Source organism: Chiloscyllium plagiosum, unplaced genomic scaffold (assembly GCF_037043375.1).
Source record: "Chiloscyllium plagiosum isolate Xiang-an unplaced genomic scaffold, Cpla_swu_hap1 HiC_scaffold_21, whole genome shotgun sequence".
Lineage (NCBI taxonomy): Eukaryota > Metazoa > Chordata > Chondrichthyes > Orectolobiformes > Hemiscylliidae > Chiloscyllium > Chiloscyllium plagiosum.
In genome coordinates, this window is record NW_028270159.1 from 82,806,446 (window position 1) to 82,950,624 (window position 144,179).

General features: G+C 43.9%; 1 pseudogene; it reads right to left on the minus strand.

The window, feature by feature from the left end:
* Window positions 1-1,196: 1,196 nt before the first annotated feature.
* LOC148146475 (uncharacterized) lies at window positions 1,197-74,500 on the minus strand (annotated as a pseudogene).
* Window positions 74,501-144,179: the final 69,679 nt, after the last annotated feature.

The following is a 144,179-nucleotide window of genomic DNA, read 5'->3' on the forward strand; positions in this document are numbered from 1 at the left end:
GAAAGAGATTATATTAGTATATTAAGGGCAAAAGAAAATCTAGAGCGACAATAGGGCTCCTAAAAACTTAGACAGTCATCTTTGTGTGGACCCACACAAACCATTGCGTCTATGAGGTTTATTGTCACGTGTGCCACATGAGGACAGGGAAAACTGTGCAAGTCGCCATATATGACGCAATCTTCGGCACAAAGTTCCCCTCCCCCACCAAAGTACAGAATCTTGATATAAAGCAGAAAAGTAAAGAAAACACATTTAAAATGTAAGGAATTATAGACATTCTGGTAAAAGTGGAAGCACAGAAACACTGTTAACATTTGAACAACACACGACATATGTCTCTGACTATGCTGGGTTCACAGTCCTCACAAAGAATCTAACTCACCGCACTCCGATGCGTTAGAGCCAGTTCCTGCTCAGTGGGCGAGACAAACATGACAATGTCGCGTCAGCATTTACTGTGGAGGAAGACATGGAAGCTGGGGAACGTCGGGAAATAAATCGATGCAGTGATATTTTGAAATGCGGCTACCTTACAGAACAGGAAGTGCCAGAATTTTGAAAATAAAAAACGTTAGAATAACACCCAGAGCCTGTTCAAGCATACGTTTTTCTACGTGGACCTTCGTAAGATCCAACAGGATGCTACATGGTAGCCTGGTTAATAAGGTTAGATCACAGGGGATCAGGAAGAGCTTCTAAATTAAAATAGGAGACAGATGTTGCAGGGAGAGATTTGCTGTGACCAGCGGGGTGAAACAGGACCAGTGCTGGGGCCACTGTTTGTTATTTTGAGAAATGATTTGGGTGAGAATATACAAAGGATGGATGGTAACATTGTAGACGACACTAAATTGCAGTTAGATGGCAGTGAAGAAGGTCATTTAAAAGGAAAATGAGATCATGATTAACTGCGCCAGTAGGCCGAGGATAGGTAGGTGGAACATCCTGCAGATAAAAATGAGGTGCTGCCTTTTTCTTTCGGCAAATCAGAGCAGGAGTTACACATGTGGACGGGGTGGTGTGGAAGGCAGTAGGTACGATTACCTTCATCAGTCAGAGCAGTGAATATAGTAATTGGGACATGATGCTGTGGCTGTGCAAGAGGACAATAAAGTCAAATTTTGAGTACTGTGTACAATTCGTGATGCCCTGATGTACGAAGAATGTTATAAACCGGAAAGTGTGCAAAATATTTACAATGATGTGAAAGAGACTGGAGATCTTGAGGTATAAGGGTAGCCTGGAAAGAACAAAGAAAAAATAACAAAGAAAATTTACAGCCCAGGATGCCCTTTGACTCTCCAAGCCTGAGCCAATTCAAATCCACTGTGTAAACCTGTCACCCAATTCTTTTTCCCTCTGCTCCCCATGTAATCATCCATCTGTTCAGACGCATGTGAAATGAATCTAACGTGCCTGCCTCTCTCCCTCTGCTGGCAACGCGTTCCAGACACCTACCACCCTCTGCATAAGGTATTTGCACCGAGTATCCCCCTTAAACTTTTCACCTCTCACCTTGAAAGCGTGACATCTCATTACTGAATCCTTCACTCTGGAAAACGCTTATCTCGATCTACCCTGTCTGTATCTTTTATGATTTTGTAGACCTCAATAATGTCTCGCCTCAATCACCTTTTTTCTAATGAAAATAATCCAAAGCTACTCAACCGCTCTTCATAGCTAGCACATTCCATACCAGACAACATCCTAATAAACCTTGCCTGCGCCCTCTCTAAAGCCTCCACATCTGTTTGGTGATGCGGCGACCAGAAATGTACACAGTATTAAAAATTCGGCCAAACCTTGTCTTGTACAATTTTAACAGACCTGACAGTTCTTATACTCAATACCCCATACGATGAAGGCAAGCATGCTATACGCCTTCTTGACCAATCCATCCACCTGTGAGCGACATTCAGGGTACAATGGACTTGCACTCCCCGATCTCTCTGCTCATCAACTTTTCACAATGCCATTCCGTTTACTGTATAATTCGTTCTAAAATTGGACTTTCCAAAATGCCTGGATTGAACTCCATCCACCACTTCTCTGCCAACCCTCCAGTCAATCTATATTCTCCTGTATTCTTTTACTGTGTCCTATGTTTCCTGCTCCTCCACCAATCTTCATGTCATCTGCAAACTTGTTGATTATACCAACAGTGCCCTTTTCCAGATCATTTAGGTACAGCACAAACAGCACTGGCGCCAGCACTGATCCCTGTGGAACACCACTCGTCACCTTTCTCCATTTGGAGAAATTCCCTTCAACGACTAGTCTCGGTCTCCTGTTTTTCAACCAGTTCATTATCCACCTAGCTCGAACACTCTGCACACCATGTGACTTCACATTCTCCGTTAGTTTACGTTGGGAACCTTATCAAACGCCTTGTCAAAGTCTATGTATGTGACATCTACAGCCCTTCCTTCATCTATTAAGGCGGTTACTTACTCAAATAATCCAAGTTGGTAAGGCACGATCTCCCCTGCAGAAAATCATTTTGCCTATCACTGCTAAGTCCATTCTGTTCCAAATATAAATAGACTTTACCTTCTCCAGCAACTTTCCCACCACTGATGTCAGGCTAACTGGTCTGTAGTTAACCGAAATATTCCTAGTACCCTCTTGTACAGGGGGGCAAATGAGCAATTTTCCAATCCTCCAGAACCTCACCTGTGTTTAAGGATGCTACAAAGTTAGCTGACAGGGCCTAGTTATTTTCTCTCATGCCTCCCTTAGAAACATGGAGTACATCCCACCCGGTCTTGTGGATTTGTCCATCTTAATAAGCTCTAGCCTACCAAACACATCGTACCTACTTTTGTGAACGTGATCCAGAGTAATCTATCTTCTATCTCTCATCTCAATATTCATCATGTCCCTCTTCTCAGTGAACACTGATGCAAAGTAATCATTCAGAATTTCACACATCTTCTCAGGTTCAAAATGCACCCTTGCTTCCTTCCTTATCCTTTAGTGGACCAATCCTTTCTCCAGTTACCCGCTTGCTCCTGATATGTGAATAAAAGGCTTTGCGATTCTCATTAATTGTTCTCGCAAAAGTTATTTAATGACCACTTTTAATAGAACATCGAAAATAGAAACGTAGGCCCTTTAGTCCACGATGTGGTCCCGAATATTAATCCTAATGTAAAATTAAATAACTTAAGCTACACACCCCTCAGTTGTCTGCTCTCCATTTGCATGCCCAGCAGTCGCTTAAATGTCCCGAATGACTCTGCTTCCACCATCACCGTTGACAACGCATTCCATGCATTCACAACTCTGTGCAGGAGGAACCTTCCTCTGACATCCCGTCGATACCTTTCTCCTAATATCTTAACAACTACGCGCTCTCGTACCAGTCAATGCTGCACTGGGGAAAAGTCTCAGGCTATTGACTCTACCTATTTTTTTCATTACCTTGCGTACCTCGATCAGGTCACGTCTCTTCCTCCTCTCCACAGGTAAAAGTCCGAGCTTGGTCAACCTCTCTCCACAAGGCAAGCCCTACAGTCCAGGCAACATCCTGGTAAACCTTTGTTGCACTGCTTCCAAAGCCTCTGTACCTTTCCTCCAATAGGGCGACCAGAACTGTTCACAATATTCCATGTGTGGTCTCACCAGTGACTTGTAGAGCTGTAACAAAACCTCGGGGCATTAAATTCGATCCCCCTGTTAATGAAAGCCAAAACACTATATGCTCTTTAACACACCTACCCACTTGGGTAGCAACTATGTGGGACCTATCTACTTGAACACCAAGATCTCTCTGTTCCTCCACACTTCCAAGAATCCTGTCTGGAATCCTATATTCAGATTTCGAATTCGACCTTCCAAAATGTATCACCTCATATTGTCAAGGTTGAACTCCATTTGTCATTTTCAGCCCAGCACTATATTTTACCTATGTCACGCTGTAGCTGCAGTATTCCTCGATACAATAAAAGGACCTCCAACATTTGTGTCTTCTGCAAATTTACTCACCAACTCTCAACCTACTCACCCAACTCATTGTTAAAATGTACAAAGAGCACAAACCCAAGAACAGAGCTCGGTGGGACCCACTCAACACTGACCTCCAGGCAGAATTCTTTCCATCTACATGCACTCTCTGCCTTTGGTCATCCAAACAATTCTGAACCAGATAGCCAACTCTCCCTGTATCCCATACTTCCTGACTTTATGAGTGAGGCTATCATGGGGAACCTTATCAAATGACACATCTACTGCTCGACCTTCATCGACCTGCTTTGTCACCTCCCCAAAGAAAAATAAAATTTGTGAGGCATGACCTGCCGCTCACAGGAATGAAGAAGGGCTTGTGCCCGAAACGTCGATTCTCCTGCTCCTCGAATGCTGCCTGGCCTGCTGTGTTTTTCCAACACCACGTTTTTCCACTCTGGTTCTCCAGCATGTGCAGTCCTCACTTTCTCCTAGTCATAAATCCTATCCCTCAGAATTCTTTCCAAAACTTTGCTGACCATAGACGTAAGACGAATTAGTCTGTAATTGCCAGGGATTTCCCTATTACCCTTTTTGAAAAGTGGAACAATATCCTTTCTCGCTTCCTGGAGTCGCTTAGGATAAATCTGGCCTTTACCTGGGGACTCACCAATCTTAATGTTTGCCAAAGTTTTCAGCACATCAGCTTCATCGATTGAACTATACAAGTTCCTCAAAGCTCCCATTCGAAACAAAGTCCCTTTCCTTCGTGACAACCGAAGCAAAAAGACTCATTTAGAGCTTCCCCTTTCTGCTGATATTCCATGCACAATTTCCCTATGCTGTCCCTGATCGGCCCTACTTTATCCCTGATCATTCTCTTATTCCTTACGTCTGAGTTAAATGCGTTTTTCGTGCCCGATCCTGACTGTCCTCAGTCCATTTCCGGGCTCCTTTCTCGCAAACCTGTGATCCTCTAAAGCTGTGGTAGATCCTTACTTCCTCCACCTTGTGTCAGCTATCTACTTCCTTTTGGTGAGAAGTTCATCTGTTCTCGTCATCCCCTTCTAACCCGTCTCAGAGGAACAAATTTTTGCATCATTTGCAACACCTTCTCCTTAAACATGTCTGCTATGCCCTTTCTGTGGAACAATAACTCCCGTGCTGTACTTCCCAACTCCTGTCTGAGAGCATCATCATTTCCCCAATTAAGTATCTTCCCGACCTGTAACTGCTGTCTTCCCTCTTCAAGACTTTGATAAATGTGAGGCAATTATGATGACTGTCACTGAAGTGTGCTCCCTACACGAGATCTGACACCGGTCCTGCTCACCTCCGAGCACCAAATCCAAAATAGCCTCTCCCTTCGTTGGCCTGTCTACATACTGAGTAAGGAACCCCTCCTGATAAAACCTGACGAAAACGGCTCCATCCAAACAATCTTCTTTAAGGAGATACCGGTTGATTTTGGGAAAGTTGAAATCACCCAGAACAACAACTTTACTACATCTGCATTTTTCCATAAACTGCCCAATAATGAATTCTTCAATCTTATTAGTCCGCTTAATTCCTCGTTTAAGAATGGTCCTATTCTCCCGATATTCCACGCCGGTCCGTTCTGTTTTTAGCTACCTGAACTTTATGTACGCTTCTCTTTTCCTCTTGGCTAATCGTACCATTTCTCCTGTCATCCACGGTCCATGAATCTTGCCTTTCCTATCCTTTGCTTTCAACGGGGCATGCTTATCCTGCACTATTTTCACATTATTTCTGAATTCCTCTCACATATGAAATGTGGACTTCCCTTCAAATAGTTGCTCCAATCCGCATTTTCCAGCTTCGGCCTAATCTTTACAGAATTGGTCTTGGCCCAATTTAGTACGTTTCCCTTAGAACAACTCTCATCTTTTTCGATGAGTATTCTAAAGCCTACAGAATTGTGGTCACTGTTCCCAAAGAAATCCCCAAAGCAACTTCTACCGCCTTGCCTGGATCATTACCCAACACCAGGTTCAATGTGGCCTCTTTACTCGTCGGACTATTGACATACTGCTCCAGAAAACTTTCCTGGACGCTTCTTATAAATTTTATCCTATCCAGACCGCAGTCACTAATTGCCTGCGATTAAATGTTCGTAAAATTAACATGTCTAATCACAACCACACTGTGGGCTCGATATCTTTCCATAATCTGTTCACCCATTTGTCCTTCTACCTCACACTCACTGTTGGGAGGCCTGTAATACAGCTCCAACAATGGAATTGCACCCTTCTTATTTCTCAGTTCCACCCATAAGCTTCACTACTAAAGCCCACCATGATGCCCTATGTTTGCTGAGCCGTGATATCATCCCTGACCAACAATGCAACTCCTCCCCACCCTTTTTACTTCTTTCCCTGCCCTGTCTGATGCGTTTATATCCTGGAACATTTAGTTGTTAATCAGGCCCTTCTTTCAACCAAGTCTCTGTGACCTTAATAACGACATAATTCCAGGCACCAACCCAAGCCCGACGTTCATCTGCCTTCCCCAAAATACTCCATGCATGAAAGTATATGCACTTGAGGCCACCAGTTCTTTGCGTTCATCTGCACTCTGCCTACCCGTCCCCTTATTAATGTTAACTTTATGATTCTTATAGTCTCCAGTTTCGACCTTGTTGTCTACTTCTCTGGTATTCTGGTTTCCACGTGAGTTTAAAAGTTCCCCAACAGTATTTGCAAAAACTTCCCCAAGGGCGTTAGTTCCAGTCTGGTTCAGGTGTAGACCATCCAATTTTTAATAGTCCCATCTTCCGCAGAACCGGTCCAAATGTCCAACAAACCTGAACCTCCTACACCATCCCACAAGCCACATGTTCTTCCTGCCTATTCTTTCATTTTTATGTTGGCGAGTACGTGGAACCGGTACTAATCCCGTGGTCACGGACTTTGATAGTCTGGGAATTATTGTCCCTTTTGTGTAGCAAGCTGAATGGTGAACTTGCAGAGTGTTATAATTATGTTGGACATGGATAGGGTAAATAGTCAATGTCTTTTCCCCAGGGGAGAGGTGTCCAAAATCAAAGGTACATTGATTTTGGACACCTATGTATATTTTGTGAACATAAGACCCTATGACTTTATAAATCTCTTTCATCACCAAAGCTTTGTTGCTCTCAGCTCATTTCTAGGACAAAAAGCCTCTTCAAAGATCGTGCTCCTCTTACATTGAAAATATCATTGTGAACATTGATGTAGTAATGTAAGCCACAGCAGGAGCAGTAAAATGATATTGAACCCCAACCTGCAACCTTTTGCCCGATATACTCCCTCAGTCTACCATCACCAACAAGCCAATCTATAATTCAGCAATGAGTGTGTTGCACATGCCAGGGTTAGAAACGTGTGTACTGAAACCTGATCACAACCTGTTAAAGATACTGGACTGGACTGGTTACACTCCAAAGACCAGAACTAACATCTGAAAGAGAAGGTAAAATGCTTTCAAGACCAACAGATCAGATCGAAACTCTTCCGTCCTGCCCTGTTTAGTCAAAAAATGGTGGTGAACGAATAAACAACATACTGGAGTGGATGGCTCCACAAATATCCCAATTATTAAGAATGGAATAGCCCTGCGCATCAGGGTAAAAGCAAAGCATGCACTATTTGTGCTATCATCTGCCAGAAGTGTTCAGTCGATGATCCACCTCACCCTCGCAAGGATACCCACAGTATCACAGATTTCCATGCTCAACCAATTCGATTCACTGCACCTGACGTGAAGAAACAGCTGAACAAAATAGATATAACAAAGACAATGGGCCGTGACATCGTTCCTGGAATAGGACTGAAAACGTCTGTTGCATGTTGTCCCTGGTGAAACTGTTTCATTCCAGCTCCAAATCTTACAGCTTCGCAACAACGTGGAAAATTATTTAGCTGTGTCCCATCCCCTAACAGAAGAATAATTACCATTTGACCAATTCCCACCGCTTCAGTCCCATCAAGACAGTAACATTGGTGGGAGTTCTTTTTGACAGAGCTGCCAAGCAGCTCAGAAATAACCTGCTCAGTGTGGTCTGTGATAGGTTCCCATGTTGAAATGTTGTTGTTGTGGAAATGTCATTGGATTACTAACCACGCCAGACTAATGCTCTGACAGCTGGTGGAAGTTAAAAAATATTTAATAAAATATCGAGATCTAAAATCTAGTGTCAGAAACAGTGACCCTGAATTCAGCGTCGACTGGAAGCACCACTTTATTCTCCAGTGTACTTTCAGGAATCAAATCACGCGTGCATTCCTGGTCTGGCCTAAACGTGACGTCAGGCACGCAGAAATATGATGAACTCTTCAATAGTTTCCGAAAGGGCCAAGCAGACCATCAATTATATCACATTGTTCTGATGTCTTCAAGAACAAACCAGATAGAACAACCATCACCAGGCTCAGAATTGGAAAACGTATCCGGATACACAGTCCTGTAGGCCTGCAGTTCCCTCTTTCCGAACACGTGACGGCTTGTGACAACATTTGCAGAGTTTTCCCACAGACTGCACAGAAACATCGGGAAGGAGGAGGTCATTCAACACATTGAGCCTAGTTCATTTGAGAATATCCCATCAATGCACTTTGCCCACAAAATGTGCATATTCCTTAATATGATTAACTATTATAAAAATATAAAAATAGACATTTGATTAATCCCTTTGGTTCATTGAGTTTTCTACCATAATCCAAAAATGATGGCTGTTGCTCTATCTCCACACCATTAGCCTGTTCACTCCCTCTAGTATATAGAAATCCTCATTTATATTCAGTGCCTTGACTTCCACAGACTTATGTGCGAGAGAGTCCCCCAGGTTCACCAGTCTCTGAGCGCAGACATTAATTGTCATCTCAATGCAGAGTAACCTGTCTGTACCTAATACTGTGGGCAATTGGTTTAGACGTTCCAGCAAGATGAATTATCATCCCTGCTTCCAATCGGTTTCACCTTGTAAAAGAATTATATATGTCACTGAGATCTCCACTCATTTTCCTAAACCCCAAGGAATACAGGTTCATTCGCCCCATACTCCTCTCCTACACAATCCTTTCATCGCTGAGATCAGTGTGGCTCTACGCCGCTGCTCTCCCTCAATGTCTGGTGTCGTTTGTTAGTTAAGTAGTCCAAAACTTCACACAATCCTCCACAATGTTCTAGATGAGGTATCACCAAGCCTATGTACAGTTGCAGTGAGATACCATCACTGCTGGACTCAAATCCCCTGGAAATGAAGTGCAATACAACATTTCTCTTCTTAACTGTTTTCCATTCCTGCAATATTGCTTTCGGTGACTGCAGTGAAAGGAGATCCAAATCCTTTTCAGTGATAGAGATATCCATGTGGGTCTACGTACGCTGGTCAGCGTGCCAGTGCCATTCCCAGTATTGACTTCTGGTTTCAGAACTCACTGTCCTGCATGGACCTCGCAGGGGTTTGCAGCAGGAAAAAAAGAAAATGACCATAATTCACCTTATTCTAACAACGTTCTTTCATCAATGCTTTTTCAAATGGTATTTTGACATTCTATTTTTCCCACCAAAGAGCACAACATCAGATCTACCCACATTGCTCTTCATCTGCCACGTATTTGCCCAGTCACTCCACTTGCCACAATCATCCAACATCGGTTAGTACCATCAGCAGACTTGGAAATATTGCATTTGATCCTCTCAATCAAATCTTTGAGATGTACTGGGAATAGCTGAGGCCGAAGTACCACCGTCTGTGGTATTCCATGATGCGTCTGCTACAAAACAATGATATCTTTAAACGATACAGTGCTTCTTGTCAGCTCGCCCATTCTAAAACCATGTTCATGTATTAGCCCCAGTACCACTCAGTTTGATTTTGCACTCTCGGCTTGGGACTTTATGAAAAATATTCGCAAAAGCTCAAATGTACTGCATCTATTGTTTCTCCATACTGCATCGGACAGTCATGTTAACTTTGTCGATAACTATTACTTGCAACACAAAAACTTTCTCCCAAACCGTATATTTACAAACATCATTGTGTTGTCGAGAATGTATTGATGGGAATGCACAGCAGTCAGGCAGCAACCGAGGAGCAGGAGAATCAACGTTTCAGGCATCAGACATTCATCAGGAATGAGGTTTGTGGGACAAATCTGAGACATAAATGGGACGGGGTTAGGGTTGGGGAGAAGGTAGCTGAGAAGGCGATGTGTGTTTTAAGGTGAAGGAGAAGGTGATAGTTCTGAGGGAGGAGGGATGGACAGTTCTGGTGGGCGGTGTCGAGTTGGAGGCTGAGGACTGGGATACTGTTGGGGGAGAGGAAGTGAGGAGGCTGTTAAAATCCACATTTATCCCATGTGTATGTCTGGTCCAAAGGCGAAATATGAGACATTCTTCACCCCGGCGTCGATTAGCAACGGTAGGCTGGACCTGCATGTCGTTGATGGAGAGGGAGCGGGCGCTGAAGAGTTCAGCCACAGGGCGGTGGGGTTGGTGGGTGCGGGTGACCCAGAGACGTTCCGTGAAACGATCCAAAGAAGGGAAGACAGAGCGCCTTGTCTCCCCTTCCAGATTCCGCATGTCTCCCTGAATATCTGAGGCAGCTCACAGTGCAACCTCCAAAATAACAGCCCCAGCACCTGCATTAACTTTTCAATAGCAGGAGACAGTCAGAAATTCCTAAGCTGCAACAGCGATGCGTAACCATTTAGAATAATACTCGAGGGACTTCCTCGTGTTACTGAACGCACAATCAGCTGAGAGGGCATTACAGGCGGTCCGTGGACAGGCACAGACAAAGTTACAAAGACATGCGTCAAAGCTGCTGAAAGCCCCTCTATCCAACATGGAGCACCATATGGGACATACTGGGAAGAGAACAACGGCCCGACACACACCAAGTCATTTTTTCTGATCTTCAAAATGCCAACACTCGATACACTGGGGAGTCAAAAGCTGAGGTCAGGGAAAGACACAGAGAGACAAGTAATTAATTAACTGCTAACATGTTGTGAACATATAGATAAGGAGACAGAAGAGTATAACTAACTGGAGAAGTGAGACAATGGTTGGCCCAATCACAAGGATGAGAACATTCCATTAAGACATTGTCAGATCAGTAGAAATGGTTTGTCACATCAAGTTCTGAATCTGCCTCATAGACCTGCCCAGACAACATAAACGGGGCAAGATACCAGCCAGAATGGAAAGCTGTGCAGACCGTTCTAATGGAGTACTCCATAAATTAGACTATCTGCCCAGCATGGGGAACATTGTAAACCATTGCAGTATATCACTCATATGCTTTATTTGAGAAATGTGTTGCATGGGAGGATTTGCAATCCATCGAGTGACAGTAAATGAACTCCCATAAATGCATATTTCTGTATCTCATTTGCGCATTATATGTATTTGTGTTGGTGCATTGTTGGCAGTCGATATGAAAACCGTTTTTATTAGATAGAATATGCATGGAGGAAATCAGTTTAAATTTGAACAACTGGCAAAGATTTGGGTAATCAACATAGAGAGGCTAAGCACTGTGTTATAAACAGACAATGCATCTTTTTCAAAATGTTTTGTGATTTACATATGAAAGAAATAATCTGGGTCTTTTTCAATATATAATTTCAATTACATCACACTGTAAACTTTTGCTACAAATTCTGTTGGACTATAACTTGGTGACTTTTATCTTTGTACACCCCAGTCCAACACCAGCGTCTTCAAATCATGACAGAACGAATATGTTCCGTTAACCCCTTCCTTACGGATTTTTATATTATAGTAAAAGGGAGCATTTACTCGGTCTGGATGGAATGGCCTCAGCCTATCCCCATGTACCATTCTCAATAGGCTGAATGGCCTTCTCCTAAGCGTGTATAGCAGGCCGGAGGCATTAAATGACGCAGCAACCATTGGATGATGAACAGCCAGTAAACAGTATTTGCTGGACCTCTCACCCTTCTCAGTTACGGAAAAAAAACAAACAGCACTATTTAATCCAGGTGTCCTTTAATTAGCACCTCGTACAGAAGCAGCAACATTTCTCTATGTTTTCACTCATTCCTTTTGCAAAATGTCCCAAATTTCAGCTTTCCACATCTTTAAGTGGGATCAGGCTCGTATGGGCTGAATAAATTCCTCATATCCCTCTTTGACAGGCGTATGTTGTCAGATTAGTTTCTCGCCGTTCCTGAGCAGCAGTCGCGTTGCTCTGAAAGATGTCTCGATGTTTGAAAGGCCTTCACAACTGGGCATTTAAAACTTGGAGCAGCATTGCACAAAGTCAATGAGCAATAAATATTTTTACATTGCTTTATGGCCTCTAGACATGGCCCCATCAGACATTTTATACAGCTGGTCTGTTGTTTTATCTCTGTCTTTTTTATAAACAGGTTGGGGCATATACAACCCTGCACTGATCTGGCACCATTCACAAATACAAGAATTAAAATGATTGAAAGATTTATGGTCTATCCCTCAGCAACTGTCATCTATTCTGTTGTTGCAACACGCCGGTAAACGCTTCCACTAATTAAACCACGCACACAGAAATGCTCATCTTGCCTCGTAATCTGTTAAAGCATGGGTGACAGAGAACTACCCCAAATATCACTGTATTCTTTAACTCCAAAAGTGATCATTAAACACAAAATATTCCATCTCCGAGCGTCCTTTGTCTAAAATATTTCGCTAACTGTAACAATATAATGATCCAATAAAGCCCCTATTTAATTTACAGCCTATAATTTTCAAAACCAACCACCAGTGTCGATCCTCCACTGCAGAACTGCCCGGGACGTCTTCAGCCTTCTGCTGCAGATTTTTTTTTGTATATGCATAAAAAGGTACCTTTTATGGAGAGTCGCTTTCGTTCATTGGCAGAAGGTGCTCTTTTTATTGCTAAAAGAGCACCTTCTTTTAGCGTTGGCGTTTTATACCCCAAAACAGTGGATCATCTCATTGGTTCGATGCTGTCAAAACAGTAAAATTCAAATTCGGTTCACTTTTAGAATATTGGGGCATAATTTAAACAGGTTGCTTGAATTCAAAGTGCTGTGAAAACAACAAGGTTTCTTATGTTACAGCCAAAATGTTTCATTTTAAAATTGTTCAGGACACTTTGTGCCTGCAGTCAGCCACATGACAGCTTTTCAACTTGCTCTTAAGGATTTTCTTTCAACTTCATCACTTTGTAACTTCTCCAGAGTTGGTCACCAAATACTCTAAGCTTCTTGAATGTACACAGAAGCTTAAAACACAACTTCCACGTGAAGATTCCCCAGTATTTCTAGTAAATTTTCAAGAACCGAATTAAATTAAATGTCACTGAATGACAAATTAGAATCCTCGTCTAAATCAAACACAGTTGAAGGGATTCCTCATGCAACTGAGCAACTGATTAGCAAAGAGTGGTTAACGCGGGCTTTCAGTAAATAGGCTCAGCACAAGTTACAAAGACGTGTCTGAAAAGCTGCTGAAATCCCACAGTCCAACATGAAGTACCGTGCAGGACAACGAAACCGCAAGCTATGCTTTAAAATAAAACTTTTCCTCAACTTCTTAACAGTGGAATCTGCTGTTCTAGGGTAAGCATCACTAAAGGCCAGGGAAAGATACAGGGCAGTTATTCACATTAAAACTGAATGTCAGTTTGATTAACAACAAATGTGAGGGTTTGGAAAGTAGACAGCGGGAGAGACACTAGGAGAGAGCATTGTCGAAGGATGTGTTCACAGGTTTCAGTATGCTGAAATTAAGACATTTCAACAGCATTTTGCAGCATTTCCAGTAATGATGCAGAAACAGAATTTTGCTGTGAACTCAGACAGAGTCAGAGAGGCATGGAGTTGTATAACATTGAAATAAACCCTTCTATCCAAGTGATCTCTGCTGAACAGATATCCTAAAACAATCTAGTCACACTTGCCAGCATTTTGCCTATATCGGTCTAAACCGTTTGTCGTCATATACCTATCCAAATGCCTTTTAAATGTTGTAATTTTACCCGCCTCCACCACAACTTGTGGCAGTTCATTCCAAACATATACCACCCACCGCATGAAAAAGTTGCTCCTTAGGTCCCTTTTAATTGATTTCCCCTCTCACCTGAGATTGTAACACTCTAGTTTTGGGGAAAAGACCTTTGATATTCACCCTGTCCATGCCCCTCACGCCCCAGGCAAAGTAGCCCCAAACTATTCAACCTCTCTCTAAAGCTCAAGTCCCAGCAACATTCTTGTAAATATTCTCTGACCCACTTCAACATTCACAACGTCTTTCCCACAGGAGAAGAGCTACAATTGAATGCAGTATTTGAAAAGTGATGGAATTACTGTCCAGTACATGACGTCCCGACTCCTATAGCCAAAGTGCTGACCAAAAACGACAAACATACCAAAGCCTTTTCACAATCCTATCTAACTGTGGCTGCACTTTCAAGGAGCCATGAACCTGCACTCCCAGGTCCCTTTGTCTTTCGACGCAGGACCCGCTCATTGCGTGTATAAGTCTTGCAATGATTTGCCTCTCCAAAATATTGCACTTTACACTTATCTGTTGTAAACACCATCTGCCACTCCTCAGCCTATTGGCCCATCTAATAAAGATCCCGTCTTCCCTGTCCACTACACCATAAATTTTGGTGATATCTTCAACCTTACCAACTAGTCCTCCTATGCTCACATCCAATACATTCATATAAGCAATTAAAACTAGTGGAATCAGCACCCATCCTTGTCGCACACCTCTGCTCACATCCTAGCAGTTCAAAAACAAGTCTACACCACAAACCTCAACTCCTACCTTCAAGTCAATTTTCTAATAAAATGGCTAGTTCTCCCTTTATTACATATATACTAATCTTGTTAACTGGTCTACCATGTGGAAAGTTGTCAAATCACTTACTGAGGTCCATTTCAACAATATACATTTCCCTGCCTCAATGAAGCATCTTAGTCAATTGTTCAGAAAACTCAGTCAAGTTTGCGAGACAGGATTTCCCATGCTTCAATCTATGTTGACTATTCATAATCAGTCCATGCCTTTGAAAATCCATGCAAATCCTATGCCTCATAATACTCTCCCAACAACTTGACCACCACTGGCGTCAGGCTCACCTCTTTTCCTTATCACCCTTCTTAGATTCTTTTAGTAGTGGCACTACGTTAGCCAAGCTCTAGTCTTCCAACATTTGACCTGTGGCTATCCATAATTCATATACCTCAGTATCGGGCCCAGCATTCAGTTTCCTATCGTTCCACGACTTCTCGGGTACATCTGATTAGGTCCTGGAGATTTTTCCAACTTTATACGTCTTATGAACTCCTCTGTAATACAGACACTTTCCATGAGGTCATTGAATATTTCGGAATTCTGTAGCTTCAATATCCTTCTGCACAGTTAATATGATACAAAGTGCTTTTTTAATACCTCCTTCATCTCTTGCAGGTCTGCACATCGGCAATGTTATTCATCTCCCTAGTTGCTCTTTTCTCTTTAATTCATTTATGGAATGCCTTTGGATTCCCCTTAACTTTACTTGTCATAGCTACCTCATATACCCTGTTTGCCCTCCTGATTTCCTTCTGAGGTGCATTCCTCCTGCCTTTAGACTCCTCTGGCGATTCACTTTATACCTGGAATTAAGAGTCTCATGACGATGATTAATCCATTTCAATTGTTTGGAAAAATCCCATCTGATACACGAATATCCTTTAAGGAAGCAAACTGCAATACTTACCTTGTCTGGTCGACATGTGATCTCCAAACACACAACATTGTGTTTAACTCTGAACTGTCATTTGGGAAATTAGAGATGGCCAATAAATTCTGTCAACCCAATGACACTTCATCCAATGGCTATTGAAAAAGACTCGATTTCTGCTGTCTATATTTGACATATGATTCCCACTTATCCAGGAACAGAACCTCAACTCCTCGAGCCATCCGGCATTTCTCACACTCCCACCTTTACCATTCACCCTAACAGGAACAAACTGACTCTGAACTCTTGACATCTCGTTTTTGTAGGCGTACCCCTTCCACTTACATGCCACTATGAGGTCCAATCGTATTTTAAAAGTTCGTGCCTAACATTATCAAATTTGGCTTTCCTCCAATTTCGAACTTTACCTTTTAGATTCAGTTGGTCCGTTTCCACCTCAATTTTTAAACTAATAGATTTATGATGACTTGCCACAAAGAGTGCGCCCCCGCCTCCCCCCCACCCCGCCCCCACCAAAGGTAAGACACGTTTAACTCCTTCTCTGTGATAGCGAGTAATGGACAAGCAGCTGAGCTTTGAAACGGGGGGTGGGCTCAGCAAAGTCTAAGTCGCTTTGTGCTCAATCTAACAATACTTTGTCTCAGTCACATTTTCATTGAGTGTGTCATGGAATCGTCTGCACGAGGCCGAGATCGTTTCCTTTTGAACTCACTTCAGTAACAACATACCCCAATCCATGGTGTCCCTCTCATTCAATGACAGTTCAATTCTCCCACCCATAATTGCTGATGATACACACCATCGCCCGGATTTTCCTGGATATCCCACGATACCTGGCACTGGCGCTATCCTTAAAAGGACAAGGCAGGTTTCTTAGTTGGGAGCTATCCTGCACAGTTTACCGTGAGCATTCCAGAGAAGCGGCAATTATACAACGTTTTGTCGACGGGGGCACCGAAATCTTGGTGGATGGGATAGTACAGAAGAGGACCATTCTTTTCCCAGAGTGGGCCACACTACCAGTCCCACCAAGCATGGTCTGAGTTTACCACCCAGCCCAGTGCAGTACCTGTAGTCTGAAGAAATGCCCAGCAATACAAGACAGGCATCAACGACCGTCACCATATTCTCTCTGCTCCCTCATGCTCACTGTATTTCTGTTATAGCACCTGTCCCGTGAATTAGGCTCATTTTCCACCACTCTCTCCACTGCATACAGCATCTTTCCTACCTCTCTCTCTCTCTTTCTCTCCAATCCCCCAACAGCCTTCTGCTATCCTTCCACATTAATAACACTGCATGGATTCAACACTGTGGACTGACTACGTACAGACACTACGCCAATTCATATGCCAACATAAGCAGTACGGCCACCCACTCCCAGCCTCAATCCCTCCTTTCCTATCTCCCATTACATAAGAAAAAACATGGAATAGGAAGGAAAGTGCCAAGCCAAGTGTTGGAGTGCTCCATATCTGTGTCCTCACACACTGGTACAATTCAGACAGGGGTAGGATGCCTCGCGTGGAGATTCGGAAATATCCAAGCCCTACAATTGGGTCAGAAGCAATGTTCATTGAGGGACAATTCTCACTTTAAAACTATTGGCAGTTCCGTTTACCCACGGCATAATTCAGCAAGTGTGGCCCTGATGCCATCTACCTTTTGTGTCGAGTTGGTACAAATGGAATCCCCATTTTCTCAGTGGTCACGAGAGTGTGCTCACGACACATTGTCACCAACACCTCCCAGGAAGGAAGAACGGTGGCACTCTCTTACGCATACTACTGTAAACAGCTCAGAAACTGAAAAGTATCTGTGGTATTTACTGCTCTCCCTATCTGTCCTGGCATCTCAATAATCTGTGCTCATATACACACAGCACCCTCTGCTCTTGGACCCCGTCGAGAAAGATACAGATTGTTTTATGCTGTCTTTCAAAGTCATTCCTACCAAAGTACACCACATTAAAAAGCTCTAATTTGATCCTCATCTGTCACATATCTGCAAGCTTGGAAATTTTACAACATCGTGCTCCATGCAAGACAACTGACATACTGGCAAACTCAAACACCTAAGAGTAATGCTGAGAAACCACGACACAGAGAGTGAAATAGTGAGAAAATAACCAAAGATGAAAAAATATACTTACAGATTCCCTACGTCTGTATAAATGTCAAGGCATTATTGTGTATGCCTGTGTTTCTGTATTTGTATCAATGTGTATTAATGTGGAGGTACATTTATATGTGTCTGGATTAGTGGTGCTGGAAGAGCACAGTAGTTCAGGCAGCATCCGAAGAGCAGTAAAATTGACGTTTCGGGTAAAAGCCCTTCATCAGGAATAAAAGCAGAGAGCCTGAAGCGTGGAGAGATAAGCTAGAGGAGGATGGGGGTGGGAGAAAGTAGCATAAAGTGGGGGAGGGGATGTAGATGATAGGTCGGGGGCAGAGGAGGGTGGAGTAGATAGGTGGACAAGAAGACAGGCAGGTAGGACAAGTCAAATCAAGTCATGGTGACAATGCTGAGCTGGAAGTTTGGAACTGGGGTGAGGTGGGGGAAGGGGAAATGAGGAAACTGTTGAAGTCCACATTGATGCCCTGGAGTTGAAGTGTTCCGATGCAAAAGATGAGGCGTTCTTCCTCCAGGCGTCTGGTGGTGAGGGAGCGGCAGTGAAGGAGGCCCAGGGCCTCCATGTCCTCGGCAGAGTGGGAGGGGGAGTTGAAACTTTGGGCCACGTGGCGGTCTGGTTGATTGGTACGGGTGTCTTGGAGATGTTCCCTAAAGCGCTTTGCTAGGAGGCGTCCAGTCTCCCTAATGTAGAGGAGACCGCATCGGGAGCAATGGATACAATAAATGATATTAGTGGATGTGCAAGTAAAACTTTGATGGATGTGAAAGGCTCCTTTAGGGTGAGGGAGGAGGTGTGGGCGCAGGTAACTCAGTTCCTGCGGTGGGAAGGGAAGGTGCCAGGGTGGGAGGGTGGGTTGTAGGGGGGCGTGTACCTGACCAGGTAGTCACGAAGGGAACGGTATTTGCGAAAGGCGTAAAGGCGTGGCGAGGGAAATATATGCCTGGTGGTGGGGTCTGTTTGGAGGTGGCGGAAACGTCGGTGGATGATTTGGTTTATGTGAAGCTTGGTGGGGTGTAAGATGAGCACCAGAGGCGTTCTGTCCTTGTTGCGGTTGGAGGGGTGGGGTCTGAGGGCGGAGGTGCGGGATGTAGATCAGATGCGTTGGAGGGCATCTTTAACCACGTGGGAAGGGAAATTGTCGTCTCGAAAGAAGGAAGCCATCTGGTGTGTTCTGTGGTGGAACTGGTCCTCCAAGGAGTCGATACGATGGAGGCGGAGGAATTGGGAATACGGGATGGCATTTTTGCAAGAGGTAGGTTGGGAAGAGGTGTAATCCAGGTAGCTGTGGGAGTCGGTGGGTTTGTAAAAAAAATCAGTGTCAAATCGGTCGTCATTAATGGAGATGGAGAGTTCCAGGAAGGGCTGGGAGGTATCTGAGATGTTCCAGGTAAATTTAAGGTCAGGATGGAATATGTTGGTGAAGTTGATGAATTGCTCAACCTCCTCGCGAGAGCACGAGGTGGCGCCAATGCAGACATCAATGTAGTGGAGGAAGAGGTGGGGTGTGGTGCTGGTGTAATTACGGAAGATCAACTGTTCTGCGTAGCCAACAAAGAGACAGACATAGTTGGGGCCCACAGAGGTGCCCATGGCTAGCCCTTTGGTCTGGAGGAAGTGGGAGGATTCAAAGGAGAAATTGTTAAGGGTGAGGACCAGTTTGGCCAAACGAATGAGAGTATCGGTGGAAGGGTACTGTTGGGGACGTCGGAAGAGAAAACAACGGAGGGCTGGGAGGCCCTGGTCATGGCGGATGGAGGTATAGAGCGATTGGATATCCATGGTGAAGATGAGGCGTTGGGGGCCGGGGAAACGGAAGTCTTAGAGGAGATGGAGGGCGTGGGTGGTGTCTCGAACGTATGTGGGGAGTTCCTGGACTAGGGGAGATAGGACAGTGTCAAGGTAGGTAGAGATGAGTTCATTGGGGCAGGAGCATGCTGAATGGGTCTGCCAGTATGGTCAGGCTTGTGGACCTTGGGAAGGATGTAGAACTGGGCAGTGCGGGGTTCCCGGACTATGAGGTTGGAAGCTGTGGGTGGGAGATCTCCTGAGCTGATGAGGTTCTGTATGGTCTCAGAGATGATGGATGTTGATGGGGGTGGGGTCATTGTCCAGGTGGCGGTAGGAAGAGATGTCCTCGAGTTGGCGTTTGGCTTCAGTGGTGTACAGGTCAGTGTGCCAGACTACCACTGCGCCCCCTTTATCTGCTAGCTTGATGGTGAGGTTGGGATTGGAGCAGAGGGAATGGAGGGCTGCGGGTTGTGAGGGTGCGAGGTTGGAGTGGGGGAGGAGGTAGACAGGTTGAGGCGGTTAATGTCCTGACGGCAGCTGGAAATGAAGAGGTCGAGGGCAAGTAATAGGCCAGCGCGGCGTGCCCAGTTGGATGCAGTGTGTTGGAAGTGGGTGAAGGGGTCCTTAGAAGGTGGGCGGGAGTCCTGATTGTGAAAGTATTTGTGTGTTTGTCTCTGCGTGAGTCTGCGTGTGGATGCAGGTCTGGCAAATTTGTGATGCTAAAAGAGATACAACGTCGCCCACAGCGACAGGGGCAGAGGGTGATAGGCCTCAATGATTCAGTCTGGGATGCAGACAGGAAGGATTGCACGTCACAGCACCATCCAACCTGACAGCGCATGTGCACACACACACACACACACACACACACACAAACACACATACGGAAGAGTTGCAAATAGACTTGAGTCGGTCAGAATAGAAGTGTGCACCTCAGACTGAACCATTTTATCAGGGGATGAGATAATTTATTGCACATTCAGTAACTTGCGATGTTTTCTAATGCTGAAACATTGTACGAGAAAGAATCGAAAAGTCTGAAAAAAGACTCAATAGTGGTTGGAATATCGCAGGAACAACATCGTTTACGATCACCTAAACTGCTATGTGCTTCCAAATATACTATTTGGAAAACCAAACAACTGTGTAACGTTCGAGATTCACATCATTTGGTGTCTTCTCGAAGAAAAAAACTGCCACTCATGCAATCCTGAGCGGCCTCCAGCAGAGTTTAGTGTCGTATGAATATATTTAAAAAACGGACAGACAGAGAAACAGGTGGGAGACTTTGATTCCAATTTTAATGGATTTGCTCGGAAAACAAGATTGCAGAGATGCAGACAGAAGTACACACAAGCAGAGACATTGACACTAATACACAGAACACATTCACAAAGAGATAAACACAATATGGGCACATACACACAAACACACGAATCCCCTACCCCAACCACGCACCCACAAGCACACAGGGGTATATGTATGTGTATTTAGAAATATGTGTGTGTGTATGTGTGTGTGTATACATACATATACTTGTAAGTTCAATCGGCAGAGAATTGGTTTAGTTCAGTTGGCTGAATTGTTGTTTTATGAGCAGCATGACGCCAACAGTATGGGATCAATTCCCATTACCGGTTTGAGTTCCACATGAAGGAATTTCCTTCGCCACCGTTTCCCTCACCTGCGATCTGGTGGCCCTCAGGTTAACTCACCACCAGTCGTTTCTCGCTAATAAAAGTCCAGACCCTATGATCTGGTAAGACTAAGACTACACAAAAATGAATAGGTAATCAATGGTCAGTCGGAGAAGGCAGGTGAATGACTTGGAAAAACATTTCAGTAATGATAAGTCGAATAGCTTCATTCTGCTCCAGTCTCTCATTGGCATACGAAATTATGGTGGGCAGAATTGTCTTTCTGCGAATTCAGTGGAGGCTAAATTTGGAAAGTATTTGAGTGAAGCGCATTAATGGGAGTGTGGTCAGGTTTGAGGAGCTGAATGCTCTATATCTGTTCCTAATAGTTGTGTTTCAAATCGGCAGTGATTTATTTGAAGGGAACAATCTTTGAGAATAAGGCATTCCCATTTCGGATTGGGATAGAGATATTGCTTTCTCATCGGGATTGTGCAATCTGTGGTGTTCTCATTCTCAATATGCTGTGAGGATTGGATGACTGAAAACAGTCAAGGTTGGGTTTCAGAGGCCTTTGAGGAAAAAGAAAACAGGCTCAAAAGGGATGTTCAGCCACTCTCATATCAACAATGAGCATTCTGAATTTTGCAGCAGGCTCGACGGGCTGAAGGGATAACAGGTTCTCCTCACCCATATGCGCTTAGCATGGCTGTTGAAGCGGAAGATGAAGATCCCATTCATCCATTCTGCCCTCGATGGATTTACACAAGAATAGATTGAAATAATTCAGCCCTTTAAGTATATTACACTATATCGGTTGGGTAGGGGGGGGGGGGGGGCGGAGAGCCAAAGTGTCTAGTCAGCTGCCCTGCAACAGGTGAGCCTGGTTAACTATAAGGGAAGAAATATTCACGATAAATGTTTATTTTCATGTGAACCGGTGAGGTAGTGGAGTGCCTCAGGAATCAGTGTGAGGCTATCGACTATTTATAATCTATACCAATAAATTGGATGAGGGGATTGATTGGATTGGAGCTCAATTAGTTCATTCACGAAGATAGTCATTTAATTGGACATGGAGACTCTGCAATGGGCAAAGAAAGACAGGGAGGTTAGTGATAAAATCTTCAGCAGTAATGGTATAACGATGATTCGTGCTGTGACGGACGTAGAAAACAATAATGAAATGCTTAAATGGAGAAAAAAATCGCAATATTCTGTGGTACTCAGGGATTTGCATGTTCCAGTACAAGAATAACTTGAACTTAGTCAGGAGATTTGGCAAATGATAAAGAAAATGTATGCAATGATGCAGTTCCCTACAAAGGCTATCAGGTATAATCATAGGGATGCTTTATTTCATTTGTACATGGCAATGCTTCGATTATAATCTGATGCATTGAATGTAGTTCTGAAACACTATGCTGTTAGAAACATATGCAATTGATTTAGAAGATTTTCAAAGATGTTGCACTTTACTCGTTACTAAAATGAAGGTCTGATGGATATATAGAGTCATACAGCTTGTAAATAGACCGTTCGGTCCAGCTCATCTGCACCCACCAGATATTTCAATCTGATGTAATTCCATTTGCCGCATTAGGCACATAACCGTCTAAACTCTTCTTATTCATATACCCATCCAGATGCCTCATAAAGTTTGTTATTGTATCCAACTCTACCACTTCCTCTGACAGCTTGTTCCATCCGCACACTACCCTCTGCATGAAAATCTTGCCCCTATCAACTTGATTTCTACCCTCGAGTTTACAGACTCTGAAAATAACCTTAGCTGTTTACCGTATCTAGATCCCTCGTGGCCTATACAAGTCCAGGGCAGTTCAGGTATGAAAGTGGGAGATATTCGTATGGAACCATCTAACCTAATTAGATTGCATCAGAAGCATAGCCGGTGGATGAGAAAATGAAACTAAGCATTCAATTTTAAGAAAACCTACATTAATTTTATGGCAGGTACCATGAAGACATGGTTTTATTGTAAATAAGTTCATGCAGGCACATTTAAATATGTATTTTCAATTTAAACTATGAATCACTCATAAATTGAGAAAGACCGATGATGTCGTCATACAGTCAGTGGAACTTTCAACGAGACTCTACATGGTTCCGGTTGATTTTCGCGTAACAGCAACATATGAGAGCTGAAAACCAATCAGACATCTTTTTCACTTATGTAGGATTCCTGTTGAGGATTCAATGGTATATTCCTAATGCCTGCAGCAAAGGAAATTCAGCTAAATCAAACTGTTCCAGGAAGACACGCCAATGCTAGCAGCTGGTGTGAACAGAATAACTTCAGAGGTAGATTAACAACTGAGACAATCGCAATTTTCTTTTTGTCATGATATTAACTATTATTTGGACGAAGCTCTTCTGAACTAATATTTTGCAGGATTGTGCACATTTCTGTGTCTCAGAAAAATAAATATTGATGTACATATTGTTAATGTCCAAACTGTTTCTCATTTATCTTTCCATCGTAGCTCGAGTAACTTTGTTTTCGAACTTATCTTTTAAAAATTTAACAATCTGCATGACTTGCTACTAACATTGAACCTAACCCAGTCTGAGACCGATATCAACTGCCACAAGACACATTTGGTCACCTATCATCTTCTATGGAGAAGTGGGACTAGAAAAGGAAACTGTGACTCTCCAACTGCAGTAGGAAGAGGAATCAAGAGAAATTCTCAAAAGGCCGTTTGCTGGGAATTCTCTTCTTCACAAGTCTCTGATGCCTGTGTGTGCGCATTTATTCAAAGCTGCGCCTTAGTTATTTTTTTTTGGAAAAGTGACTCGACGATCATGAACCACAGATGGGAAAGTGAAGCCACAATCTGATCAGCCACAATCTTTGTGCCAGGTGGAGCATGGAGCAACTCCTGCTCCTCAGTTCTACGTCACCATATTTCAGTCAGCTCCTCAAAATCGCTCGACAGGAGCAGTTGAAGACCACTTTCTCCTTGTAACTGATGCACAGAAAAAAAAAGCGGAGAAAATTCAGCCCCTGCTCACAGTAAAGCATGGTTTGATATGAATTGGAAAACGTTCTTGGGGTAAGAGCAGGTGTTACAGTGAAACATTCCCCTCGTTTCGTTTCGCAGAATTTCCCTATCTCCATTTATTTTGCCATGTTGTACACCAAGATTCACTATAAATACATGCCTGATGGCGCACCCAGTCATTACTCGTAAAATCGTTCGGTCTCTCTGACTGCAAAATACCTTCACAAATCTTCTGGGAAAATAAAAGCAGTGAAACCACTAATAACAGAATGAAAGAACATAAGAAGCAGGTGTAGGTCACTCAGCCCCTAAAGCCGAAATTTCCTTTCAATCAGATCATGGCTAATCTGCTCTCGGCCCCAACTCCTGAATTGTCTGACATGTCAAACATCTATCGATACCTGTCTTCCAAAATTCTCAGTGATCGATCTCCCGTAACTCTCTGGATAGGAGGTGTCCCGACCGTCACTACCATCTGTAAGAATGAAGCACTCACCACAAGCACACCGTGATCTATTGACATGAATAAAATATATGCACACAAGGGAAGAGTGTCAGGTTCTCATATCAAGCAAGAGTTAACTGAGGTTGGTATCAAGTAACTCGAAGAAAATTGAACTTAATGGCAACCAGGAATAATCTCCTCACTGGTTGGAGTGATTCAGAACACTAAGGAAATGTTTGCGGTTCATGGACATCTGCCATCTCAGTGATGGGACATTTCTGCAGGCGATCCTCAGGGTAGATTACTCGACATAAACATCTTCAGCTGTTTCATCAATATGTTACGCCCATCATAAGATCAAAAGTGCGGATGGCCACTGAAGATTACACAATGTTCACAACAATGTGACCCTCTCATCTCCTGAAGTGGTGTATGTTCATGTGCAGCAAGAATCGGACAACATTCAGGCTTGTGCTGTTAAACTGTGGGTAAAATTCATGTAATAGTACTGCTAGACAGTGCATATTTCCCCAGAAAAATTAAGGAGATCATTGAGCAGCTCAAGATTTATTTATAGGAATACGATGAAGCTAATCAGCCCCTCAGCTATTAGATAAGAGGGATAGCCCATTCTCTCTCTCCTGCTGTTAAAACAGGAAAAGAAAGAAACTAGTCAAAATGTTGAGCAGTTAAGCAGGAATCAGTGGTCCCCAAATCATGTCCTTGAGCTTCTTCAATTGGATCAGGAGGGTTCAGTCCCTCAGGCCCCTCAATAGGAGGATGATATCAACGCCCCAACATGACAAACCAAGAAGCAGAGACTGGACGGACAGACTGCTCCACGTTGTTCCACCTGGCTCCGGTGTAAATGGTACACAATGCTACTTTATTGTGGTTTGTTGACGGTGAGGGCTTTTTGTTTTGTGGTTGTTTTGTACCGACTCTCAAGAAGGCAACCTCCATCTCCAATAAGACAGGCTAGTGTTCTGTTTGGAGGTCAGAAGCTGGTGGAACTTGCTACCTCTTTCAAGAATAAGGTATTATGCCTGCTGACAGATTTATGAACATGATGTTCAGTGAATGGTCACAAACCAACTGCACATTGAGATAGTGGGAATGTATTCAGAGCCTGGAGCTCTGTCTCACCAAATATGGGGGCCCCACAGAGATATGTAAACTATCAGGCCAGGTATCATTGCGAAAATGCAATACCTTATGCTATCAATGTCTTTCCCTCGACATAGTGAGTGTTAGTCCATAATCTTCAACATTTAATACAATCTCCTCTTATTCTGTCAGAGTGCTACAAATTGAACACTTATTTCATTTACACTCTTCTCATAGTATCATCAACCCAGGGATTAGTCTGGTGAAAATCCTTTGCACTGTCTCTGTGACGTGGAGATGTTTGCTTATAAAGGAGCGAACCTCTGTCCAGAATACCCCAAATACTGCTTCAAGAACTCTATACAGCTGTACGAAGGTGCCTTTACTCCTACCACGATTCATTTTGTAATGTAGGAAAACAAACATAGAACATAGAACATAGAACATAGAACAATACAGCACAGAACAGGCCCTTCGGCCCAAGATGTTGTGCCGAACTTCTAACCTAGATTAAGTACCCATCCATGTACCTATCCAAATGCCGCTTAAAGGTCGCCAATGATTCCGACTCTACCACTCCCACGGGCAGCGCATTCCATGCCCCCACCACTCTCTGGGTAAAGAACCCACCCCTGACATCTCCCTATACCTTCCACCCTTCACCTTAAATTTATGCCCCCTTGTAACACTCTGTTGTACCGGGGAAAAATTTTCTGACTGTCTACTCTATCTATTCCTCTGATCATCTTATAAACGTCTATCAAGTCACCCCTCATCCTTCGCCGTTCCAACGAGAAAAGGCCGAGAACTCTCAACCTATCCTCGTACGACTTCCTCTCCATTCCAGGCAACATCCTGGTAAATCTTCTCTGCACCCTCTCCAAAGCTTCCACACCTTTCCTAAAGTGAGGCGACCAGAACTGCACACAGTACTCCAACTGTGGCCTAACCAAAGTCCTGTATAGCTGCAACATCACTTCACGACTCTTGAATTCAATCCCTCTGCTAATGAACGATAATACTCCATAGGCCTTCTTACAAACTCTATCCACCTGAGTGGCAACCTTCAAAGATCTATGTACATAGACCCCAAGATCCCTCTGTTCCTCCACCTGACTAAGAACCCTACCATTAACCCTGTATTCCGCATTCTTATTTGTTCTTCCAAAATGGACAACCTCACACTTGGCAGGGTTGAACTCCATCTGCCACTCCTCAGCCCAGCTCTGCATCATATCTAAGTCCCTCTGCAGCCGACAACAGCCCTCCTCACTGTCCACAACTCCACCTATCTTCGTATCATCTGCAAATTTACTGACCCACCCTTCGACTCCCTCATCTAAGTCATTAATAAAAATTACAAACAGCAGAGGACCCAGAACTGATCCCTGCGGAACTCCACTTGTAACTGGGCTCCAGGCTGAATATTTACCATCTACCACCACTCTCTGCCTTCGACCGGTTAGCCAGTTTTCTATCCAATTGGCCAAATTTCCCTCTATCCCATGCCTCCTGACTTTCCGCATCAGCCTACCATGGGGAACCTTATCAAATGTCTTACTAAAATCCATGTACACAACATCCACTGCTCTACCCTCATCCACATGCTTGGTCACCTCCTCGAAGAATTCAATAAGACTTGTAAGGCAAGACCTACCCTTCACAAATCCGTGCTGGCTGTCCCTAATCAAGCAGTGTCCTTCCAGATACTCATAAATCCTATCCCTCAGTACCCTTTCCATTACTTTGCCTACCACAGAAGTAAGACTAATAGGCCTGTAATTCCCGGGGTTATCCCTATTCCCTTTTTTGAACAGGGGCACAACATTCGCTACTCTCCAGTCCCCTGGTACCACCCCCGTTGCCAGTGAAGACGAGAAGATCATTGCCAACGGTACTGCAATTTCCTCTCTTGCTTCCCACATAATCCTAGGATATATCCCGTCAGGCCCGGGGGACTTGTCTATCCTCAAGTTGTTCAAAATGTCCAACACATCTTCCTTCCTAACAGGTATCTCTTCTAGCTTACCAGTCCATTTCACACTCTCCTCTTCTACAATACGGTCCCTCTCGTTCGTAAATACTGAAGAGAAGTACTTGTTCAAGACCTCTCCTATCTCTTCCGACTCAATACACAGTCTCCCACTACTGTCCTTGATCGGACCTACCCTCGTTCTCGTCTTTCTCAGGTTTCTCACATACGCATAAAATGCCTTGGGGTTATCCTTGATCCTATCCGCCAACGATTTTTCATGCCCTCTCTTAGCTCTCCTAATCCCTTTCTTCAGGTCCCTTCTGGCTATCCTGTATCCCTCCACTGCTCTGTCTGAATCCTGGTTCCTCAACCTTGTGTAAGCCTCCTTCTTCCTCTTTACCAGACATTCAACCTCTCTCGTCAACCAAGGCTCCCTCACACGACCATTTCTTTCCTGCCTGATAGGTACATACATATCATGGACACGTCGTATCTGCTCTTTGAAAAAGTTCCACCTTTCCACCACATCCTTCCCTGACAGCCTATGCTCCCAACGTATGCTCCTCAAATCCTGCCTTACAGCATCGTAATTTCCCTTCCCTCAATTATAAAATCCACCTTGTTGTGCGCACCTATCTCTCTCCATAACCAAGGTGAAAGTCACAGAATTGTGGTCACCATCACCAAAATGTTCACCCACTAACAAGCCCACCACTTGTCCCGGTTCATTACCGAGTACCAAATCCAATATGGCCTCCCCTCTGGTTGGACAATCTACCTACTGCGTTAGAAAAGCTTCCTGGACACACTGCACAAACACCGCCCCATCCAATCTACTTGATCTAAAGAGCTTCCAATCAATATTTGGGAAGTTGAAGTCGCCCATGACTACGACCCTGTGGCTTCTGCACCTTTCCAAAATCTGTACCCCAATCTGTTTCTCCACATCTCTGCTGCTATTGGGGGGCCTATAGTAAACACCCAACAAGGTGACTGCACCTTTCCTATTTCTGACTTCAGCCCATACTACCTCCAGAGGCAGATCCCCCTCAAACTTCCTTTCTGCAGCCGTTATACCATTTCTAATTAGCAATGCCACCCCCCTCCTTTTTTCCCACCCTCCCTAATCTTACTGAAACACCTGTAACCAGGAACCTCCAACAGCCATTCCTGTCCCTCATCTATCCACGTTTCCGTGATGGCCACAACATCGTAGTCCCAGGTACCGATCCACGCCTTAAGTTCACCCACCTTATTTCTGATACTCCTTGCGTTGAAGTATACGCACTTGAGCCCATCTCTGTGTCTGCAAGTAGTCCCTGTCAGTGCTACCTTCTCCACAGCCTCCCTACAATCTTGGGCATCCTGACACACAGCTAGCTTACTTGCTGGACTACAAGTCCGGATCCCATCCCCCTGCCAAATTAGTTTAAACCCCCCCCCGAAGAGTGCTAGCAAACCTACCCCCCAGGATATTGGTGCCCTTCTGGTTCAGGTGCATCCCGTCCTGTTTGTACAGGTCCCACCTTTCCCAGAATGCAGTCCAATTGTCCAAATATCTGAAGCCCTCACTCCTACACCAGCCTTGCAGCCACGTGTTCAACTGCACTCTCTCCCGATTCTTTGCCTCACTGTCACGTGGCACCGGCAACAACCCAGAGATGACGACTCTGTCTGTCCTAGCTTTTAGCTTCCAGCCTAACTCCTTGAGCTCTTGAATGACCTCCCCACCCCTCTTCCTACCTATGTCGTTGGTGCCAATGTGTATCACGACTTCTGGCTGCACACCCTCCCCTTTAAGGATTCTGAAGACACGGTCTGAGACGTCTCGGACCCTAGCACCCGGGAGGCAACAAACTATCCGTGAGTCTCGCCCATGTCCACAGAACCGCCTGTCCGTCCCTCTAACTAGAGTGTCCCCTATAACTAGCGCTCTCCTCCTCTCCCCCTTTCCCTTCTGAGTCTCAGAGCCACAGACCCCTTCACTGCAGCTTACACCTGCAACGCTGTCCCCCCCAACAGTTTCCAAAGCTGTATACTTATTTTTTAGGGGAACGACCACAGGGGAACCCTGCACTGCCTGCTTCTTCCCCTTCCCACCTCTAACTGTTACCCAGCTACCTCTGTTAGCTGGGTAACAGTTAGACAATTCACTGTACTGAGTCATAGATGGCCTGCATGAATTCTGTTAGTGACTTATGACCAAGGGCATCAAGGTCCGTTTCGAGAAAAGCGCTTCCCTACTTCTCACCTTGTAAGAAAAAACAAAATGAAAAGGACTGTATACGATGCTCACATCATTTGTTGTTCAAATCATTTATTTGCGTTGTGAATAGTGGTGTTTCAACGACTCGTGCATGTGATACCAATGAGTAGTAGTCTTCAGAACAGAACAGGGACCTGCTCCCAGTACTCTGTCCATCATTCAATTCTCAATTCATTTAGTATATTCTCCCTTACGCTACACTGTTACTTTCTTCACTCACCTGTGCGGAACCATGTGAAAATATCTTCTCAGATGAAAATACACCACCTCCACTGCTTCTCATTCCTCGATGTCACAACCAACATCCTACATAACCTCCAGTAATTTTATCAAAAATAATTTCCCTGTCATGAATCTCGGCTGACTCTGCTAAATCATATAATTATTCACCGAGGGTCTGGTTATCGTTAATTACAAAAAAATGCGAATATTTTTCTCATACCCGACGTCAAGTTATCTATCAGTTGGTTTTCTGTTTTTCCACTTTGCGTTCAGACAGATTGCTTTGCAGTCTGTAGGATGCTTTTCGATCATCTAAAGTGTTTTGATGAACTTTTTCCTCCCTCATAGAATTAAGGAATTGACAGTGCAGAAGGAGGCCATTGACCCATCGTGTCTCTACCAGATACCAAAAGTGTTATCCAGCGAGCTCAATTCTCCAACACTATCTCTGTAGCCCTCTAAATTCATCACTCATCTTGTCCAGCCGCTTACCAACCTTCACTACCATGAACTTTTCCAATACATAAACTTTCATAACTCTAGTTTTTGGAAGTTCCTCACTTTCGCCAATCACCCTGTTCTCTAACATTTCCGAAAGACTCGAACAGACAGCCCTTCCAACCATCAAACCAAAAATCTGGGCGGCTACGTAGATGACACCTTTGTTATCACAAAATGAAACAAGATGGAAGAGACAGGTAACATCATCATCAACACCCTCACAGGTATAAAGTTCACCAAGGAGAAAGAAACCGACAACAAACTCGCATTCCTGGACGTCACAGTCGAAACAATGGACAACGGAGAACTACAAACCTGTGTGTACAGAAACACAACAATAACTGAACAAATACTTAACTGCACCAGCAACCATCCCAAGACACACACACAAAAGCTGTATCAGAACACTATTCCAACGAGCCACCACACACTGCAGGACAGACGACCTTCCGAAAACAGAGGATAACCACCGATACAACATATTCAAGAAGAACGGATACTGAAAAAATACAGTCCGCAGATTCCTCAGGAACATACCACATCAAAGAAGTCTCAGAAATGACAGCCACGCTACTAAGACATCTAGGAATGCTAATAGCACACAAACCCACCAACACTCTGAAACAAAAGCTAACAAGTTTAAAAGGCCCAGTACAACCCATGGACCTAAGTCATCTACAAAATTCAATGCAAGGACTACCACAAACACTACATAGGGAAAACAGGAAGAACGTTAGCCACCAGGATACACGAACACCAGCTCACCAGACAAAGACACGACCCTCTCTCCCTCGTAGCGCTACGCACGGATAAAACAAAGCACCATTTCGACTGGGACAACACATCTATCCTGGGACAGGCTAAGCAAAGACATGCCAGAGATTTCCTAGAGGCCTGGCACTCCAACTACAACGCCAAAAACAAAAACGTAGATCTAGATACCATCTATCAACCTCTCAGACAACGAATAGGAAATAACATTAACACAAACCCCAGGAACCCCATCCAGGACAAGCATATAAATAGAAAGCAGGAGACAACAGCTTCGCTTCACTTGGAGGTCGCCACTGATGATGTTACCGAGCCAGGTAATGAAACGTCTGGATACCAAGCTGCAGCTCAGCGAGTAAACCTGTACCCCATTTCCAAAAGATTTTCTGTTGCTTCCACTGTGGAGACAAAGCCAACATTTTTACCTCGAACAGAGAAGGCCTCTGTCACGTAGCGACCACGTGAGAGGCTGACACGGTGTCATATTGGATAAATCACCCACACATGTCCAGAATGTTCTAGAATCAAAATATTTGTTTGGTATTGTCAGTACAGTCTTCTCTCTGGTATGAATCAACAGGTTATGCTGAATGAGGTTACAAAGCTCTGTGACCTCCACATTGTTCAAATAAACTGGCTTCACACTTTGGACCTGGATAAGACACAACTTTGAGAAATAACTAAAATGATAGTGGAGTGACTTGGCCCTTCCTGTGACGTCCCTGCAGACCCAGATAATTGGTGAATGCAGTGTCTTACACCTTGTCCATTGTGGGGATACAAGACCCTCAGATCTCCCTGAACAATCGGAGCAGCTGACAACACAAATCCAAGGTTACCAACCAGCGATCTTCCTCTGACTTTCCAATAACAGGAACAAGTCAAATCTTCACGTACATGGTACACCCGATCAGTGTTAAAAATATCATCCTCTCATTAGTTTGCATTCCTGGCTAAGCACTGGCAGCCTGCAGTGGTTCAAGAAAGCAGCTCACCAACACCTTATCAAGGGCAACTGCGAAAGGGAAACATATTCTGACTCAGAAATAACACTGATGAACCATAGTGAATAAAAGAAGATGACCACACTCAAGGAATAGAAACAGAGGAAACATAACTCACTTTAAACATGGACATATACTGACCTTGGATGATACACAGGAATATGGGAAAAAGTGAAAAATCAGTGATATTGAGCTCATATTTTAATTCCATCCCAGATGATTATCAACAATTCCTTTGCTGATTCCTTTTCCTTTCTCTCTATTTCTTCATATATTAGATCACTCCACCAACACGCATTACACTATTTCCCACCAACTTTTAGACCTGACCCGTGATCAGTGTACTCAAAACTCTGTTTATCTGTCAACAAAGGCTGCCAAATCTGTCCCATTCCCCCAGCGCTCTGGTTCTTTCTGTTTCAGATCACCAGTACCTTTCTTTGTTTGATTTACGCTTTATTTTGTTATTTTATGGGATTTCAGCATCGCTGAGAAGGGCAGCATTTGATGACCATCACTAATTTCCGTTGACAATGACCGTTCCACGAGGCAGTATAGAACCAAGCACATTGTTATGGGTATGAATCACTCTTAATCCAAACTCGGTAACAATGTTATATTTTATTACCAAAGGATATCAGTAAAACAGATAGGTTATTAGACAAAATGCTGCTGATTTGATGGTTACAGTGCGTGAAAATTGTTCTTTTTAATTTCGGTTCTTATTATTTGAATTTAAGTTCTGCTACCAGCTGTGGGAGAATTTGAAAGTGTCTTTCGTGTAGTGACCTCTGACCCTGAATTATCCATCCAGCGACTTTCCTACTCTGACATATTGTCCCCATTATGAAATAAATTTGAAGACAAGAACAAGTTTGTGATTGAAATATGTGTAACTGGATCAGTGACCAGCAGAGAACTGGAACTGTAAAGTCTGATCTTCACCTTGGCTTAGATCATGGTTTATTCAGAAACCGCACTGATGCAGAGTTGGAGATTCGGGCTATTATGAAACAGGTAGTGGACAGGTATGGTGGTGGAAAATAATTCAAGGTATAATTCAGTTCAAGATAAAAACGGTGCTTGCTGTCTTCTTCTCAGATATTTGTGAGGAAAAGTTCTGAAATATACAGATAATGAATGGAGTTTATAATGAAACTAAATACAATAGTTTCTTTGTTTACCAGATATGCAAAGCAGAAAAAAAAGAATTTCAACATTGTTTCTGTAATTAATAAATGAGCAGAATTAGAGGGACTTACCAGGAATACCAATAGTAGCGAGGACTGGATAATAACCTGCCTGAATAATCATGAGTACACATCGTATCTGTCTTGGTAAATCTGACTTAGTTCTGTGGAACCAGGAAAGACCTTCGGATAAACGCCTGTGCGTAATTGTAACATTCCAGTCCATTGATCTCAGATTCTGATCGATTATTGGAATATTCCAGTCGAATGTTCTCAGATTCTGATCTCTCGCCCTGTCTCAGGAGCTGCCGAACTCGGTTGGTGACAGAGTTGATGCATCTCTTTCTACAATGGCATAACACATTGAATACAGAACAACAACCATCAAGAAATAACTCGTTCCGAGCTGGTGCAGAGATGATGGTCTCGGTAACTGCGACCTTTGTTGTAATTTTCACGTGGAATCCTAAACAGAAACAGTGAGATATTCGGCCCATCGAACCTACACTGACCTCTGAAAAGCACTGCACCCAGAACCACCTGCTATCCTATCCATGTATCTCCTCAGGCTATCCTGCCACCTCCCCTATCCCTGTACTCCCATAGCCAACTCAAGTAGCTGCAGATGAGCAATTTAACATGGTCAATTCTCTTAAAATTTACATGTTTGGACTGTGGGAGGAAACGGGAGCAGCTAAAGGAAGCACTTACAAACAAGGGAAGAATGTGAAAGTTCAATACAGACACGAGACTATAAGGGTACATTTTTACCAAGGCCCGTAATTCTATACGACAGCAGCGCTAACCCTTGAGCCACCGTGCCACCGTGCCACGCTCACAACTGCGTTCCTGTGACAAGGAATACTGGAGAACATGGAACTCTGAAATGCAAACAGAAAATGGTGACGAAATTCATCAGATGACTCAGGATCGAAGAGTGAAACAGAACTGGCATATTGTGTCTGATCTGACTCTTTTCTGAAAAACTCATATTGGTCTCAAAACGTAACTTCTGTTTCTCGCTGCTCAGATGCTGACAGATGTGCTAATGGTTTCAACTGTCTTTATTCTATTGGACTGGACATATATCTCACGTGAAAGGAGATGGTGAAGCTGCCATTGCAGTTGACTCTCAAGCATGTGGTAACAGAATTTGAACGTAAAATTAAAATTAATTGTGTTTGACAAATTTCTCAATATCGATAACGTCATGAACTCTCATAACCTGCCATGAAAATGTTGAAATCAGTGGCCATGATGTCGCACAATCAACCCCCTGAAGGTAATCGATTGAAGTGAAAACCCCGATCATTACCTCAATGTCATGTCGTTTCCTCATGTCACTGGGTTCGGATTCATCTAGCAAGTTCTCAAACATTATGAAACATAAAATAACTTGGCATATTTATACAGGACATATTACTCCATGGGAAGATTGTATTTGTCAAACCGAATCATTCTGCAGAAGGTGACGGAGAGCTGTCTGAATGATGCACATACGCACACAACTGTTTTTAGCGACATTTCGAGATGTGTTTAACAACTGACAGTGAATTAACAACAAATTAGTCCCAAGACAGAATGACATGTTACTTGGAAGATAACTTGCAGACGTTTTTTTTTCACTATTCCCATGACTAGTGCAGAATATTCTCTAATGCGGATTTGTCATAATTTGGTCAGGGTCCTTGATGCCACCTTCCGTCAAGTCCTGCTTCAATGGAAAGGGAGTTTACTCTTATCTCACCTCAAATTACACTGGAAGATCCATTGAAAGAATAAAGAGCAAAAGATGAGAAGACTGTTTTATTTAATAATGTCCTCAAAATTTTTAAAAGTAAATTGGGCACGGATTTTTAATTCTGCCCGAAGATTTCTGTCCTACTGGAAATAAGATTCTTTGGTTAAGCTTTGTGAAAGAGGGGCAGAAAGAAGCTCAGTATTGGCCAAAACCATTCAGTTCACGGTGCAGCAGTAGTTGGAAAAATATTATTGTCTGTAGCTGTTGGAAATTGATAATTCCAAACTCATCATTCATTGATGACCTGCAGTAGCATAGAAATCAGCAACTTTCAGCATCTACCTGAGAGCAAAAAGCGAAAGTGATGGTCAGGGTAAGTGGGAGTAATAGGAGAAGTGGAGTGACATACAGTGCAGGAGGTGTTAAGGGAGATGGTCAGTGGAAGTGTCTGTAGTAGTAAACCGCACAATGCAAGGGAAGTATATGTTAAAGGAAAGAGTAGGAAGGCGAGGAGGTGGTGTGGCTGAAAAAGCATCAGTGGCAAAAAAAGCCTGTGTTTGGAAAAGTGAGATTGATGGACAATCAAATATCACGGTTCAGGAAATCTGGTGTCTGGTTTCCTTTGAAAATTAAGAAAGGATTTCTCCTACTTTTAAAATTAACACTAGATTCTTGTTCATATTGTACAATCACTCTGCATTTTTGTATGTCTACCAAGTGCAGACAACGTTTTTCTTTGTCCCCAATGCATTATTTCAACATGACGTCATTTAAAAAAAAATATTCAGAACGGTGGTTGTTTCTTCCAAATTGCTTCCAACTTAACCCAGGGATGAGAACGAGAAAATTGATTTTCTACACAGTGTTTAACTGTAGAATTTAATTCAACATTTATTCTCATCGCTCTAGCTCTTTCAAGCATACTTAACGAAAGAGTGTGTCCATCCTGCAGATGAAAAAAGATCTTCAGATCTGACTTATGCAGTGAATGACATACAGAATAAGCTGCAGGTGCGCATAAAACGGAAATGTTACAATGCACAGTGCCAAAAGCTTGTCTAAAATTGGTGATGTACTAGCTTTATGCATAATACATCAAATTAGAATACTTTCAGTGTGGAAACAGGCCTTTCGTCCCAACAAGTACACAACGACCCTCCGGACAGCAACCCACCCAGACCCATTCCCCTACATTTTATCCCTTCATCTAACACTACGGGCAATTTATCATGGCTAATTCACCTGACCTGTATATTTTTGGATTGTGGGAGGAAAGCGGAGCAAACCCATGCAGACACAGGGACAATGTGCAAACTCCACACAGACAATAGTCTGAGATGGTGAATTGAACCCGGGTCTCTGGTGCTGGGAAGCAGCAGTGCTTACCACTGTGCCACAGCGGAGCAAAATAGAAAGGCAGAATTCAGCTCCATGTCCAAAATACGATTTGTGGATCCCTCATAAAAGACCTCAATGGCATCACGCTAAAAAATCACGAGTGGAGAAAAATAATCAGGAGAATGGTATTCTGACTTCTTCCTGTGTAACAACTTGTATAGAACAGGAAGAAAATCAAGTTTTGTTTCTGATATGCATAAATGTTGATGGTTAGAATGTGCGCGATTGAGGGGGTGTTGTAGGATGATAAACAATGCTGTAGTTGACACAATGCTTTGCCGGTCGTTCACAACGAGGAGGACCGTGTTAGGTTACTGGAGAGTACAAACAGATTGTTCAAATGGGCAGATCAATGACCCCCCAAAAAAAACTTAACGCTGGAATATGTGAATGTTGTACTTTGGAAGAAAAACACAAGACAAGAGAGTATTCAACCATGAAGATAAGCTAGATTTGCTTTTCGAGCAGAGAAGATTGAAGAATGAACCTGACAGAGGTCGTGAGTGTTCCGGACAGAGTGAACAGACAGTAGCTGTTCCCCTTAGTAAATGAGTTAAAAATCAGGGGACACACGATTAAAGTGAAAGACAAGGTATTGTGAAAGTATTTGTGCAATCTGCTTTCAATAAAGAGGATGGTATGTGCCCAGAATGCATTGCTTGGGAGGGTTGTTGAAGAAGTCAACGTTACAAATCTTATAAAGTACTGATATCATGAGGGACATAAGGAGAGAGGATGTGTTGGGTACGCTAAATTATATTAAGGTGGACAAATCCCCAGGACTGGATTGGATCAATTCCAAGTTGCTGATGGAGGTGAGAGAGGAAATAGCAAGGGCTCTGTCAGAGATCTTTGTAGCCTAATTAAACACAGGTGAAATTCCGGAGGACTGGAGCATTATTAATGTTGTTTCCCTGTTCAAAAAAGGATTCTCAGGATATTTCAGGAAACTACAGACCCGTGTGCCTGATGTCAGTGGTTAAAAAGTTGGTGGTGAAGGTACGGAGGGATAGGATCCATTTCTATTTGGTACATAATGGTCTAAACAGTGATAGGCAACATGGTTATGTGCGTTGGCGTTCGTGCCTTACCAACTTATTAGAATTCTTTGAAGAAGTGACCAAGTTCATAGATGAAGGTTGTGATGTCTATGTCATATACTTGGACTTTGGTAAGAAGTTTGATAAGTTTCCCATGGTAAACTAATGAAGAAAGTGAAGTCACATGGTGCTCACAGTCTTCAACCTAGGTGAATTTAGACCTAGTTGAGTAACAAGTAATTGAAAGGAGTTTCTCGAAATGGAGAAAGGCGACCAATGGTGTTCCGCATGGATCAGTGCTGGGACCATTGTTGTTTGTGATGTAAATAAATGATCTGCAAGAGGACATTGATGGTCTGATTGGTAAGTTTGCAGACGACACGAAGATTGGTGGAGTAGCAGAAAACACAGGGAACTGTCGAAGAATACAGGAAAATATAGATAAACTGGAGATTTGAGTGGAGAAATGGCTGAAGGAGTTCAACTTCGGGCAGATGTGAGATGATGCATTTTGGGAGATCTAGTTCTAGAGTGAACTATACTGTAAGTGGAAGAGCTTTGTGAAATGTCGATGAAAAGAGAGATCTGGGAGTTTAGGTCCATTGTAGCCTGAAAGTGGCTGCACAAGCAGATAGAGTGATCAAGAAGTCATATGGTATGCTTGCCTTCTTCGGACGTGGTGTTAAGAAATAAGGGCTGTCACGTTATGTTAAAATTGTCCAATACATTGGTTCGGCCGCATTTAGAAGACTGTGTACAGTTCTGGTCACCACATTACCAAAAGGATGTGGGCGACATGGAAAGGGTGCAGAGAAGGTTTATGTGGATGTTGCCTGGCACGGAAGATGTAGCTATGAAGAAAGGTTGAGTCGGTTAGCTTATTTTCATTAGAAAAAAGGAGATTGAAGGGGGACCTGATTGAGGTTAACAAAATCATGAAGGGCAAAGACAGGATGGATAGAGACAAGCTTTTTCCTCGGGTGAAGGATTCAATAACTAGAGGTCACGCTTTCAAGCTAAAAGGTAGAAAGTATAAGGGGGTTTCACGCGGTAAGTACTTCACACACAGAATGGTGGGCGTTTGGAACGCGTTGCCAGCAGAAATGGCAGAGTCAAGCACGGCAGATTCGTTTAAGATGCGTCTGGACAAACGCTTGAGTAGGTGGGGAGCAGAGGGATACAGATGCTTAGGAATTGACTGACAGGTTTGGACAGTGCACTTGGATCGACTCAGGCTTGGAGGACCGAAGGGCCTGTCCCTGGGCTGTAAATTTTCTTTGTTCTTCTTTGTTCTTTGAGATGTGGAGGTGCGACATTTTTGCCATCACAGAGATGTGGCTGAGGAAGAGCAGGACTCGTAACTCAGTATTCTATTGTACAGGAACCATAGCCAGGACAGAAGAGGGGTAAATGTGAAGGTGGTTTTGTTTATTAGTCATGAAGTTACTGATTTAAGGAGGGATGATATCTTGGAAATATTTTCAAGCGAGGCTTTGTGGTTGGAGTTTAGGATTAAAACGATGACAGACAACTGCTGGGGATACATTATTACTCGCCACATGAATGAAAATACAGGATATAGATATAATACAGGATACAGATATAAACACAAATCATTGAGGTGTGTAAAACAGTAATATGATCTGAGATAGTTAAATTCACAATATTTATTGGGGCCGTGATAACTTTCTTTCAGAGAAGCCAGATGGTTTGAAATTTATTCCAGGGGTTTTCTTATATTAAAATGTGGAAGCCGCAACAAGAGGTGGTGGAATACTGTGACCTCATTGTGGGGAGTGAAGTCAGTCAGTTATTCTAGGCAGGAATTGGAGACTATTATAGGACCAGTAACTATGTCTCATCCATTTTAAATTTGTCCAGGGAAAAATCAAAACAAAAGGTCTGAGAAATAAGATGTTTTTGGATTGCGGAGGCAGATTTTATCTTTTAAAAATGAAAGGAACTAGCGAAAGTGCAGTTTAGATTAGATTAAATTACTTACAGTGTGGAAACAGCTTTATTTTTTTGACATTGCAGCAAAACAGCGTGAGATGGGGTCACATGATTTAAATGAAAATGATGTCAGCACCGGCCCAACATGTTACATCGAAGCTGAAAGTTTGGAAAACCAGCGTAGAGACCCTAGTATGTCGACAAATTTTCGAAACGGAATAAAAAATATAAATGAAAGCTTAAAGCACGTATAATGTGAGCAGATCAGTGGAGGTACAAGAAGAATACAGACACTGTGGGGCTGAACTTAAGAAAGTGAGTAGAAAAGCAAAAAGGTGATGTGATAAAACATTAACGGGAAAAACTAGCAACAGTCCAACGATATTGCATCGGTTTGTGAAGGGGAAGAGGATAACACGTGAAAGAATTGATTGTATTAAGGACCAAGGAGGCAGCATGTGCATGGTGCTTGTAAACATGATAAATACGCAATTCATATCGGTCTTCACTTTGGAGAAGCAGTGACTGGATTCAGGGAGAATGACAGTGCGATCCTCGAACAGATTGATGCAAAAGTCGAGGAAGAATTGGAAGTTTATGCGCGATAAAGAGTGGGCAAATCCCCAGATCTGGATGAGCTGTATCTTCGGCTGATGTGCGAGATGAGAGAAGAGATTACAGGTTCTTGAATTTCTTTTCTTTTCTTTTTGCCTCTGGCCACTGAAGAGGTTTTATAGGACAGGATAACATCTAATGCGGGGTCAATTTTCAGAGTGTGAGAAATGGGCCAGTGGAATAATTGATTTCGAAGCTCCTTGGATGCTGCCTGAACTGCTGTGCTCTTCCAGCACCACTCATCCAGAATCTGGTTTCCAGCATCTGCAGTCATTGTTTTTACCATCGGAATAAAGACTATCAATTTTGTCATCAGTGGTAGGAAATAATTGAGAAAATTCAGGTTGAATCCCAAAGAAAAGAAAGATTACCTGGGTTGGGATTAGACAATCATGGCTGACGAAGGTAGTCAGGAAAAGTATCACTGAAAAAGAGAGAACCTATAAAGTGGACGAGAGCACTGGGAAATCAGAGGATTGGGAAGTCTACAAAAGCAAACAGAGGATAACAAAGAGAGAAATAAGGAAGCAGAGGATCAAATATGAAGGTAGGCCAGCCAGTAATATTAGAAATTAAATTTTAAAATTCTTTCAATACATAAGAAACAAACGAGAGGGAAAAGTAGAGATTGACCTCTCCAAATTGATGCAGGAAGGCTAGTGATGGGAGATAAGGAAATAGCTGAAGAACGTTATAAATACTTTGTATCAGTCTTCGCAGTGGAAAACATGAGTAATGTCCTAACAATTAAGGAGAGTCAAGGGACAGTGTTGAGTATGGTGGCCATTACAAAGGAGAAAGTAATTATAAGCTGAAAGTGTTAAAACTGATAAATCTGCTGGCCTGGATGGGCTACGTCCTAGAGCTCTGAGAAATGTGGCTGAAGAAAAAGTGGAGGCGTTGTTTTTAATCTTTCAAAAATCACTGGATTCAGGGAAAGTCCCAGGTGGTTGGAAAATCGCTGTTGTAACTGTCTTGTTTAAGAAAGGATCAAGACAAAAGATGGAAAATTATAGTCCGATTAGACTAATTTCAGTTGGCGATAAAAATTCAGAATCCATCCTAAAGGATGAGATTTCTAAATTCTTGGAAGTACAGGGACGAATTAGAAGAAGTAAGCATGGATTTAGTCAGAGGAGGTCGTGCCTGAGAATCCTGTTAGAAGTCTTTGAAGAAATAACAAGTAAGTTAGACCAGAGAAACCCAGTGGATGTTATCTACTTAGACTTCCAAAAGGGCGATGGAAAGATGTCTGAGTGGAGGCTGCTGCAGAAGGTGAGGGCCCATGGTGTTCGACGTGAGCAACTGGCATGTAATGAGGATTGGCTGTCTGACAGAAGGCAGATATTTGGGATAAAATGTTCTTTTTCAGCATGGCAGCTGGTGGCAAGTGGCGTCCCGCAGGGCTCAGTGTTGTATCCCTAGCTGTTCACTTTATACATCAATGATCTGAATGAAGAGACTGTGGCATTCTGGCGAAGTTCGCCGATGATATGAAGTTAGGTGAACAGGCAGGTAGGTCTGAGGAGGTGCGGAGGCTACAGAAAGATTTAGACAGTTCAGGAGAATTATGCAAGAAATGGCTGATGAAATTCAACGTGAGCAAATGTGAGGTCATGCACCTTGGTAAAAAGACCACAGACATGGATTATTTTATAGACGGTGAGAAAATGCATAAAGCCAAACTACAAAGGTATATAATAATACTCGTATGGGATTCTCTAAAGAATGATTTGCAGGCTGAGTCCGTGGTTAAGAAAGCAAATGTAATGTTGTCATTTATTTCGGGAGGGTTGTAATGTAAAAGCAGTGAAATGGGACTGATACTTTATAAAGCTCCGGTTAGGCAACATTTAGAATATTGTGTCCAGTTTTGGACGTCCTCAGGAAGGACATACTGTCACTGGAGCGTATCTAGCCGAGATTCACATGAATGGTTCCTGGAATGTTCGGCCTTACACATGATGAACGGCTGAAGATCCTGGAATTATATTCATTAGAGGGGAAATCTAGTAGAAGCTTATAAGACAATGTATGGCTGAGAAAGGGTGGACGCTGGAATTTTTTTCTGTCAGGTGAGGATACTTGTACTCGTAGGAACAGCCTTAAAATTGGAGGGCGTCAATTTCAAACGGAAATGAGGAGACATTACTTCAATCAGAGAGTGGCGGCCCTGGAGAATTCATGGCAATAGAGCGCAGTGGAGGCTGGGACATTAAATGTCTTCAAGGCAGAGATTAATATAACGTTTAATCTCACAAGGAATTAAGGGATACGGAGCTTGAAATGCCCATCTGCAATGATTGAAGGGCGGAGTGGACTCGATTGGCCGAATGGCCTTATTTCCACTCCTGTTACTAATGGACTTATAGAATCATTAAATATGATCAAGGCTTAGAGAGACGGATTCTTTAAACAATGGTTATGGGGAAAATTGCAGGGAAGTAGAAAAGGGGAATATCAGAATAAATGTATTGTTATTGAAAGGAAGGTCAGACTCAGTGAGGGCTAGGAATGCTATTGCGCATCTGTCTGATGATATTCCCTTTCCAATAGCCCTGTGTTCACTGGAACATCAACCTCTCTCCCTCTGGAGTGAGGCACAGTTTGGAATGCAATCAACGGATTCATGGAATTCATAAATGCAATACTAACAGCCAGAAAGGACCAGCAGAGGACTTTGATGATGCAGATTGGTATGGAAGACCTCAGGCAGATACCCTCCAAGGCCAACCAATGACCTGCAGTGTGCAGTAGAACATCCTGGGTCTGTTGTTGAGGAGTGCTGAAGATGCAAACTCTACATCACTGTCGTATCTCCGTCCTTCACAAACCAAATCTAAACGGACGGGTGGAGGGTGGAGGGATGGAGTGATATGCTTTTGCTTAATTTGTTGTTAACAGCGTCAGAAGTAAGGGTTTGGTTCGAGAGATTTCGGATAGCGACTGTTCAGCCAAAAGTACAGGTTAGCTCAGGTAAAGTCCTTTAAAATTCCGTCTTACAAGAGTGAGACGGCAGTTAGAGCAGTTGCGTGTTTCTTCTGCTGGAGGCAGGATCTCAGGGAAACTGCTACTATCCCTGATGACTACATCAGGGATAGTCATAATTTCCTGAGGAGAGTTTCCTGACACAATATGTAGACAGGCCAACAAGAGGCGAGGCCATACTGGATTTGGTTCTGGGTAACGAACCAGGCCAGGTGTTAGAATTAGAGGTAGGTGAGCACTTTGGGGATAGTGACCATAATTCGGTGATTTTTACTCTCGTGATGGAGAGGGATAAGTGTGTACTACAGGGCAAGAGTTATAGCTGGGGTCAGGGAAATTATGATGCGGTGAGGCATGACTTAGGATGTGTGGCTTGGAAAAGTAGACTCCAAGGCAAGAGTGTAAATGATATGTGGAGCTTGTTCAAGGAGCAACTATTGAGTGTCCTTGATAATTATGTACCTGTCAGGCAGGGAGGAAAGGGTCGTGCGAGGGAGCCGTGGTTTAATAAGGAATTGGAATCCCTTGTTAAATGGAAGAGGGCGGCCTACCTCAAGATGAGACGTGAAGGTTCAATTGGGGCGATTGAGAGTTATAGGGTAGCCAGGAAGGACCTGAAGAGAGAGCTAAGAGCAGCAAGGAGGGGACATGAAATGTCCTTAGTCGGTAGGATTAGGGAAAACCCTAAGGCTTTCTATAGGTATGTTAGGAATAAAAGAATGACTAGGGTAGCAATAGGTCCAGTCAAGGATAGTAGTGGGAAGTTGCGTGTGGAGGCGGAAGAGATTGGGGAGACACTGAATGAATACTTTTCTTCAGTATTTACTCAGGAACAGGGCATTGTCGTCGATGTGAATACTGAGTCACAAATAAGTAGAATGGATGGCTTTGAGGTATGTAGAGAAGAGGTGTTGGAAATCCTGGAAAAGGTGAAAATAGATAAGTCCCCTGGGCCTGATGGCATTTATCCTAGGATTCTCTGGGAAGCAAGGGAGGAAATGGCAGAGCCATTGGCCTTGATTTTTATGTCCTCTTTGTCCACTGGAGTAGTGCCAGAAGACTGGAGGATAGCAAATGTGGTTCCCTTGTTCAAAAAGGGGAGTAGGGATAACCCTAGTAACAAGAGGCCGGTGAGTCTCACTTCTGTTGTGGGCAAAGTCTTAGAGAGAATTGTAAGGGATAGGATTTATGCACATCTGGATAGGAATAATGTGATCAAGGATAGTCAGCATGGTTTTGTGAAGGGCAGGTCGTGCCTCACAAACCTTATTGAATTCTTTGAAAAGGTGACGAAGGAGGTTGATGAGGGGAAAGCGGTAGATGTGGTATATATGGATTTTAGTAAGGCGTTTGATAAGGTTCCCCATGGTAGGCTACTGCAGAAAATACGGAGATATGGCATTGAGGGTGAGTTGGAGGTTTGAATTAGGAATTGGCTGGATGGAAGAAGACAGAGGGTAGTAGTTGATGGCAAAGTTTCTTCATGGAGTGCCGTCACTAGCGGTGTTCCACAAGGATCTGTTTTGGGACCATTGCTGTTTGTCATTTTTATAAATGACCTGGAAGAGGGGTTAGAAGGTTGGGTGAGCAAGTTTGCGGATGATACGAAAGTCGGAGGAGTTGTTGACAGTGAGGAAGGATGTGGCAGGTTACAGCAGGATATAGAGAAGCTGCAGAGCTGGGCAGAAAGGTGGCAAATGGAATTCAATGTAGCTAAGTGTGAGGTGATTCACTTTGGGAAGAATAACAAAAAGATGGGGTACTGGGCTAATGGTCGGATACTTGGTAGTGTGGATGAGCAGAGGGATCTTGGTGTCCATGTACACAGATCTCTGAAAGTTGCCACCCAGGTAAATAGTGCAGTGAGGAAGGCATATGGCGTACTGGCTTTTATTGGTAGAGGAATTGAGTTCCGGAGTCCTGAGGTCATGATGCAGTTGTATAAGACTCTGGTGCGGCCGCATCTGGAATATTGTGTGCAGTTTTGGTCGCCATACTATAGGAAGGATGTGGAGGCACTGGAACGGGTGCAGAGGAGGTTTACCAGGATGTTGCCTGGTATGGAAGGAAGATCGTATGAGGAAAGACTGAGACACTTGGGGCTGTTTTCATTAGAGAAAAGAAGGTTTAGGGGTGACTTGATTGAGGTGTACAAGATGATTAGGGGGTTAGATAGGGTTGACAGTGTGAACCTTTTCCCGCGTATGGAGTCGGGTATTACAAGGGGGCATAGCTTTAAATTAAGGGGGGTAGATATAGGACTGAAGTTAGGGGTAGGTTCTTCACTCAGCGAGTCGTAAGTTCATGGAATGCCCTGCCAGTCGCAGTGGTGGACTCTCCCTCTTTATGGGCATTTAAGCGGGCATTGCATAGGTATATGGAGGATAGTGGGTTAGTATAGGTTAGGTGGGCTTGGATCGGCGCAACATCGAGGGCCAAAGGGCCTGTACTGCGCTGTATTCTTCTATGTTCTATGTTCTATGTTCTACATTCGTTTGAGGTTCACCCGTCTGCAGCTCCTGGGAGAATGTTTTAGGGAGCTGGAGCTGGATGCATTCAGGACCATTCGAGATGCTTAACACTTCATCGAGAAGAGATTTAATGAAGTGATCACACCCACGTCCCTCCTTTTGTAATGACTGTGGTATCCCAGTCCCACATATCAATTCATGTCCTGCATTCATCAGCCTTTCCTGTCAGCCCTCTTGCATTGAAATAGATGCAAGGTCCTTGCTACTTGTCGTGTTGCAGGCAGAGAGGAGCTGGGTTACAACCCTGAAAGGCAAAGGGATAAGGCAGAGTGAATGAATCCCTTGGCCATTCCCCTCATAGACAAGTAAATTTGTTTCAGATAATGTTAGGCGGATGACCATTCAGGAGAAAGCAGCGGTAGCAAGGTCGGTTTGCACTACAACTGGCTCTGGGGCACATCAGGAAATTGGAAAAGTAATGGGGTTTGCTTAGAGATAGGAGACTCAACAGTTAGGGGGCAGACAGGAAACGTGGTGGCCGCAAAGGGAATCCAGCATGGTGTGTTGCCTCCCAGGTGCCAGGGTGCATGATATCTACAAGTGGCTGCAGAACGTCCTCGGGGGGTGTGGGTGTGGGTGGGGGGCGTGAGCAGCCAGACGCCATTGTACATTTGGTATAAATGACATAGATAAAAATATCGATGAGGTCCTGTGGAGTTTCTGCAGAGAGCGAGGGGAATCGTTAAAACCAGGGCCATTACAGTGATAGTACAAGATTATGTCCAGTGTCACGTGCTAGTGAGGGCATGAACAGGAGGATATGGCAGATAAATGCGTAACTAAAGAATTAGTGCATTGTGCAGGGATTCAGATTTTTAGATCACTGGGATCTCTTCTGCGGCAGGAGTGACCTTTTCAAGACGAACGGTTTGTCCCTGGATTGGAGGGGGGTGGGGGGCACCGAGGTTTGGCAGTGCTGCAAAGGAGGGTTAAAACTCTAATTGGTAGGAGAAGTGGGATCCTGAACAGCTGGGAAGCAAGTCCGAGGCAGGAAGGAGACATAATAATCAAAAAATAGTAATTTGGACATGCAGGTCAGGCTAGAACACAACAGTGAGCAAGGAATGTCTGTTGGATTGAATTGGTTCTGTTTCAAAGCAAGACGGCTGACAGGTCAGGCCGATAGACTCAGAGCGTGGACAGATAAATTGGATTGGGATATCATGGCCATTACAAAAAATGGCTAAGGGAGAGATATGACTGACAACTTAATGAACCAGTGTCCAGGTGTTGAAGGGGGGCCAGACGTATTGGAAGGAGCGGAGGAGGTGTTGCATGCTTGGTTAAGGTGATAATCACAGCAGTGATCAGGGATAAAATAACCGAAGGTTCATCCAGTGAGGCTTTGTGGGTGGAACTAAGAAATAAGTAGGGGATGGTGACGTTATCGGGTTTGTACCCTAGGTCCCCAAATAGACAACTGGAATTAACAGAATAAATATGCAGGGTAGAGAGGGGAGACTTGCAGGGACAATGTAGTTAATGATTTCCCTAACAGAGCATTAGATTGAGTAATTAATTGTTCTCTGTTAGACCTAAAAATTATTACTAGATTTTACTTGAAACAGTGATATTTTGAATGGTCTTGGCTTCTCGAATTTTCACAGATTACGACCCTGGTTAAATCGTTTCTGTGTTTCTGGTTTAAATCAGGGGGATAGGGGCGGGAGGGCTTGGGGCCAACCCCATGTCTTAACTTGGGTCTCGGTGCTGGGATTTAACAGCTTGTGGTCTTTCATCTGAGATTTAAACTGGTTGAGGCAGATTTAAAGTTACGAAAATAATACCAGCAGATTTGAACACTTGCAAGTTAGTGCCCTGGATCTTTCAATAAAATTTCGGTGAGACAATTTGTTTAATTCTCTTGACTTGTGGTTGCTTCAATTAAAAGTGAGCGAAATGGCTCTTAAAATTGTGAAAGCAGTTCAAGAATATGAAGATGATTCTCAAATTATTCCAGAAAGTTTAGAAATAAAGAAAAACAACATATTTTTAGATTTCACTAAGAAGTTAGATTTGTGTTCAACTAAAGACCAAGTAAAGTTGAAATTGTAAGTAAGTTAGACAAACAATTATGTGTGTCAGAGACACGTGCAGTAGAGCTAGAAAAAAAAACATAAATTAAAATTGAGGAAAATGGAGTTAGAAGATAAACAAAGAGAAAGAGAGGGAGAGAGACAGAGAAAAAAGAGACAGAGAGGAAAAAGACAGAGAGAGAAATGGCTCTTAGTTGAGCAGAGAGAGAGAGAAGAAAGGGAGAAATAACGAGAAAGAGAACTCGAACTTGTGAAGGTGCACCATAGTCAGCAAAGTCAAGTTAACCGGTTGAGAATTAAAGGATCGTGGCCATATATACAAATATGTCAAAACTCTGCCACATTTCGATGAGAAAGACGTTGAAACCTTACTTATTTCATTTGAAGAATTGGCTAGGTATATGGAGTGGTCAGAGGATTTATGAGTATTGCTAGTTTAGAATAAACTTTTAGGCCGAACGCGTGCAGTTTTTGTGGCGCTGTCAGATGAGCGGTCAAGGCATTACAAAGACGTCAATCAGGTTTTTTTAACTGTTCTGAACTGGTACAAAAGCATATAGACTGCGATTGATGAACATAAAGTAGGAACATAAAGTCAGACTTATGTTGAGTTAGAAGGAATTAAACATAGTCAATTTGATGGATGGGTGCCTGCTTTAAAAATACATCAGAACCTTCGAGGCTGTCCGAACGATTATACGTTGGAGGGGTTTACAATCCTACTTGCAGAGATAGAAATAATTTCAGTGGAGGAACAGAAAATTCAGGAAATGAAAACGACAGCAGAATTAGCAGATAATATATCGTAATGCACGAGGCAAGTTCCTGGCCTGCATTTTGTCGTGTGATAGAAAGACGTTGGGAGAAAAGGAGCTCCCTCACTGCGAACAAAGTGTAGAGAACACTGGTACGGAAATTATCACAGGATTTTTAAAAAAGGCTAAGACGTTTGAATGGTCTCAGGTTTTTCCACTGTGGTAACGTCAGACACGTAAAGTCACAGTGTGGGTCGTTAAAGAAAGGCGCCGTGAGAAAAGATGTGGAAAAAATAATGTAAGACAGTGGCATTAGTGAAGGTAGTGAAGGAGACCTCAAGAAGAGACGAGGAACTGCAGGAAAATGCACAGCCTCACCTTAGTAGGTAACATTCTCAGTGGGCCTCCGGGCGAAGTACTGTTGATAATTCTTCCTTTATATTTATATGTTTTTCTATTTATTCTATTTGTAAATACATAGCAGGAATTGTCAATAATTCTCTGCGTATGAAGTTAGTGCCTGATGTATACAAATATTTCCCCTCCGTGGGTAAAGTTTACTCTAAAGAACAGGGGAAATGACAAGAAGTTATGATTTGGAGAGGCAAAGGATCTAACGCTGATAGTAAAGGATGAGTGAATTTGCACTCTTTCTGATCTGTTGCATGAGTGTATGGTACTTTGTGTGATAGATGGACAGATATTTAGCCCTCCCAATGTAAGATTAGGTTGGAGTGCCAACTCTAGGCTGTGCAAGTTACAGTACGAATCATTGACAGAGTGTCAGTTCCAGGAATTCAGTTTGTTTTTTTGGAATTATTTGGCAGAATCCAAGATGGGAGAATCAAACCCTTGCTGTGGAGAAGCCCAAGGAAGAGTACAAAACTGAGGAGTTAAATAGAAATATCCTGGTATCTTCCCAGACAGTGTAGTAACTGGTCCCGCTATCATAAGTCACAGCTCGAAGCGAAACGTGAAGACAAAGATAAAGGACCTGAATGAGGCTTGCTCGCTGAGCTGGAAGATCCATTCCCAGACGTTTCCTCACCGTACTCACCCTAATATTTTCAGTGGCATTCTGGGCGAAGCACTTTCGATAAATCCGCCTTTCTATTTATATGTTTTAAATTTATTCTATTTATAAATAGATAGCAGGAATTATCAACAGTGCTTCGCCCAGAGGCCCAAAGAAAATTTAACCTAATATGGTGACGAAACATTTGGAAATGAACGTTACAGCTCAGTGAGCTAACCCACACCCAGAACCTCAACCTGAGCTACAAATCTTCTCAAAACTAGCTAATAGATGAAGGGGTTGAGGATCAGTTAGCGAATATCCTGTTGACATAACGGTACAGCAAAAACGAGAACAGGCAGAGGATCAGACAAAAGTTTGGAGTCCTGAAAGTCTAAGAATTTTGCAACAGCACGACGAGACGATCAAAATTATATTTTAGGATGCATACTTCAGAAAGTTGGCAGAGAACATTCTGGAGACTTATTATCTGAAAGATAAAATTCTAAGGCAGTAATGGAAACAACAGCAGATCACTGTAAAATAAAAATGGGCCGAAGTGCACCAGATTATGTTACCAGTCGGATACAGACAGGAGGTTTTACTGATAACACATACACGACCTGTAGGAGATCACTTACGTGCATGAAAGATAATGGTTAAGTTACAAAAACATTTTTATTGCCCTGGAATGCATAAGGATGTGATTACCTTTGGCGTACGTGTCATACATGCCAAATGCTGGGTCAGCCACAGCCAAAGACCAGCACCTTTGTTGCCAAATCCCAGATTTGAACAACCTTTCCCACGGGTGATTGTTGATTGTGTAGGTCCCCTCCAGAGAACTAGGTGAGAAACGAACTGGAGAAACAGGTGTGAGTTGCGTCTCCGGACAATGAGGAATCAAATCAAGATGATGTGATTTTTGATTTGTCTCAAAATCGATTAAAAAACGAAGGAGTCCTTCAGGAGTGGGATAGGTTAGTCAAATATATGCCTCATGAGGATAAAACGCAGTTGAAAGATCTGTTACTGCATGAGAAGGACATATGTAAGAGTCAGACGGTTAAGACTAATGCTGCCATACATGAAGTAGATATCGGGAATACTGCTCTGATAAAACAAGATTACTATCGGCTTAATCCTTTCAAAGCTAGATAGATCCAGATGGAGGCAGAGGTCTGCGCGATGAGGGTATCAGTGAACCAAGCCTGAAAGAATAGAGTTCGGGAAACAGCTTAGTTCTCAGACCGGAAAAGACTCAACGAATCTGCGTGGATTATCAAAAGGTCAACACCGTTGTAAAATCAGACTCATATCCAATTTTTATTTTGGAGGACAAACGAGCATAGTTCTATTAAATTTTAAAATCGTTATTGAGAGGGAGAAAACTGGTCCACATGTTCAAAATTTAAATTCATGCAACGTGAAATTTGACGGAATTAGACACGAGTTTGTAGGGGTTGATTGAAGTGTTTGTTTGCAGGCAAAGGGCACTCGCGCAAGTGGGAGGCATTTAAAAGTGAGATAGCGGGAGTTCAAGGTCTATATGTTCCCATGAGGGCGAACGGAAATGTTGGGAAGAATTGGGAACCATGGGTGACACAAAATATTGAGGCTTTGTCCAGAATAACGAAGGCATGGCTCAAGTACAGGCAGTTGAGATAAAGAGGAGATGTACAGGAGATACTGGAGTTTACTGAAGAAGGAAATCAGGAGGGCGATAAGGGGGCTCAAAGTAGTATTGGGTGAGCTGATTGTGTATTCCAAATAGGTACTTTAATTATATTAAAGAAAAAAAAGAATAACTATAGATAAGGCTATAAATCACACAACAACAGGTTCTATTGGAACCACACTCGTTTTCGGAGCGTCGCTCCTTCGTCACGTGATAGTGGAGGACTCAACACTAAGACACAGAATTTAAAGCAAAAATTTTCAGTACGATGTAACTGAAATTATACATTGAAAAATACCTTGATTTTCTGTTGAGTCTTTCATCTGTTTGAATACCATGATATTTTCACTTCTTTCATGTGTAAATCACACAATCATTTCTTAGAAGTTGCATTCTCAAGTTAGCTGTAAAAATAGGTGAGAGCAAGACAATATGTTGACAGTATTAGCCCCCTGTTTTCTTGTCTATGCCATGATGTTTAGATTGATTCTAATCTAAAAAGTGAGATAACAGAGGATAACATGAAGTCATGCCGTTTTTGAGCAAAGTACAACGTACCTCTGCAAGTACAAATTCACCCCACGAAATATATGTGTGCATATGTGTCTTTGTATGTATGTGTTTGTGTGTGTGTCTGGGCTGGGGTTGTAAGTGTGATGGAAAGTGTATGTGTGTGTGTGTAGTGATTGAAGAGTGAATACGTGGCCGAGAAGAGGCTGATAGCTAAGTTTGATACCCATAGAGAGGGCCTCAACCCGGACTCACACACAGACACTCGTACACACACACATTCTCTCTCTCTATCTCACACACACACACACACACACACACACACACACACACACACACACACACACACACACACACACACACACACACACACACACACACACACACACACACACCGGACACACGTATACACAGACACGCACACATACACCCACACACACCCTTACAGACACGCACACTCCCACATTCACACAGCCATCCTGTCAGAGACGTAGACCACTCTACACTCACTACACACACGCATATACTCTCTCTCACAATCTCAATCTCCAACCCTGCAGACACACATATACAAAGTCCCACATGCACACATAAATTTTGTGGGCTGAATTTGTACTTACAGAGTTACATTGCACTTTGCTCAAAAACTGCATGAATTCATGTAATCCTCTGTTATTTCACTTTTTAGTTTCATCTAAGCATCATGGCATAGACAGAGAACACAGGGGGCGAACACCTTCAACATACTGGTCTAGCTATCACACGTTGTAACAGCTAACCCGAGAATGCAAATTTAAAAAAAAAGGTTTTGTGATTTACACATGAAAGAAGTGAAACTATCATGACAATCAAACAGATGAAAGACTCAACAGACAATCAAGTTATTTTTCAATGTATAATTTCAGTTGCATCATACTGTAATTTTTGTTATGCATTCTTTGTCCCAGGATTGAGTCCTCCACTATCACCTGATGAAGGAGCGACGCTCGAAAGCTGGTGTGCTTCTAATTAAGCACACCAGCACACCTGAAGAAGGGCCTATGCCCGAAACGTCGATTCTCCTGTTCCCTGGATGCTGCCTGACCTGCTGCGCTTTTCCAGCAACACATTTCCAGTGCTTCTAATTAAACCTGTTGGACTATAACCTGGTGTTGTGTGATTTTTAACCTTGTACACCCCAGTCCAATAGAGAGAATAGGACCGCTCAAGGATCCAGGGGGACATGTATTTGCAGAACTGCTGGAGATGGGCGAAGTCATCAATGCAAATTTCTCCCCTGTTTACCATGCAGAAACACATGAAGACTTCGGACCTTTAGGATGTTCGTGGTACTATATTGGCGACAGTCTATATCACAGTAGAGGAGGTGTTGAAATGCATGAAGTTAGATAAATCTCCTGGCCTTGATCAGATAAACGCAAGATACACACTGCAAGTAGATAGACAAGAATTTGCAGGGGACTTGGCCGATAATTTTGCATCACTATTAATTACAGGTGAGGTCCGCGGTGAATGCAGGGTCGCAAATTTTGTTCCTTTTTTTTCGTGAAGGACTGTGAAAGAAGCAAAAACTGCCTGGGAATCGTAGACTGTTCAGCTTAACATCGGTGGCTAGGTACGCTACTTGAGAAGATTATGAGGGACAAGAGATATATGCATTTGGCAAGACAGGATTTGATAAGGAATCGTTAGCATAGCTTTTCGCATGGGAGAACATGCCTGACGAATTTGTTCAAGTTATGTGATTAATTATACTGGAAGGTTGACCAGGTAGAAGTCAAAAAGTGTCGTGCTGGTAAAGCACAGCAGGTCAGATAGCATACGAGGATCAGGAGGATCGATGTTCAGACATTTCTGATGAAGTGTGGATACCTGAAATGACGATTCCCCTGCTCCTCAGATGCTTCTTGACGGACTGTGCTTTTCTAGTGCCACACGTTTCGAGTCTGACCTCCAGCACCTGCAGTCCTCACTTTCTCCGAGCAGACTTAGTCTACGCGGAATTTAGTTACACCAGAACAGGATGAGGCCGTTCACCCCTGAAGTCTGATATGCAATCACATTCACAAGCATATCAGCGCCTCAAGCCTATAACACTGTACCCAGATTAGGCCATGCAGCATCACTACCCAGGGACACAGAAACAAGATCAGTCCATTCAGCTCCTCAAGTCTGTTAGACAAGAACAGAAAGAGTCCACAAATAGACTGGCATATGTGGTATACTGAAGTAACAAGAGATCCTTTCGCCCCTCAACCCTCCTTCATTTTCAGTAACGTCAGGGCTGATCTGCTGTCGGCCTCAATTTCTCTTTCATCCCAGTTCATTGTCGCCATCAACTCTCTGACGCGTCAAAAACCATTGACACCCTTCCACACCCCCCACCCCCCATCCCACAAAACATTTCAGTGACGTAGCTCCTGTAACTGTCTGGGATACGGAGACCCCATTAGTTACTAACCTCTGAGAGAAGGAAATGTTCCCCACACATATACCTTGGCTTATTGACATGAACAAAGATATCGACGTTTCGGACATAAGCCCTTCTTCAGGAATGCCCGAAACGTCGATTCTCCTGTTCCCTGGATGCTGCCTGACCTGCTGCGCTTTTCCAGCAACACACTTCCAGCTCTGATCTCCAGCATCTGCAGACCTCACTTTCTCCTCCATGAACAAAGATATGAACACTGTAAGAATGACTGGCAATAACATCACAGCAGGATTTGACTGGGCAAGGTGTCAAGGAACCTGAACAAAAAAATAAACTTAATGGGAATTAGGTGTAAACTGGTTGGATAATTCAGAACACAATGTGGTTGGTGGAAGTCACTCCTCTCAGTCCCTGGATATCGCTGTGGGCGATCCTCAGAGTAGCTTGTTTGGCACAATCATTTCAGTTGCTTCGTCAATGTCTTTCCCTACATCATACAATCTGAGGTCAGACGGTTCAGTGACTATCACACAATGTTCAGAACAATTTATCACGACACAGGTGCGAATGTGTCAAAACCTGGACAACATTCAAACGTGTGCTGTTAACGTGTAGCAAACATGCATGTAACTGTCCCGTTAGACCCTGCACATTTCCACAGAAAATAAAGAGAAGCGCATGCAGCATCTCAAGCTGGTTTCACAGGAATGTGAGAAAGCCCTACAGCCCCTCGAAACTATTGGATAAGAAGAGGCACAACCCATTCACTATCTCCTGCCTAGACTTTTTTTTAACTGCAAATAAATCTAAAGGGAACAGGCAGGAGACTGGAAGAACACAACAAGCCAGACAGCAGCAGGAGGTGAAGAAGTCAACGCCATTCTTCAAGACTGGGGGGTGGGAGTAAGGGAGCTACATACAAAGAGGCGGGTGAGGGAGGAGGTGGCAGTGTGGTGAGGTCTGGATGGCTGAAGACAGGTAGAGTGTACCATCAGGGTTGTTGACGGGAGGACTGAATCCGGTTGGTGGCTGGATAAAGGTTTGATCAGAGGAATGGAAATAATGGAACGGGCTGGGAAAGTAGTTGGGGGACTGGAAGGGAGACTATTTGAAGTTGGAGAACTCACTGTTGATTCCTCCAGGCTGTTGGCTTCCCAGGAGGAAGATGTAGTGTTGTTCCTCCAATTTGCGGTTTGGTTCGTTGTGGCAATGGAGGAGGTCAAGGAAGGCAGTCTTGGAAAGGGATTGGGAGGGAGAATTAAAATAGGCAGCGACTGGGAGGTCAGGTCAGCGCTGATGGGTCCAGCTGAGATGTGCAGCAATACATTCCCTTAGTTTTCGTTTGGTCTCCCCGATATCGAGAAGATCACATCCTGAGCACCAGATACAGTAAGTTAGGTTGGATCCTACGACCTGGTACATATTCCACAAGGGCCGTTCGCTTCGCTAATATTGGTGCCACACTTCCCACCTATTCCTGCAGTTCCCCCCACCCGAAACTTCCCCTGCAATTGGAATAGATGCATCACCTGTCAGCACAACACTCCCCTCACCTCCTTGCAGAGCTCTCCGTGTCTATCCAGGTGAGACAGAGTTTCACCTGCCTCTCTTCTATCCTACTTTATTGCATCCTGCGCTCCTGATATGATCTTCTCACGACCCAGTTCAATCGCCCTTCCCAATCGCTTTCTCACATTGCCATTCTTGGGCTCCTCTGTTGCCACAGTGAGTTAGACCACAAATTTGAGGAACAATACTTCATCATCCGCCTGGGCAGCCTATAGCTCAAAGGACACAACAATGAGTTCTGTAATTTGAAATAGCCATTCCAGCCATGCACCTACACCATTTCAAGTCCACCTCCTCCCTTCCATTCCGCCTTACGTACCTTCTTTTCATTTACCAAACGGATTCTCTCTCATCGACCAACCATATTGCATCTATCACTTGTGTCCACCTCTCCCTACTTCAGCAACCTGCTGTTCATCCCACCACAAACATTTCCTTCTCTCTTTATCTGCAGATCCCCCAACTCTCGCCCTCAGTCAGGAAGAATGGTTAGACCTAAAATGTTGACTTCTCCAACTCCTGATGCCGCCAAGCTACAGGTTACTTCTACCCTCCTGTTTGTCTGTTAATACACAGGAAGATAAGGAGACTACTCAGCACATCACGCTGGTAGGCAGGAACCACGAGTCAGCCAATAAAGTATATCGTTTTGGATACTGCTGATGGGGACAGCCTACCAGGAAAATCCATAGTTGTCAGGTCTCTGGCACTGAGCATGGCACTGTGATCAGAAGGGAAAGGGGGCGTGCAAGAGGAAAACGCTACAGGTATGGGACTCAATAGTTCGACGGATTGACAGTAGAATTTATGGTCAGGAACGGGACTCCTGGAAGGTATGTTGCCTTCCTGGTACCAGGGTCAGGAATGTCGCCGATCGAGTTTACAAAATTCTGAAGGGGGAGGGTGAGCAGCCAGAAATCGTGGTACATTTTGGCACCAATGATATAGCCAGGAAAGGGACTGAGGATCTTAAAAGTGACTACAGAGAGTTAGTTGGAAGCTGAAGAGCAGGACGAGTAGAGTAGGGAGCTCAGGTTTGCTACTGGTGCCACGAGATAGTGAGATGAGGAACAATTAGCGAATGCAGCTTAACACATGGCTGCACGGCTGGTGCAGGAGCGAGGACTACAGATACGGAGACCATTGGAATAACTTCTGGGGAAGGTGGGACCTGTACATGAAGGAAAGGTTACATCTGAACTGGATGGATACAAATGTCCTGGGTGGGAGATTTGCTCGTGCGATTCGGGAGGGTTTAAATTAGATTGGCAGGGGCGTGGGAATCGGAGCCACATGTCTGAGAGGGTGTCAGTTGCAGACAGGACAGCGACAGGATATATTGAATCTATCGGAAGGTTTCTTACGCGATGAAACAAAGGGATCGGTTAAAGGGTGTCTGCTTCATTGTCTGGCATGAGAGTGACGAACTTAGAGCATGGATCTGGACTTGGGGCTACAATGCTGTGGCCATAACGGAGACGTGGGTTTCACAGGGGCAGGGATGTTTGCTTGATGTTTCAGGGTTTAGAACTTTTAAAAAGAAAAGAAAGGGAACAGCCACCGCATTGGAGTTTTCCAGAGACCACCTGATAGCAGGAGAGAGACTGAAGATCTCATAGGTGGGCAGATTCTGAAAAAATGCAAAAGTAGCAGGATTGTTGTTATGGGTGATTTCAACTTTCACAATATCAAGTGGAACGTCCTCAGTGCAGATGGATAGTATGGAGCCTTTTTGTCAGGTGAGTTCAGGAGGCCTTCCTTACTCAGTGTGTAGACAGTTCGACGAGGGGAGAGAACAATTTGAATTTGGTGCTCGACAACGAGCTAGGACAGATTTCAGATCTCGCGGTGGGAGAGCACTTTGGTGAAAGTGATCGCAACTGCCTTACATTTAGCATAGTCTGGGAGAGTTGAAGGTGCAATTTCCGAGGAAAGGTATTTAATTGGGGAAAAGGAAGGAGTTGGGAAATACAGACTGGGAGCAATTTTTCCACAGAAAGGACACAGCAGACATGTGGATACTATTTAAGGAGCCGTTTTTGCGAGTGATGCACAAATCTGTTCCTCTGAGAAAGGTAAGAAATGGTAAGATTAAGGAACCTTGAATGAAGAGAACAGAGATGCTTCTCGTCAAAATGAAGAAGGCACCTTACGTACGGTGGAGGAAGTAAGGATCTAGCACAAGTTTAGAGATCACAGGCTTGCTTGAAAGGAGCTCAAAATGGACTGAGGAGAACCAGGAGGGGGCACGAAGAAGGCTTGGCAAGAAGTATTAGGGAGGATCCAACGGCGTTTCACTCTTACGTGAGGAATAACAGAATGTTCAGGGAGAATGTAGGGCCGATCTTATGCGTGGAAACTTATGCGTGAAGTCTGAGCAGACAGGGAAGCCCGAAAAGAGTGTTTTTACGCTTCGGTTTTCACCAGTGAAAGATAACTTGTTGCAAATGAAAACTTAGAGGAGCTGGGATACAATCTTGACCAGATCAAGGTTGATGAAAATGATCTGCTAGAAATATTTGACTACATTAAGATTGATAACACGCCAGGGCCAGACCAGATTTATCCAAGGCTGCTCCGGGAAGCGAGAAAGGCAGTTGCTAAGCTCCTGGCAAGGATTTGTGCCTCCTCACTCTCCATTGGAGTCGTACCGGACGATGGGAAGGAGGCAAATGTTGTTCCACTTTGCAAGAAGGGAAATAAGGAAATCCTTGACAATTACAGACCGGTCAGTCTCACATTTGTGGTCAACGAAGCTGCGCAAATAATTCTGAGGGATAGGATTTAAGACTATTTGGAAAAGCGTAGTGAGATTAATGGCAGTCGGCATGGCTTTGTGAGAGGCAAGTCATGCCACACAAATGTTATTATGTTCTTAGAGGAAGTGACAAGACAGATCGACGTAGGTCGAGCAGTGGATGCACTGTATATGCATTTCAGCAAGGCCTTTCACAGGGTTTCCCATGGTAGGCTCATACAAAAAAGTCACCAAGTATGGGATACAGGAAGATTTCGCTCTTTGGATTCAGAATTGGCTGGCAGACAGAAGGAAGAGAATGGTTGTAGTTGGAAAGTATTCAGCCTGGAGGTCAGTGTTGAGTAGGGTCCCGCAGGGCTCTGTTCTTGTCCCTCATCTCTTTGTAGTTTTTATAAATGACTTGGATGAAAACGTTGAGGTGTTGATTTGTAAATTTGCAGATAACATAAAGGTTGGAGGTGTCGCCGATAGTATAGAAGGATACTGCAGGCTGCAGCGCGACACAGACAGGATGCAGAGATGGGCTGAGAAATGCAGGTGGAGTTCAACCTGGATAAATGCGAAGTGATACATTTTGGAAGGTCTAGCTCGAATGCTGAATATAGGATTAAAGACAGAATTCTTGGCAGTGTGGAGGAACAGAGGGATCTGTGTGTGCAAGTACATAGATCCCTCAAAGTTGCCACCCAAGTGGGTGGGATTGTTAAGAAAGCATATGGTGTTTTGGCTTTCATTAACATGGTATCGAGTGTAAGAGCCACGAGGTTTTGCTGCAGCTCTACAAGTCCCTAGTGAGACCACACTTGGAATATTGTGTCCAGTTCTTGTCGCTCTACTCTAGGCTTTGGAGAGGGTGCAAATAAGGTTTATCAGGATGCTGCCTGGACTTGAGGGCTTGCCTTATGAAGAAAGTTTAATAAGCTCAGACTTTTCACTCTGGAGAGACGGACAAAGAGAGGAGACCTAATTGAGGTGTACAAAATAATGAGAACAATAGATAGAGTCAATAGCCAAAGACTTTTCCGTAGGGCAGGAATGACAGATACGAGAAGTCTTAATTTGATGATATTTGGAGGAAAATGTAAAGGAGACATCAGATGTAAGTTCTTTATGCAGAGAGTTGTAAATGCATGCAATGCATTGCCAGCTAAGGTGGTAGAAGCGAAGTCATTGGGGACATTTAAGCTCACATGAATAGCAGTGAGTTGAGGGCTGCGTAGGTTAAGTTACTATATCTTACATTAGTATTAAGTCTCGGCACAACATGGTGTGCCTAAGGGTCTGTTCTGTGCTGTACCTTTTCTATGTTCTCGTTCTAAAGTGATCATCACTTTCTTATTTCGCTGTTCCATCCAAATGACTTCACTGGACGTACTGTCATTAATATCTCCCTAAGCACAACCATAATGCTATCCCTAATAAAAACGCCACGCAGCTTCGTCTCTGATTCCACCTTTCTATCCTTCCTCTTACATCTATACCCTGGAACATTACGCTGCCAGTCCTATCCATCCCTGAGCCACGTTTCTGTTATGCCCACGATATCGCAGTCCCATGGTTAAAACCATACCTTGAGTTCATATGCCTTCCCTGTCAGGCCTCTTGCATTGAAATAAATGCAGTGTAACTTGTCAGTCGTACCTCATTCTGTGACTTACCCTTGCCTACCTTGACTGTTTGATTTCTGAACATTATCAGCCTCAGACATCTCGCTTTTTCTCAATATGTCTTTGGATTTAACCCCACTCCCTCACTGGTTTAATGCCTCCAGATTAGCATCACAAATCTTCCATTCCAATTCAGATACAATCCGTCCTTCTTATGCAGGCCAATTCTACCACTGCATAGTTTCCAATGATCCAAAAGCGGAAAACCTTCTCCCTTGGGCAAGATCCTTCGCCACACGTTCATCTTTTCTATCCTAATATTCCTATTCTCACTAGTTGTGTGGCACTGGGAACAATCCAGATATTATTACTCACTTGGAAATACTTTTTATCTTCCAGGCTAATTTGCTTGATTTTCTCATCAGGACTTCATCCTTTTTTCCTTCCTGTGTCATTGGTATCAATGTACAATGATCTCCTGTGGGCTATTCTTCCCTTTTCAGAATATCTGCACCCTCTATGAGACATACTTGACTCTGGTTCTAAGGCATCACCCCATTCTGATGTTTCACTCTCAGCTACATAAACGGCAGTCAATGCTCCTGACTAGACAGTCCCCTATCACCATCGATTATCTGGAACCTTATATACCTCTAATTAAACTAGGGTCAGTCTCAGTACCAGTAACGTGGCTGTCAGTGCTACATTCTCCTGAGAGTCTGTGACCCCGACGTTTTCTGAAACAGTATACCTGTTTGAGAGGAGATAGCCAAAGGACAATCCTGCACTAACTGCCCTCTACTCCTACCCTTCAGAGAGTTTACCCATCTAACTGACTGGATGTGAAGTTTTCCTACCTTTCTGAAATTACCACCTATCAAACCCCCGATTCCTGTAAATTCTTCATAACATTTATCGACCGCTCCCTCTGATCCATGAAATCCTATTTGATTTCCCCGCTCACCTCCTGCAGACAATCATCAGATCATTAAAATTCTCCATAATCTCCCACGTCCGACAGAAAGGACACATCACTATATGAATGGCCATCCCTGCACCCTAACATTCCACTGACCCAGAAAAAGGCAGTCTTGCTGCTTCACAAAATTTTAGTGTAGAATATATTAGAACTAATATTTTATACTTTCGAGATTTAATCAAAATATCATAAGATGTGTATTTAAAGAAATAAACCCTCACCGCACTGAATGCTATAACTTTACTAAAATAAAACAGACGAAGGTTTATCTTTTCAGAGACTGAAACCCACTGAGCTGTAAGTCACAGAGGTGAACAGCACGGAATGGAACCTTCTGTCACATTTGTCCATGCCGAGCAGATATCCTCACCTAATCTAGTCCCTTTTGCCAGCACCTGGGCCATATCCTTCTAAACTGTTTCAAGTAAGTATCCAGGTGTCTTCAAAATGCATTAATTGTACGAGCCTCCACCACTTCCTCTGGCAACTCATTCCATATATCCACCACCCTCTGCGTGAGAAAGTTGTTCCTTAGTTCCCTTTTATATCTTTCCCCTCTCACCCAAACCTACACCCTTTATTTCTGGACTCCCCTACTCCAGGATAAATAACTTTTCTGATAATGCTATGCAATGCAAGCCCCTCATGATTTTATACGTATGACGTCACCCCTCAGCCTCTGATGCTCCAAGGAAAAACGTCCCAGCCTATCTGGCCTCTTCCTACAGCTAAAACCCTCTAACCATGGCAACATCCTTGTAATTCTTTTTTGAACCCTTTCAAGTTTCACAACATCCTTCCGATAGACCAAGAACAGAATTGCACACAATTTTCCAAACGTATCCTATCCATTGCAACGTACAAATGCAACATGACCTTCCAACGACTATACTCAATCCTCTGACCAATAAAGGGAAGTGTACCAAATTGCTTCTTCGCTATCTCATCTACCTGCAACTCCACTTTAAAATAAATATGACCCTGCACTGCAAGGTTTATTTGTTCAGCAACAACCCCTAGGAACTTTTCATTAAATATAAATATAAGATAATCAGAGGCTGGGATAGGATGGACAGAGCATTTTTTTTCCAAATATGGTGACGGCGAGCACGAGGGAGCATATCTTTAAGCAGAAGGATGATAGAGAAAGGACAGTTGTCAGAGGTAGTTTCATCACGCAGAGAGAAATAAGGGCATGGAATTCTTTGCCTGCAACGGTAGCAGATTCTCCAACTTTAAGTACATTGAAGTCATCATTGGACAAGCATATAGACGTACATGGAATAGTGCAGGTTAGATGGGCTTCAGATTGGTATGACAGGTCTGCGCAACATCGAGGGCCGAAGGGCCTGTACTGTTTTGTGTTGTTCTATGTTGTATGTATCAGTCCAGCTAAGATTGCTTTTCCAAAATGCAGGACCTCTCATTTACCTAAATTGAACTTCATCTGCCTATGTTCAGCCCATTGGTCCATCCAATTAAGATCCCATTGTAATCCGAGGTAACCTTCTTCACTGTCCACTACACCTCCAATTTTGGTGTCCTCTTCACACTTACTAAGTATACCTCCTATGTTCACATCCAAATCATTTATAAGTACGATGAAAAGTAATGGACCCAGCACCGATCCTTGTGGCACTTCACTGGTCTCAGATCTCCAATCTGAAACGCAACCCTCCACCACCATTCTCTGTCTTCTAACTTTGAGATATGTATTCAAAGTGCTAAATCCCCCTGTATTCAATGAGATCTAACCATGCTAACCAGTCTCCTATCTGGAACGTTGTCGATCATCTTACTGAAGTCCATATAGATCATGTCCACAAATCGGCCGTCATCAATCCTCTTTGTTACTTCACCAAAAAACCTCAAGTTTGTGAGACATGATTTCCAAAACACAAAGCCATGCTGACTATCACTAATCTGTCCTTCCCTTTCCAAATACTGTAAATCCTCTCCCTCAGGATTCACTCCAACAACTTTCACTGCACCTACATCCAGCTCACTGTTTGATAGTTCCATCGCTTGTCCTTACCACCTTTCTTAACCAACTACTAGTCTTCCGGCCTCTCACCTTTGGCTATCAATGAGGCAAATATCTCAGGAGGGGCCCAGCAATCACAATCCCAGCTTCCCACAGAATTCAAGGGTACACCTGATCATGTTCTGGGAATTTACCAAACGTTATGCATTACAACACACCCAACATCTCCTCCTCTATAAGTTGGATATTTTCAAATTGTCACCATCTATTTCCCCAAATCCATATCTTCCATCTCCTTCTCCACAGTAAACACTGATGCCAAATATTCGGTTAGTATCTCCCCCATCTCCTGTGGCTCCACATATAGGCTTCTCCTTGCTGTTTGAGGGATCTAGTTCTGGCTCTCGTTACCGTTTTGTTCTTAAGACATTTATATAAAATAAATTTCTTTTGATTATCCTTACCTATTTCACAAAGCTATCTCATGTCCCCTTTTTGCCGTCTTGATTTCCCTCTTTAGTCTCTTCTACTGTCTTTGGAATCTCAGGATCTTTTGGATTTTTGGATTTGAATAAATGCAAACTTTTGCTTCCTGATAAAGCAAACGAGGGCAGTCGAGCCTTGATTAGTGATAGAGAACAAAGACACCAGGTGGTGCACGTCTTTTAAGATTGCGTCACATGTAGACAGGGTGGTTACAAAGGTGTTGAAACACATGCCTCAATTTTTTAGATCTTTGAGTATAGGAAATTGTTTTGCTGCGTTTATACAGAATGTTGGTGAGGCTTCTTCTGAAATTCTGTGTCCAATTCTGGTTGCGCTGTTATCGGGAGGATATTACTAAATTGGACCTGGTTCAGAAGAGATTTACAATGATTTTGATGGGAATGGATGATTTGAAGTATAAGCAGAGGCTGGATAGATTTGAACTACTTTCACTGGAGTGAAGGAGTCTGAGGGGTGATCGTATTAGAGGTCTATAAAATCAAGACGGGGACGGATAACGTCATTAGCCAATTTCCTTTCCATGGATTGGTTGGATTACTGGGTCTGGTTTCGTGCTGTCTATCTTTATGACTAACTCTTGCTGTCTGTGAATTTCTCTATCTTCACAACTTTATCACTATCACCTCATCCAGGAGGGTGCGCGATTCAAGATTGGGTAAATACTTCATAAGGTGAGAGGAGAATGGCTTTAAGAAGACGTTCAGGATTTTATTTTTTTTTAATTTTTGTACAGACAGTGGTTCATGTGTGAAATGAGCTTCCAGAGGAAGTGGTAGTTGTGAATACAATTCCAATTGTAGGGTTGCACAGTGGCTCAGTGGTTCGCATTGCTGCCACAGCGCCAGTGTCCCAGGTTCGATTCCAGACGTGGGCGATTGTCTCTGTGGAGTTTCCACATTCTTCTCGTGTCTGCGTGGGTTTCTTCCAGGTTCAGGGATGTGTCGGTTAGTTGAATTAGTCATGCGTGGATATACAGTAGGAGAATGGGATTCTTTGAGAACGATCTTTGGGCAGCGACGTTGTTCGAATGGGTTCGGACAAAGTGGAGGCACGTTGGAATAGTTCAGTTTGGAGTGATTGTTGACGTGGATTGGTTGAATGACCGGGTCTGTTTTGGTTCTATATATCTCTACGACTAACTCTCACTATCTGTGATTTCGTCTTTCTTCACAAATCTATCACTGTCACCTCATCCAGCCTCAGAACTCCTCCTTATCTCTAATTCTTCTGCAGGGTCAAAACTCAAACAAGCTCTGCTGTCACAACCATCTCTATCGCTGTGACTTTCTCGAACCTCACAGTCCTTCCGAACTCTAATCTCTTCCAGCTTCATTATCCTCCCGATCTCTAATCTCTTCGAGTCTCTCAATGCACTGCTATATGTGCAATTCCAACCTTGAGAATGCCCTCTTTTTACTTCGTATGTGACGATGGCACTATCAGATCCTGTACCCTCTCCCCAGGCTCCAGAATTTCCTCCTGAACCACTCCATCTCACTTTACTCCCCAAATCGTCAAACAATCGTTTGTCATCTTACCGCCTCTCTGACCTTAAATTCAAATGTGGCTTGTCATATTCCTCGGTCAATCATCTCAGTGGTCTACAAAACAGAAAAAAAAGGACTGTGTGGTCTATTGTATCTGTGACAAAGAAAACTGCTTCCAACCTATCCAAATATATTTTCCAGTAATTGGTCCAAAGTGTTATCTGTCATGGCATCGCCAGTGTACACCTAACTATATATTAAATGTTTTCGGGATTCCTTTGTCCTCCACCCTTACAGACAGTGATGTTTAGTGCAATTATTGCTCTATCATGGCATTACTCACAAGAATACGGAGCAGCTGGGTCTGTCCTTCCAGAGATCACTCACACGTTGGTACATTTGGCAGGATCCCAGAGAGAGTGCATAGGAGATTTACCAGGATGGTTCAAAGAATGGCGAATTTTAGTAGCAGAGACATGGGTGTTGATGATACACATCAAGTATATCCATCTGCAAGAGATGGACTCTCCTCTAAACCTCTCCCCTTGTCTGGGCTGTTATAACCTTCAGCTTAAAATAGCACCAGTCATCTCTCCCTAATGAAAGAGCAGCCTTACGGTCTGCTAAGTCAATTCTGTCTTTACCTTTTACACAGTGATCCCACAGTGCCTCGGGGGTGGAGAGGGGAAATGCTGAACGTGGTGGATAGGACACTATTCAGGCACAGTCATTTGTCCTGGAGGATGTTAACTTTCTTTCATATTGTTGGGAGCTGCACTGATGCAGGCAGGTGGAGAATCGTCCAACACAATCCTGTTGTGACCTTATAGAGAGCAAACAGACATTGTGGAATCAGGGGTTTGGAGAAACTGACATTTTTCTCCTTGTAGCAAAGGAAATTGTGGGGAGCTGTGAGATCGGCGTTAAAAAAAGATATACATCAAATTGATAAACTTAACACTCATCAGCACAGTATAAAAGGATTACAGGACAGATATTGAAGAGTTCGGGGAAATCTATTTCGAGAATGGTTCGATTCAAAGGAAAACCTTTATGCAGCAAATGAGAATGAACTGGAAAACAATACTCATATACAATGCAAATATCCAGGTCCTGATGAATTGAGTAATTCTGTTAGAGTTTGGCGTTGCAGTGACTGAGATTACAATCTGAATGTTCACCTGTCATATCCTGTAATACAAGTTTATAAAACCCGTCACTGTCAGTTAAGATTGGAAACTCAAACCATCCCCTCCTACTGCCGCAGGATGACTGGAGACATTACCCCTTGTGGACATCAGCAGTCAATACAGGGGACAATCTATGTGGGTTTCTATGAGTTTGCACCTTGGGACTTCATGTGACTGAACAGAACAGATTTTTGACACATGGGACAGAATATTCCAAGAGCTGTTGAGGTGCGGTGAGCAGGATTTGCTTCATTTCATTCCTTCCGAGTTGCCACTGCACCTCACGAATAAGACATTGGGTGTGAAAGGCGAATGCAGCTTGATGGGCAGGTTATCGGCATTCTGAAGAATGGTCAGCAATGCCTTTGCAATCATTCCATAGTGTATCCCGAAAAATAGAACAACTGAGCATGCTGCTCACTGCCCAGAACTCCCAGGAAATGTTTAGAAGAATGAGGTGTGAAATCTCCGAGAAAGGCATACCATTAAATTTCCAAGAGGATGATAATACAGAGAGATATTTACAGGAGCAGTGAGCAACAAGTTGGAAAATGGAATATAACTTGGGAAATTGTGAAGTTGTTCATTTTGGGGAGATACTAAAAGAACAGCGTACTATTTATATGGTGTAAACTGTAGAAAGCTAAAGGTAATTGCGCAGAAAACACAGAAAGCTAGCACGCAGTGACAACAGGTCATTAAGAAGGGAAATAAGAATGCTGTTCCTTATTTCAAGGGGTTTGCAGTGTAAGTATTCGGAGTATATACTTAGGGCAACTGTCCGAAGTGCGAATGAGACCGCATCTGGAGTAATGTAAGACGTTTTGGTCCGTTTATTTTATGAAATGTATCACTTCATTGGAGGCATTTCAGAGAACATTGACTGGGATAATCCCTGATTTGGAGGGATTATCATTTAAGCAATGGCTGTTGAAATTGGGAATCTTCTCCCTGGATTTTGGGAGAATGAGAGGTGATCCGATTGAAACATATATGATTCTTAAGGGGTTTGACAGGGTAAATACTCAGAAGATGGTTCCAAACATGGGTGTGTCCAGAACCAGATTCTGCATCATTTACGGAATCAGTGGTTCTGTTTCGGATTCATCAGGCATACAGCAACACAGGCACGGGTAGGGGGTTTCCGTAGCAATGGAGCTGGGCTGAAGAGGAGACAAGCAACATTTAAGAGATTGTAATTCCTGGTGTTTGTAATTGTGTAGATGTCTGATCAGAAGCTAACCTTGGGGTCAGAATTGCGAGCAATATTGTGCAGAGTGTAGTTCTGCCTCAGAGAGATCCCAGTCAGAGGGAGGAGCTCAGCTGAAAGGGAAATTAATTTGTAATAGCAACTGAATGCATTGGGTTCAAACATTGCAATGTTTCATTGGAAGAACTACCACTGAATCGGATAGAAAAAGCGTGATAAACAATTTGATAACTGTTGTGGTTCTTTTCGCCGAGCTGGACGTTTTTGTTGCAAACGTTTCGTCCCCTGTCTAGGTGACATCCTCAGTGCTTGGGAGCCTCCTGTGAAGCGCTTCTGTGGTGTTTCCTCCGGCATTTATAGTGGCCTGTCTCTGCCGCTTCCGGTTGTCAGTTTCAGCTGTCCGCTGTCGTGGCCGGTATATTGGGTCCAGGTCGATTTGTTTGTTGATGGAGTTTGTGGATGAGTGCCATGTTTCTAGGAATTCCCTGGCTGTTCTTTGTTTGGCTTGCCCTATAATGGTAGTGTTGTCCCAGTCGAATTCATGTTGCTTGTCGTCTGCATGTGTGGCTACTCGGGATAGCTGGTCTTGTCGTTTCGTGGCTAGTTGATGTTCGTGGATGCGGATCGTTAGCTGTCTTCCTGTTTGTCCTATATAGTGTTTTGTGCAGTCCTTGCATGGGAGTTTGTACACTACATTAGTTTTTCTCATGCTGGGTATCGGGTCCTTCGTTCTGGTGAGTTGTTGTCTGAGTGTGGCTGTTGGTTTGTGTGCTATTATGAGTCCTAGTAGTCGCAGTAGTCTGGCTATCAGTTCAGAGATGTTCTTGATATATGGTAGTGGGGCTAGTCCTTTGGGTTGTGGCAGGTCCTCGTTCCGTGGTCTATCCCTTTGGCATCTGTTGATGAAATTGCGAGGGTATCCGTTTTTGGCGAATACCTTGTATCGGTGTTCCTCTTCCTCTTTTTGCAGTTCTGGTGTGCTGCATTGTGTTGTGTCCCTTTTGAATAGTGACTTTATGCAACTTCGGTTGTGTGTGTTGGGGTGGTTGCTTTCATAGTTCAGGACTTGATCTGTGTGTGTGGCTTTCCGGTGTACCTATGTGGTGAATTCTCCGTTTGGTGTTCTCTGTACCATCACGTCTAGGAAAGGGAGTTGGTTTCCTTTTCTTCTTCTCTCGTGAATCGGATGCCTGTGAGTGTGGAGTTGATGATCCGGTATATTTTCTCTATTTCCGTGTTTTTAATTATTACAAAGGTGTCATCCACGTATCTGACCAGAGTTTGGGTTGAATTTGTGGTAGGACTGTTTGTTCTAACCTTTGCATTACTGCTTCTGCTATGAGTCCCGAGATCGGTGAACCCATTGGTGTTCCGTTGATTTGTTCGTAAATTCTGGTTGTTGAATGTGAAGTGTGTTGTGAGGCACAAGTCTAGTAGTTTAAGTATGCCGTCTTTGTTGGTAGGTTCAACGTCCTGTTGTCTGTTATGTCTGTCCAGCAGGTTGGCTAATGTTTCTCTTGCTAGGGTTTTGTCAATAGAGGTGAACAGTGCCGTTACGTCGAATGAGACCATGGTTTCTTCTTTGTCTATGTTTATATTTCTGATGATGTCCAAGAATTCCTGTGTTGATTGTATACAGTGTCTGGATCCGTTGATCAGGTGTTTCAGTTTCTGCTGTAGTTCTTTAGCCAGTTTGTGTGATGGTGTCCCTGGTAGTGATACAATGGGTCTGAGTGGGATGTCTGGTTTGTGCACTTTGGGTAGTCCATATAATCTGGGGTGTTGTTACTTTCAGGTTTCATTCTTTGTAGGTCAGACCTGGTTATCTGTCGGTTTTTTGTAGATTCCTCAGTGTGTTGTTTATCCTATTAGTGAGCTGTGGGGTGGGGTCAAACTCCCTCTTTTGGTAGGTGTTGGTATCTGCAAGTAGTTGTTGTGCATTTTGGGTGTACTCTGCTTTGTCCAGGATGACCGTCATTCTTCCTTTGTCTGCTGGTAGTATGATTAGGTTCTTATCGTTTCTTAGTGATTTTAGTGCTTCACTCTCCTTGGTGTTGAGGTTATGTGTTTGTCTTTTCCTTGTTATCAGAGGTACGATACTTTGTCTCACTGTTTGTACTGTCTCTTCTGTCAGTCCATTGTTCCTGAGTGTGCATCCTAGTGCTGCTAGGAAGTCTGCTGTCTTGGCGTCCCTGTGGTTGTAGTTGAGTCCCTTGGCCAGTATTGTTCTTTCCGTGTCTGTTAGCTGTCTGTTGGAGAGGTTTTTAACACAGGTGTGTGTTGTGGTGTGTTCTTTGTTGTGTGTTAATTTGGCAAATTTTTCTTTTAGTGCCGTTTTATTTGCGGTGTGTAGTCCTGTTCTGTCCTATACTGACAGCCTGTTCTATGGTCCGGGTCCATTCCTAAATAGTGGTTTTTGAAATTAACGACTTTTGGCGCGCAATTTCTTGTCTGCATCTGTGAAGTCGGTTGTGAGGGTCCGTAATCATTACCTGGATCATCCTGAATCCGTTCTGTCTGGCTGTGTCTCTGGCTTGTGGGTTGTTGACTGGCAGTCTATATCTGACACATGGTGGAAGGATTCGATTCTTTCGGCATTCATGCAGGAACCGGAGTTGTTCGTATGTGGCGCTTAGGCACACGCAGACGACAAGCAACATGAATTCGACTGGGACAACACTACCATTATAGCGCAAGCCAACCAAAGAACAGCCAGGGAATTCCTAGAAGCATGGCACTCATCCACAAACTCCATCAATAAACAAATCGACCTGGACCCAATATTACCAGCCACGACAGTGGACAGCTGAAACTGACAACCGGAAGCGGCAGGGACAGGCCACTATAAATGCCGGAGGAAAAGTGGGCGGCACGGTGGCACAGTGGTTAGCACTGCTGCCTCACAGCGCCAGAGACCCGGGTTCAATTCCCGCCTGAGGCGACTGACTGTGTGGAGTTTGCACATTCTCCCCGTGTCTGCGTGGGTTTCCTCCGGGTGCTCCGGTTTCCTCCCACAGTCCAAAGATATGCAGGTCAGGTGAATTGGCCATGCTAAATTGCCGTAGTGTTAGGTAAGGGGTAGATGTAGGGGTATGGGTGGGTTGCGCTTCGGTGGGGCGGTGTGGACTTGTTGGGCCGAAGGGCCTGTTTCCACACTGTAAGTAATCTAATCTAATCTAATCTTATAAACGCTTCACAGGAGACTCCCAAGCACTGAGGATGTCACCTAGCCAGGGGACGAAACGTTTGCAACAAAAACTTCCAGCTTGGCGAACAGAACCACAACAACGAGCACCCAAGCTACAAATCTTCACACAAACTTTGAATTTTATAACTGTAACAGTGCAGCAATGGAGAGTGATTCGAATAGATTAGATTACATACAGTGTGAAAACAGGCCCTTCGTCCCAACCAGTGCACACCGACCCTCCGAAGACTAACCCAACCAGACCGAATTCCATCTGACTAATGCACCTAACACTACGGGAAATTTAGCATGGCCAATTTACCTGACCTGCACATCTTTGGACTGTGGGAGGAAACCGGAACACCCGAAGGAAGCCCACCGAGACATGAGGAGAATGTACAAATTCCACATCGACAGTCACCCAAGGCTGGATTCGAACCAGGGACACTGGTGCTGTGAGGCAGCAGTGCTAAACACAGTGCCATTATGCCACCTCGTGAGGATGAAGATGAGGTACAATACAGTACATGTATTGTTCAAGTACGTGTGAAACCCAACACGATATTTTGAACGATGTCATCTCCTGGATGTACGTAGGTGAGAAACAGGAGGGACTAAGGATTATTCCTGGAGGGACACCAAATAAAGGAATTCAGAAAGGAAAGGCAAAGTGGAGATGGAGCAAGAGTTTCCAACGACAGTGAGCTCAAATATTAGATTTAGCGGAATGGGTGAGAAGGACATAACGAGAAAAGACAGACAGAACAAAGAACAGTATCTGAGATGTGGTGAGGGAGACTGATGAGGAGGAGGAGAAGGCAAAGTTTTAGATCCTTTAGTTTAGTGAGGCTAGGGGAAAGGGTCAAGATGAGCTCTAATTAAGCTTGACAAGAAAATGGAGAAAGCTGTTAGTTTAAGACTCAAACGGTGAGAACCACATGAGGCAGTTTGGCTTGGTAGGCTAATGAAAGGGATGGAAGCAGCAGAGGCAGCTGATCGGATTGTCTCAATATTAGTGACAGAGAAACTGCATGTGCTCCTCACTTGTTGGGGAGAATGGAGAAGACAGGATGATGGACAGTGTTCAACAAAGAAACAAATCCTGGGTTAGTGATATTTAAAATGAGTGAACAAACCTGATGTATTTAACTTCTATCCAGAATATTAAAATGTGTAACTGAAGTCCGGATTCGAATCCTACCTCGGTTGATAGTGGAATCTGAATTCAATAAAAAAAAACAACTGAAATTACGAACCGACTGATCTCCATTGAACAATTGCCAATGGCAGAATAAATCCCCAATGCCCTCCTGGGAAAGGTAACTGCCAATGTAGCAGTGGCCCAGCAAGCTACTCATTGTCTTCATCACTGTAAAGTCTCAGCAAAGAAAATAAACTGGATGGATCACATGACATCTACCAAGGCATCAGAAAATACAACCACAGAATCAACCCTCTCAACCCTGCAAATTTCTCTTCACTAACATTAGGCGTAAGTACGAATATGTGGACAGCTGTCTCACAGACTAACCATGGGACAGCTTGACATAGTCTTACTCACGGAATCATAAATTACTGACAATAACGAGAACCCAGAATCACCATTCCTAGATATGTCCTATCCCACCAGCAGGACAGACCAGACAGAGGTGGTGGCACAGTGGTGTACAGACAGGAAGGACTTGCCCAGGGAGTACTCAGCATTAACAGAAGACGGCAGAATGTCTCATGGCTCCTGCTGATTACCATATACCGTCCTCCCTCGGCTGATTAATCAGTACTCCTCCATGTTGAGCAACACTTGTATGAGTCACTGAGGGTGTAAATGGTGCTAACCGTACTCTCGGTATGGGTTTTCAATATGCACCACTAAGAGTAACTCAGCAATAGGATTAGTGACTCAGCTGGTTGGGTTCTAAAGGACGTAGCTGCTCAACTGGGCCTGCAGCAGGTAGTGAGAGAACCAAGCCGAGGGAAAAACATACTTGATCTCATTGTTATGTATTGACCAGCTACAGATACATCTGTCCATAACAGCATCAGTAAGAACGACCATCACACAGTCCTTTGGAGACAATGCCTTGCATTCAAGTGGAGAGTAGTCTCCACTGTGTTTACAGACACTATCTCTTTGCTGAATGGGATATACTTCGAGCAGATGGCGGATCTCAAAACGGGGCATCTCTGAGGCACTGTGATACAACAATAGCATAATTGCACTCCAGCACAACCTGAAATCTCATGGCCTGGCATACCCCCACTTAACCATTACCATCAAGATAGTGGATCAATCCTGGTTCAGTGCAAGATGAAAGGATGCTGCCAAAAACTTCGATTTTGCTGCTCCTCAGATGCTGCCTGACCTGCTGTGCTTTTCCAGCACCACTGTAATCTTGTACTATACCTAAAAGAGCTACCAAACGAGCATTCCAAACAGCACAAGCGACAAGAAATATAACTAAGCGATCCCACAACCAATGGATTATATCTGAGCTCTGCAATTCTGTCATGAATGGTGATGGACAATTAACCAACTCATTGGAGGAAGCATCATTGAATATCCCCACCCTTACTTGATGGAGGGGCCTCACACATTCATGCAAAAGCTAGGACGACAGCATTTGCAGCAATTTTCTATCTCAGCCTTCTCCAGTGGTCCCCAACATCATAGATGCTTAACCAATCGTTTCAGTTCAAATAATATCAAGAAATGGACAAAGTGTGTAAGGGGTGTGAGCCCTGCCAACATTCGAGCTACGGTAATGATAGATCGTGCTCCAGAATTGTCCAACCACAAACCTCGTACCGCTCCAGCACTGGCATCGACAGACAATGTGGAACGCTGCCTGGGTATGTTCAATGCAGAAACACAGGAACCAGCTAACCCAGCCAATTTCCATCCATCAGTCCACACTCGATCTGTAGTAAAGTAATGGAAGATGTCGCCAACAATGCTCTCACGCAGCAGCTGCTCAGCAATAACCTGCCCAGATAATATATATCCACATGCAAGTCATTTATATAAATCATTCTCTAATGTCGCTCTGGGAAGGAATCTGCCATCCTTATCTGAGCTGGATTACATGTGACTCCTGACCTATAGCAACGTAGTAGTCTCTTAACTGCCTTCTGGATAATTAGGGATGAGCAATAATTGCTGGCCCAGCCAGTGACCTCCTCATCCTGTGAATAAATGAAAAAACAAGGTTAAGTTTTGTTCCTTCTCTAGTAGGTACATCTTACAATATGAACCAAAAATGTTCTCGTATACATTGAACAAACACCTTTCCATCCAAGCCATTAACAACATTCCGAGGCTTAGTTTGGAAAGTTGGAACTCCTTATCATTACAACCACATTATTCTTTCAGATACCTGAGATCTTCCGGTAAATTTGTTTGTCAATTCCCAACTGACTGTTGGGGTGGGGGAGGGGGGGGGGGGTGTTGGGTTGGGGAAGGGTGGGTGGTGTCGATCGCACAATCCCAATAAGGAGACCATCACTTTTTTTTATTTCTCCGTTCCAATCAAATAACGTACCTGGATGGGCTCCCAGGAATGTCCTCCTGAATTCCAGCCATAATGTTATTCTTAAGCAAAATCGCCACTCCCCCTGCTCTATTCTCCCTTTCTCTCCTTGCTATAACATTGATATCTTGGAACATTGAGCTGCTAGTCCTATCCACCTCTGAGTCATGCCTTTGTAGTTGCGATAATAACGCAGTGCCATGTTCAAAACCAAAACCTGCGCTCATCTGCCTGACTGGTCAAGACTGAAATACAAGCAGTGTAACTGCACGGTCGCACCTCATTCTGTGGCTTGCTCTTGCTTGTCTGACCTCTTGCTTGTCAGCCTCACATTTAAGTGTTTTCTCTCTATCTCTTTGGGTTTACCCCTACTCCATCACTCGTTTAATGCCTCCTGAGCAGCACTAGCAAATCTCCCTGCCTGGATTTTAGTCCCCTTCCAATGCAGGTGCAATCTTTACTTGCTATGTAGGTCAGATATACGCCAGAAGAAATTCCCATGATCCAAATATGTCATTCCTTCTCCCCTGCAACAGCTCCTTCGCCACACATTCATCTCCTCCATCCTGATATCCCTACTCTCACTAGCATGTTGCACCGGGAGTAATCTAGATATTACTATCCTTGAGAAACTGTTTTTTAACCTCCTACATAATTTCCTTCATTCTCTCATCAGGACCCCCATCCTCTGTCATTGGTACCAATGTGCAATGACCTCCCACTGATGATTCTCCTCTTTGAATATATTTTGCTCTCAATCTGAGGCATCCTTGATCCTGGCATGAGGGAGGCACCAACACATTCTGATGTCTTACTGTCAGCTGCAGAAACGGCAGTCTGTGCCCCTTGTGAGAGAGTACCCAATCACAATTGATTATCTGGATCCTGATATACCTCACATTAGAGTAGAGCCAGTCTCAGCACCAGTAACTTGGCTGCTCGTGCTACTTTTCCCTGAACGTCTATTAACCACTAAATTTTCCAAACCAGAATACTTTTTTGAGGTGGGGACAGGCACAGGAGACTTCTACATTACCTGCCTAACCCTTGTAACTTTCGTGGATGTAACCCATCTAATTGACCGTATCTGCAATATTCTACCATCCCGAGACTGCCACCTTTGACACCCTCTGGCTCTTGTCAATTCCTCACTGCTTGCAATCACTCCACAATCATCTGATGAAGGAACAGTGCAACGAAAGCTAGTGCTTCCAAATAAATCTGTTGAACTATATCCTGATGTTGTCTGATTTTTAACTCTATCTACCCCAGTCTAACACCGGCATCTCCAAATCATTTAATCCCTCCCCAACCAATCCATGAAATCCGATAGGAATTGCAATCACACCTCCTTTAGATATAATCATCAGGATCATTGAAACTCTCCTTAATCTCACACATCCGACAGGAGCAGCATGTCCCTGGAAACAGGCCATCCCTCCACGTTAACAATCTACAAATCCAGAAAAAGGCACAGTCTTACTGATCTACAAAATACTGCCCGAGACTAACTTAATGCCTATGTCTTACATTTTAAAAATGTAATCAAGAAACCGTAAGACATATTAAAAAGAAACCATCACTTTACTCACTACTGTAGACGGATCAAACTAAAACAGAATAAGATTGTTGGTTTAAGAGATTGATACCCACTGAGATGATCCCTGACTGTTAGTAGTTCTGAGATTGAGGTCTTTCTGAGAGCAGTTGTGAAACGTCACTTTGTGTCTCTTTTCTCCCAGCTCCATTTCCAGGGAGGTTTCTAACTTCACAGCCAGTCAGCCGAGAGAGTTCACTGCTTTCGTTTTATTCGCTGAGGGTTGCCTTTGCTGCACAGACCAGTATTTATTGACTATTTTTATTTGACTTGGAGAAGGTGGTGGAAACTGCCTTCCTGAAATGCTGCAGTCCATGTACACCGGCGATGTTTGGACAATGGTCCCCTTTAGCCTCACAGCCCTCCCTGTCTCTGTAATGCCCCTCAAGTCTCACATCCCTCCCTAGCTCTGTAATCGCCCCTCCAGTTTCAGGGATTACATGTCTGTAATACAAGATTTTCATTTCGATTCATTTTTTGTTTCTTTTATCTCAAAAATATAAAATAAAAATCCAAAAGAGTGAAATATTTTCTCCCCCCGTGCAGACTTCTGTGAGATGACCTCTTGGAGAGGCCGATACATGGACGTTTCAGTGCGTAATCTCAAATTGTACACGTAGATTTACTGACCTTTTTGTTTTGAACCTGAGTAAAAAGGGAGGCAATGGCCGAATGGCATTCTTGACAGACGAGTAGTATGTGCAATGTTCCGAGGATTAGGGTTAGAATCCCAAAATGGCAGATGGTGTCATCTGAATTCAATAAAATCTAGAATGAAAAGTCTAATGATGATCATGAAATGATTGTCGATTGTGAGAAGAAAAAAAAACATTTGATTCATTAATGTCCTTTAGGGAAGGAAACTATCAACCTCACCTGGTCTAGCCAACATATCACTCCAGACCCATAGCAATGTGGCTGACTCTCAATTATCTTCTGGGAAAATACCTACATTCTCGGTGTGAATAAGCAAAACAAGATCTATTTTCAAATTGTGGATGAGAGCTTTTTTAAAAAGAAATTGTGTTTTCAAAGTAATAAAAAAAATCACCTTAGTTGAATGGCACTATAGACGCTTCAATATTTAGAGAGAACGCAAGGAACAAATAGACAGAGAGATCTCGGATATAAAGTCAGAATAATGTTGTAATAGTGGGTGATTCATTTTTTTCAAACATTGACTTAGACTACCATAGTGTGAAAGGTTTGATTGGTTCAGAGTTTGTGAAATGAGTTCAAGACAATATTCTTTATCAATATGCAATATTTCTGTCAGAAATCGAACAACACCTGACATTTTCTTGGCATATAAGATAGGGAAATGAACTAAAGTGATTGTACGGGAACGGTTTGGGTGGGAGGAAATTGGGGGCACCATAGAGAAATATGTGTACAACTGACAACAGCAGGTGAGCTGCCTGATGACTGAAGAGTGGCTAATATTGCACCTTTGTTAAAGAGAGGATATAAGGAGAAGCCTGGGAAATGTAGACCTCTGAGCCTGACTTCAGAGGTGTGGAAGCTGTTGGAGGTGATTCTGAAGATTAGGATTTGCATATTTTTGGAGAGCTAAGGAATGATTATGGATATTCAGTATGGTTATGTAAGAGGGTGTCTCACAAACTTGATTGAATTTTTAAGTTAGTCACCAAGAAAATCAATGACTGCAGGGCATTGGACATTGTTTGTTTTGACTTTAGTAAAGCCTTTGAAAAGGTTCAGCATGGGAAACGAATTTGTAAAGTTCGATCACATGGGATTCAGGGACAGCTTGCCAACTGGATAGAAAATTAACTGAAAAGCAGGAGACAGAGCAATAGTGTAGGGTTGCTTTTCAGACTGGACGTCTGTGACCAGCAGTGCTCCACTGCAATCGGTGCTGTGTCCATTTTTATTTGCCATGTACATAGATGATTTGGGGATAAGAATGCACAAAGTATGGTTCGTTTGCGTGACATTAAAATGTTAAAGTGCATCGTAACAAAGATTATCTATGATTGGAAAGGGATCTTGATCAATTGGGAGAATGGGCTGAAGAAAGGCAAATGGAGTTTAATTTGATTTACTGGGACGGTTCAAGGGATCACGTTTTTTGTTGCATGATTTTTTTTTCTACATTAGCTATTCCTGAGACCTAGGTGTAGCTAATACACATCAAGCATATCCATCTAATATCAAACGGACAAATGGTGTAAAGCTTTTCGGCCCTGCAAATATTCAACATGTCGTGTGCAAAGGCAGGCTATGTGATATCAAGACCTGGTGTGTTTAGTAAGGGGCTAGGAGAAAGGCCTAATATTATTCAACATGATATTGAGTCTGTAAGGCTGCACAGTCCCCAAGCAGAATATTAGGTGCTGCGTTTCCAGCTTGTGCTGAGCTTCACTGGAATGCTGCAGCAAGCCTGAAACAGAGATATTTGCCAGGGAACAGAGTGGTGTGTTAAAAAGACAGACAACTAGAAGGTGTGTTGTGGCTCTTGGATACTGAGGAAGAAGAAAGTCAATAGACACGTGTTATACCCTGGGCGGTTATAGGGGAATGTGCTGGATTGGCGGTGGGTGCTGTTTGGAGTGAATGAGGATTGGATCAGGGTGTCCGAGAGGGAACTGTCCCTGCAAAAGGTGGACAAGGGATGGGAGGGGAATGTTTGATAGCGGCATCTTGGAGTTGACAGAAATGACGTCAGATGATCTGTACTCTGTCTGCAAGTAACTCTGACCTTCTAGTTGCTGCCACTTTAACACCCTCCCCTGTTCTTTCGCTAACATCTGACTCAGGCGTACTGCAGTCTTCCAGCGGAGATCAGCATAAGCTGGAAGAATACTTCATTTTGCGCTTGGGAATGCTGCTGCACTCCGGACATAACACTGAGTTCACTAGTTATCTGGCCTGAATTCCCACATGTCTTATGCCCCTAACTCACACACCAGGTCTTGTCATTACATAACTCGCCATTCCACAATACCTATGGTTAGCCACTAACAGTCTCCATTAAGAGCTATTCACCCTCCCAGCCAGATCTTTAGCTACTCCTTGATCCAAATGTTCTCCACACTGTGTAAAATATACCTTCCGCATAGAAACCGACATTTTCATACCATCAGTTCTGAGGAAGTTTCACTGGATCCGAAACGTTAACACTGATTTCTCTTCACAGATGCTGCCAGACCTGCTGACCTTTTCCAGTATCTTCTGATTGTTGTTTCTGATTTACAGCATCCACAGTTCATTTGGTTCTAATTTACCTGTAGTTTATACACCCTCCCAGTTAACACTGACGCCATTTCTACACAGTGTCTGCTGTCTCTCCCATTCCCTTCACATTCACTGAGTTCCCCCTCACAGTGACATAGTGCCTGCACAGCTCATGGTCACGTGTTATCCACACAAACTCACGTCCTATTGGTCTGGCGCTGCCGTCAATCAGCAGGGCCCCGTTGTGAGGTGAGTGGTGGGATCCTCCCTCTCTCTGCCTTGGGATGAGCTTCATCATTACAATGAATGGGGAAGTATCACAGATGACAGGACTGGCGGCTATTCAGCCCATTGGGGCTATACTCTCTCCCTCTGGAGATGCTGCAAATCTGTCCCAACTCCCCTTCCATTTGTTCATAGCTGTCCAAATCTGTCCTTCAAAAATTACATTCCAAATCTGTTTGAGAATGACTGCTGAATCATTCAGCAGTGGATGAACTGTGGATGCAATAAATCAGAAACAACAATCAGAAGATGCAGAACCGTTCCCGATGCTCATACTTTACTGAGTAAAATAATCTTCACCTTTCAACCTTGCATGATTTGCCAAGTTTAATAGTTACTAAAAATTGTGACAACGTTATGATTTCTCTCTCTGACTTTGTAAATTAAGTAGCCTGGAAACAAATCTGTTCCTGGTTGAAATCACTGCTTAAACGTTTCAGCTCCCTGGAAATTATCTCATCTTCTGCTACCTCTCAATAAAAGAGATTCATATTTTAATTTATTAGTATAATAGAGATGTACAGCACAGAAACAGACCCTTTTGTCCAAACGCCCCTGCCAACTGGGGATACTAAATCAATGGAGCCCCATTTGCCAGCTGTTCGGCCATAACCCTCTAAACCTTTCCTATTCATATACCCAATCATAGTGAATGGGGCATTATCACAGAGCACAGGGGCTGGGGGCTATTGAACCAATTGTGGCTGTCCCTCTGGAGATGCTGCCATTCTATCCCGAACCCCCCTCCTATTTGATCATAGCTATCTACATGTTTCCTTAAAAAGTAAAATTCTAAATCTGTTTGAGAATAACTGCTGAATCTGTGTCCAGCTGCCATTCAGACTGTTCCAGATGCTCAGAACTTACTGAGTAAAATAATATTCACATTTGCAACCTGCATTATTTGCCAATTACCTGAAAGTAGTTACTGAAAATTGTGACAACGTTAATAATTTGTCTCTGCTTCTCTGTCAATTAAATCTCTCTGAAGAAAAAGCTGTTCCTTGTCAAAATCATTGCTTAATCTTCTCAGCTCCAAGGAGAATTATCTAAAGTTGTACTACTTGTCCAAAAAAGAGAAACCTATCTTAAATATAATTTCTTAATGTCATAGATATGTCCAACACTGAAACAGACCCGAGAGTCCAACTCGTGCACGCCAACTAGAAATCCTAAACTAATGGAGTGCCATTTACCATGGGCTGGCTCATGTCCCTCTAAATGTTCCTCTTCATGTACATAATCAGATGCTTTTAAATGTTACAATTGTACTAGCCTCCACCCCTTCCTCAAGCAGTTCATTCCAAGCACACACCACACTCGACGTGAAAATGTTACCCCTTAGATCCCTTTTTATCTTTTCCCTCTCGCCTTAAGCATGTGCCCTCTAGTTTGGACCACCTAACATGGGAAAACGATGCAGACTGTTCACCTGACCCATGCCCCTCATGATTATAAACCTTAATAAGGTCACCTCTCAGGCTCTAAATCTCCAGCGAAAATAGAGCAAGACTATTCAGGTTTTCCCAATAGTTCAAACCGTCCAACTTTAGCAAAGTCCTTGATAATATTTTCTGACCCCTTTCAAGTTTCACAACCTCATTGCTCGAACAGGGATTTTGAAACTGAAAACAGAATTCCAGATGAGCTTTAATCAATGTCCTATAGAGCCGTAATATGACGTCACAACCTCTGAATTCAATGCATTGACCAATAACAGTAAGTGTACCGAACGCTGCCTTCGCTACTCTGCCGACCTGCGACTCCTCGCATTCCAGTATACCTCCAACTTGGGTCAATTTTGTAAACCTACTGACCATACCTCATATATGCACATCCAAAACCCACCTGCCATCAGATGATTATCCTATCTCAACCCCTCTGCTTTCATTCTGCTCCGTAATTTTACTTCATTTATTTTATTTGCCTTTGAAATATGTCTTTCACTGTTCTGTACCTCTTATTTTTTGGTTGTCTCTCTTTCCCTCATTCCCCACTTTCTCATCACCCTTTTCCTCTCCTCTAACCCCTTTGCTACCCTTCTCCCCTGTTTTCCATTTTGCCTCCGCTTCACCCATTCCCCCATCACCCACATATTTTGTCACATAACACTGGCTTCAGCCTTGGTCATTCACAGCTCCTAATCTCCCTATAATCTCTCTTTGCACACGCATTATCACTTCTTTATTGCTACCTTTACTTCTAGAGCCATGACTCCCCTTATCTCAGCCTATTCACATTAAAGTCATTTACATAAAAAGACCTAGTATCTGTCGCTGCAGCACACTGCTGCTCACAGGTCTCCAGTCCATAAAGCAACCCTCCATCACCACTCTCAGTCTCCTATATTCAAGACAATTTTCTTTCCGAATGGCTAGTTCTCAATGCATTACATGTTATCTAACCTTGCTCACCAGTCTACTTTGTGGAACCTCGTTGAATATCTTTCCGAAGTACATATTGACAACGTCCACAGTCTGCCTTCAATCTTCTTGGTAATTTCTTCAAAATACACAACCAAGTTAGTGAGACAATCTCCCATGCACAAAGCCATGTTGACTATCTCTAATCATTTCATGCCTTTGCAAGCACTTGTTAATCCTATTCCTCAGAGTCCCTTCCAACAACTTGCCTGCGCTGGCTTCAAGCTCATAGTTCCGTTGTTCCGCGGCTTTTCCTAACCACCTTTCTTAAAATCAATGCATCTCCCGTCTTCCATAACTTCACCGGTGACTATCGATGATATAAATATCTCATTGAGGGGCCCAACAATCACCTCACTAGCTTTCCACACAATTCTGAGATACACCTGATTAGGTCCCATTGATGTATCCACTTTGATGTGATTTAAGACAACTAGTACTAACTCCTCTGCAATATGGACATTTATCAAGTTATCACTATTTAGTTCTCCAAACTCTTTAGCTGCCATGTCACTCTCCAGTAATAAAAATGATATGTGAAATACTCGCATAATATCTCTACCACCTTCTGTGGTTCCATAGATGGCCTTGTTAATCTTTAAGGGGTCCTATTCTCTACCTGGTTATTCTTTTATCTGCGATGCATTTGCATCATCTCTTTGGATTCTGTTTCAACAATTTCATGTCCCATTTTTGCTCTCCTGATCCACACTCGAGTATACTCCCGTAAGAACGTGACCCTGTACACATAATCCCTCCGACTTTGCCATATTTTCACCCAGGAGGAGCCATTCCCCTTCAGAACATCTCAGAAAGTTTTCCGATTTCAAGGATCGCAAATTTCCTCTAACGTGATCAACAATGTTCTCCAACGCATATCCCCCAATTCCCACATGGCCGCCTTCACCCCACCACTTCAACCACAATAGGAATTTTATCCCAGGCCTCACCTTCCACCTCACTAATCGCCAAATACAGCGCCTTAACCTCTGCCAATTCTACTAACTGCTGCCAGACCACACTACCAGCGATATATTTCCTTTCCCACCCGTATCTGCATTCTGCAGGGACCATTCCCACTGCAACTCCCTTGTAGTCACGAAGGGAACGCTCTTTGAGGAAAGCAGAAATATGTTCGGAGGGAAATAAATTCCCTGGTGGTGGGGTCCGTTTGGAGGTGGCGGAAATGTTGTCATATGATGTGATTTATGCGAAGCTTGGGACGGTGGAAGGTGAGCACCGGGGGTCTGGGGGGGGGTGTTCTGTCCTTGTTACGGTTGTGGGGTGTGATTTGAGGGTAGAGAGGCCGAATATGCACGAGATGCGTCGGAGGGCAACTTTAACCAAGTGAGAAGGGAAATTGCGGTCTCTAAGGAATGAGGCCATGATGTGTTCTGTGGTGGAACTGGTCTTCCTGGGAGCAGATACGGCAAAGGCGGAGAAAATGGGAATATGCAATGGGATTTTTGCAGGCGGTAGGGTGGGCAGAGTTGAAATCCAGGTAGCTGTGGGAATTGGTAGGTTTGTAAAAAATGTCAGTGTCAAGTCGGTCATTCTTTCATGAAGATGGAGAGGTCCAGGAAATGGAGAGAGAGGGAGGTGTCATAGATGGTCCAGGTGAACCAAGAAGGGGAGAGAGTTGGCACAGATGGTCCAAACGGACCCCACCACCAATGTCTGTCCTCTCAAATTAAAAATGTAGCCCCTACTCTTGAAGCTGCCATGTCCACAGGAAAGGATAACGAATATTAACTCGATCTATACCTTCATTATTTTATTCACTTCTATCAGATCGCCTCTCAGCATTCAGCTTTCAATGAAAATTTACAATAACTCCCGCATTTCTTCATAACTGAGACATTCCGTACTTAGCAACTTCCTGGTAAATCTCATCTGAAATCTATCCAGCTTAATAATATTCTTCCTATAACTGGGCGAACAGACGTGGATGCTGTATTGCAAAAGAACCTTCACCAATGGCCTGTATGATCTCAACGTGACTTCCAACTCCTATATCCAAAGGACTGAGCAATGAAAGCAAGTGTGACACGCACATTTCAAACCATTTCATCTATCCACGTTGCAAACTTCAAAGATTAATGTACCTGAACCCCGAGGTCTCTCTGTTCTACAGCACTGTAGAAGGTCCTACCATTTATTGTGTAAGGTCCTACCTTCTTTGTTGACACAAATGCATTTCGTCGCATTTATTCAGATTGAATTCCATCTCCGGTTTTTCAGCCATTCAGCCATATCACCGAGATTCCTTTGTAATCTTAGATAACCTCCTTCACTGCCCACGATGCCATCCTTCAGTCTTCCATCCCATCACAGATGGCTCTCTGTGGTGCAAATATCTCTGATTGGGGCCGCAAAATTTCTTCCCTAGCTTCCCGCTATGCCCTGAAATACATTTGATTAGGTACTGGGGATTTATCTAACTTTGCGGTTTATGACCTCCACCACCTCCTCTTCTATAGCGGGGTCCTTTTATGATATAGAATAATAGATATGCACAGCATGGAAATAGATCCTTCGCTTTAACTCTTGCATGATGTTTCTAGTCTCATTTGCTGGAACTTTGTCAATATTCTTCTCAACCCTTCCTATTTATATACCCATCCAGATGTCTGTTAAATGTATTTCTGTGAGCCTCTGCTCAGATCCCTTCGGTTCACCCAATGTTGGAATACTTCCAATCACAAAAAGAACCCTTCAACAATTGTGGATCCAACTTTCCAACTTGGCATGAATCCCATTGGCTCTTCCGTTTTGGAACTGCCTTCCATGTGGGATCTTATCAAAGGCGTTAATATACTCCATGTAAACCACGTCATCTGCACTGACCTCATCAGTACTTTCAGACACCATTTCAAAACTCTCAGTTGGATTAATCAGACAAGATCTTCCTGTACAAAATATGTGCTGACTATACTTAATCGATTTCTGTCTTTCCAAAATGTTGATTCATCTTTTTTATCAGAATTATTTCAAACAATTTCCTTCCCGCTAATGTCAGACTATCTGCTCTGTAATTACTTGGCCGATCCCTGCTGCCATTCTTGAACAAAGGAACCACATTGACTATCCTACAGTAATGTGGCACTTCACCTGTGTACACAAAAGCATTACGTATATCTCCAGCAATCTCCTGCCTTACCTCTCATAGCAGCCTGGGATGCATTTCTTTGGGCGCTAGGGGGTTTTCCACCTTTATGCATGTGAAAGCATTTATTACTTCCTCCTTATTGATCTTAACATGTTCTCGAACCTTACCATCACAACTGAAGTCCCCGGCGACAATGTCTTTCTCATGTGTGAATATAGATGGGAAGTATTCATTCAAGACCTTACCTATTTCTCCTGGCTCCATGCACAGATTGTCCTTTTGGTTTCTAAAGCCCCACTGTTTTGCTGGGATTCCTCTTACTCGAACTGTAGTGATAAAATACCTCATGGCTTTGCTTGAATATTATTTTCCAAATATATATCATGATCAATGTTTTCCCCTCATGTTTTCACAATCCCATTGTCCTCTCTGTGTTTCGCCTGTTTTATTGCACTGCATTTGTTTTGTCAAACTCATGATATTGCTTGCTCAATATTCGCTGGAAGTGTTGCATTTACTCCTATGGGAACATGCTGGCCCTGAATTCTCACTGCATCACTTTAAAATACTCCTACTTTCTGAATATAGACTCAGGTGCAAGCAGCGTCTCCCAGTTTGTGCGAGTCAGATCCTGTTTAACGGTATTGATAATATCCAGTGATAATGATAATCTAATGGTAAGTGTACTTCCTCAAATTTGGACACTTCAGTTTTGCACTATCCTTATCTCTTGGAGATGGCACGGTGGTTCAGTGGCTAGCACTGTTGCTTCACAGCACCAGGGACCTGTTTCGATTCCAGTCTCATGCAGCTGTCAGTGTGGAGTTTGCACATTCTCCCCGAATCTGCGTGGGTTTCCTTTGGGTGCTACTGCTTTCACCCACAATCCAAAGATGTGCTAATTAGGTAGTGTTTTGAAGCTGCTTGAACCCTGCCAATGTCTGTAACCTGGCCCCCTTCCTATCTCCGTGACTTTCTCCCGTCACTAAAACGTCTTAACTCCTCTATCTTCCATTACACTCTTCATAACAATATCTGTATCAGTGTAACCTTCTCCAGGAAATACAACTTTCCCGATCTCATTAAACCCTACTGCAATCCTTATCCCTCAAGTTCAATTTATCAATACCGCCCTCTATGCCTGCGTTTTCATTCTCAATGCCCATGTCCCTCACAATGTGTGTTATCCTTTCCATGAAAAAGTGCTTCATGTCTTCAATTGGCCATATCAACGTAATCTCTTCCAGACGCGAGAACTCTCAATTACCTTTAATTTTCTCAAGCAAAACCGTCATCACTATCTGTAACCTACTCCTGTCAAGAAACCTCCCGCTGTCAGTAAACTACTGCATCCCCTCAACACTCTATTAGCTTCAGCAGCACCTACAACCCTCCCTTTCGACATAACCTCTTCCAGTCTCTAAAGCACTATCAGTCTGTGAAGACCCTACAATTGTCCCTATCTGTGTAATCCTCTAAGGCCCCTGCAGCACTGTCGATCTGTCAAACCCAATCAAATGCCTTTAACTCTCTTGATCCAGTTCTTACAAGACTCACTATCGAAGTAACATCCTCCTGTTGCTATCACTAACACAGTAAATGTAATATCCTCCAGTCTCTCCATCTATCTCCTCATCTCCATAATCTTCTCCAGGTCTTATAGCCCTATCTGTGTAAACATCACCCCTTCTCTCAAAACCCTCCCTTCTGCAGGAACCTCCTCCAGTTTGTAAAATGTTTCCTTATATGTAAAACAGTCTCAACCAAAGCTGCTGTTCCTATCTCTGGTAAAATGTTCCATTCCACATCCTACATATTTAAAAAACCTGCAGAACCTAAATACCTTGCAAGAACCGCAGTTGATGATTTGACAAACATCAACTAACCACAGAAATGCATGACCCAATCTCATGATTGTCCTCACTACGGATGCAGAAGTACACCACTTTAACCGGGAGAACACATCCATTCAACGACAAGCCAAACAGAGACACACACAATAATTCCGAGAAGCATGGTCTTCCAACCGAAGCTCTATCAATACACACATTGACTTGAACCCAAATTACCACCCTCAGAGAAAAAAATAACAGGAAATGACTCTCCATGGGGAATAACGTCATCAACCCAAGGAAACTTAAACACAGAAAATGAAAGCAGATCAATAAAACCAGTGCTTCACTGGAGTCTCATTGATGTTACCTAGTATGACGACGAAACGTCTGAAAATGAAACTTCCAGCTCATCGAGAAAACAAAATCTTTTGATTATAAGAGTTGGGAGGTCACGCTGGAGCTGTACAGGACATTGGCTAGGCCACTTTGGAATATGAAATTCTGATCTCCTTCCTTTTGGAAGTATGTTGTGAAGCTTGACAAGGTTCAGAAAAGATGAATAAAGATGTTGCCAGGATTGGAGGATTTGAGGTTTAGGGAGATGTTGAATAGGCTGGAGGTGTGTCCCCTGGAGCGTCGGAGGTTGAGGGTGACCTTATAGAGGATTATAATTTCATCATACGCATGGATAGGATGAACAGACAACGTGTTTCCCTTAGGTTTGGGTGAGTCCAGAACTAGAGGGCATAGGTTCAGAGTGAGAGGGCAAAGATATTATATGGACCTGAGGCGCAATGTATTCACACAGAGGCTGGTGAGAACAAAGAACAAAGAATATTCCAGCACAGGAATAGGCCCTTTATTCCACCAAGCCTGCGCCAATCAAGATCCTCTGTCTAAACCTGACGCCTATTTTCTAAGGCTCTGTATCCCTCTGCTGCATGCCCATTCACGTATCTGTCTTCATACATCTTAAACAACGTTGCGGGACAGGCACCCACCATCCTCTATGTAATGAACTTCCCAAGTATAACTCCACGAACCATTTCTTCTCTCACTTTGAAATCATGACCACGAGTAATTGAGTCTTCCACCCTGTCTCCAGCTCTCATGATTTTGTGGGCCTCAATCAGGTCCCCCTCAATTGCCTTCTTTCCAATGAAAATAATCCTAATTTACCGAACTTCTCCTCGTAGCTAGCGCACCGGCCATACCAGACAATATTATCCGAGTGAACCTTCTGTGCACCGTCTACAAAGTATCCATATTGTCACAAAGATCATCCTTTTTTACCTAAAAGCTGTTCCTTTTCTCCAGGAGACCATGTCCTTGTTTTCTTTCCCAGAGGGTTCATGAACAGGCCGGGCTCCAAGACAGCTGAGTATGGGACAGAGATGAAAGGCCTTTTTGTTTGTACATAAACAGAGGAGACTTTAGGCCAAAGCATTTATGTTTTTCGAAGTTACCTGTATAAGTCAAGAGTGTGTGGCCAGCTCTCTAGCGGAACAGAGCGAACAGAATAGAACGCATTTAAAGGGCTTGAAATATCGGCCCACAAGACATGACACAGAAACAGTGCTGAAGGGGAAACAAAGAGCATGAGGTTCACGGGCTCAATCCCCACCCTCTTGTAGGAGGATTATTTTCAACTCTGCTGTACTGAGCCAGCATGAAACATCAAAGGGAGTGTCACAGTTATCAGTCCAGTCCTGTGCTCATCTGCGCCAGTGCCATGAATTCTTATAACTCTGAGAACAGTTCCTATCTCTGTAAACTCCTCCAATGCCTACAATCCCCCTATATATTTGAAAACTAGTCCAATTCTGACGACAATCCCAACCTCTGTATATTGCTCTAATGTGGATGACATGGCCAATCTCAACCATCTTCACCTTCAGTCAATGTCATGATGCTCATTTCTGCCATCTTGCACAATACTGAGAGTCCACCTTGTTTCTGTAACATCTTCCAGCCCTTCTCAAACTCCCTATCTGCGTACCTTCTTCCACCCCTATCGCACATGATACCACTGTAACCTTCTCCTGACCCAAAACATTCCTGCCTTACGTCCTATAGCGCCAGACCACCTTTGTAACCATCTAATATCCCTACAGACGTCCTTATCTGAATGAACTCCTGCAGTCACTGTAGCTATTCCTGCCTTTGTAATCTGCTCCAATCCTTACAGGCCTTCCTGTGTAGAGCGCTCAGAAGCCACATTAACCCTCCGCATGCCTGCAACCACTTCCAATCTCTGCTATCTCGTCTATCGCTGTGACCTTCTCCCATCACCACAATGATCCTTAACTCTACCTACTCACATCACGACTAGCCTTACTATGTTTGTAACCTCCTGAAGCCAATAAAACCATCCAAGTATTTAAAACGTCCTCTTTATTGCTGTATCCAACCCCAGTCCCTGCATCTGTCACTTTATGAAATATCCTTCAGTCTGAAGAACCATCCAGAGTCTACATCCCTCTGTATTACAACCTTCATCTATTCGCTACAATCATCACCACAAACCTCACTATCACAGTAACATCTTCCAGCTCCTCCCTAACCCTGTATACCATTCTGTCCCTACTACACTCGCATTGCATCATTTTCTCTCGACAACCCTCACGACTAAAATGAACTTTTTTCTATCTCTACAACCCAGTCGATCCCTCAGTAAACTCTTCCTCTTTCTATTTCCCTCCCTGTGCATGCAAACCCAAAGAGTCATTAGAAACGTTTGTGTATTACCTCCTCCAGAAACAAAGACGATTTTATTTCGATAACCAACAGCACCTCCTATAATTCTCCCTGTCACAATAACCGTCTCCAATCCATGTATATCTGTTCCACCCTTTTAAGTCATTGATTTCAACGTCCAAATCTCTGCCTATTTGCATCATCTTCTCCAGACTGAATGATCTTCCCCAGGCCATTAATCTCGATCAGAATCCACGGGCCTCCTCCAATCAATCCCATCCTCCCTAACAATGTAATCAGCTCCACTCAATCCAACCCTCCCTAACTAGGTTATCTGCCCCAGTTCTGACAGTTAGATGGTCAGCCGTGATCATATTGAATCGTGAGGCAAGCTGGTAGGGCTGAATGACTTACACTTGCCCTTGTTTCTATGTTACTATGTAACAATTCCTGTCTCAGTACCTTCTTCAGTCACGACTACTCTCAATTCCTGTGTCACACTCCCTGTCTCTCTACTTTCTTCAGGCCCTACTAGCCTCGCTATCTGTGTAAAACGTCCTGTCTCCGTATTTCCTTCATTCTCTACTACCCTCACTACCTGTGTAACACTCCCTGTCTCTCTACCTCCTTCAGGCCGTACTACCCTCCTTATCTGTGCAAAACTCCCTGTCTCTGTATTTCCTTCAGTCCCGACCTTCCCAATCTATGTTAAACTGCCTGTCTCCGTATCTCTTTCAGTCCCTAACAGCCTCCCTATCTGGGTAACAATCCCTGTCTCCGTATCTCCTTCAGTCCCCTACTACCCCCCCATCTGTGTTAACCTTTCTGTCTGAATATCTCCTCCAGTCGCCAATACTCTCACTATCTGTGTAACACTCCCTGTCTCCGATCTCCATCATTCTCTCCAAGCCTCCCTATCTGTGTAACACTCATGTTCCCGTATCTCCTCCAGTCCCTGCTACCCCATCTGTGTAAAACTTCCTGTCTCCCTATCTCTCTCTCCCTATCTCCCTCTGTCCCTACTACCCTCACTTTCTGTGTTACACTCCCTGTCTCCATATCTCCTTCAGCCTGCAATAGCCTCCCTATCTGAGTAACACTCACTGTCTCCGTATCTCCTTCATTCCCTACTGCCCTCCCTATCTATGTAATACTCCCTGTCTCGGAATCTCCTTCAGTCTTGACCTTCCTAATCTATGTAACACTCCCTGTCTCCGTATCTTCTTCAGTCCCTGCTACCCTCCCTATGTTTGTAACACTCCCTATCTCGGTATGTCCTTCAGTATCGACCTTCCCTCTCTGTGTTACACTCCCTGTCTCCGTATCTCCTTCAGTCTCTACTAGCGTCCCTACCTGGGTAACACTCCCTGTCTCCTTAGTTCCTTCAGTCCCTACAACCCTCCCCATCTGTGTACACTCACTGTCTCCGTATCTCTTGAATGTCCCTGCTACCCTCCCTATCTGTTTAACACTCCCTGTCTCCGTATAGCCTCAGTCCCGACTACCCTCCCTATCTGTGTCACACTCCCTGTCTCCATATCTCCTTCAGTCCCGACCTTCCCTATCTGTGTAACACTCGCTGTGTCCGTATCTCATTCAGTCTCTTCGCGCTTCACTAACTGTGTAACACTCCCTGTCTCTGTATCTCCTTCAGTACCTACTGCCCTCCCTATCTGTGAAACACACCCTGTCTCTGTATCTCCTTAAATCCCTACTACTCTTACTGTCTTTGCAACACTCAATGTCTCCGTATCGCCTTCAATCCCGACCTTCCCTACCCACCTAACACTCCCTGTCTCTGTATCTCTTTCAGTCCCTGCTACCCTAGCTATCTGCTCCAGCAGCTGCAACGCTCCCCTTTTGTCAGGCCTACTCTGTTATTGCTCCAGCCGCTTTATCACTCCCCATCTCTCAGGCCTACTCTTTAACTGCTCCAGCATCTGTATTACTCCCCATCTCTCAGCCCGAATCTGTAACTGTTCCGGCAACTATATCACTCCCCTTCTAGCAGGCCTACTCTGTAACTGATGCAATAGCTATTCACACCCCATCTTTCCGGCCTTTTTTCTGACTGCTCCAGGAGCTATATCACTCTCCATCTGCCAGGCCTACTCTGTAACTGCTCCAGCATGTGTAACACTGCCCATTTTTCAGGCCGATTCAGTAACTATCCAGCCACTATATCACTCCCAATCTAGCAGACCGACTCTGTAACTGTTCCATTAACGATGCCATTCCCTGTCTTTCAGACTTCCTCTGAAACAGTTCCAGAAACTATATCAGTCCCCATCTGCCATGCCACCTCCGTAACTGTTCGAGCAGCTACATCACTCTCCATCTGTCAGGCCAACTCTGTATCTACTCCAGCAGCAATAACACTCACCACTTGTCAGGCCTACTCTGTAACTGCTCCATCAGTTGTATGACTTCCCATCTGTCAAGCTTACTCTGTAACTAATCCAGCAGCGATACAACTCTCCATCTGCCAGGCCTACTTGCAACTGCTCCAGGAGCTATATCACAACACATCTGTCAGGCTGACTCTGTAACTAACTCCAGCAGCTACATCACTCCACATCTGTCTGGCCTACTCTGTAACTGCTCCAGCAGCTATGTCGCTCGCCATCTGTCAGACCTATTCCCCATCTTCTTATCACTCTTCATCTGTCAGGCCGACTCTGTAACTGTTCCAGCATCGCTTATTCTCCCCATCCTCGCGCCGACTTTGTAATTGCTCCAGCAGCTATATTCCTCCCAAACTGTCAGGCCTACTCTGTAATTGCTCTAGCATCTCGGTCAGTCTCCATCTGTCAGACCTATTCTGTAACTGTTCCAGTATCTACATCACTCCCCTTCTGTCAGGCCTATGCTGTAACTGCTCCAGCATGTGTAACACTCTCCATCTGTCAGGCCAAATCATTAACTGGTCCAAACACTATATCACTCCCAACAAAAAAATGTGTTGTTGGAAAAGCGTAGCAGGTGAGGCAGCATCCAAGGAGCAGGAGAATCGACGTTTCGGGCATAAATCCTTCTTCAGAAATGAGGAAGGTGTGCCAAGCAGGCTACGATAAAAGGTATGGAGGAGGGACTTGGGGGAAGGGAAAGCGATAGGAGGTTAAGGTGAGGGTGATAGGCCGGAGAGCGGGTGGGGTGGAGAGGTCGGGGAGAAGAGTGCAGGTCAAGAAGGCGGTGTTGAGTCCGAGGGTTGGGACTGAGATAAGGTGGGGGGAGGTGAAATGAGAAAGCTAGTGAAATCTGATTCATCCCTTGTGGTTGCAGGGTTCCTAGGTGGAAGATGAGGTGCGCATCCTCCAGGCGTCGTGTTGCCATGGTCTGGCGATGGAGGAGGTAAAGGACCTGCATGTTCTTGGCGGAATGGGAAGACGAGTTAAAGTGTTCAGCCACGGGGCGGTTGGGTTGGTTGGTGCGTGTGTCTCAGAGGTGTTCTCTGAAACGTTCCGCAAGTAGGTGGCCTGTCTCCCCAATGTAGAGGAGGCCACATCGTGTGCAGCAGATGCAGTAAATGATGTGTGTGGAGGTTCAGGTGAATTTGAGACGGATATGGATGGATCTCTTAGGGCCTTGGAGGGAAGTGAGGGGGGAGGTGTGGGCGCAAATTTTGCATTTCTTGCAGTTGCAGGAGAAGGTGCTGGGAGTGGAGGTTGGGTGGGTGGGGTGTGTGGACCTGACGAGGGAGTCACGGAGGGAGTGGTCTTTCTGAAACGCTGATAGTGGAGGGGAGGGAAGGGAAATATATCATTGGTGGTGGGGTCTGTTTGGAGGTGGCGGAAATGACGAAGGATGATACGATGTATCTGGAGGTTGGTGGGGTGGTAGGTGAGGACCAGTGGGGTTCTGTCCTGGTGGCGATTGGAGGCTCGGGGTTCAAGGGTGGAAGAGCGGGAAGTGGAGGAGATGCGGTGGAGAGCATCGTCAACCACGTCTGAGGGGAAATTGCGGTCTTTGAAGAAGGAGGCCATCAGGGTTGTTAGCTATTGGAATTGGTCCTCCTGGGAGCAGATTCGGCACATCGGAGGTGAAGGAATTGGGAATATGGGATGGCGTTTTTGCCGGGGGCAGGGTGAGAGGAGATGTAATCTAGGTAGCTGTGGAAGTTAGTCGGTTTATAGTAAATGTCCTTGTTGAGTCGGTGGCCTTCCAACCACAAGGAATGAGTACAGAATTCTCCAGCTACCTCATTTCCCCTCCCCCCACCTTATCTCAGTCCCAACCCTCAGACTCAGCACAGCCTTCTTGACTTGAAATCTTCTTCCCGATCTCTCCGCCCCACCGACTGTCCAGCCTATTACCCTCACCTTAACTTCCTTCCACCTATCGTCTTTCCAACGCCCCTCCCCCAAGTCTCTCCTCCCTTCCATTTATCTTAGCCTGCTTGGCACACCTTCCTCATTCCTGAAGAATGGCCTATGCCCGAAACGTCGATTCTCCTGCTCCTTGGATGCTGCCTGACCTGCTACGCTTTTCCAGCAACACGTTTTTCAGTTCTGATCTCCAGCATCTGCGGTCCTCACTTTCTCCTAGTTGACTATGTCACTCCCAATCTAGCAGACCGACTCTGTAACTGTTCCATCACCTATATCATTCCCCGTCTGTCAGGACTACACCGAAACTGCTCCAGCAGCTATATCACTCCCCAAATGTCAGGTCTACTCTGTAATACCACCAGCGGGTTTATCACTCCGCAAATGTCAGGCCTACTCTGTAACTCGTCCGGCGGATTTGTCACTCCCCATTTGTCAGGCCTACTCTGTATCTGCTCCAACAGCACTGTTACTCCCCATCTGTCAGGCCTTCTCGAAGCTACATTACTCCCCATCCAGTAGGCCAACTCTGCAACTGCTCCAGCAGCTGTATTTCTGTCCATCTCTTAGGGCCTACTATACAACTGCTCCACCAGCGATCTCACTCCACATTGGCACGCCTACTCTGTAACTGCTCTGGCAGCTATATCACTCCCCATCTCTGTGGCCTACTTTGTAACTGCTCCAGCAGCTGTATACTCTTCGGTGGATCGGCACACTATGCAACTGCTCCTGCAGCTATATCACTCCCCATCATTCAGGACTACTATCTAACTTTTCCTGCATGAGTATCACTCCCCATCTGTCAGGCTTAATCTGTAACTGCTTCAGCATATATCCCTCTCCCCATCTCTCAGGCCTGCTCTCTAACTGTTCCAACATGTCTATCCCCCCATCTGTCAGGCATACTCTGCAACTGCTTCAGCAGATAATTACTCCCCATCTCTTAATCCTACACTGAAACTGCTCCAGCTTTTACATCACACCCCATCTGTCAGGCCGAAATAGTAACTTGAACAGCAGTTTTATTTCTCCACATCCAACATGCCTGCTGTGTAACTGTTCCAACAGCTATATACTTCCCGTCTGTGCGGCCTCCTCTGTAACTGCACCAGCAGCAAGACCATGCCCCAGCTGTCAGAACTACACTGTAATCTTTATAACAGATATATTACCACCATTTGTCATGTCTCCTCCCTAATTTCTCAAGCAGCTATGTCATCCTACATCCAGCAGGCCAACCCTGTAACTGTTACAGCAGCTATATCACTCCACGTCTGTCCGCACTCCTGTGTAACTGTTTCAGCAGCTATACCCCGCCCGTCTGTATGACCTACGCTGTAATTGCTCCAGCAGTAACAACACTCCCCATCTGTCAGGCATACTCCGTAACTGCTTCAGCAGCTGTATCACTCCTCATCTGTCAGGCTTACACAGTGATTGCTCCAGCAGCGATAACACTCCCCATCTGTTTGGCCTTCTTTGTAATTGCTCCATCAGCTACATCACTCCCCATCTGTCGGGCCAACTCTATAACTGCGACAGCAGATATATCATTTCCCATTTCTCAATCCTGCATAGAACATAGAACATAGAAATGTACCTCACAGAACAGGCCCTTAGGCCCATGATGTTGTGCCGAGACTTAATCCTAATGCAAAATAGAGTAACTTAACCTACGCACCCCTCAACTACACTGTAACTACTCCGGCAGCTACATCTCAGCCCATCTGTCAGGCCTATTCTTTAACTGCTTCAGCAGCTATATCACTCCACATCTGTCAGGCCGAATCAGCAACTGGTCCAGCAGCTATATTTCTCCTTATCCAGCAGGCCTACTCTGTAACTCTTCCAGCAGCTATATCACGCCCCATCTGTCAGACCTACTCTGTATTTGCTGCAGCATCTATATCATTTCCATCTGCCAGGCCTAAATTGTAATTGCTCAAGCAGTGATGTCAGTCAACATCTGTCAGGCCTACTCTGTAACTGCTCCAACAGCTCTAGTACTCCCCATTTGTCATGCCTACTCACTAAATGCTCCAGCAGCTAGATCACTTCCAATCTGTCAGGCCTATTATTCAACTGCTACAGCAGCGATCTCACTCCCCACCTGTCAGGCCTACTCTGTAACTTCTCCACCATGTTAATCGCTCCTCATCTGTTAGGCCTACTCTGTAAATTCACTAGCAAATATATCACTCCCCATCTGTCAGGCCTAATCTGTAAATGCTTCAGCATACTAATCACTCCCTATCTGTCAGGCCTACTCTGTAAATGCACCAGCAATTATATCACTCCTCATCTGTCAGGCCTACTTTCTAACTGCTCCAGTAGCGACATCACTCCCAATCTATCAGGCCTACTCTTCAACTGTTCAAGCAGCTATGTCACCCCCCATGTGTGACGTCAACTCCATAATACTCTGGCAGCGACATCACTCCCTATCTGTCAGGCCGACCCTGTACCTGCTCCAGCAGCTATATCACTCCCCATCTATCAGGCCTACTCTGCAACTACACCAACAGCAATATCAGTCCTCATCTGTCAGGCCTACCGTGTAAGTGCTCCACTAGCTAGATCACTCTACATCAGTCATGCCTACACTGTAACTGCTCCAGCACATGCATCACTCCCCATTTGTCTGGCCTCCTCTGTAACTGCTGTAGCAGCTATATCAATCCCCATCTGTAAGGCGTACTGTGGAACCACTCTATCAGGTACATGTTTCCCCATCTGTGGTGCCGACTCTGTGACTGCTCTACCAGATATTTCACTCCTCTTTTATATGTCCTATACTGTAACTGCTCCAGCAGTAATACCACCCTGCTTCACTTCGGCATAGTATGTAACCGCCCCTGCAGCGATATCACTCCCCATCAGTCAGGCCTACTCTGTAACCGGTCCAGCAGAAATATCACTCCCTTTCTCTTCGGCAAGTATGTAAATGCCCCTGCCGCGATATCACTCCCCATCAGTCAGGCGTACACTGTAACCGGTCCAGCAGCGATCTCACTCCCCATCTGTCAGGCCTACTACGTAATTACTCCAGCAGCGATGTATCTCCCCATCTGTCAGACCTTTTGTGTAACTGCTGTCGCACCTATACTGCCCATCTGTCAGGCATACTCTGTAACTGCTCCAGCAGCGATATTGCTCCCTATCTGGCAGGCCTACTCTGTAAATGCACCAGCAAATATATCACTCCACAAATGTCAGGCCTACTCTGTAACTGCTCCAGCAGTGGTATCACTTCTCATCCGTCAGGCCTACTCTTGAACTGCTCCAGCAGCGATATCACTCCCAATCAATCAGGCCTACTCTACAACTGTACAAGCAGCTACGTCACACCCCATATGTGACGTCAACTCCATAACTACTCCAGCAGCGACATCACTCCCAATCTGTCAGGCCGACCCTGTACCTGCTCCAGCAGCTAGATCACGCTACATCAGTCAGGCCTACACTGTAACTGCTCTAGCACATGCATCACTCCCCATTTGTCTGGCCTCCTCTGTAACTGCTTCAGCAGATATATCAATCTCTGTCAGGCCTACTGTGGAACCGCTCCAACAGGTATATGACTCCCTATCTGTGGTGCCTACTCAGTGACTGCTCTACCAGATATTTCACTCCTCCTTTATATGTCCTATACTGCAACTGCTCCAGCAGTAATATCACTCCGCTTTTCTTCAGCATAGTATGTAAATGCCACTGCAGCGATAACACTCCCCATCAGTCAGGCCTACTCTGTAACTGCTCCAGCAGTAATATCACTCCTCATCTCTCAGGCCTACGTTGCAACAGGTCCAGAAGCTCGGTAACTCCCCATCACTCAGGCCTACTCTGTAAGTGCTTCAGCAGCTGTATCACACCCTATCTGTCAGGCCTACTCTGTGAATACTCTAACTGCTAGATCACTCCCCATCTGTCAGGCCTATCATCCTAACACCCACAAATGAAGCTGCATCAGAACATTGTCTCAACGAGCCAACATACACTGCAATGCATAGGAACTATGCAGAGCAGAGGAAAATCACCTGTACCGTGGATTAAAAAAGAATGGGTACCCAATGAACACCGTCCCCCAATTGCTCAGCAACAAACCAAAACAAGCAGACAAATTACATAGAGAAACCCTAGCCACTCTTCTCGACATCAAAGACATCTCGGAAATGACTGCCAGACTACTCAGCTACCTGGGCATCATGGTAGACCACAAACCCACTAATACACAAAAACACAACTAATGAACTTGTAGACCCTATACGGAAAATGAGCAAAATGAACAAAATACCGTTCAAGGACTGTAATAAACACTACATTGGACAAACAGGCAGAAAACTAGCCACTAGGATACATGAACACCAATTATCCACAAAAATACATGACACTCTCTCACTATTATCCTCACATACGGATGAAGAAGAACACCACTTCGACTGGGACAATGCATCCATCCGAGGACAGGCCAAACAAAGACATGCACGAGAATTCCGAAAAGCATGGCATTCCAACCAGTACTCTATCAACAAACACATCGAGTTAGACCCCATCTACCAGACCCTGAGAAAAGGAACAGGACGTGACTTCACCACAGGAAGTAACATCACCACCGGAAATGACATCACCAACATAAGGAAACACAAACATATAAATAGAAAGCAGGAATGTTCAGCATTGCTTCGCCTGAGGTCCACTGAAGATGTTACCTAGTAGGGTAACGAAGCGTCTGTAAATTAACCTTTCAGCTCAGCGAGCAAATCGAAAACAAAAACCTCAACCTGAGCTACAAATCTTCTCAAAACCCGCTATCTGTAAATGCATCAGCAGCTATATCACTCCACAAATGTCCAGCCTACTCTGTAACTATTCCAGCAGCTGTACCATTCCCCATCTATTAGGCATACTTTGCAACTGCTCAAGCAGCCACATCGCTCCCCATCTCTCGGCCTACTCTAACTGTTCCAGCAGACATATCAATCCACTTCGGCCAGGTCTACTCTGTAACTGCTTCAGCAGTTATATCACTCCCCATCCCGCAGGGCTACTCTGTGACTGCTCCAGCAGCGATATCACTCCCCATTTGTCAGGCCTGCTCTTTCACTACTGCAGCAGCTTTACCACTCACCATCTGTCAGGCCTCCACTGTAACTGCTCCTGCAGCTTCATTACTCCCCATTTCTCAGGCCGATTCCGTGACTGCTCCAGTAGCAATATCACTCTCCGTCAATCAGGGGAACTCTGTTCCTCATCCAGCAGCGATATCACTCGCCATATGTCCGGCCTTTTCTATAACTGATCCAGCAGGTATATGACTCCCCATCTCTCATGCCTACTCTATTGACACTCCACCGTCCGCATCACTCCCCATCTTTCAGGCCTACTGCTCCAGCAGCTATATCAGTCACGGTCTGTCAGCCCATCTCTGCCACTGCTTCAGCAGCTATAACACTCTCCATCTGTCAGACCTACTGTGTAAGGGCTCCAGCAGCTCTATCGCTCCCCATCTGTATAGCCTACCCCTTAACTGCTCCTGTAGCGACATCACTTCCATCAGTGTGGCCTGCTCTGTAACTGGTTCAACAGCTATATCACTCCCCATCTGTAAGGCCTACTTTTTAACTGCTCCAGCAGCGATATCACGCTCCATCTGTGTGTCCTACCGTGTAACTGGTCCAGCAGGTGTATGATTCCACATTTGTTAGGCCTACTCTGTAACTCCTCCCGCTGCAATAACTCTGGCCATCTGTCACTCCTTCTCTGCATTTGCTCTAACAGCCATATCACTCCATTTCTGTCACGCCTGCTCTATAATTTCTCCAGCAGCTATATTGCTCCCCATTTGTCTCTCCGACTCTGTAGCTGCTATCGCAGCTAAATCACTGCCCATCAGTCCGGCCTATTCTGTAACAGCTTTCGCAAATATATCACGCCAAATCTGTCGCGCCTATTCTGTAACAGCTCAGCGGCTAGATCACTCCCCATCTATCAGGCCTACTCTGTAACTGCTCCAACAACTATATCAGTACACATCTGTCAGGCCTACTCTCTAACTGCTCCAGCAGCGACATTACTCCTAATCTGTCAGGCTTACTCGAGAAATGCTCCAGCAGCTATATCACTTCCCATTTGTCAGACCTATTAACTTGCTCCAGCAGCTATGTCACACCCCATACGTGACGTCTTCTCGATAACTGCTCCCACAACTATATCACTCCCCATTTGTCAGGCTTACTGTTTAACTGCTCCAGCAGCGACATCACTCCCGAGCTGTCAGGACTCCTCTGCACCTGCTCCAGCAACAACATCGCTCCTCATCTGTCATGCCTACTCCGTACCTGCTCCACCAGCTAGATCATTGCACATCAGTCAGGCCTACATTGTAACTGCTCCGGCACATACATCACCCCACATTTGTCTGGCCGACTCTGTAACTGATCCCGTAGCTACATTAGTCCCCAGCTGTTAGGCCTACTCTGCAACTGCTCCAGCAGGTATATGACTCCCCATCTGTGAGGTCTCCACTGTAACTGCTCCATCCGATATGCCACTCCCCTGCTGTCAGGCCTCCTCTGTAACTGCTCCAGCAGCAATATCACTCCTCTACTCTTTGACATAGTGTATCAATGCAACTGCAGCGATCTCACTCTCTATCTGTCAGTCCTACAATGTAACTTCTCCTGCAGCTATGTCACTTCCCATCTGTCAGACTTTTTATGCAACTGCTTCTGCACCTATCTCACTCCACATCTGTCAGTCCTAATATGTAACTGCTCCAGCAGCGATATTACTCCCCATCTGTCAGGCCTGCTCGGTTACTCTTCCTGCAGCGATATTGCTCCCTATCTCGCAGGCCTACTCTCTAACTGCTTCCACAGCTGTATCACTCCCTATCTGTCAGGCCTACTCTTTAACTGCTCCAGCAGCTAAATCACTCCCCATCTGCCAGGCCTATTCTTCAACTGCTCCAGCAAAGACATCACTTTCAATCGGTCTAACCTACTTTGCAACTGTTCCAGCAACTATTACACTCCACATCTGTCGGGCCTACTGTGTAACTGATCCAGCATCGACATCACTCCCAATCTGTCAGACAGACTCTCTATCTGTTCCAGCAGCAAGATCACTCCCCATCTGTCCAACATAGTATGGGAATGCCCCTGCAGCGATACCACTCCTCATCAGTCAGGCCGACTCGGTAACTCCTCCAGAAGCTATATCAATCCCCGTCTGTAAAGCCTACTCTGTAACTGATCCAGCAACGATATCACTCCCAATCTGTCAGGTCGACTCAGTAACTGCTCCAGGAGCGATATCACTCTCCATATGAGACGCTTACTCTGTAACTGTTCCAGCAGCTATATCAATCCTCGTCTGTCACGCCTACGCTGTAACTGCTCCAAAAATACATCATTCCCCATTTGTCATGCTGATTCTGTAACTACTCCAGCAGGTGTATTACTCCCATCTGTCACGGCTACACCGTAACAGGTCAGCAGGTTTATCACTCCCCTTCTGGCAGGCCGACTGTGTAACTGCTCCAGCATCGACATCACTCCCAATCTGTCAGACCGACTCTGTAACTGTTCCAATAGTAATACCACTCCTCACCTGTCCAGCATATTTTGTGAATTCCACTGCAGCGAAATCACTCCCCATCCGTCAGGCCTACTCGGTTACTCCTCCAGCAGCTGGATCAGTTCCCATCTGTCAGGCGTATTCAGTAACTGCTCCAGCAGCTGTATCACTCCCTATCTGTCACGCCTACTCTGTAACCGCTCCAGCAAATACATCATTTCCCATTTGTCATGCTGACTCTTGTACCTACTACAGCAGGAGAAAGTGAGGTCTGCAGATGCTGGAGATCAGAGATGGAAATGTGTTGCTGGAAAAGCGCTGCAGGTCAGGCAGCATCTAGGGAACAGGAGAATTGACGTTTCGGGCATTAGCCCTTCTTCAGGAATTAGGAAAGTTGGTCCAGCAGGCTAAGATAAAAGATAGGGAGGAGGGACTTGGGGGAGGGGCGTCAGAAATGTGATAGGTGGAAAGAGGTCAAGGTGAGGGTGATAGGTCAGACTGGGGTGGGGGCGGAGAGGTCGGGAAGAATATTGCAGGTTAGGAAGGCGGTGCTGAATTTGATGGATTTGACTGAGACAGGCTGGGGGGAGGGGAAATGAGGAAACTGGTGAAATCCGAGTTCATCCCTTGTGGTTGGAGGGTTCCTAGCCGGAAGATGAGGCGTTCTTCCTCCAACCGTCGTTTCGCTGTGGTCTGACGATGGAGGAGTCCAAAGACCTGCATATCCTTGGTGGAGTGGGAGGGGGAATTGAAATGTTGAGCAACAGGGTGGTTGGGTTGGTTGGTCCGGGTGTCCCAGAGGTGTTCCCTGAAACGCTCCGCAAGCAGGCGGCCCGTCTCCCCAATATAGAGGAGGCCACATCGGGTGCAAAGGATGCAATAGATGATATGTGTGGAGGTACAGGTGAATCTGTGGCGGATATGGAAGTTTCCTTTGGGGCCTTGGAGGGAGGTGAGGGGGGAGGTGTGGGCGCAAGTCTTGCACCTCCTCCGGTTGCAGGGGAAGGTGCCGGGAGTGGAGGTGGGTTGGTGGGCGGTGTGGATCTGACGAGGGAGTCACGGAGGGAGTGGTCTTTACGGAATGCTGATAGGGGAGCGCCACAGATTCACCTGTACCCTCCCCCCAGCCTGTCTCAGTCAAATCCATCAAATTCAGCACCGCCTTCCCAACCTGCAATCTTCTTCCCGACCTCTCCGCCCCCACCCCAGTCTGACCTATCACCCTCACCTTGACCTCTTTCCACCTATCACATTTCCGACGCCCCCTCCCCCAAGTCCCTCCTCCCTATCTTTTTTCTTAGCCTGCTGGACCAACTTTCCTAATTCCTGAAGAAGGGCTAATGCCCGAAACGTCGATTCTCCTGTTCCCTAGATGCTGCCTGACCTGCTGCGCTTTTCCAGCAACACATTTCCATCTCTACCTACTACAGCAGGTGTATCACTGTCCATCTGTCACGTTGACTCTGTAACAGCTCCAGCAGCGATATCACTCCACATTTGTCAGGCCTAATCTGCAATTGCTTCAGCAGCGATATCACTTCCCATCTGTAAGGCCTACTCCTTAACCGTTCCAACAGAGTTATCATTCACCATCTGTCAGGCCAACCCTGTCACAGCTCCAGCAGCGATATCACTCCCCATCCGTCACAGTGATTCTGTAACAGCGCCAGCAGCGGTAACAAACCTCATTTGCCAGGCCTACTCTGCAATTGCTCCAGCAGCAATATCACTCTACATCTGTCACGCCTATTCTGTAACTACTCCAGCAGCTATATCACTTCACATCTGTGAGGTATTCTCTCTAAATGCTCGAGCATGAATACCACTCCCCATCTCAGTTTATAAAGGTCCCTGCGGTTATATTACTCCCCATCTGTCAGGCCTCCTCTGAAACTGATTCAATAGCTTTACCACTCCTCATCTGTAAGACATACTCTGTAACTGACCAACAGCTATATCACTCTCCAAATATCTGTCAGACCTACTCTCTAAATGCTCCAGCAAATATATCTCTCGCCACCTGTCAGGCCGATATCACTCCCCATTTGTCTAGCATACTATGTAACTGCTCCATCAGATATGTCACTCCCCATTTGTCAGACCTTTTGTGTAACTGCTCCCGCAGCTATCTCATTCCCCATCCTTTTGTGTAACTGCTCCCGCAGCTATCTCATTCCCCTATCTGTTGTACTGTAAAACTGCCCCTGCAGCTATATCACTCTGCGACATCTGGAAGGCACATTCTTTAACTGGTCCTCCAGCGATTAGATTACATTATAGCGTGGAAACAGGCCCTTCGTCCCAACAAGTCCACATCGACCCGCTGAAGCGCAACCTAACACTACGGGCAATTTAGCATGGCCAATTTACCTGACCTGCACATCTTTGGAGTGTGGGAGGAAACCGGAGCACGCCCACGCAGACACGGGGAGAATGTGCAAACTCCACACAGTCAGTCGCCTGAGGCTGGAATTGAACCCGGGTCTCTGGTGCTGGAATAGTCATGTAAATGGCCCTGTAGTGATATCATTCCCCATCAGTCGGGCCTACTGTGTAACTGCCCCTGCAGCTATATCACTCCCCATCTGTCAGTCCTACTGTGCAACTGCCCCTGCAGCTATATCACGCCCAATCTGTCCGGAACCCGGTAATGGCTCCAGCAGCAATATGATTCCCCAACTGTTAGGCCTACTCTTCAATTGCTTCAGCGATGTTAGCATTCCCAATCTGCCAAGCCGGCTCAGTAACTGCTGCAGCAGCTATATCACTCCCCATCTGTCGATCCTGTTCTGTAACTGCTCTGGGAGATATAACACTTCTCATCTGTCATTCCTACACTAACTGTTCGAGCAGCGATATCACTCTCTATCAGTCAGGCCTACTACGTAACTGCTCCAGCAGCTATGTCATTCCCCATCTGTCAGACATTCTGTGTAACTGCTCCTGAACCTGTATTACTTCTTATCTGTCAGTCCTATTCTAACTGCACCAGCAGCGATATCGCTCTCCATTTGCCAGGTTACTCTGTAGGGTGCGGTATAACTCCCCATCTGTCTGGCCTACTCTGAAACTTTTCCAGCAGCTACATCACTCCCCTGTGTCAGGCCCACTCTGTTACTGCTCCAGCAGAGAAATCACTCCCCGTCTATCAGGCCTACTCTCTACCTGGTCCGGCAGCTCTATCACTTTCCATCTGTCAGCGCTGCTCTGTAACTGCTCAACCAGCTATATCACTCCTCCTTTATCTCGCCAACTCTCTGACTGCTCCAGCAACTATATCACTCACCATCTGTCAGGCTCCCTCTGTAAATGCTCCAGCAGCAATATCAATCCCCACCTCTCCGGCATGGTAGTGACATCACTCTCCATCAGAGAGGCCTACTCTGTGACTGCTCCAGCAATAATATCACTCCCCATCTGTCAGGCCGACTATGTAACTACTTCAGGATCTAAGCAGCTCACCATCTGTCAGCACTATATGTATCTGCTGATGCGGAGCACTCCCCATCTGTCAGGCCTACTCCTTAACTGCTCCAGCAGCGATATCACTCCCCATCTGTCAGCCCGCCTGTATAACTGTTCCAATAGCTATATCTCTCCCCATCTGCCAGGCCAACTCAGTAACTGCTCCAGCAGCTATATCACTCCTCATTTGTCATTCCTACTTTGTAAATGCTCCAGCATTTGAAAGTGACCACTTTCAATTGGTCACGCCGACTGTGTACCTTCTCCAGAAGCTATATCACTCCCGATCTGTAAGGCCCCAACTGTTCAACTGGTCCAGCAGCTATATCACTTCCCATCTGTCAGTCCTGCTCTGTAATGTTCCAGCAGCCACATGTCTCCCCATTTGTAACTTTTCCAGGAGCGATATCACTCTACCACTGTAAGGTCTACTCTGTAACCGCTCCAGCAGCGATATCACTTGCCATCGGTCGGGCTTACTCCAGTCCTGACAGACTCTGCGGGCTATTGTCACTGTCACAACATTCAGGCCCTCAAAGTCCCCCTATATTCAGAGTACTTTTCCAGGCACAACAGCACTCCTCAACTCTGTTTGTTCCTCCACTCCCTACAATACTCCCCGCATCTCAGACGCTCAACCTTTGTGTAACTCGTTATGGAATACATAAATAATTTCTACCGAGGTGTACTTTGCCTCATTAATATGTTTGAAATTGACACTAAGATTGGAGGATTAGCAGATTGTGAAGAGGACTGTCCGAGAATTCAGCCGAATAAAGATAAATTGGCGATTTGGGCAGAGAAGTTGCAGATGGAGTTCAATCTGGACAAATGCAAGTTGATGCATTCTGGAAGATGCAATCGGAAAATGAACTATACAGTAAATGGAAAAGTCCTGGGGAAAATGATGTGCAGAGAGATCTGGGTGTTCGGATCCATTGTTCCCTGAATGTGTCAATGCAGGTCGATAGAATGGTCAAGAAGTCATATGCATGCTTTCCTTAATTAGATGGGGTAATTAGTACAAGACCTGTCAGGTCATGTTACAGTTGTGTATGACTTCGGTTCGACCACATTTGGAATACTGCATACACTTCTGGTGGCCACATTACCAAAAAGATGTGGATGCTTTGATGAGGTTGCAGAGGAGGTTCACCAGGACGTTGCCTGGAATGGCGGGTGCTAACTATGAGCTGAGATTGAGTTGATTAGGATTATTTTCATTAGAAACAAAGAGTTTGGCGGGGATCTGACAAATGCTGACAAAATCATGAAAGGTGTACACAGGGTGGATAACAAGACCTTTTTTTCCCCCGAGTGGGGGACACAGTTACGAGGGTCACGAGTTCAAAAAGAGAGGGGAAACGTTTACAGCAGATATATGTGGCAAGTTCTTTATGCAGAAGGTGGTGATTACCTAGAACAGTTTGCCACCGGAGGTGGTAGTGGTGGGAACAATAGCGTCATTAAGGATGTATCTAGACAGATACATGTATGGGCAGAAAGCAAAGGGATGTCCATTCTTAGAAAATAGGCGGTAAGTTTAGATACAGAATCTTGATCAGCACAGGCTTGGAGGACTGAAGGGCCTGTTCCTGGGTGGTAATGTTCTTTGTTCTGCAACTGTCCACCTGTGTTCCATATTACTGTCTCTAAACATATCCCTCTGCATAAAAAAACCTCCAATATTCCCAATCTCTGCATGCTCCTGCAGCTCCAACACCACTTTTTATCTGTGCAACTAACTCCAGTCATAAAACTCTCTCAAAATGTTGAGTCCCTGTAATCCTCCCTATGTATGTTATCCTATGATGTCTCTGCAACACCCCGATCTGTAGAATCCAGATCAATTCATTTTACTGTCCTGATACAGTTCCCATAAGACTCACTATTTATTTAAGCTCTTCCAGTATCTTCGTTCATCTGCTCATCTCCATATTCTCCTCCTGCTGTTACACTCCTATCTGTGTAAACGTCACCCTGGCCTACAACCCTCCCTACCGCAAGAATCTCCTCCAGTTTGTGCAACGCTCCCTATCTGTTTGTCTCCAGGCCTTATTGCTGTTCGTGTGTCTGCAGGCTCAGCGAGACTCTCCAGCCTCACCATCGATATTACCGCCAGACCTCCTCATCCGATATCAGCAAATGTCTTAATTCACTGTGGCCTTCCGTATGTCTGTTCGTGTCTCAATTCAATTCAACTCTCTTAGTTTCTGTAAATAGCACTATTTCATAAAATGCTCCTCATTTGTGTAAGTTAACCCCATTATATACTGAGAAACCTCACTGTCCTTTTTATCACCTGCAGTCCCTTCAGATCTCCCTGTGTCTTTCCTAAAGCCATTTCTCTCACCAACATTGTCGACTGCTTGTAACTATGCGTATCTTTGTACCTTCCTCGATCCTCTGTATGCCACCCTAACTCTGTGACCTCTATCCATCCAGAGAAACATCCACAATCACTGAAATACCCTTGGGATTGTGTCCAGGCAAATGGAATGACAGCATTAACTGAAGTGACTAGTTATGTTCGAAATGTCAATTTGGAGATCTGGCTACAGAATTGCGTGGCTATGAAGTGAATATTGAAGGGTTGTCGGGATTTCAGCAGGATAAGCAAAACGACAAGCAAGGTTCATTAATGTTGTAAATAAAGGATGTGGTGAGTGCATTGGTAAGACAGCCATATGGATCTGAAAATCAAGCTTTAGATTCTATTCGGGTGGAACTGAGAAACAGCAAGGGGTCAGCAACCGTTAGCAGGAATTACTTTATAGGCAGCGAACAGTGAATTTAGTGTAAATATGGTTACAAACAAGACACTGAATGTATTTGCAGCAAGGGCAGGATAGGAACTGCGTGTGACAGTAGTCTTCATCCCGGCTGGATAACTAATGAGTATCAGAGCTGTAATAAATATAATACTGGATTGCATACAAATAGTTTTCTGTAATACCATGTCAGGAGCCATCAAGAACATTCCCTACTCTAGAACAAAAGATAGATAATGAGAAATGTCAAATAATCTCATTTTCAAGAAGATTTGTGAGTAGAGAACCACAATATTATATAATCTTTTATTGAACTTCGGTCTGATTAATTGAAGGCCTTGAGAATTAGAGGTGCAATTAGGGCATTTGACCCATTGAGAGTTTCCGGCATTCAGTTAAATCATGGCTGATACAATGACTCCCCAATTGTGCTTCACTGTATTTCCCACCAAACACTTGTTTCCCTGATGAATTAAAATCTAATCATCTCGGCTCTCAATATTCTTAATAATCCAGCCCAGACAGTCCTCTGTAGTCATGAACCTGAAAGATTCATTCCCCTCCAAGAGAATATGTTCCATCTCATCTACATCTTGAATGAGTGAGCCCTTCCTGGGATTTAATTACCCCTAGTTAACGATTCTCACACAAGGGAAGCCAAAGGAATTGGCAAAGATAATTACGGCAGACAACAAGAAAATTAGTGGAGTTGTGGACAATGCGGGAGGACAATAAAGGTTGCAGCAGGATATAGATCAGCTGGAAAGATTGGTGGAGAAATGGCAAAAGGAGTTTAACTTGACCAGTATGAGATGAAACATTTGTGTGTTCAATTGCAAAAGAGTCAGGATGCTGAGGAATATGGATTTACAGTGGGATCTTGGTGCATATCCAATGTTCCATGTAAGTGGCAATGCAAGTGGTTGAGATGGAAAAAAAAATACACAGTATGCTTGCCTCCATCATTCACCGCTTTGGGTGTGGCCGTTTGCATGTTATGTTGTAACTGTGTGTAACTTTGGTTTGACCACATTGGAATACTGTGTGCAGCTCTCATCGCCACACGATAGCAAGAGCCGGGAATATTTATGAAGGGTATAAAAGCAGGTTGCAAACATTCTACCTGGAATATACCTTTTAAGAGTCTGTTAGCTATAAGGTGAGATTGAGCAAACTTGGATTGATTTGCGAGCATCACAGGCTGAGACGTGAAATGGTACAGAAATATAAAATTGGGAGAGGCAAGGATAATGTGGATGTCAGATTATATTTTCCAGTGTAGGAGAATCAAAGTCAAATGTGCATAGGATTAAGCGGAGCTGGGGAAAGTTTAAAATAAATGTTTGAAGCAAGTGTTGTTTTACAGAGAGTGTGAAAGATATGAAGGGAGTTAGTAGAAGCGGAAAAGTGAGCAAAGTTTTGACGTGGCATTTAGACAGAGATGTGAACAGATAAGGATAGAGGGATAAGGACCGTGTGCAGGCAAATGGGATTACTTTAGAATAGCATCATGGACAACACAGCCATGGTTGGCCGAAAGGCCTGTTGCTATGCTGTACAGTTCTCTTTTCTAACTTCCCAGTGTCCACACTGGCAAAGCCGCTCAGAATGTTGGATGTTTCATTCAATTTCTTCCTCATTCTTCAAAATTCCAATGAAGTCAAGCTCAATCAATCCATCTCTTCTCTTTTTAAAATCCGCCCATTCTAATATCAGCCGAATCTAATATCAACCCGTCCAATGCAGGAATACCTTTCCTTATGGCACTCATGCTGTTCAGAATATTCTACGTGTGGTCTGACTTATACCTTGTATAGTTTTAGCAAGACCTCCCTATTTCTAGACTCCATTCCCTTTGTAATAAATGTCAGCATTTGATTTGCCTTCTTTATTGCCTGCTGACCCTATAATTACCTTTTTCAGCTTGATCCACAAGGATTCCCATTACTCTTTGCGCAGTCAGTCAGAAACCGAACGGTTTACCCTGTTTAATGCAGTGATGAGCAATGAAATGCTGTTAGGTGGCTAAAACTGTCCTGCTGCTTGTGTCCCTAGCAAGTAGTATGCAGAAGTTACATTCAGGCTGAGTCTATTTTATGATGTGAGTCAAAGGCTTGCTCAGTAATGCCTTTGTTACCCATTACTGTCAGCGTTACCCAACCCTGTTTTCCTATTCTGCCTTAGATGCCGCAGGATTGTGTCCCGTTGCATATTAATGTCCCACCTCTTTTTCGCCCTGTAACCATTTCTCTCTGGTGTCTAAACTCCATTTATGTCCGTGTCACAAATCCAGTTACCTTATTGATATACTTTGTCCATTCCAAAAAAATACATAATTTAACCTTTCCCACAATTTCCTGTCACAAACCGATTCCCTGATGTACAGTTTTAGTTAAACTCTGTCCATTCCTGTTTCGTTCTGATTGTCTTCAGTCCCATCCCTGTGCTGTTCCAATGTTTCACTTTTTCTGTTTGGATTTGGAAAGCACCTTTCACCTGAATCCTGTCCGTACATCCTCCATGTCAGCTTAAAACCATGTCCTTAAACTTCCTGACATGATTGGCCAAGGCACCGTACCTAACACGGTTCCATTAGTCCTAGTTCAACGGGATTATTATTATTTACTCGTGGGTTGTGTGTGTCTCTGGCTGACAAGATTTCTTGCTAAGTCCTAGCTGCACTTGAATGAATGGCTTGCTCTTCCATCTCAGAGGGCAATTAAAAGGCAAACACTTTGCTGTTGACATGTCATGCAGACCACATGAGAATGGCAGATGTCTTTCTCTGAAGGACAAGTGTTGCATTGATGTACAAAGGACCTTTTTTGTACATCTGCAGTGGTTTCGTACTTAATTATGGATTGTTGATTGCATTTTTAAGAATTATTGATTTCAAATTCCACCATTTCAAACCTGTCTCCCCTGAACATTAGCTGAGGTTTTGGATATATGGTCTCGCAATGATACCACTCGGCCATCACCTCGCATGTTCACAGGTTGCTCATTCCTGACCAGTTATACCAATGTAGCATGAAGCAAATCTCTCTCTCTCTCTCTCTCTCTCTCTCTCTCTCTCTCGCTGAAGCACAGAAACAGTTCCTTCGATCCAACTAGATCATGCTGACCAGAGTCCCTGAACAACTCGCATTCACCTGAATTTTATCCCATATCACTTCAAACCTTCTCCACTCCATGTACCTGCCCAAATGTCTTTTACGTGTTGATATTGTGATTTTCTCTACCACTTCCCCTGGATGTTCATTCCATACATGCACTATACACTATGTGAAAAATGTTCTCCTACGATCCCTTTTAGGTCTTTCCTCTCCCACCTCATATTTATGCCGCCTAGAACATAGAATATGACAGCGCAGTTCAGGCCCTTCTGCCATCAATGTTGCGCCAACCTATGGAAACAACCTGAAGCCCATCTAATCAACACTATTCAATTCTCGTCCATATGCTTATCCAATGACGATTTAAATGCCCATACATTTGGCGAGTCCACTACTGTTGCAGGCAATTGATTCAACGCCCCTACAACCCTGAGTAGAGAAACTACCTCTGCCATCTGTTCTATATCTATTACCCCTCCGCCTCGGCATCGCTATCCGAGGGAAAAAGGTCTCACTGTACAAACGATCTAATCTTCTGAACATCTTATTTGTCTCAATTAATTGGCCTGTTAACTTCCTGAACTATGGCGATATCACTCAATATCTCTCCATGAGGTATCCATCATTGCTTAAGTCTATTTGTTGCCTCTGTCTGCGCCTTTCGCTCTTGTAGCTACTCCACATCCTGAGCCAACAGAAATCTCTAATCCAGAGAGACAAGGCAGTACACGCCAGGGATGGAGACTGGGATTTTCCAGATCTCTGTTGGACTCAATGCTACTGCACATGAGTCATCCTCACTGCATCAGTCCATTTTCCCATTCTGACTATTTCTCCATCTCCTACAGGTAAACAGGATGTTCCTGACTCAACTGAATTACAAACTCCTGTCTCGTCCATAACCACATCAGAGACAGTTGGTCAGCCAGAGAGAGATGGAGATGGAAATCTGGAACCTTCAGTAAATCCTGCAACCCACGAAAGAAACATCACAGTAAACAGCATAGAGAGGATTTAGTCGACTACAATATTCGTACCAGGAAGATAAGATGTTGACACACTGTTGGGCAAGGAACAGCAACATTCTAGGCTACATTCCCACTATCTTGTCAGGGTTCTGCTCTCAACTCTGATGTACTGATCCTCACTGAGACAGCGCAGGAGGTCCCAGGCAACGATCCTGACTCATGCTCTATTAGTGATCTCTGTATTATCCTCCAGTTCCGATAATCCTTCCTCTGTTTGGAATCTCCTACAGTCCACACAATGCTCCCTGTCTCTGTCAGGTTCTCCAATCACTAACACCCTAATCTCGAAACTTCTTCAGTAGATAATAAATTCCGTCATACCTGTGAACCCCGACAAACCAGCCTCTCCCTGTATGCTCCATCTACCAAGACCACCTTCCATGTCAATGTATTTGGCTTTAACCTCTACATGCGTCCATATCTGGGTAAACTTCTCCAGTTCCTGCAACACTGCCGTATCTGTGAAAAGTTCTTCAGACAATTGATCTGTCCCAACCTGTGTAATCCCTTCAAGATGTGAAATACGTCCCTGTCCTTGCAACTGTGTCAGGCTCCTACATGAGAATCTCAATATCTGTGTAATCTTTCAAGGAACTCCTGACCTTAGGAACTCCCTCCACCTGTTAACATGCTCCATGTCTGTGTATCCCATCCAGTTCTACCGATCATATGACGGAAATTAGTTTCTACAATCCTAATGATGACGATAAGCTCTTCCTCTCTGAAACAGTCTCAATCGCTGAAAACTCTGCTGGTCCCCACCACCCTCCCTGTAATCACCTTCAGTCACTACGAATGTTTATACGTCATCCCCATATGAGTACAATATTTTTTTCCATTACTATCATGAGTTGCTGTAATTCTCACTGACTCTCACCACGTTCCATCCCGACATACGTCAGTCTCTTTGAAAAGCCCTTCTTATTCTTAAAACTCTCCCTACGTATGTTAACTGATCCAGACTCCAGAACTCTCCCTATCTCTGTCGGAACTAGACAGTCAAAGCTGCTCCAATGACTTCAAATCTTCCTGATCTTTCTAACTCCCTTTCGTTGTGAAGCTCTCCCCATATCTGTAACGTAATATCCTACAGGGTCGAAAGCCCTACCTATCTTGTATGGTCATCCAATCCCTACAACTGTCCTTATTTTTGCAATATTGTCCTGAGTCTTGAAACCTGTTTGTTAACCCTATTCAGGTACTGCACTTTCTATGTTTCTGTTACTTTCCCTTGCTCTGAGAAATCCCCCTATCCCTATGATCCCCTGCAGTGTCTGCAGCCCTCCCAACTCGAACTACCAACTGCCTGCACAACCCTCACTACATCATTCACCTCTTCCAGTCCCTTCAGCGCATTCTATATCTGCAAACTTCTCATGTTCCAAGGCTACTCCAGCTCCCACAATGTTGGTCAGAATCTGAAGCTCATACTCTGTCTAATCTGCAGCTCTCTCTATAATCCGTTAACATCTGCAGCCAACACGACTGTCCGTGCCTTCCTTCGGTCATCCAGTCCCATTAAATTTTCTATAGAACCCCTTTAATCTTCCTTTGTTGGGTAATCCCTGGAAATACATACCAATTTCCCGATCTTAGCACCAACCCCAATCTTTGTGACTCTCCATGTCCTATAAGACTCACATTCAATGCCAGCGCGTGTAGTCTCTAAATCCATCAGCAATCGCCTTATTCTTCTCCAATTCTTAGAAACTAATCTATTTCAAAATCACCCCCCAACCTCCTCACAACAGGAAACTCTTTCAATTTCTCCAACGCTCCCATTTTTTGAACTGTCTCCAAACCAGCAACATGGCATCCTCCATTGCCTTTCTATCTAAACAGCCTCCAGAACCAAGAAGCCTTATATCAGTGAACATCTTCAGTCACTACAATCTTCCATATCTCAATAGTATGTACAATACTCTTCTCCCTGAAGCACCCCTGTATGTGCCACTCAGTTTGCCTGCCTCTCTCTATATCCATCCCTATCCCAATGTTTAGAATTTAATCCAACTCCCTCTACCTCTGTAAATTCTTCCGTTTGTCCACTGACATTCTTGACTAGATGTAACTCTGCTAAATGATAGCGTCCTCGAGCCCCTGTAAGCCTCCCTGTCGTTGTAACCTTTACCCACCGTTCATTTCCACTCCCCCAACTAAGGAATGACTCCCTACATTTGCCAAAAGGCAGATTCTTTTATAGGCACCAGACGGTGATGGTAATGTAAATATGGTTACAGTCAGGACACTGAATTTACTTGCAGCAAGGGCAGTACTATAACGATGCATGACAGTGGTATCCATGCCGACTGGATAACTATTGAGTGTGACTGCTGTAATTGATAGAATCCTGGAACTTATAGGAGACGGTTTTCTCATTCATATCAAGAAGCCATGAGAGTTCAGGCCATGAGACGTAGGAGTAGAATTATGCCATTTGGCCCATTATGTATGCTCTGCCTTTCAATGGGATCCTGGCTGATCTGATGATCCTCAACCTACTTTCCTGCCTTTTCCACAAAACTATTGTTCCGCTGATTTATTAAAATCTGACCATCTCTGCTGTAAATATTTTCAATGACCCTTCCTTGACAGCCGTCTGCCATAAGGAATTCCTACATGGTAATTACCCTCTGAGTGAAGACAATCCTCCTCTTCTCCATCTTAAATGGGGGAGCACTTGCTGGGATTTCATGTCCTCTGGTTACAGATTCTCCCAAACGTGAAATAAAAAGCAGTGACAAAGATAATTATTGCAGATGACATGGAAATTGGTGGAGTTTGGGTGAATGTGCAAGGATATCAAGGTTGCAGGAGGTGACAGATTAGTTGGAAAGATATGCAGAGAAATGACGAATTGAGTTTAATCTGGACATGTGTCAGATGATGTAGTTTAGGATGACAAATTCAAGAAAAAAAAGGATACTGAGGTACAGTATTGATGTACAGAATTATCTTGGTGCAAGTCAGTAATTCCGTAAAAATGGCAACAGAAATGTTTCAGATGGGAAAGAAAGCAAATGGCACACTCCCCTTCGTCGGTCACAAGGTTGGGTATAGTGGTTTGCACTTTATGTTAAAATTGTATAAAATGATTGTTTAGCCACATTTGGAGTACTGTGTGCAGTTCTCATCTCCATACAATAGGAAGGATGTGGAGTGTTGGAGAAGATGAAAAAGGGGTTGGTCAGCATTGTACGTATGTTCGGAATTTTTAAGTGTATGTTAGGTGTAAGAGGAAATTCAACAACGTTGGATTGCTTTGCGAGAGTATCAGAGGATTAGAGACGACCAGGTACAAGGATACAACATTAGGACATGGACAGATAACGTAGATAATCAGAATCTGTTTTCCAATGTGTACGCTTCAAATATTAGACTGTATCGTTTCAAGGTGAGAAAGAGAAATTTTAAACGAGATACGTGAGACAAGTTTTTTTTTAACAGAGACAGTGAAATTTACTGAGAGAGGTCAGAGAAGCAGAAATGTGAGTAACGTTTTGAAGTGACATTTAGACAGAAATATGAGCAGGCAGAAAATACAGATATCTGGATCATGTCCAGGTAGATGGTATCAGTTGAGTCATGGTCGGTACAGCTATAGTGAGATGAAGGGCCGATTGCTGTGCTGTAGTGTTCGGTTTTCTAACTTCCCAGCATCTACCCTGAATCGTGGATGCTTCGTTCAATTTCTCTCTCATTTTATCTAAAATTCAATGCGTTCAACCTCAATCTACACCACCTCCTCTCATTGAAAGTAAGCCTCCATTCAGCCGAATGAACCTTCTCTGGCCTATTTACAATGCGACAATATCTTTCCATATGGTACTCATAGAGTTTATAACATTCTGGGTGTGGTCTGACAGGGATAAGATAGCAATTCTCGAGATGTTACAGAGATAACAAAGCAAGGCTGGAAAAATTACAGAGATAGGAAAGCAAAGCTGGAAAGGCTCTCGTGTTAGGAATGCAATACTAGAAATGTTACACAGACAGGCAAGCAAGGCATCACTAGTGATAGGAACACAATGCTGGCGATGTTGCAGAGTGAGGAAAGGAAGGCTGAATATGCTATAGAGAAAAGAAAGCAAGGCTGGAGATGGAAATGAGTGAGGAAAACAAGGCTACAGATGTTACACGGAAAGGAGATCAAGCCTGGAAATATTACAGAGAAAGGAAAGCAAGGTTCGTGATGTTCCAGAGAGAGGACAGAAAGGCTGGTGATGTTGCACAGATAAGAAAGCAAGGTTGGAGATGCTACAGAGAAAGGAGAGCAAGGCTGGAGATGTTAGAGAAATAGGAAAACAAGGGTGGAGAAGTTACAGAGCGAGGTAACAGAGCTGGGGATGTTGCATAGATAGGAAAGCAAGGCTGGCGATGTAACAGAGAGGGGAAAGCAAGGCCTAAGATATTACAGAGATAGGAACGCAAGGCTGGAGCTATTACAGAGACTGTAAACCGAGGCTACAGATGTTACAAAGATAGGAAAACTTGGCTGGTGATCTGGCAGAAAAGAAAACACGGTTGGCGATGTTGCGGAGAAAGGATAGCAAGGCTGGAGTAGGTACAGACACTGAAAAGCAAGGCTGGAGATGTTACAGAGATACGAAATCAAGGCTGTAAATTTTAAAGAGATTGGAAAGCAAGGCTGAAAATATTATCGTGATCGGAACGCACTGCGGGAGACAATAGAGACATAAATACTCGGCTGGACATACTACAGAGATAGGAAAGCAAGGCTGTACAGGCTCTGGGATAGGAAAGCACATCTACAGATGTCACCGAGATAGGAAGGCATGGTTCAATAAGATACATAGATCGGAAAGCAAGGCTGGAGATGTTCCAGAAAGAGGACCGGAAGGCTGGTGATGTCTCAGAGGTACGAAAGCAAGATTGGAGATGTTACAGAGAGAGCAAAGCAAGGCTGGAGATGTCACAGAGAAAATAAAGCAAGGCTGGAGATATTACAGAGAAAGGAAAGCAAAATTGGAGATGTTGCAAGGATAAGAAAGAAAGGCTGGAAATTTGACAGGAATTGGAAAGAATGGCTGGAAATGTTATAGTGAGAGGAACGCAATGCCGGAGATGCGACAGAGATAGTGAAGCAAGGCTGGCCATGTGACAGAGACGTGAAAGCAAAGCTGGACAGGCTCTAACGATAGGAATGTAAGGCTGAAGATATCACAGAGGTAGAAAAACAGGGCTGGATATGTTGCAGAGATATGAAAGTAAGGTTGGAGAGGTTACAGAAACAGGAAAGCAAGACTGGAAATGTTAAAAGAGAGATAAAAGCAAGGCTGCAGATATGACAGTGATAGAAAAGCAAGCCTGGAGATGTAACAGAGAAAGAAAGCAAGGCTGATAATTTTACAGAGATAGGAAAGGAAGGTTGGAAAATGTAATGATGATAGGAATGCAATGCTGGAGATGTTACAGAGATTGGGATGCTCGGCTGGAGATGTTACGGAGATAGGAAAGCAAGGCTGAACATGCTCCACAGATAGGAATACAAGATTGAAGATGACACCGAGATAGGAATGCAAGTCTTGAGAGGTTACAGAGAGAGGAAAACAAGGCTGAGATGTTACAAAGATAAGAGACCAAGGCTGCAACTTTTACAGAGGTAGGAAAGCAAGGCTGGAAATGTTATAGTGAGAGGAATGCAATTCTGGGCATGTTGCAGAGATAGGGATGTAAGGCTGGAGATGTTACAGGGATAGGATAGCAATTCTGGAGATGTTACAGAGATAACAAAGCAAGGCTGGAACAATTACAGAGATATGAAAGCAAAGCTGGAAAGGTAATAGTGTAAGGAATGCAATACTAGAAATGTTACAGAGACAGGCAAGCAAGGCATCACTAGTGATAGGAACACAAAGCTGGCGGTGTTGCAGAGTGAGGAAAGCAAGGCTGGAGATGTAAATGAGAGAGGAAAGCATAGCAACAGATGTTACACGGAAAGGAGATCAAGCATGGAAATATAACAGAGAAAGGAAAGCAAGGCTCGAGATGTTACAGAGAGAGAGTACCGAAAGGCTGGTGATGTTGCACAGATAAGAAGGTAAGGCTGGAGATGTTTCAGAGAAAAGAGACCAAGGCTGGAGATGTTACAGAGATCTGGAAGCAAGGCTGGAGATGTTAGAGAAATAAGAAAACCAGGGTGCAGATGTTACAGAGAGAGGTAACATGGCTGGGGATGTTGCATAGACAGGAAAGCAAGGTTGGAGATGTAAGAGAGAGGGGAAAGCAAGGCTTAAGATGTTACAGAGATAGGAATGCAAGGCTGAAGCTATTACAGATTCTGGAAACGGAGGCTACAGATTTTCCAGAAACAGGAAATCTTGGCTGATGATCTGAGAGAAATAGGAAAATACGGCTGGAGATGTTGCGGAGATAGGAAAGCAAGGCTGGAGTAGGTACAGAGACTGAAAAGCAAGGCTGGAGATCTTACAGAGATACGAAAGCAAGGTTGTAAATTTTACAGAGATTGGAAAGCAAGGCTGGAAAGATTATAGTGATCGGAACGCACTGCGGGAGACAATAGAGACATAAATACTCGGCTGGACATGCTACAGAGATAGGAAAGCAAGGCTGGACAGACTCTAGGGATAGGAAAGCATTTCCAAAGATGTCACTGAGAGAGGAACGCATGGTTCGATATGATACATAGATCGGAAAGCAAGGCTGAAGATGAATCAGAGAGAGGACAGGAAGGCTGGTGATGTTTAAGAGATAAGAAAGCAATTTTGGAGATGTTACAGAGAGAGCTAAGCAAGGCTAGAGATGTCACAGAGAAAATAAAGCAAGGCTGGAGATGTTACAGAGAAAGGGAAGCAAAATTGGAGACGATGCAAAGATAAGAACGCAAGGTTGGAGATGTTACAGAGATAGGAAAACAATGTTGGAGAAGTTATCGGGATAGGAATGAAATGCTGGCGATGTTACAGTGATAGGAAAGCAAGACTGGAGAGGTTACAGAGACTGGAAAACAAGGCTGGAAATGTTACAGAGATAGGAAAGCAAGGCTGGAGATGTTATAGTGAGAGGAATGCAATTCTGGACATGTTACAGAGGTAGGGATTCAAGGCTGGAGATATTACAGTGATACGAAAGCAAGGCTGGACATGTTACAGAGATAACAAAGCAAGACTGGTAAAATTACAGAGATAGGAAAGCAAGGCAGAAGATGTTACAGAGAGGTAAGCATGGCTGGAGATGTTACAGAGAAAAAAAGGCTGGTAATGTTGCAAAGAAAACAAGGCAAGGCTGGAAATGTTACAGAAATAACAAAGAAAGGCTGGAAATGCTATCATGATCAGAACGCAATGCTGGAGATGTTACAGAGATAGGAAAGCAACGCTGAACAGGCTCCACAGACAGGAATACAAGGCTGAAGATAACACAGAGATACGAATGCAAGGCTCGAGATGTTACAGACAGCACAGCAAGGCTGAGAAGTTACAAAGATAAGAGACCATGGCTGGAAATTTTACAAAGTTCGGAAAGCAAGGCTGGAGATGTTATAGTGAGAGGAATGCAATTCTGGCCATGTTACAGAGATAGGAAATCAAGGCTTTAGTGGTTACAGAGAGAGGAAAGCAAGGCCGGGATGTTACAATGATAAGAGAGCAAGGCTGGAAATTTTACATAGGTAGGAAAGCAAGGCTGGAAATGTTATAGTAAGAGGAATTCAATTCTGGACATGTTACAGAGATTGGGGTGAAAGTCTGGTGACGTTACAGAGATAGGAAAGCAAGGCTGGAGATATTACAGAAATAGAAAAGCAATTCTGAAAAAAAAAACAGAGATTGGAAAGCAAAGCTGGAAAGGTTATTGTGTTAGGAATGCAATGCTAGAGACATTACAGAGACAGGAAAGCAAGGCATCAACAGTGATAGGAACGCAGTGCTGACAATGCTGCAGACTGAGGAATGGAAGGCAGAGTATGTTACAGAGAAAGGAAAACAAGAGTGGAGATGTAAAAGAGAGAGGAAATCAATGCTTGACATTCTCTAGGGATAAGAAAGCACATCCATAGTTGTCACCGTGATAGGAAGCATGGTTCGATATTATACATAGATCGGAAGGCAAGGTTGGAGATGTTACAGAGAGAGGACATAAAGGCTGGTGATGTTTCAGAGATAAGAAAGCAAGATTGGAGATGTTACAGAGAGAGCTAAGCAGGGCTGGAGATGTCACAGAGAAAATAAAGCAAGGCTGGAGATACTACAGAGAAAGGGAAGCAAAATTGGTCATATTGCAAGGATAAGAATGCAATGCTGGAAATTTGACAGGAATAGGAAAGAATGGCTGGACATGTTGTAGTGAGAGGAACACAATGCCGCAGATGATACAGAGAGAGTGAAGCAAGGTTGGCCATGTTACCGAGACAGGAAAGCAAGGCTGGACAGGCTCTAGAGAAAGGAATACAAGGCTAAAGATATCACAGAGGTAGGAAAGCAAGGCTGAAGATGTTGCAGAGATAGGAAAGCAAATTTGGAGATGTTACATAAAGCGTAATGCAAGGCTGGAGATGTTACAGAAACAGGAAAGCAAGGCTGGAGATGTTAAAAGAAAAATAAAAGCAAGGCTGCAGATATTATAGTGATAGGAAAGCAAGGCTGGAACTGTTACAGAGATAAGAAAGCCGGGCTTGCTAATTTTACTGTGATAGGAAAGCAAGGCTGGAAATGTAATAATGATAGGATTGCAATGCTGGAGATGTTAATGGGGTCTGGATGCAGGGCTGGAGATGTTACAGAGATAGGAAGACAAGGCTGGCTATGTACAGAGATAGGAAAGTAAGGCTGGACAGGCTTGAGAGATAAGAATTCAAGGCTGGAGATGTTACAGAGATAGTAAAGCAAGGGTTGAGAGATTACAAAGAGAGGAAAGCAAGGCTGAGATGTTACAAAGATAAGAGAACAAGGCTGGAAATTTTACAGAGGTAGAAAAGCAAGGCTGGGATTGTTATAGTGAGAGGGATGCAATTCTCGACATGGTACAGAGATAGGGATGCATGGCTGGAGATGTTACAGAGATAACAAGGCAAGGCTGGTAAAATTACAGAGATAGTAAAGCAAAGCTCGAACGGTTATAGTATTAGGAATGCAATGCTAGAGATGTTACAGAGACAGGAAAGCAAGACATCACCAGTGATCGGAACACAATGCTGGCGATGTTGCAGACTGAGGAACGGAAGGCTGGATATGTTAAAGAGAAAAGAAAACACAGCTATAGATGTTACACGGAAAGAAGAGCGAGGCTGGAAATGTGACAGGGAAAGGAAAGCAAGGCCTGTGATTTTACTGAGAGAGGACAGAAAGTCTGGTGCTGTTGCACAGTTAAGAAAATGAGGCTTGAGATGTTATAGAGAAAGGAGAGCAAGGCTGGAGATGTTACAGATATAGGAAAACAACGCTGGAGATGTTAGACAAATAAGAAAACAAGGGTGGAGATGTTACAGAGATAGGAATGCAAGGCTGGAGCTTTTACAGAGACTGGAATCCGAGGCTACAGATGTTACAGAGATAGGAAAACGTGGTGGAGATTTGAGATAAATAAGAAAAAAGGCTGGAGATGTTGCAGATATAGGATTGCAAGGCTGGAGTAGGTACAGAGACTGAAATCAAGGCTGGAGACGTTACAGAGATACGAAAGCAAGGCTGTAAATTTTACAGAGATTGGAAAGCAAGGCTGGAAATATGGTGACAGGAACGCACTGCGGGAGATATTAGAGGCAGAAATACTCGGCTCGAAACATTATAGAGATAGGAAAGCAAGGTTGGACAAGCTCTAGGGATAGGAAAACACATTTAAAGATGTCACTGAGATAGAAAGCATGGATCGATATGATACATAGATCGGAAAGCAAGGCTGGAGATGTTCCAGAGAGAGGACAGGAAGGCTGGTGATGTTTCAGAGTAACGAAAGCAAGATTGGAGATGTTACAGAAAGAGCTAAGCAAGGCTGGAGATGTCACAGAGAAAATAAAGCAAGGCTGGAGATGTTACAGAAAAAGGAAAGCAAAATTGGAGATGTTGCAAGGATAAAAAAAGCAAGGCTGGAAATTTGGCAGGAATAGGAAAGGAAGGCTGGAAATATTATAGTGAGAGGAACAAAATGACGGAGATGTTACAATGATAGTGAAGCAAGGCTTGTCATGTTATGTAGACAGGAAAGCAAGGCTGGACAGGATCCAGAGATATGAATGCAAGGCTGAAGGTATCACAGAGGTAGGAAAGCAACGCTGGAGATATTGCAGAGATAGGAAAGCAAGGTTGGAGAGGTTAGAGAGAGAGGAATGCAAGATTGCAGATGTTACAGAAACAGCAAAGCAAGGATGGAGATGTTAATAGAGAGATTAAAGCAAGGCTGCAGATATTACAGTGATAGGAAATCAAGGCTGGAGATGTTACAGAGATAAAAAAAAAGCAAGGCTGGCAATTTTGCAGAGATAGGAAAGCAAGGCTGGAAATGTAATAATGATAGGAACGCAATGCTGGAGATGTTACAGAGATTGGGATGCACGGCTGGAGATGATACAGAGATAGAAATGCAAGACTGGAGACGTTGAATAGGTATGAAAACAAGGCTGCAGATGTTACAGAGAGAGGAAAGCAAGGCTGGAGATGTTACAGAGATAACAACGCAAGACTGGAAATTTTACAGAGATAGGAAAGCAAAGCTAGAAATGTTATAGTGTTAGGAATGCAATGCTGGTGATGTTACAGAGACAGGAAAGCAAGGCATCAGTTTTGAGAGGAACGCAATGCAGACTGAGGAAAGGAAGGCTGGATATGTTACAGAGAAAAGATAGCAAGGCTGGAGATGTTAGAAAGAGAGGGAAACAAGGCTAGAGATGTTACAGGGAAAGGAGACCAAGGCTGGAGATGTTACAGAGATAGGACAGCACGGCTGGAGATGTTGCAGATATAAGAATGCAAGTCTGTAGATGTTGCAGAGAAAGTAAAGTAAAGCTGGTGACGTTACAGAGATACGAAAGCAAGGCTGTAAATTTTACAGAGATTGTAAAACAAGGCTGTAAATGTTATAGTGATAGGAACGCACTGCTGGAGATGATAGAGACAGAAATACTGGGCTGTATATGTTACAGAGAAAGGAAAGCAAGGCTGGACAGGCTCTTGGGATAGGAAAGCACATCTACAAATGCCACCGAGTGTGTAAAGCATGGTTTGGTATGATACATAGATTGCAAAGGAAGGCTGGAGATGTTAGAGAGAGAGGACAGGAAGGCTGGTGATGTTTCAGAGATAAGGAAGAAACGTTGGAGGTGTTACAGAGAGAGCTAAGTCAAGCTGGAGATGACACAGATATGAGAAACAAAGCTCACCCACTACAATAATGTCAGTCCGAGACAAGATCTGAAGCAATCAGTATGTTTATTATCTGCTTGCAAGCGTGGTGCCTGAAATAGACACCCAGAATTTAACAAGTACTTATCTTATGTAGGATTCACTATTCCAAACCCGGTGCCCATTATTATTGATTATCTCTTGCCTGATTCAGCCTTGTGCACAACAAAGTACACGTTTTACTTGGCCATTTGACCGCATCATACTGTGGTCTATTGTGAGGTATATCCTCCTTTACTACTATCGATTCACCCCCTCCCCACCTTGTGACTTTTCCTCCCTTTCCCCAAACATATTGATCCTTAAGACCTTTTAATTGGGATTTGTTTTTTTTTTTTGTTTTTGTAGAAGTGGGAACAGATACTTATAACTACTGCTTGTACAAGCATATCTCTCTTAACCGACATCCTCACAGCACCTTATCTAGTTGTCTGTAACATCTACCATTGTTTGCAGGCACGTTTCATTCTTGTATGCACATTTTAGCTAATACAAAAACAATTATATATTTCCTTCACATTAGTTTTCATTCTTGTTGACTCAGCTCTTGGTTGAAACTATTATACACTGGTGTGAGTTAATTTACCTTGCATAAGTAATTATGATTGCAGAAGTAACACTACTTTGGTTATATCCCACATTTTCACCCTTTTCCTTTAATTACCAGTTAATATCTACTGCATTTTTATTTTAAGCATCGCCCCCAAAATTCGCAAGCATCATTCCAGAGATTTCATCCATCTTGGTCTCACTCATCCCCTCATTTTTTAATTGATAAAGTTCCTCTGCCTGATTCCCTTTTAGGGACATCTGTTTCATTAAGGCTGTCTCAATCAGTCTTTTGTTGGGTCCTCGTATACAGGGTACGATACAACAGCCAATGGCTCCCAATACCCCGGCTACTGCTATCAGGGAAGTAAGGATGGAAACCACCACCCCCTTCCATTTTCCAAACCATGATTCAAGCCATCCCGTGAGAGATGTGTGTGCTCCTGAATTCTCAACCCGTGCCTCTGCTACCGTAGTCAATCCCCTAAAGGCCCGAGTAATTGAACTGTCAGGCGCAGTGTTATTAGGAATAAAGGTACAATAGCTTTCTCATAACATTATACACACACACACACTTTTTCTTCTAAAATCATTTCAAGGGCCATTCTATTTTCCCATGCCATCATACTTGTCGCATCAAGCTGTTCTGATATTCCTTAAACTGCATATTTTGTATAATTTATAAATCGTTGTTGATTATAGAAAACGTAATTTATCCAATCTACATTTTTATTAATTCTAACCCACCAAAAGAGAGCCGACTCAAAGCCTTCTGCAATCTGGTTACGAGCCTTGCCTTGAACTCATCTGGTCCCTCCCTACAGACTCCGACAGAATCGAGATAAATCCTGCCATCGAAAGAAGTGTCGAACAGTGATCTCTTACACCTTCCCTTTTTCCCTACTAGCTTTTCCTTCACAACTGCCAGGGTAAATGGAAAAGACAATTGTACAATTGCAAATATCCCTCTCCAATCCAGAGATAAAGTGGGTCTCAATATTTTGCCCCCACAGTGCCACCATAGATCCGCTCGGGGAACATTTAGTGCTGAGTAGTTCCCTCCCTTGTCCGTTTCTGTGACATTCTTAATCTCTGTATTAGCTCCCCTAAATCTCTTGACCGATTTGTACCTCGTCTATGCACACACGTGACTATGACTCCAGTTGAAAACGTAGGGGCGCTTTTGAATCTCTCTTCTCCAAGAAAGGGAACAATTAGAGATAGGGAGGTACAATTCCTATCATTCCATGCAGTCTTATCCTGATACAGGGCTATCATACATTTCATGCCCTTCCTGTCACGCTTCCATCCGAGCGGAAAGGGAACCACCTGGGCCACTGGTCTACCGGAGGCACATGCATAGCAATTGCTCTTGTTCAGACTTTTTACAGTATACTTTACTCATTCAACCCAGGCATTTGCATTCCCATACCCAGTTTCTATTTCAACGGTCTGTTTTAAGTCCTTTACCTCTATAATTTTGTCTACTTTAAGGTCATCGGGAGGGGTGAAAGGTTGTACCTTATTATCTAGCAGTTCTGCTCGTTTTCCCTTTCCTCCGCTAATTCGCAAACAACAGCCCGAGAAATCATTCCCGTTTGTTTTCATTTCTATCCAAAATGAATCATTTAATTGTACCTGATAGGTGCCGCACCAACTCCCCAAGCCACGCCTCCTCCACCCCCAGGATTGATTCGTGCCATGTGGTTTTCTTTATCGTTAGGTATATTGGATTACACTTTTTATTGGGACAATCGCGAGATGGTTGGAAGGGGGTCCCGTGAACTGTGACGAGGCCATTATACCAAGTACCATCCCTCAGGCTATCCCCATAGGAATTAAGATGTAGCTCTGAGCTGCGGTACTGTCTCGGATTATCTACATCCCCACAATTTACTAAGCTGCATGCATCAGCGTCTATTACTTGTGGATTATCAGACTCAGGAACCTAGAATAACAAGTATGAAAATGATATTTGACAACATTCCAAAACTAAGAGGGCTAGCATCATAACTCTCAGCATTCCCAGCATTGTACAAATCGTGTTGAAGCACGAAAAGACTTAATATACAATCCTACAGAAATCATCCCGCAGTTACTCAAACTCTCTTTAGCCTGAGTTTCAGCGGGTCTTGCGTTGATTCGGCTGTCCAGATTTCTTCCTCGACTGGACATTCCTCTGGCCCTTTAATCTAAGTATAGTGAGTCCAGCCTTTTTCCGCCGTCCTTATTGCCGTTTCGGTCATATGGCCCTTCCCACTCCGGGTGCAATTTAGTCTCTGTACATGATTTTACTAAGACACAATCTCCCGTCCGGATGGGATGAACGGTGAATTCAAGGGGTGGAGTCTGTGCCAATAAACCCTGTTTCCTGAGAAAGACAATAGGAGGACAAGCCCAGTATATACTTCTTTAAGAAAAGGTCTTTACTTTCGGGAATTGGCAATTCTCCGTTCGTTCCCAGATAAGGTAATCCAAATAGGGGGATAGTCCCAAATCTTTCCTTGGGGCTGTTCGTACTCGCAAGAGAGCTATAGGTAAACATTTGGTCCAAGGGAGCGTGGTTTCTATTATCAATTTAGAGAGCTGTCGTTTGAGTGTTTGGTTCATTCTCAAAATCCTTCCTTGTGATGGCGGGTGCCATAGGGCATGGAACGCCCAGGAAATTCCCAACCCTTTCATTATCCCCTGTAACATTTCAGTGGTAAAATTAGTTCCTTGGTTGGAATCTATACGGTTCACTCGCCCATATCGATGAATTGTGTACTCTAATATTGTTGGAGACACCCCACTCACAGTGGCGGTAGCTAGTGGGTATGCCTCAACCCAACCAGATAGATGATCTACTATGACCAGCATATATTTTCGTCTTCTTACTCTGGGTAGTTCAGTATAATTTTCTTGCATACTCTGGAAGGATCTCAATTCCGTGTCTTTTCCTCCCGGGCTCTGTTTTCTCAAAACTTTCTTATTTAGCTTTCTGCATATTATACATGCCTCATATATTTGTTTTGCAATGGTATAAAGACGTTTACCTCCATATTCCCTAAGAACTAAAAGACACGTTGCTTGTACTCCCCAATGGCTGCCTGATGTAGGACAGCCATAATTTCTCACATCATCATTTTGTTTAGCATTTCCCTTCCTTCAGGTAGTATCCAATGCCCGTCTACTGTCTTTGCAGCCCCAAATCGTTCAATTATTTTCCCTCTCTTTCAGTAAATATAGGAGCTTCCCGAGGATCGGGACAGTAGGTATTAGGGAATGAATCACCACTCCTTGTGGGTCCAGGCCTGCTTCCTTAGCCACTTCATCGGCTAATCTATTCCCCCTAACTTCTGGTTCATTTCTTTTCTGATGACCATTTACATGCACTATCGCTATTTCTCAGGGGAGTAATAGGAAACTCCAATCAACTCCTCATGTGCTAATTTCTTCCACTGGCGATTTATTAGTCCTCATTCCTGCCATATCTTTCCAAAATTGTGCACAACACCAAATGCATATTTACAGTTAATGTATACTGCTCCCTCTTTATTTTCTAACGCCCTCAGTGCCCTTCCCAATGCATAGAGTTCGCAGGTCTGAGCTGACCACCCATTCGGCAACCTTCCTGCCTCTACCACATTACATTTCGTCCCGTCTACAACTGCAGACCCATTAAGTCTTTTCCATTCAGTCACATGGGATGATCCGTCTATAAAAAGTCGGGCCCCTGCATGAAACAAAACATCTCTCAGATCCATGCGAACCTTAGTTTGGTATTCTATAATGTCAAGGCCGTTCTGCTCTGGATTCTGAGGAGATTCTCCTTCCCCTTTCCAAAGAAAGGCAGCTAAATTTAAACAATTGTCTGTGACCAACACTAGATCATACTTTTCTCTTAATATTGCCTCATATTTCAGAAGCCGTGAGTCTGTCAACCATCGCCCAGCCTTTTGGTTTAGGATCTTTCTCACATGATGTGGGGTGCTTATTATTAGGGCTCCCTCAAATATAAGCTTCCTGCTTTCCTCCACTAACAGTGCAGTGGCAGCCACGGCCTGCACACACTCAGGCCATCCCCGGGATACTGGATCCAATAGCTTCGAAAGATATGCTAATGCTGTTTCATTCCTCCCCACCTCTGGGTTCATACTCCTAAAGCCGCTCCCTTGTCTACGGTAGCAAAGAGCTGGAAAGGTTTACCTAGAGAAGGTAAGGCTAACATGGGGGCATGGATCAGATCTCTTTTGCATTCCTCAATAGTTCTTTTTCCTCTTCTTCCCAACTCAAACACTTTGGTTCCTCCTCTAATAGTTTGCGATATAATTTATTCGTCTTTTGAGCATAAGAATCAATCCACAATCTGCAATATCCCGTTAAACCCCAAAAATTACGTAATTCCCGTTTAGCCCTTGGCAGCGGAATCCCTACTGTTCCCTCTAACCGTTCCAGGCTTATCTTTCGCTTTCCCTCACGAACTAAATGTCCCAAGTATTTCACTTCTCGCTCCACATATTGTATTTTGTTTTTAGATACTCGCAGTCCCTGCTGACCCAGGAAATTCAATACTTTTTTAGTGGTTTCTACTACTCTTTCTCTTCTCTTTCCTGTTAGTAAGAGATCGTCTACATACTGCAACAGAGTAGTTCCCTTGGGGCTGCTAAATTTCTCCAATATTTGTTCTAACAACTGTCCAAATAAATTCGGGGATTGCGTAAACCCCTGGCGGAGCACGGCCCACCGGTATTGCTGTTTCCGTCCTGTCTTGGGGTCTTCCCATTCAAATGCAAGCACATTCCTACTTTCCTCCGCCAAGGGACAAGCCCAAAAGGCATCCTTTAAATCTATCACACTAAACCATTTGTGGTCATGAGGGATCTTACTTAATAACGTATAGGGATTTGCCACCACTGGGTGCCTGACCTGTTCTATTCGATTCAATGTTCTCAAATCCTGCACCAATCGATACATTTATCGGATTTCCGCACTGGTAGAATTAGGATATTATAAGGAGACATACATGGCTCCAACCGTCCATCTCTAGCCCCTCAATTACTGGCTGCAGTCTTCGTTTACCTTCTATGGAAATGGGATATTGTCGCTCATAAACAACGTCCCCTTTCCTTTTTAAACTTTTTTCTCGGGGACGGATCTGTATTTTTCCACGATTCCCTTCTCTAGCCCATATAATCGAGTCTACCTCTCTCTCCACATCTTCTGTCAACATTGCCATTTGTACAACTGATTTTTTTTTTCCTGAATTCAAATCTCCAGTCCTAAGAGAATAATTAAATCTCTCCCTAGTAAGTTACTTCCTATATCAGGGATATACAACAGTTCCCTGTGACTGTATCCTTCGGACCTTCTATGATCATAGATTCAAATACTGGAACAGTAAAGCCTTCCCCTTTTACACCGGAAACAGTAATTGACTGTGTTGACATTCCTCCTTTCTTTGTTTTAAAATTCAGCGATGACCGTGCTACCCCTGTATCTACTAGGAAGACTATCTCTTCCCTACAGGGTCCCACCTTCAAGTTTATCAAGATTTCCTGGTGGCTCCCCGGGGGCAGGAACCCCTGACACCCCTATTCTTCATCAAAATTCAAAAGCGGAATTGCCCTTTCTTCCCTTTGTAGATCAGGACACTCCCGCTTAAAATGCCCGAGTTTCTGCAATAAAAGCATCCCGCCTGTGGAGACTTCCATCTCTACTCCTGTCGCCCGAACCCTCTATCAAATGCTCCCCCTCTTCCTCTCCCGCTCCCTCTTCCTCTCCGCCCTACATGCTGCCTCCAGCCGCTCCGGTTGCTCACTATTTGTTCCATTCTTTTCTTAACTACATCATCAATCGTAGCTACCATCATTTTTGCCTTCTGTTTTTGTCTCTCATCCTCTCTCTTTGCAAACACTATCTGTGCCTCTCTTAACAATTCATCTAATGGTGTTTCACTCCTCTCTTCTATCTTCAGTATAGTTCTCTGTATCAGGCCATACCTTTGTCACAAAATGTACGTTCAAAAGACCCTGTGCCACTGGGTCCTCAGGGTTCATTCCAGAGTATTTCCGCATTGAGTCTCTTAATCTTTGCAAGAAAGCTGAGGGTGTCTCATATTTCTCCTCTTTAACTTCAAAGGCTTTAGTCAAATTCTGCGAGTTCGGAACTGCCTCTCTTATTCCTTTTAGAATCAGGTCTTTCAATTCCATCATTTCTTCCCTCCGCTCCGGGTTTTGATTTTCCCACTGGGTGTCTCTGAGGGGAAACTCCGTTTCTCCCTGTCCAGTATCCCCACCCCCAATGGGAAGTTCCCAGTCCCATATTTTAATGGCTGCTCCTGGCATAAGTCCCCTTTCTTCCCCAGTAAATAGTACATTCAAAAAAGACATGAACTCAGTCCACGTATACAGACTGGGCCCCAAGAATTGATCAATTTGTTCAGACAACCCGACCGGATCCTCAACCAGGACCTCATCGCCTTTTTAAATGTTCTGACCTCCCCACTGGTGAAGGGGACACTTACAAACCCAATCTCTTTGTCCCCGATTGGTACCTCCCGAAGGGGATAAGTCTTTATATTCTTCCCCTTTTTTGTTTTTGTTTTCCCCTCCCTTAGGCTTTCGTTTAGATACTTCAGAGGCCTCCTCTACATCTACTTTATCTTCCTTTCCTTTTGTTGCGGATTGATGGTCGGGAACAACAACATCCCTGTCCACCGCCCCTTCGTTCTCCTCTTGCGGGTCATCCGTTCCCTGTCCCTGTCTGTCTGTCTCTCCTCCTCCCCCATTTTCACCTAATCTGATTTTATGGTACGGGGGGCGGGAGTGCAAGCAGGTAAAATGACCCCAGGGACTGGGTGGGGCAGAGGGGGAATCCTTTGTCCTTACTACCATCATTCCCAAACTGCCCTTCCAACAGGACGCATAGTCCGCCTCTTCTTGACGAAAAGTTTGTTTTTTATTCACATACAAATCTAAATACTGACAGACCCAATCCTCATCCGAATCATACTTTGGCCAGAAGACAGCTGGATGAAGGATCGTTTCTTTAGTCCACACTAAACATTTTCTTTTTATCTTTTTCCCTTGTACAAGTGTCACTTGTCCATTCCCGCAACATCTTCCCAAATGGACTTTCAGGAAGAATGTTACCAGGGACTTTTTCTTCCTTTACTCCGTGACAGTTCGACTTACTCTGCCTACCCCCTCCCCCCCATTTTTGGGGCCCTCACCAGTCCCTCAGCGATTAAATACCCCTTTTCCCAGCCACCAAGTTAATACTTAAAAGTCAGTTTTCGGACGTTGGTCTGTGAACAGAGTTGCCTGACCCCTTTTTTTCCATATTTTTTATCGATCTTCTTTCACTGTCTGATTCAGATGTCTCTCTTGTGGGATTCGTACATGTCGCCCAAGGGAGCGGACAAAACCGGGACAAGAAACCGCTCCTCAATTGTGAATGGGAGGCATCTTTCCAGTGTCCATGCCCAGCCACTCCCCCCAGCGATGGAAGAATAACATGGACGATCCCCCATTTGTGAGAAACTAAGCCCACTCACTTAAATAATTTCATGCGAGACAAGATCTGAAGCAATCAGTATGTTTATTATACGCTTGCAAGCGTGGTGCCTGAAATAGACTCGCAGAGTTTAGCAAGTACGTAGGATTCACTCCTCCAAACTCGGTGCCCATTACTATTGTTTCTCTCTTGCCTTATCCGGCCTTGTTCCGAACAAAGTACAGGGTTTACTTGGCCTTTTCACCACATCCTGGCTGTGGTCAACTGTTAGGTATATCCTCCGTCACTGCGATCTATTTTCCCCACTTGTGACATTTCCTCCATTTCCCCAAACATATTGAACCGTACGACCTTTTAATTAGGGTTTGTTTTTTGTTTTTGCAGAAATGGGAAACAAATGCTTATAATTACTGCTTGTACAAGCATATCTGGCTTAACCTACATCCTCACAGCACCTTATTTATTTGTCTGTACCATCTACCATTGTTTGCAGGCACCTTTCATTCTTGTATGCACATTTTAGCTAATATGAAAACAATTATAAATTTCCTTCACATAGTTTTCATTCTTGTTGACTCAGCTCTTGGTTGAAACAATTGTACACTGGTGTGAGTTCATTTACCTTGCATAAGTAATTATGATAGCAGAAGTAACACTACTTCACCTGTAACCCACAGTTGGTAGTGAACAAAGAAAAACAAAGAATACAGAAAATGTGCAGCCCAGGAACAGGCCCTTTGGACGGCCAAGCCTGAGCCGGTCCAAATCAATATCTAAACATGTCGCCCAATTGCTAAGCATCCGTATCCCTCTGCTTCTCACTTACTCATGCATTTTTCCTGGCGCACCTGAAATGAATCTACCATGCCTGCCTCTACTACCTCTGCTGGCAACGCATTCCAGCACCTGCCAACCTCTGTGTAAAATACTTTCCATGTCTATCTCCCTTAACCGTTTCACCTCTCTCATTGAACGTGTGACCTATCATTATTGAATCCCTCATCTTGGGAAAAAGCTTATCTCTATCCACCCTGTCTGTACCCTTCCTGATATTGCAAACCTCAATCAGGTTCCCTCAATCTAGATTTAGATTAGATTACAGTGTGGAAACAGGCCCTTCGGTCCAACAAGTCCATACCGACCCGCCGAAGCGAAACCCGCCCCTACCCCAACATTTGCCCCATACCTAACACTACAGGCAATTTAGTATGGCCAATTCACCTGACGCTGCACATCTTTTGGATGGTGGGAGGAAACCCACGCACACATGGGGAGAACGTGCAAACTCCACACTGTCAGTCGCCTGAGGCGGGAATTGAACCCGGGTCTCTGGCGCTGTGAGGCAGCAGTGCTAACCACTGTGCCACCGTGCCGCCCACAAATCTCGTTTTTTTCTGATGAATGCAAAAGTAAACTACTCAACCTCTCATCAGAGCTAGCATCTTCCATACCAGACAAAATCTGCATAAACCTTCTGCGCATTCTCTCCTAAATTTCCACATAATTTTGGTATTTTAGCAACCAGAACAGTACAGAGTATTCTAAACGCGGCCGAACCAAACTCTTGTACAATTTTAGCAGGACTTGCCTGCTCTTATACTCAAAGCCCTATCCAGTGATGGCAAGCATGCCATATGCCTTCTTGACCATTCTATCCACCTGTGCAGTCAAATTCAGGGTACAAAGGACCTGAACTCCCAGATCTCTCTTCTCATGAAGTTCACCCAAGGGTCGTCCGTTTACTGTATACTTGGCTCTGGAATTAGACTTTCCAAAATCATCACCTCACATTTGCTTGGATGGAACTCCATTTGCCATTTCTCTGCTCAACTCTTCTGTCTATCTATATTCCCCTTCATTCTTTGACAGTCCCCTATGTTTTCTGGCTGCTCCACCAATCTTTGTGTCATCTGCAGATGTGGTGGCGAGATACTGGGCTAGCAACCCTTGGAGATTGGAACATGGCAGTTGTTCATCCCATGCAGCAAGGAACCATGTTTGGATGCTTGTTCCCAGTGAAGTACCACTGTTTCCTGATGTAGATCCACAATTCAAACTTTTGTTTTTAGGAGTCATGATTTAGAAATTTACTGACGATACATTGTCGTGCAGTTCACTATGATGAATAATGTCAGGGACCGCAGGCATGTATCCATCAGGTCGAAAAGAAAATTGGCGAATGGAATTGAATCCAGACCAATGCGTGCTTGTGCATTTGGGGAGTTGTAACAATAACAGTGAGGATTCTGAGTGTTGTACAGGAACAAAGCGATCCTGGAGTGGACATTCACAGATCCCTGAAGATTGTTGGACAGGGAGATCAGTTCTTCGAGAGGTTTTTAGATATTTTCTATTGTTGACCACAGACTGTGGACGATATTCGATCTTTAGCAACCGCCAGTTTAGGAAACAACTAAAGGAATGAGCACAAGTCTGGTCCATGCAATAAAAAATGAAAGATGAAAGATAGAGGGCTGAAGTATCAATCTTTGCCCATCAAACTACTTCACCACTCCATGAATTTACCACTGATTCCTCTCCAGGCATGCTGGCATGTGCCTTGGAGAGTAATTTACAAATGGTGAAGTTTCAGTGCATCTTCAAACTTGTCCTTATAGGCGGTACAGTTTTTGAGCTTTGAAGGTTCTGCCAACAAAGCCTGGATGGCTTACTCCAGTGAATCTTCTAGGTGGTGCACTCTGCTGTAATTGTGCCTTGGCAGTTAAGGGAATAAATATTCAGGTGTTGAGCAATATACAGTTAAGTGACTGTATTGTCGTAGAGGGTTCCTTCAGTGGTATTGAAACTGCACGCACCTAGGCAAATGGACAGAGTATTGTTAAACATCTAATTTGTGCGTTGCCGACGATGTAGGCTTCACGGAGACGAGAGTTGAGTGAATAATCAAACAAAGTCGACCCGACGGATATGTTTTTGTCGTCACCTTCTTTATACGGGCGGTCAGGTTCCATTTCTCCTAAATACTAGCTCCTAGGACGATTACACAGAGGAATTCAGTTACGTTGAAGCCATTGAATGTCAATCGAATATGATTAGATTCTCATTTGTCACAGTTATCTTCGCTGTATTTGGTCTTTCTGTGGATCAATCCGATTCTAATCACTTTCTGATTTCAAGTTCCAATTCCCGTCTGCGCCTGAAATTTCAACCCGTTTCCTCACTGAAATTTCTCCACCTGTTTTATTAATATGTAAGGACGCTGTAAGAGACAGCGCAGACTTATAAACATGTTGCTAACTCTGTATACAGTAGAACTTCGTGGAATGATTGGTTAGGTTGGGATTATTCTCCTTGAACCAAAGAAGGAGGAGGGGAACTTTATAATCACATAATAACAATTACAAAAGTTCAATATTCGTAGAATCTTGACAGGGTAGATACGGGCAGGTGGCTTGCACTATGCTCTGAGGAGAGCACCAGAGGACATAATCTCAGAGTTAGATATTGTCCATTTAATTCAGAAATGAGGAGTAATTTCTTTGCTCAGGGGTCAAAGAATCTGTGGCATTTTCCAGTAACCGCTGTTGAGACTGTGCGGTTGGGTATTTTAAAACTGTGCCAGATAGTTAATCAGAAAGACGATGAAACATTGCCGAGCTAAGTGAGCAGAAAGGAATTCAAGATTATCAGATCAACTATGTTAAAAATCACACAACACCAGGTTATAGTTCAACTGGTTTAATTGGAAGCACACTAGCTTTCTGAGCGACGCTCCTTCATCAGGTGATCGTCAGGTGACTATCACGTGATGAAGGAGCATCGCTCCGAAAGCTAGCGTGCTTCCATTTAAACTCGTTGGACTATAAACTGGTGTTGTGTGATTTTTAACATTGTACACATCAGTCCAACACCGGCATCTGCAAATCAGATCAACCATGAGTTCATTGAATGGTTGAGCAGCCTCCATGGGCTGAATGGCAAACTTCCACTTGGTTTAAGATTTCGTCTAACGCCTTATTTTATTCAGAAGGTCAAAATTGTGAGGGGATGGGATGAAGTGACAGGAAAGGTTTATTCAACAGATCAGACAGATCAGGAACAAGCCTCATAAACTCAGGAAGAAGAAATGTGCTGTGACCTGCGGGCAACAAATGACACTGGGCACAGCGCAGGTAGCTGTGTACAGACGCTGTGATTGCTGAAGAAAGTTGGTAGACCTTATACAGTTAACAAGTCAGTGATCACGCTGGATGATGGATCATTGTATGATGTACACTCAGCATAAATTTGTGTAAGAATCAAATGTTTCTTTCATTGGAGAAATTTTCTGCGGTTCCAAGTTCGAGTGACTGTTTGAAATACTGACCAGGTCATTGTGTGAAGTGTAAGGTTAAAATACTCATGAACAACCCAACTGGATAAACTTGTGCTCCCGATCTCTTGTTATTTTTTTTCTCTTTCTTTCGATGTAAATTCATAGAAAGACAAGATGGAATGTAGGGTGGAAAGAAAAATGTGTTCCTTCTCATTCCACCAATTGCATGTACAATTGAATAGAATTACTGCTCTCACTCTTCATTTCGACTTTAATGTGGTGTCGATTATTTGTGAATCAGTGAAGGGCAAGAACAAGATTCTCGATCCAGTGTATACCAGAGTGTGAGGTGCAAAGAAAAACTGCTAGAGCGGTGCATAAAGTTAGCAACAAGAGTGTGACTCGAACGCGTGAATGTGGAGCACAGTGGTATATATAACCCACCACCATAATCTCTCGGTCTCCTCTGCACATTTTTTAGAGGGCTGACATGTGACCTCATCAGGTTACATGTGGTGAAAGTCATGGATGAGAAAGTTCCAGAGCGGAGTCGAATCCACACCATTGTGTTTCTACTTTCACTAGAATTATAATAACACCAAATTCCAATAAATAGCCATGCTGTTCAGAATGAATAGTTGTCATTAATACATTCTGAGTCAGAACTGAGTCAGAATGAAACAGGACAAGAATTTTCCGTCATATTTACACCTACATTTGACTCATAATTTCTTGAGTCACTTTCTCTCTAAAGTGAAGAAGCAGTCATGGCGAGTGAAATAAAGGCGATGTTGTCGCTCAATGGCCTTTCTCATATGGCTGAACCTGAATTGGATTAATTCGCAAGAAATGTTGATTTGTCCGTTTCATATTAATTTTGATGAAACCTCACAATGTTCATTGTAATAATCAGAAGTGAATTAGATATATCTCATTGGAACTATTGATGTTGTATTCAAATTTGCTCTGACTTTATTTCAGCTTAAGAAAAATACTGTTTAGAAAAACCGAGGGTTAAAGTGCAAAAAAACTCCACCAGTTTTGTTGCTCGTTGCTTTGGCACATTTCACTGAGTATTAAATGGATCAAACATCATGGTGTTTGTTCACACATCCTTAAAGCATGTGATGAAAGCAGGAAGTCGATCTCCAAGCAACTGGTCACTTCCTAATAATTATGTAATTTCTTCCCTTCACAATAAATAAAAATCCACTCAGATCCATTTACAATGCTTTCCGTGGAATATTATGCCAATTCTTTCAAAATGCAGAGTTTTGGAACCGAATCTTATTCAGCTGCACACATTAGAGAAATTTCTTTACATTTAAAGTCAACCAAATTCGACATTGTTTCCCCGCAACTTCCGACCGACTACACCCCATCTCTGCACCTTTACCTAGCCACACACTGTCTTTCTCCTTGTGACATTTATTCCTTGTATGTCACCAAATGTGCCTTTCCGAATATTTTGAAAAACAGATTCCCGGAGTGACAGCGATTCTCTCTCATCATTTCTTTGTCCTTCAAAGGTTTTATCAATGCCTGACATCTAGATATTTACTTACTTGAAAGAGGGAATTTTCCACCTATTTACTCTGTCCAAACATTTCATAAGCTGAAAAAAAACCCATTATGTCTTCCTTGGTTCAGGGATAACGGTTCTCAATTTTTCAAGAAGACAAGTGAATAAAATCTCATCCTCAGTACACCTCCATCAGCATCTTATCTAATGGCTTTACACCCCACTAAACACCGTCATTATCAATTCATAGAAGCACAGAATCCTACAGTGCAGGAAGAGCATTTCAGTCAATCGAGCCGGTGTTGAATCTCTGTAGGGCATCTCACCCAGACCTTGCTCCCTTCCCTATTTCCTTATATTTCACCTGAAGAAGGGGAATCCCTCCTTATGGTTTCAAATAAACCTGGTGGAGTATAACCTGACGTACTGTGACTTTTGACCATATCCCCGCATTACCTAAAGCTAATTCACCTAACTTACTTAATTCACTAAATTCACGAGAGAGCAATTTAACTTTGCCAATCAACCTAACCCTCCCTCTGAAGAGCAGTGCTAATTACTGAGACAATGTTCCATCATACTGAGCAAATGCTGTATCATTTTTTAATGGTTTTATACCCTGGTAAAACTGATCAAAACAAATGAACCCAAATTCAATATATCGAAACGCTACTCTGTCCTTTACAATTTCATTCGTGCTGAGGGAAATGTTTCTGCACTCATATTTGAATGTGTTTATGTTGTTTCTTCCTCAGCTTCCTGCTTCTAGTAAATACTTCAATCCGGAACAAGTCTGTCAGATGCTTTTCATTCCAACACAGTCACAAGGTGAAGTTTGAAGAAGTCACGTGTTTGGCCGTTCAATGACACTCTGCCTCCCTGAGAGCTGCAGTCCTTCCCCGCCTTTATTCAGGGAGCAGTGTCCTTCGTGTGATATGCCCCATCGAGAATGGAAAGGACAGGTATCAATACCCGCACTTGGGAATGGAGCGACAGTTTTAAAACGTTTACACTGTCCCCAGCAGAAAATTGAGCCCTGTGACAGGCGGGGACACTAACCATTATACGACCGAGGACAAGAGTGTCAAAGGAGGCCCTTCAACTAAATGTGGCCACACTTGTCAAAAACACCTGCCTTATGAAAAGAATCCCATTTCACAATGCTTACCCCACAGCCTTATATGTCTTGGCATCAAAAGTTCACATTTGAATATTTATTCAGGCTATAAGGGTTTCTGCCGCTCTGAAAAATGCAGACAGTGTATTCCAAATTCCAACCAACCACTGGCTAATAAAGCTTTTTCGCACATCTTCTCAAACCTTTCTGTCTTTCTCTTTAAGTCTCTGGCCCCTGCTGATCGATCCCTCCATCAATGGGAAACTCATTCAGTCAACCCTGCCCATACTCAATCATGTCTTGTATACATCTCCTTTGCACTGCGACAAACACTCCACTCTGTCCTGTCTTTCTTCACAACTGAAATTCTTCAGCCCAAACAATAATCCGGTAAATATCTCCTGCAATTTTCTCAGTGTGATCACATTCCTGCTATAATGTGACGTGCAAAACTTCACACAACACTCTTGCTAAAACATATTCGGCATTTGTTTTAAAATTTCTGGATTAGTATGAGGGCGATTCTGGCTAAGCAGAATTTATTACCCATTCCGAATTGCCCAGAGGGCAGTTGAGACTCAACCATTTGCTATGAGTCTGAAGTCACATGCAGCCCAGACCAAGTAAGGATAGCAAATTCCGTCCCGAAATGACATCAGTGGAACAGATTTTCTTTTCTCAACAATTATCAATGGATCTATAGTAGTCATTAGATTCTTCCTTGCAGATATTTTTTGAATCCAAATTTGACAATCATGACATAATGGGATTCAAGCCCGAGTACGCAGACTTTTACCTCGGTCTCTGGATTATCAGACCTATGATATTATCACAAGTCCAACGCAGAAAGCCATAAAAGCTGATCTTTTCCAATAAAATATCTTTTCACCAAAACTGCCCTGAGTCTTTTCCATGAGCCTGACGCTCCAATTGTCTCGGCCTATGTCAGTAAAAGCTGCTACATGGGGATTGATTTTACAACCGCGGTATCCAAATGGATCGACTTGTTTGAAAGTCCCGATGCTGGGATTGGGGCACGTACACCCAACAACAGTCACCGCAGCAGCAGTATAAACAGAAGAGTATGAATTTGAAAGAGAGTGATAGATTGTGCATTGCCTCAGAGAAATGGGGGGAGGGACGGAAAGGGCGTTTAATGATCATGGGAAGGAGAGAAATCTCCGACAACGGGTGTGTTTGAATCCTGATATATGAAACGCAGAGATGTAAGAGAGCGGAATTTGAAGGTAAGACAATTAATTTCTTAGCATGTGTCACAAAAAGGACAACGGAGAGAACACTTAGTGTCGTGATTTGGTTTCAAGTCGAGGTTGCTGTGGTCACAATGCAAAATACTGACAACCACGATCACAGTAACCACAGAAGAGGATGTTTGCAAGCAACAATAAGTATACTAGCAGAGGAAATGTTCGGAAGAACAGCAAATGTACAGTATCAGTACTAAGCGAACAGTGACAGACATGTGGGAACTGAGAATGAGCTCAATCTTTCAGTTCGATGTCCTCAGAGGCTGTGGAGATCCGTTGAATGAGAATGTTGAAAGATGAGATTGATCGATTTCGACAAAACATCAAACACTCGGGGGAAAGTACAGGATATTGTTGAAATGTATGCTTCAATAGCATTTTAGCTTAACATCGGCACAGCCACCCAGATCCAACCGGAAATGGGGATGGGAATGAGTGCACAGACTTACTCTCTGGCTCCAGTGATGCAATAGGTGAGCGCCCTGTCATTCCGTGATGGTATGAGGAGCAAGAAATTCCTCGGTTGAGTGAGCTCCTGCTCAAGGGAATGGTTGTCCCCATTTATAGTATCATATCGATTTCCGGTGCATCTTTCTAAGACAGCTGAGTGGCACAAGTGGAGCGTGTTGAGCCCTTAACTTCGCAGTGGTGGGTTTAAAAGATGATTTTGCTATTTGGATCTGTGTTTCCGACACTGGCGGTGGCAGCTACATTTCCTCGCATCAGCTCAGTATCAGTTTCTTCCACACAGTCAAGACTTCATCCTGGAGAAGGTGGTATTGGGGCGATATTTTAAACTCACCCAAGTCACCCTTGGCGACTGGAACACGGAAACGGTGATGTTTAACTTCGAAGAATAAAACCTGAAGTAAAAGCCTGACCTCAGGAACAGAGATCATGACTTTAATTTCCTGCAATCTCATTCATTTATGTCCCTTATGCAGGGGATTCTACCATCTTCACCCAGTCCTGCCTATGAGAGACTCCAGGACCAGAAACAAACATGAGCTGACCCTTAGTTGAAGAATCCCCACCATGTGGGGATGGAGGCTTGTCGGCCCTTCCAGTCCACACGGTACATCGGAAGCGCATCCCACCAGACCCCAGGGTGTTCCCTGTCCCATAATCCTGCATTTCCCATTGTTGATCCCTGCAACTGGCACATCTTTGGTCAGAGGGAGAAATAAAAACGCAAACACACAGAAAATGTGCAGACTGCCCACAGACAGACAACCGAGGCTGGGATCACACCCGGGTTTGTGGTGCAGCCATACAGCAACGAACGAGGGGCGAAGAATAAATGTTGCCCTGACCAGTGATAATCACACCCTGTGGGTGAATGAGGAAGAATGAAAACACATTAACAACATGGAAAACGGGATTTGTATCTGTGTGGGCACAATTTGAAAGGATCGTTTACCCTGGGTAGAAAATAGGACACTGTTACCACAGAGAAAGCAGGGCAATTTGGGAACTGCTGGAAGGGATTCAATTAACGACAGAAATGGAAACTCGTTTAATCAGTAACACTGGGGAGACACCGTTCACCAGTCCCGTGTGTGGGAAGGGATAACTGAGCAAAACAACCAACGGAGACTTCAGCAGGATTATATATCCCATCAGGTGTTCGATTATGCTGTCAATGCTGCTGTTAATCCCAACCAGCTATTTGTCCATAGCGTCAATCATAGAGTCATACAGCATGAAAACAGGCCTGTCAGTCCAACCAATCCATGCTGAACATACTGCCAAACTAATCTCGTCCCATCTGCCTCCTGCTGTACCCGTTGAGTGGTTATAATGCCCTTGTAGTTTTATTACTGTGTTGTTAATCCAAAAAAACAGGTAATATTTTGGGGACAAAGAGTTCAGGTCCTGGCATGACAGATGGTGGAGTTTGAATTCAAGAAGCACCTGGAATTGAAGAGTCGCGTGATGACCTGAATCAGCTGCGTGGAAAATCCCATCTGATTCATTCATGCCAGTTTGGGAAGTAAAATGTTATATTCATCTGCTCTGTCCCACAGGAGACTCCAGATGGATAGTGCAGTGGTTGACTCTTAAATGTCCTCTGGGAAATAACTGATGAACTAGGCATGAATAAATATATTTTAAAAATCCCACTTTCCCATTCATGTTTCGAATCAATTGTCCATTAAATGTTGCAAACGTACACTCATACATCACTTCCTCAGCAAGTTAATTGCACACGTAAAACACCTTCCTTAAAAAAAGCCTCACATGATTTTCTTTTTAAAAATCTCTCTCTTTTCATCTTAAACATATGCCCTCTAGTCTTGAAATCCCCATCCTGGGAAAGGGCAGCTATCGTTAACTCTAACCTGCCTCTCAATAATTGATAAACTTGTATCAGGTCGCCGTTCAAACCCCTAACCTAGAGTGAAAACAGTCTCAACTAGGAGAAAGTGAGAACTGCAGATGAGAGATCAGAGTCCAGAGTGTTGTGCCGGGAAAGCACAGCAGGTCAGGCAGCATTTGAGGAGCAGGAGAATCGACGTTTCGGGGAAGAGCCTGATGAAGGACACTTGCGCAAAAATAAAATATTCTCCTGCTGTTGTGGTTTTCCAGCACCCCGATCTCGAATCTGAAAATAGTCTCAGCCTATCCAGCCTTTCATTATAACTCAAACCTTCCACACACGGCAACATGCATGCATACTTTTATGAACCTGCTCCAAATGAACAATATCATTCCAACAACTGGGCGACCATAACTGGACATAATATTCCAGAAGTGGCCTCATCAATGTCCTGCAAAGCTTCAACATAACGTCCCAACTCCTATACACGAAGGACTGAACAATGAAGGGAAGTATGTTAAATACCTTTGAACCATCTTGTCTGTAGGTGATGCAAACTACAAGGAATTATGCACCTGCACCCCTAGCTTCCGTGTTCTCCAACACTACGCAACTTGTTGTTGTACCAAAGTGCAATACCTTCCATTTATCCAGATTGCACTGCATGTTACATTTTTCAGTCCAACGACTCATTGGATTAAGATCCTTTTGAAACTTAGATAATCTTCCTCATTGTCTACAATTCTGGCGTCGCCTGCAAACAGACAAAGCATGTCTACAGTGAGTTCCACTGTTTTCTCTTATAGATCAATGATTCATATTTGCTTGTAGTGGCCGTGATTTAGCAGTGTGCAAAACATACAACAGTTAGTCATGCAATTAACCATGAGGAAGAAAGCCGCAGACTGCAGGGAGATATTAAACAATTGGAAAGAAAAAAAAAAGTGAAAGCAATTCATTCCAGGCAAGTTGGTGACAGTGAAGCAAGTTCAACCTTCAAACCAGCCGCCCACGCTCCAGTTGTGGCACCAGCTCACTCAGCAAGATGCTCTGTAGATTGCTATAAACGGGAAAATAATTTCCCTTCTGCCCCGCCTTTGACCAGGAGCACACAACCTCGGAATTGCTTGCGCCTCTAAACCGTCATAGAAATACCGTGCATTCACCGGTTGTGTCACTGGAGTCCTCGAGAATCTGTGCGACCTCATTCCCATCCCGATTTCCAGTTGGATCTTCGCGACTGCGCCACTCAGTTCCTCTGATTCTGGAGCGGGGGAATTGGGATTATGTGGCAGCAGTGGTTACTGCCTTGTTGGAGGAAACTGGTGAAATAGCCGATGTTAAACTGCATTACTGTTGAAGCATACATTTCAGCCACACCTGCACTGTCCCCGGAATTTTTGATGTTTTGGAGAAATCTATTTATCTCAGACTTCAGCATATTAATGATGGAATCACCACAGCCTCTGGGAGAACCGATATTAAACGGTCAGCCCATTCTGAGTTCCCACAGATCTGCCACTGTTCGCGAAGCACTGATATTGTGCTTTGGTACGCTGCCTAACATTTCCTATGACACTGTACTTATTGCACGCAGTCACTGTGCGTGTTTGTGGAATGCCGTGATTGTATAGTGCTTCGTATTCTGCGTTGTGGTCGCAACAACCTCGCTTCGAATCCGAGTCACGGCAGTAATTGCTCTATCTGCCCCAGTTTTTGTGAAACACAAAGGAATCAGTTGTTTTAACATGGTAATTTTCTCCAAGGTGATGATCTTTTCCCTTCAAATTCTGTGTTTTATATGTCAGAATTCAAATCCACCCGTTCTCAGAGATTTCTCTCCCTCCTTCGATCACTAACTGAACTTTCCGTCCCACATCCCCATTTCATTAATTTAGAGATGACGGTGTTGGACTATGGTGTACAAAGTTAAAAATCACACAACACCAGGTTAGAGTCTAACAGGTTTAACTGAGCACAAGTTTTCGGAGCGCTGCTCTTTCATCATGTGGAGAAAGTGAGGTCTGCAGATGCTGGAGATCAAAGTTAAAACTTTATTGCTGGAACAGCACAGCAGGTCAGGCAGCATCCAGGGAACAGGAGATTCATCTCTTTCATCATGTGGTTGTGGAGTCATTTCCTATTTCATTAAGGCACTGCAGAATCTAACACTGACTCTCACATTGATATCGTTCACTCTGTGCTGCTGCGGTCACAGTTGCTGGCTGAACGTGCCCCAACCCCACCATCGGGACCTGCAGACCAGTTGATCCATTTGCTTACCGCTGTTGTGAGGCCAATCCTCAGGTAGCAGCTTTTACTGATATAGACTTGCGATTATTGGGGGTCAAGCTCAGGAAAGTGACACATTACAATAT